Genomic DNA, 121896 nt, shown 5'->3' with positions numbered 1-121896 from the left:
TACATATTTTAATCAAACTTGACTGACTAATACGGATGCTCAAATTTTGTTCCAACAAGAAAATGCGTGAAACCAATGTCTCAACTAAACTCTAATTTTTTTAGTTAAAAAACAAAACAAAACCTTATTCTTCTTTAATATACTAATAAATACAATGAAGTACACCCTACATGCTACAGGGCATCTTTGGTTATTATTCTCAAGCTAGAAAATGCTCAATCATCATCTGCTTAAATTGTCATCTACCTAAACCAAAACAAATATACTTTCATTTTTAAATTTTGGCACTGCTCATCCACCTCTCCCAAACTGTTGAAAAGTCAATGGTGCCAAATTGGATAACAAGTGTTTTATTCATGAACATACACAAATATAAAATTAACATAATTCTATGATATAAAAATAAATATCTTATTTACTGAAACTCAACAAACAATGGTACATTAACAATACCTTATGAAGTAATGACACCGACACAAATATTAGAGATGAGTAATAATTTATAAACATAAATACAACTTAATGTAACCATACTCGTCGACTTTGTGTCTGTGTCAACAACACTTGACACATCTTCGATTTGAAGTATCAGTGCAATGTAGACGACGAATCACCCGATCGAAAACCACTTGATCAAGGTCTCAACCGATGTGGATTGAGAGACTTGTAAGTAACAGGCTCAGTAGCCATTTCTTGAGAAGCAGGGGCATTGTTTTGTTTGTTCCCCCAATGTGGCTTGCAAGGAACATAACTCAAACTTTGAGGATTTGAACAAGGCTTTATCTTACATTGAAACTCATAACACTCTTGTTTTGATCTTTGATTTGGAAGTCCAGGGATACAATTATTACTAACATCCAATATCTTAGACTTCAATAAACTCCAGCATGCTGGTTCAAGTTTAGTAAAATAATTACCCGCTAAAGACAAATTCCCATTATTTTTTATCCCAGATAAAACACAAACACTCTCAGGAACAGTACCATAGAATTTGTTATGTGCCAAATTCAGAAACTGAATCTTTTCCAAACAACCAAATGAAGCTGGAATAGGACCAGTTAAAGAGTTTTGACTCACATCAAAAACTGTTGCTTTTTTAAGATACCCAATTTCATATGGTAAACAACCTTCAAATTTATTCCCTAGAAAAAGCACTTCAGTTAATGTTTTATTAGCGTTACCAATACTTCTAGGAATTTCTCCCACGAAATTATTGTGTGCAAAAGTTAGGTACCTTGCTGGGGTGGACCCAAAATTCTCAGGTAAACATTGACTGAACTTGTTGTTGTTTATGAAAATTACGTCAAGATCTTTTTTAAATAACTGCGATGGAACTGAACCGGTGAGTTGATTAAACCTGAGGTCTAGAAAAACTAGTTGTTTAGAATCAAGAACTTCTTTTGGAAATTCTCCTACAAGTTTGTTGTTACTGAGGTCAAGTTCGTAGAAATATTTATAGTTCGTGATTTCTTTTGGTATTGAACCATAGAAACTGTTGGAATTTACGTGGAAGAATGTTAACTCTTCTATTTGGTCTAAGATACCTTTTAAGGGTATAGTGTCACAGTTTTTACCTTGGAATTTTTTCTGGTTGAAGTCTAATCCAGCAACTGCTCGGTCATTTGTATTTGGGAATATGCCACAAAGAATTCCATGGAAGTTACAAGTGTCTGTGTTTTCATTCCAGTTGCTAGTGTACCCAGTTGGATCATAGATGTTGCTTTTGAATTTGAGAAGTACGCGCCGGGCTCTATCTAATCGGCTAAGGGTAGGAGGGCACGGCGGAGGTGGAGGAGGAGGGCAGCTAGATTCAGGGGAAGGAGCAGGGGCAGAGCCGCCGCCACCGCCACCGATGATGATTTCTAGTGTTTCTCTTTTTGGTTCTGTTGCTAGGCCTAGTGCTTCATATTCTGAAGTTGCTATATGCTCTAGGGCTTGAATTATGGATTGAGAGTGAAGCAAAAAAAAGCATGTTATTGCTAAGAATGAAAAGGAAAGGGACTTGGTTTTTCTCATTTTGATTTCTAAACTTAGCTTAATGAGATGAGTGAGATTAAATTTTGGTTTGGGACTATAGTATATATGGTATTTCCTTACTAGTATTGTGTAACTTTATTGCATGACTTTTGGTAGTAGAAAAGTCAAGACTCGTGAGTTTGAGGTTGATATGTCTAAAAAATACAAAAATTGTACACACTTGTGATAAGCTGTTGCGCTTTCTTTTTCTTTTTCTGAGGACCAAAATTTTCATTCTATTATTATTAATGGTAGTGTGGTCTCTTGGAGGCTAATCAAGACTAAAAAACTTGGTTTTAGGGATGTGGACAAAGACATTTTATGTGGCCTACCACGTGAATTTTTAATATCTAAGTGCTTACATACATGCATACATACATGACACCTTTGAGTAATGTATTTTTGTTCTTTTTCATAAGATATTTTTAAAAATTTTAGGTTCGTCAATTATTTATTTATTTATTTATCAATATACTTATAGTTACTACATATTTTTCTATAAACAAGAATAATAAGTATATTTGTTAAAAAAAGAATAATAAACATTATAAAAAGGATATAAACTAATTATCTATGGTCGAAGGTAAATTCTAGTAAACAAATACTTGAGGATAAATTTGTAAAATCAATATTATTAAATTTAATTATTTTTCCGTCCTACAAAAGTGATAAAAAAAACTATCTCAAATGAATGTCACTTTTAACTTTTTAATTATTTAGTATTAATTACTCTGTTCAAATGTAATTTTTAATTGTTATTATGTTATCACTCAAGATTAATATATTATTTCTTTAACGAAGTTATTTCTAGCCACTAAATTATTTAAAAATAATATACCAATCACTTTTTTAGTTCATGTAATGTAGTATATAGAATATTATATTAAGTGGGGAATGGTGAAAGCACTTATATTTGGAATGATCCTCGCATAGAATGAGGTTCTTTGCGCTTCAAGTTTAATCGTCTCTTTTAGTTAAGTTTTAGTAATAGTATTTATGTAGATGAGATAAGGAGGGAAGGTTGGGGGTCAGAGGGTCTATATTGAAAGTGGAGGGAGGATACTTTTTGCTTGGGGAAGGAGTTGGTAGTTGAATGTATTTCACTGTTAGATAGCTTTGTTGTGCAGGATAATGTTACTGACAAATGGATTTGGAAATATAATCCTGATATTGGTTACTCGATCAAAGGTGTTATCATATTCTAACTCATAGTAATTAGCATGATCGTGATTTTCATCCAGACATTACTTGGAATAAAGGTGTACCCTCAAAGTCTCGTTACTAGCATGAAGAACTCCAAACAAGAGAATTCCAACAAAATATAACTCGATTCATTGTGGCATGATATGAGCTTTCCGTCTTTAATATATTGCATCTGACTTCTTCAAAAAATAAAAAATTACTCATAATTAAGGGTTTTTTCACAGAATTCACAATTAAGATTATTGAAAAATTATTTTAAACAAAAATTAAAATAACAATATTTAAATTACCTTATAATAGATTAAATCACAAATAAGATATTAACTATTAAAATTTTAAAATACTTCTCTCAAAAGATCAAACAATGGAAGCTCGTGGAATGTTCTCAAAGAATTGAATATCATAATCGTCCCGACTGAATCAGGAGTCTCTGGTCTAATGTGGTCTTGAAGAAATCGAAACTCTTCTTATCATTTTAATGCTCCAATCTCAATTTACCATCTCACCATGGAAGCTCACAATCTTTCTCACACTCTTCAAACTTGCTTTCCTATTTCATCGGCCACTAATATTTAAGAGAGTTGAGTTCAGTGAAACTATTCTAATCATGTTTGCACAATCATCAATGTAGATGGCATTTATCTTGGTAATTCTTTCAGAGCTGACCATGGAGGTTTACTACGATATCATTATGGGTCTTGGATTTCAGATGTTTCAAGTTTCTTTGTTGGCGAAACTGATAACCTTTTGGTCGAGCTTCATGTTATTCACCAATGACTTATATTCGCTAGGGAGGTGGACTGCCAAGATTTTATTTGCTATGCATATTCTCTCTTTTGTGTTAATATCTCAAAGGAGCCAACTCCTAGATACCGCAAATATGCTACTTTTATTCAATACACCAAGGACATCTTCAATCTTGACTTGTTAGTTACCATTGGTCACACACTCCATGAAGGTAATAGATGTATTGACTTCTTAACAAATCTTGATGATTCTTCAACCTCGAAGATTTTGATCTATATATTTTCTCAGTCAAACTTATCGGACCTCCTCTTTGTAGATTCGATATAAACTTGGTTCCGTAGATTGTAGTCTTTCTTTTTGTTTTCATGCTTTCTTTTTGATTCTTTTTCCTTTAGCTTTCTAACCAAAACAAAGAAAATCAAAAGTATAATTAATTTCTTAGAGCGAGGAAATTTTGTGATTTTTAATCATTTAGATGTACGATTATTTTTAGAAATGAAAAAAATGTATCTTCCAATATTCTTCTTCTCCATCTTTCTCACTCTAATTTGTGAAGCCCTTATTCTTAATTATGTTTTCAAAGTATCTCTCTTTAACATCTTCGGCGTTTGCAGGACATAGCATTGCAATTGAGATTATTTGATGAAGTAGAAGTCAAGTCAATAATAGGTGTGGTAGTGATGAAGCCAATAATTAATAGGTGACACTTACAACCTTTCTTCTTTCACAACCCCCACCCACTTACTTTTGTGCTTTTGGATCTTTACTTTAATAACGAAGGTGTTTTTAGATTCCAATCTTTTAAATAGTTTCCAATTGAAAAAGGCCAAAGAAAAACAAAATTGACCAGTATAACAAATATGAAATATAGGACATGCATAGTGGAGAGGTCACCCCTTGCCGTCTCTACCATGCACGATATTGTTAATGTCGGAGCTCGTGGTTTTTTATTTTTATTTTTATTTTTATTTTTGCGTAGGACACTAAATTAGCACATCTAAATTGATATTGGGAAGAACCAAACCTAAGATTAAGCACACTCTAAGGTTTCATGTCAATATCAAACCAACCCATGTCGTGGACTTCATTATATCTACAATCGATGCACATTGTATTTCATGTTCGAAATTACATATAACAATAGGCCATTCCAATGAACATCATTTTTTTTTAATTTTTTATGGAAGAACGATGTATAGAAATTATAAAAACGAAGCACAATGAGGAATTGCAAGGCGAAAATGTTATGCAATTGAAGCTTCACAATCACAAAGGCGTTTGTAAGATGGGAGCTTCGCAGTCATGATACTGACTTTTTTAAAAAAATTAATTTTAATCTTAATGTTTGATTCATTTTTAAATTGTTGATTACTGATTAATGATCAATAGTAATTCATCTAGTAATGCTTACAACATCTTGGACTTACATGTACTATTTTATCGTTGACATCTTTAACATGCAAACAGAGTTGCTGATATCATGTGATAGTCTTAAGTGTTACACTTTGTGAGGTGTTACACTTAAAACAAGGTAGGATAAAATTATATTAAGTATATTCTTGTTAATCTGATGAATTGATGATACTATGGGACTGAACTTTTGATGCCACTGTACAAACAGTGGGGTGTTCCTCGCAACAATCAATTTTGATGATATAGTGTTAATTTCACCAGAAAAATCATTCTCATGACTTCACTATAGAATTTTTCAGAGAAATTTTTTAAGTGCAATTTCCATTAGATATTTCAAAAGAAATAACAAAAACAGCATAGGAAATATCATGTGTTCCTACATTATTTGTTGCCGTATATCTTATTTAATTAAACGAAACTATTTATTTTTTATTTTAGTGAATATTAGTTTATCATAGATACCATAAACGGCAACTGCAAATTTAAAATGCTATATATTTGTCAGCCTCTAGGTAAAGAGAGAGCCTAACAAACAATTACAATATGCCAACTCAAATTCACGTGTTATCCTATCTTAATTAGACATGCATATAATTAGGGGTGTACAAAAGATGAGTTATACCGGAAGAAAAAAATCCACATCCGTGGATATCCGCGGATAAAATCCGTTATGGACACGAAATAGATACCTTAATAGACATCTATGGATAAAATAAACGGATATTTTAACTACCTACTAATTAATGGATACGGATGCAGATTTAATGGTATATGTACCCGCAGATATCCATATCCACTATTAAATAGAGTAAAATATATAAATAACATTAATACCTTTCAACTTCCTAAGCAAAAAACCTCAGTGTTGTGAGTGTTATTAGTTATTACACGACTGTTTAAATTTGTATTACGCTCCTTTAAAAGGAAGTGAAAGTGGCCGGAATTGTTGAAGCAAGAAACTTTGTTTTTGTTGAATATGATGTTTTGTTTATATTGAAAATGAATAGTAGAAATTAAATTTATATTGAGCAAGTGTTAGCACAACAACCAAATGATAGAGAGATTCAGCGAGAAATATAGCATTATTTACTTCACAATTTAGCTCCTTTAATAATGAATCCAACCAAATTGCTTGACATGCTGCATATGAGCTTACTATGTACTCGGTTTCACAAGATGATAAAGTTGTAACTTGTTGTTTCTTAGAACACCAAGAGATTGATGCTCCTTGAAGCTCAAACAAGTAACCAAAAGTGTTCCTTCTATATATCTTATCTCCAAACTAATATGAGTTTGGATATCCTATAAAATTCCTTTTGCTTCTCATCTATTTGCACATGAAACCATAATCCATATATGTTTGTTCCTTTCACATATCTCGGTATTCGTTTTACAACAAATAGATGTGGCTTCATGGATGGAGTCATTCATAAAGTTGGTTATCATTCCTACCGTGTAGTAGATATTAGGTTTGTTGTTGCATAAGTATCATAAGGATCCTACTACTTGTTTGAACAAGGTGGAATCAACCACATAGATATCTCAGTAAGAGGGACCGTAAGGTTTATTTGTTAGGAAAGGGATCACAATTTTATTAAACATGAAATTTGGTTACAACATACTCACGTCCCTTCGTTAAAAAAATAAACCCACATCCCATGCATGATCTTAATCTAAAAAAAATGATGTCTATTATGAAGGGGAAACAAAATGAAGTTTGATCAATGATTTAAATTCACGATCAATTATTGTTTTCAGCAATACAACTATAGGTGATGGTGAAGGAGTGTTCATAGTGAGAGATCAAGGTTTAAATCCAACAATTGGGCATACGAGTCATCCTTGCCTTTTGCAGCATTTGAGATTACTTCACCATAATTGTCAACATGGGTTTTACTTGTCCTATTCTTACTAATAATGTCTTTCAAGCCAAAAGATTTTGAACTATTAGACATGATTGGGTTTTGAAGGGGAGGGATTTTGTGGTTTAAACCGTGATTATTTGGATCAATACCCTTCTTAATCAATTTTTTTCTTATATGAGAGTTCCAAAAGTTCTTAACTTCATTATCCGTACGTCCAGGCAACCTCCCAGCAATTAGTGACCACCTATACATGAATCATATTCAAGAATTAATAATCATTATATAAGCGAAATATGTATAAAGAGAGTACAGTTATCACTAACTAACAAGTAAGAACTCCGTATTAGAGTGACCACACACAGCCACTCCAAACTTTAAGACAGTAGATATATGATCTTTCACTTATGAAGTGTTCAACATTCATTTTTCATCTAACATGTGACTTTTCTTGATATACCAACAATCTCTCCCTAAAGTGTGAATTCATCACTAAGTTGGGTACGCACCCCTCAACTTGAAGTTTTTTCATCCATGTTTACTTGCATCGTCGTTGTACTCCATCAATTGGATACGCTGCTTGAACACCTTGGTTAGAATGACTTGATCGGTACAAGGAGTCAATCAAATCATTGTCTCTGATACCACAATTAGGTTATGAAGGAGTCCGAGAGATCATCATGTTGAGCTTTAAGCAACCACAAGAGTGGAATTTGACACCACATCTCAACCTAAAACCTCAAGAAATTAGGTATATGAATATCCTCTCATATATATTCAACATTCTCTCCATTCCTAGTTGATGTGGGAATCACGCTCACACTTGAATTTCAACAATCTCACCTCAAGTGTGAGTCACCCACAACACTAGACTCGATGAGTGACACTAGGATCCCACTCATGTTCTCACACCAAGCGGAATTTCGTGGCTTTGACACCATATGTAGAAAAGTTTGGGGAGAGTCCGAAAAAACAATGACAATGATCCAGGATCGAAAGATATGGAGACACCACATATACCGAATGACTTAAGGTTCTAGTGGAAGATGTGGTGTCTAATTCAGCTTTTGTGGTTGCTCAAAGCTCAACGTATCGATCCATTGATCTCTCAAACTCCTTCATGATCCAAAAATGGTATCACATCAATGTTTTAACCGACTCACTTATATTTGGACATCACATTTTCACTTAAACCCTTAAACTATTGAGTATATTCATCTTACTTATATTGTATTGAACATCCATTTTTCCGTTTAATGCGAGACTTTTTTTCACACTTCCGTATCAATACATGTGATTGAATTTTTTTTATCATTTTTCCCTCGGCAAATACAGAACCTACAACTTTTCATCCATTCAAAAAGTACCACATTGCAATTCATCAATTTTATGATGAAAATACTCTGGGAGGAAGTCTTGCATGGTCACAATTATATAGGCACACACATGTTTAGAATTAAATCATGTAATTCTTTAAAAAAATTAAGGCTTAATTGCACTTTTGGACCCCTATCTTTCTAAAAGTTGCGGTTCTGGCCCCCTAACTAATTTAAATACAAAACAGCCCCCTATGTTTTGATTCTTTGGTAGTTTTGGACTCCCGGTCCATTAGTGAGGTGCCACGTGTATTATTTAGGGGGCCACGTGGCACCTCACTAATGGACTGGGGGTCCAAAACTGCCAAAAAATCAAAACATAGGGGGCTGTTTTGTATTTAAATTAGTTAGGGGGTCATAACCGCAACTTTTGGAAATATATGGGTCCAAAAGTACAATTAAGCCAAAAATTAAATGATATTTATGTTTGTGTGAATGTGTCTAAATGGTGTATCTAAATTATTGTGATCATACAAGTATGTTCTATACTATGTACTACCTTGAAATTTATATATATATAAAAAAATTGAATCAACAAAAGTTGATTTATTTAGAGTGAACAAAAATTGATGTATGCAGTTTAAAATTTTGTTGATTCAACTTTTTAGTACAATGGATGCAGTACGTTATAGCATTTAAATATGTAAAAAAAAAAATACTGTTGAACTGTTTGTGTGTTATCAAAAGCGCATCTAATAAAGTTAGATTCATGGTACATAATTCCCTCAAAGAAAAAAGATTCATGGCACATAATCATAGTTAAATTTGTACCGATTGCCTAGAAGTGCATGAAGCTTGATGATGAGATTTTCTTCATCTTCAGCAAAGTTGCCTCTTTTAAGGTCTGGTCGTAGATAGTTCATCCATCTCAGCCTACAACTTTTACCATGCCGAAGTAAACCTAATCAAATACATCAAACCAAATTATTTAATGTCATGTGGTCAGGTTACATTGTGAATTCATGGGATGTTGTTTCAAATATATAGTTCCATCATACAAATAAATATATACCTGCAGCTTGAGGTAGTGTACTCCAACAAACCTCACCATGTTTGTTTATATAGTCTATGAGTTTTTGGTCTTCTTGTTTGGTCCAAGTTCCTTTGTTCTTGTCTAATTTGATATCACAGCTAGGCTTCCTCATTCTATGTAAATCTGGAAGAAATTATAAGGGAGGAGAGAGAGAATCTGGGAGGGTTTGTGTACTCCTAAGTTCTAAGTTGAAATTAATATAATAAGGGGAAATTATGCATGCATATATACTAGGTTGGTAATTGGTTGGTTGTTCGGATATTAAAATCTGATCTAAAGAGTTGACTTTGACTGGTGGTTTATGCGTGCGTAACTCACAACTACACCTTCAATTCAGAGTACGTGCAAGTGTGCAACTAGTGCAATTAATTTATATATCTACATATATCCACAGAGATAAGATGTATTACACATATCTATATAGTGCTGTGTTTCTCTTTTTTGGTTTACATAGTGCTGTGTTTGTCTCTAACTAATTCCTGGTACAAGTGATTTCGTCTTAAAAAAAAATAGTTATTATTTAACTTATGCATACAAATCTTTTGAGCATTGCTTATAGAAACTTTTAATTTTTTAACCATGGTACTGACTTGAAAGTTTGGAGTGTGTTCATCTTAAATTTTCATATTTTAAATTTTTTTGATGTCAATTTATGTGTTCTAGTCTGTACAGAATTTGACTCTAGCTTTATTTCAAACCCCCAGATAATAGATGGTGGGATTGATCTTTCGAATGAGTCGGTCCTTTAACTAAATATTAAATTTAAAAAAAAAAAATAACTATAAGATAGAGAACGTAAAGGGTGGCATCATATATAGAAACCCAATGAGTTTCCATTGCTCTAAACACATTTTTCAGATGGGGCTAATTACTTTTAAGATGAAAGTCTTGTTTCTATCCCTAAGTGAGGTTAGTCGTGTTAGAAACCAAGAGATGAAGATTATTTATTAGAAGAAAAATATAAGTTTGAGAACTTGATACAAAGGAAAAATCTTTAGAAATTCATCATAATGATTTATTTGATTAAAAGATAATAAATAAGTATTTGAGATTGCTAGTGGGATAGACACACCATTAAAAACTGACGATGCAACACATAACCATGCTTTCGGACACTATGCTAGGGTTCATGTAGATCTTGACCTATCAAAACGCATCTTTGATGAAATCTTGGTAGAAAGAGAAGATTTTGCTTTTTATGTGGAGATTGTTTATGATAGATTACTTGATTATTATAACAATTGCCAAACAATTGATCATTTTGTTCATCATTGCAATAAGTTGCATTCTTTTGTGTAGCAAGATCGAAAAACAAAAGATGATAAGGAGAAGAAACCGACTATGACGGCTAAATATGTCACAATTCCACCAAAAAGAATGTGCAAATTCTAGAAAACTGCTGGATCAACATAGGATAATTGTGAGGAGGTTCACCATGAGAAGGGTATCGAGCATGTAAATCATGTTGAGAAGGATTTATGTGCAGCTTCACTATTGATCGTGTCTAGTTTCTCATTCCTTATAGCGGTTATTAGCATTGAGGTCAACAAATCGTGTGTTATGCTTCATCATCTAATTCCACTATGTCTTTGACCTAGTTTTGAGTCTCCAACAACCCACGTTTTGTGTCAGTGGCCTTGAGAAAGAATCGGATCTCTCACTCGGCTGCCCTACATTGCCTGTTCTTCACTCGGCTGCCCATGCATCGCTTATCCTTTACTTGACTAAGAGGCTCCCTCTCCTAACTGTTCTAATCGCATACTTGCCGAGTTTAACTACCAAAACAATTATTTTTAGGTGAAAACATTATTATATCATTATTTGGGGCCATTTAATGCTGATATTTATTCAATAAAATCTTATTAACACTAAATAAATTTGGTTGCACTTTGCTTTGATCCTCTTTCATCACTCTAGTTAAAATTGGATTTGGAAATCTAAATTGCCAGAGAATATTAAATAGTTTTTTCAACACTTTTGGCCCCCTAACTTTTGAAGGAAAAAAAAACGATTTTGGCACCCTATTAAAAAAAATGCTAACAAATGTCCTTAATACATTGTTTAAGCATCCAAAAGTAGTAATTTTTATATTGAAAATTGTGTAGTTATGATATTTACATGTATTTGACTTGTATTTTTAAAAACAAAGTTTCTTTTTGTGGGTTTTCTTAAATAATGACCTTATGACAAATACGGTCATATGTTTAGCCTCTTTTATGAAAATAGCCCATCATGAGTAACTTTTTAAATAGGGACCAAAATCGCTATTTTTCAAAGTTAGAGGTCAAAAGTGCTGAAAAACCTATTAAGTACTTTGATTGTTGGTTGTTCATGAGTCTTCCTACTAATGTCTTCCGGCTTATGTAGCACTTAACTTTAGATTCCCTTGTAAAAGGTGTACTGCTGCTTATGAGAATCTTGCTCATTTATCCAGGGATTGCCCTAATTCCTACTCTATATTGGGATGCTCAACTCTTTTCTTCTTCCACCTTGTATTCCTTAGTTGAATTCATTAACTTGTTAACTATGCATGTCACTTCCTTTGTTTATACTATAGTAGTAACCTGCTGGTTTATTTGGAAGTATGTAAATGGTTTAGTAATAACAAGTGGCATCTATGCTCTATGCTCTGGTTTTGAACGGGGCCTGTAAATGAAAAATGAGGTTGAACCTCTCGAATTAAAAATACTTGAGTTTAAAAGATAAATTAATAATAACAATTGGACTAACTAGAAATATCTTAGTCAAATCCACTCCTATTGTTGATTCTTTTTGCATGTTTTTACAGGCTCTAATTTGCAGAAACAGTTGCGCCTTGTTGCTTGGATCTCCATTGGTAACACCATCGAAGGCAATATCGATGACAACTTCCTCAACAATCCTAAAGTAGATATGGGTTTAGTGGAAATATGTGCAACAATTATTGTGCTGCTGGTTAGACACAGGCTTCATCGGGATTCATTCTAGTTTGTTGGTCAAGTTTTACGCCATTTTCAATGGTTTTCGCTTAGCAATGGCTCAACTCTCAAGGGTTCAACAATGTTGTTATTGTTAGTTTAGTTGTTAATTCAAGTTTACATTAGTGATAATCATGTTTAGTTGATTAATCACACTTTGATTTTAGTTTGTTACAAGTTGGTTAGAGTTTAGAAAATAAGAGTTAGGGTTGTTACTTTACTTGTGCTTCAAGTAACCTAACACATGCTTGTTATAAGTTCATTCCTTGTACAATTTTCATATCTCAATAATACATTTCATTTTATCAATTCTATTCACTTACGCTTTCTTCTCGTTCTCTCTGATTCACAAAATCATCAACCCTAAAAACCCTAATAATTGTTTCTGTTATTGTTGCTTCTTGAACAAGCTTCCATTGCTGCGCTAATAGTTATTGAGTCAGACTCTCTACAATTGTGTACTTGGTTGTATAAGGAACTTCTCTCCATCACCCTTTCATCAAAGAGATTTGACAATTTCAGTATTTGGAATGGATTTCTTCTTTTGTCATACTCTTTCGAATGCCATGATTATGCAGATCGGCTAGCCAGTCACATGTGCTACCTCGAATGTCTCCATGAAGATTTGTAAGAATTCTCTTCCTCAATGTAGTCATGCTTTGGTAGACATTACACATCGTCGTCTGTAGTTTTTTTTTTTGTCTTGATGTATTTCCCTTCCCTTACTTTAAAATTTAAAGTAATATATCAACATCAAGGACCCGAGACAATGTGACAGATACATGCCTATGAGAGAAAGTTTAAACAAAGTAGTAGAACATTTCAAAAAAAATTGTTCAGGATAATGGCAATATAAATAAATTATGAGTTTAATTGTGGTGGGTTGATGGTCCAAAACAGTTTTACACACATAACCAATCAAAATATTTAGAATCGCCACATCAATGTTTTGATTTGTTGTGTGTGCAAAATTGTTTATTAAACTCATAAATTATTATGAGCTCTAAAGAAATGCCTATCAAATGTAATTAACGAATTGGTTAATGTAAGTATACACAAAAGACAACTCGGATTGTTTCAGTGGTATTGATTTGTCTTCTTATTAAATGAGTCTCAAAAGTGGACAGTAAAATTGACTCCCTCAAATTAGTTGATCTTAGACTCGATACCGGATAAAGAAAATAAACACTAGACATGAGAACATTTCAAACCCCATTTGTTTAGTCTAATGGCAATAAAAATAAGTTATAACTTGTATATCGTGAATATACTATAATTCTAACGATTTCGTAGAATATTTCAACCCATTTATTTAGTCTAAAGCCATAGAGTTTGATAATTTAATAATTTTAAGTATAACAAAGCAATAGACCCTTTCAAAACCTCTTTAAAAAGATAGAAACTTTCAAAACCCATTTGTTTATTGCAATGTCATTACTAGCTATGAACTTTAAAAGTGTGTTTGATTCCCAAAACAGGAAGTATTATATATAATAGTATATGATAGAACTATACTCGAGAGATAGAGAGATAACATCTTTTATATTGGAGGGATAATGGATCTTTCCAATATAACATTATATTGGGTAGTATAGGATATATAGTTACGACTTTTGCTGACTCTAATTTTTTAGTGAGAGAAACTTCACTTTTTTTTTAAGTTCGATTTCTCTTTCTTTTAATCTAAATAAGTGATTTCCATATATATATATATATATATATATATATATATATAAAGCTTTTTCTTTTGTGTTTTTTCGTGATTTCGTCGTCTGTGTGCGGCGTTGTGTTGTTTGTCGCCTTGTGCGACGTTGTTTGATTTCGCATCTTGTTGTGCGGTGTTCGTTTCGTTTTTATTGAAAGATCAACTTCAGACAATCACAGATTCAATCAATGATTTGGACGTCAACGTTGCAGATCCAAAAGAATGGGCATTTTGATGATTTAGATTTTATCATATTATTTGTATGCATTTTGGGTGTTGTGAGTTTGTTCGCAAATTCACCCTTTACGTTTTTAGCGATATTGATCATATTATTGTCTCTGATGTATTCTATCAATTTGAATGAATGGATATCGTTTTACTTGTGTCAACAAAACAAAAAGTATATTGGAAAATAAAAAGGGTATTTTAATAGTCTCGACAAAAAGTTGTCTCTTAATTCAATGAAGGACAAGAAATTTGGTCTTTGTCAAATCTCTTACTACCTGTTTTGTCTAGTTCCATGAACAATTTCTATATCAATTAAGGTATAAAAAAATAGGGTCAAACACATTTTCGGTTGCGTTAAAATTTTTAAATTTTACCTTCTAGTACCTATAAAACTTTTCATAAAGTTTTAGTCCTCAAATATTTTCCATCATCACATTTGGTGCTTACTTTTAAGAAAATTCATGTGTATCTTTTGAAATTTTGAATAACTTTTTGCAATCTGATTTACTACATTATAGAAATTTAACTTGCAAAAGCTTTTTTTTTTTTTTTTTAACAAATGACGAATTAAATATGATTTTTAAGCTTTTTTTTTAATCCTAAAGTTATTGATTGATAACAAGCCTTTGTTCAAGACAAACAAAGACAAGAAAAGAGAAAACTATAAAGCAACAAACATCATATATAGACCGAACATTCAAAAAAGAGGGACACATGCACATAAAGTCTGTTTATAAGACCCCAACTAAAAGTCAAACTGGTCAACTCATAAAGAGCTACCAACGACACCCAAACAATATCACAAAACAATCGAACAACACAAACTCATAGCGACAATAACAATTGCCCAAACCCCAACACCAAAAGACAACTAAAATCTACCCACACCCGCAACCCATTGCATCTACCAAAAACTTTGAACAAAAAGCAAACAAAAACCAGAACATCAACAAAAGTCTGATGAGTGATGAGTCAATAATTAGTGTTTTTAATATATTATTTGAGTCTATTTTATTTAGATTTTATGTGATTTTATTTTCTTTTTAGAACTATTTTACTTCAATTGGAAGTTATTTAATTTCAGGAACAAGTATTTTAAAGATCAAGTCTTGGAGCAAAAGAAATGAGATTTGGAGCTGATTAGGGCCAAAAATATGAAGATTATGTGCAAAAATATCAGGCATGGCCGCGCCAAACAACGGCATGGCCATGCCATCAAAGTTTGAAGGCAAATGGCCAAGTCAGAGAGTTGGCACGGCCCGTGCCTCCAGCCACACGGTCGTGCCAACACAACAACATCCCCTTTTGCTGCTTTTACTTCTTCGACAAGCTGCCTATTTAGTTTATTTATGACCTAAAGCCCATAGTTTCTTGTGGAACATTCTACTGATGTATTTCTTGGGGCTTAAGTAGTTGTAAACTATAAATAGAGTAGCTAGCAAACATATCAAATCATCTATTGTTCTCTGAAATTATAAGTGACAATTATTTCTTTGAATAAAAGTTCTCCTTTTTATTTATTTATTTTCTTTCATGTTCTTCTTCTTCTTCACTTCTATGTCTACAATGAACATGAGTGAGTAGACTTCTTATCTTGGGATTGTTGAATGAGTTTAATGAACTAACCCCATCAAACCAAGCTTCGAACCCTAATTTTATGTAAATCTATTTCACCGTTTTAATAATGAATCAACAAGTATTAAATCAATAAACCGAAAGGCGAGGGTTGATAGCTGTTAATTCATAATCACAAATATCAAGCGAAGTATCGAAAGATGAAATTTTGATATTGGAACAAGTGAAATTAGACAAGGATTGCAAAACACAAGAATAGTCTAGCAAACGTTGAGACAATAAAGTTTTGTGCTTCAAGGATTTCAATAGCAATCAACCATGAGAATAGATGTGGTTGCTAGAGAAACACACTCACTGAAACCGAAAGGAGATGTGATAGGCTAAAGAGAAACTTGTCTTTAGAAAATAGGTCCAACATAAAGTTCTAGGTTTACGGTTTGGTTTGTGAAGGAATTGTCAAAATGACGAACCAATTATCCCAAGACGCTTTTTATTGTTATTTTCAAACCGTTAAAACTCTCAACTTTTCAACTAAAACTCTCTTCTAATCATTCATAGAAGTTGATTAAATTCATAACTCCATGTCGAAACGATACTCTTTATTACTACTTCGGTAAACCGTGCACTTGCGGATTTATCCCATCAATGAGCAGTAGCAATATCAACCCCTCACCACAACCTTCCACTCGAAAACAAACAAACCCTCCTATATAAGAACACAAAAGCTAGACCTCCACATACCAACCACAACGGAAACAACAACCCTAAATCCCAACAAAAGTCGTGGTACCATACACCAACAATCCTCACCTCTAGCCAAAATGGAATTCGCATATAAGCATAAATATTTTGTTAAAAATAATCAACATTTTAAAGTTATTAGCATTTAAATATTCATATTTAATTCATGTTTTGTTAAAAAATATATATATATTTTTTGTACAAGAGATTGTTGTAATATTCAAAACATCTATGGAAAAATTCATTAAAAATGTGAAGGATTAAAGATAGTGACGAAAAAATATTTAGGAGACTAAAATTTGTGACAATTTTTATATGAACTAAAATTAAAATTTAATACTTTTATAAAGATAAAAACTTATTTAATCCTAAAAAATATTGTTAAACACAATTTTGTTTTTTAGCAATCAAATGGACACTAAAGAAAATGAGATAATGGCTTCCAACTAACAACAGTCTCTCCCTTATCATTCCGCCTGCAGCATTGCAATAAGCAGGGATATATATATTTTGTAAATAAGAAATAAATAAAAACTAATTTTTTATATTTATCGTATACAAGAAAGCTTGTTTCCTTCGACCACTTCTTTTTCTTTGATAGCTACATGACAAACAAGACGGCTTTACAGGTTGGCAAATCGACTTTGCATATATCCTTACCTTTTCTCTTCTTTTCTTGGTGCATTTTTATTTTAATAATCAAATCAATCTAGCCATCAACCAAAGTCATAATAATAACAGATATTGCAGAGAAAAACGAGAGACAAATGTTGCTTACACACGGGGAAAGCTAACTCTCAAAGGTTAGGGGAGCTTAGTGTATAGTTTTCTTTGACATTGACATACATAAAAAAATAATTAAAAAAATGTCATATCACAACTTTCGAGTATGATGGATGAATGGACTATTTGTGTCAGCATGGTAAGTTAGGAGATCAAAACTACTGTTAAGTTTTTTTAAATAAAATTGTTTATAACCATGTTATAAGTACGAAGTATTAACCGTCATGTAATACTGATTAATCAATGGCGAGAAATTTGGTGGATATAAGATTTGTTTTCTTCTTTCAACTAGGAGAATATTAATATCATTTGTATTTAGAAAATTTTGAATTATATTCTTGTTTTTCTTTTATTAAAATATACATACTTCTTTTTTATAAAATAAATGTAATTCTTTTACAAAAATATCTAGCGTTCTACTTAATTTCAAATATTTTTTTTTTAAGCTTGCTCCTTTTATAACTTATGTATCCAAAGTTATCTCATCTTTAGTTACATATTATCGTCACTACCCAAAAAAAAGTTGCATTATCGCCAAATGAGATAATGTTATGTTATTACATCAATCGACCTAACTCCCTCTTCCAAAAACTTTGCAAAAATTTATTATCATGAATAATTGAGATTTGGATTTTTACCATCGACAAAAATTGACTTGGCAACATTTATATTACTTACATTAGGCATATCTTGATGATGCACAATTCGTTCTTGATTATCAAGTACTACTTTAGGGTGGGAAGAACTCCCCTCAGTCGATTGAAGGTTAGGCGAGTGCAAATACAACCACATATATGTGTGACAAATCTATATCAAGTGTATTGAGGTCTACGAAGGTCGTGGAGGTATTAGGATCAGTCAAAATTTAGTAAAACTTGACAATCAAAAAATTTACCCGTTTTCCATGTTTATCACATTACTAACCAAACAAACCTAAGAGCATGAAACCACATTACGAGAGTTTCAAATATGTGGATAAGAACAACAGCAACTACAATGAAATTGGAAAATCAAGTCAAACTTGGGGCGCCTCATATCCCTAGAAACAAGATGATTCATTAATCATCTCCGTAAATAAATGAGCAAGGCTATATTTTGTAGGCCACATTGATTTTCCCCCTAGAACTAGTGTTTGCCTATAAATAATGAACTAATTAATGTTTTACACATGCAATCAGTTAAGCAAACTATTTCACACGTTTTTATCGTTCTGTCTTTATATTTCATGTTTATGTATATCTTACTTTAGTAGCTCAAACACTCAAAACACCATATTTAACACTTTTTTTTTGAAGTAGTTAAGAAACTCATAGATGAGGGACATAGTTCCTTCTTTGGTGTGATTGCTTGAAGAAAAGTGAATCATTGTTGAGAACTATTAGTCTTTATGTTCCCAAACTAACTTTCTAAGTATAAAAACAAAATTTAATGGCGCGTTAATAGTATAAATGTTAGATATTGTCATCAATAAGAACCTATGATCTCATCAAAACTTGTACTTTATACTGCATTTTTATGATTGAATTCAAACGTGACTTAAGTCACATAGGTGTTATACCCAGCGTGAGTTAAGTCACTATGGATTACAACCTGAGTGAGTTAAGTCACTCCGATATTACAATTTGAGTGAGTTAAGTCACGATCAGTACTTTCAGCGTGAGTTAACTAAGAGTGACTTAACTCACGCAGGTTGTATCCCAGAGTGACTTAATTCACTTAGGTTGTAATCCCAGTGACTTAACTTACACAGGTTGTATCCCATAGTGACTTAACTCATTCATTCATGTTGTAATCTCATAGTGACTTAACTCACGCTGAGTATAACACCTGCATGACTTAATTCACGTTTAGGTATTTTCGTCAATTTGTATGGGAGTTAACAAATCTTGATGAGAGAAGAGAAATTTTAACATTTTTTTTGCATTTTTGTAGGATGAAAATGTGTTAATTAAGCTAAAAGAGACTCTAACCCGTGGCATTCAATCGATTTCATTATCAATTTAGACAATAGTACATTACAAGAACGAAGAATCAAACTTACATAAAAACTTATTACTACTTTGTCATCCTTTCTCGTTGCATCAAATCAAATAGAATTATAACCTTTTGTGAGGAAGAAGGGAAGTAAAAATAAAAAGGGATTGTAAGCAATAAGTCATGAGACAAATATAATGTTCAATGTATCCCCGTGTTTCATACTTGTTGCGCCCACACAAATAATTGTCTAACCAAAAATACAGGTAACACATACTTTTTCTATTGATTGCCCAAATCTTTCTGTTTTCCATTTTTATTATTTATCACCAAATGTTTATGCTGGCATCCAAAATTCCAATAGAAAAATAAAAAAAAATTGAATTTAAAACAATATAATTGGATATGTCCAAAAGTTATATGTTGAGTTTATGACCACTTTCTCACGTTGTTATTATATTTGATTAAAAAAATATAATAGCATAATTGATATTCATATGTAGATTTAATATGTTTTTCCTGTCTATGTGAATAGTATAGCTGAGTTGATATGAATATTACATAATATATGTAGGGACCGGTTTCGACCTCAGACACTCAACTTATTCATCTTAAGAGGTCAATTTTTAGTCACTGAGTTATTTGACAAAATTGCTCAAAAAAAAAAGTTATTTGACAAAAAATATTTTTCTTTGAGAGTGTAAATTGAATAAATAGTGATTAATTCTTCGAATCGGATAGAATCACAATAAACTATAACTATGGAGTCTTTTTTCAAAAGTTTTAACGTTGTTACATTTTTAAGGTTGAATTCAAACATAACACATATGATGCAAAAGTAGGGTGATATACTATCGGGTAGCAAATATGGTTAGTCGATTTGCCCTTGAGATTTAGTTCAATTTATAATGAAGAGTTTTGATGATACACTCAAGTTGGTTGGTATTTTCGCCCTGATACTTGGTTCATTTTATTGAGTGAAACTGAATCTGAGATAGATGTTGTCGTCTATCTTGTTTGAATGCATTTATGAATGATAGAAACGACTTAGTGATTATTTGATAAGTGCAAAGTTTTAGTACAAATCATATTCCTCGTTATAATCATCTATAAAAAAATATGACTTCTAAAACCGATTTATTAAGAGACAACTCTACCAACTCAAAAAATTGCACCATCTTGAAGTGTATCATGTACATTCTTCACCATCTCAAAACATTGTCTTTCCATCTTTATACTATTTCTTTTTTTTTTATATTTCTATGTTAAGCATCTGAGGTGGAGTATTGATATTCAAAGCAGACATATCTAATTTTAGAGTCTTTAGATTTCATAGATCGGAAAAAGCTCGCATCATCCCATTCAAACACTCTTTCATAGCATTATCAATTCAAACATTAATAAATTACAAGAACGAGTCCAACTAACAACTCTTTCATAGAATTTTGTAACTTTTTATTAGGAATTTTTTTGTAACCAATTAGTCATGAGACAGTGTTCAATTGTAGTATAAGCGTGTTAGATACTTGTTGCCCATACACAAAATTCTTTTTACCAGAAACATAGGCAACACATACTTTGTCAACATATGGCACAAATCTTCCATTTTTCCATTTTTATCATCAAATGCTGTCATCCAAAATTCCAATAAAAAGTATTAAATACGAAATTAATAAAATGAAAAACAGTCGTCGGTTGCATTACAATTCATAATATTCCAAACCCAACTGTATCCAATAGTTTTCTCTCTCTTTCATTATCATCTCCAACTTCTACTTCTCTCCGAGATTCTCGCTTCCCGCTATTAATCCTTTCTTTAATTAACCGATTAAACTAATCATCTATAAACGGAATTAATCAACCTCCGTTTCTTCTTTGAAATTCAATTCAATATTTGTTTTTTCTCAAGTAGTTTAGTGGCTAGAGCTCACACAATTTAATTGTGGAGAAGTGGAGTGTCCACGGTTCGAACTCCGATCCCTATATATAATATGAATTATCGCTAAGCTCACAGAGATAATTCAATTCAATATTATTAATAGAAAAAATTCTTACAAATGCGCTAAGACATTTGTTAAAAAAATGGTATTATTTATAAGAGATATTTAGATCAATAAAAATTAATATATCTAATTTAAATATGAATTAGATATATTAATTTTTGTTAAATCAAATGTTTCTAATAATTAATAAGTATTATCTAAAAACACTTGAATGAGATGAAATATCTTATTCTAGATTAAACCATATTTAGACACACAACATGATTAAAATGACAATTCTTCCGCGTTTTTTTGACAAAAAAGAAATTAGATGAGTTGACCTTCGAGCTCATCAGAATCATAACAAACTTCAGGACTCTATGAACGTTAATTGAGAGTATCTATCACGAATTCGAATTCCATAAAACTTGTAGTTGCTTCACACTTTTTCTTTTAGATAGATAGACGAGATGACAAATTCATCATAAATTCACATAAAATAAAAGTACTGAGATTTGAACCCCAATAATGACGTCGGTCTAATAATTTCAATATTTTTATTAATTGAGGTAAGACTTATTGAAAAACCTCACACACTCAATTTATTCAGACAAAAATTAATTTAATTTAATTTAATTTAACAGGTATTTAACGGATATAAGAAAAACCGAAGAACGTGAAGCCAAGAACTCATTACAATAGCATTAACATTAATGATTAATTTATTAGAGTGATTACTCATTCAGCACTATCGTTACGTGTCAAAACTCCATAAGTCTCATCAAAAACCTCATTAGACTCTCTCTGACTTCACCACAATCCACCAAGCAAAAACAATGGCCGGTGAGTTCGCCGGAGACAACACGCCGGAGCTCCTGTGCTTAATTCACGACATCACCGGAATGTGTGTCGGTGGAGGAGGCGATTCTTCCTCCATCACCGCCGATGCAATGTTCAGGAAGGATTGCACCGATCTAGTTCGCCGGATCTCTCTTCTTACTCACTTGTTTGAAGAAATTAGGGAACTGAACAAGACGAACGATTCTGCTTCGAGTTCTTCGGTTACGGTTTCGAATTCAGAAGATTCGTGGTCTTCTGATCTAGTGCTTGCTCTTCAATCTGCTAAACGATTGTTACATGAAGCGAAGAATTTCAGTTCAAATTCATCTTCTGTAAGTTTTTTATCTTAAGCTCGTTTCATTTGGTTGTGGTTTTGTTGAATTATTTTGAGTAATTTAGATCTATAATTCAATGCTTGCATTTTGTGACATTGCTGCCACGATGCACTGAGATTTTGTCCTTGTTGTTTCGATTCATTTGTATAAATAAACAAAAACATTATCGTACAAAGTTAGTTAGTTAATTAGTTTTTTTGTGAATTGTTCTATGTGGATGTATTGGTAATTATTTATATTGTGACATTATATTCTTGAAACAGAGATGATTTTGAATTTCTAAGTGATTGTGTGTAACTTGGAATTTTACTAATGATGAATTTTGTACGGGCGTGTATATCTGTAAAAGGATGTCGTCTCTGAAATTTGATATATCTTGATTTAAGGATGGAGCTGCCAAGAAGATTATCTTTCAGTTTCAGCGCGTGACGTGGAAATTGGAGAAATTATTAAGCAGTTTACCGTATGACGATTTAGATATCTCAGAGGAAGTTAAAGAACAGGTAGAATTTGGTTAAATGTGGTTTTTTTTTTTTTTTTTTTTTTTGTCCTTTTGGGTTGCCGATACTGTTATATCTACAAACTACTTTTAAGTAAATCAACTGATATCGGCTACTTTTCTAGGTGGATTTGGTGAGAAACCAATTGAGACGAGCAACGGATAAATACGGGTTTATGATTTCGAAAATGCCGTCTTTTGATTCATCCCAGCCCCTGGCTCAAGAAATCAGTCAGGTTCTTGGCCAATCTGTGAGTGGATTGCATAAACAACATAGCTGTCCTGAAAATCTATCAGAACTAGGGAGCATTCCTAAAAGCAATGAAGGGAAAAGCTGCAACCCGTTTGGAGCCGGATCTCGGTTGGAAAGAACAAGGAGTATCCATGCCTCTTCCGAGGTTTCCTTCTCGATTAAAACTGCTCCTGAAAGTCAAGAAATTTCTGGGAGTGGGAATTTACCTGAAGTTAAAAAGCCTGATGCAATTGTAATTCCTGAAGATTTTCTTTGCCCTATATCCTTGGAATTAATGAGGGATCCTGTTATCGTGGCCACTGGTCAGGTATATTCATTTCGGATGATGCATAAAACACACGGCGTTTAATTTTCCTGCAAAATTTGCAGCCAACCATGTTTCATTCTTTTTTATTTCTTGTGCAGACATATGAGAGATCTTACATACAGAGATGGATCGATTGTGGAAATACAACGTGTCCGAAAACTCAGCAGAAGCTCCAACATTTGACCCTTACACCAAATTATGTTCTAAGGAGCCTTGTTTCTCAGTGGTGTATAGAGCACAACATCGAGCAACCAACAGGACTAACCAACGGAAAAATAAAAAAGAGTGATGGATCGTTCAGAGATGTTACAGGTGACATAGCAGCAATTGAAACTCTTGTCCGGAAGCTTTCCTGCAGGTCAGTTGAGGAGTCTAGAGCAGCTGTTGCTGAAATTCGATCACTATCCAAAAGAAGCACTGACAATAGGATACTAATTGCTGAAGCTGGAGCAATTCCAGTTCTAGTCAGCCTTTTAACTTCAGAAGATGTAATGACGCAAGAAAACGCGGTTACTTCAATTCTCAACCTTTCTATATATGAAAACAACAAGGGACTAATAATGCTTGCTGGTGCCATTCCATCAATTGTCCAAGTCCTCCGTGCTGGTACCATGGAAGCAAGAGAAAACGCAGCTGCAACTCTTTTTAGTTTGTCGCTTGCGGATGAGAACAAAATAATAATCGGGGCATCAGGAGCTATATCCGCTTTGGTAGATTTGCTCCAAAATGGAAGCCCTAGAGGGAAGAAGGATGCAGCAACAGCTTTGTTCAATTTATGTATATATCAAGGGAACAAGGGCAGAGCCATAAGGGCAGGGATCATCACAGCACTGTTGAACATGCTCACAGATTCAAGCAAATCAATGGTTGACGAAGCCCTTACAATAATGTCAGTTCTTGCTAGCCATCAAGAGGCAAAGGTTTCCATAGTAAAAGCCAGCACTATACCAGTTTTAATAGATCTTTTGAGGACCGGATTGCCTCGCAACAAGGAGAACGCAGCCGCCATTTTGCTTGCTTTGTGCAAGAGGGATACTGATAATCTCTCCTGTATCAGTAGACTTGGTGCCGTCATACCTCTTTCGGAACTTGCTAGAACTGGTACAGAGCGAGCTAAACGGAAGGCTACTTCATTATTGGAGCATCTCCGTAAATTACAACAGCTTTGAAATGCGAGGTTCTGCAAAGAACCTTCAAGTTAATATATTTATCTCTGATTATTTGACATAATTTTTCATACATTGGTTTGCAAACTGATCAGATCAATTGAGGATGCAATAAGAAAGTCAGCCTCATTGATCCAGTTAATTCTTTTCTTCTTTCCCTGTATTGTTCTTTTTCAACCTCTGTATCAGCGTGTAAAGTTATCAATTAATATATATCGTTTCTTCAAGAATTTTTTACAGATATTTCTGTTTTCCTCATGATTTGTTAGTCTTGTTGAAAATATTACATGTATGATGAGATTCTTAAGCATATAGCATGGTCCGATCAAAATATTTTACCCACCATAGACCTATTGGTTTGGACCATTGTTATAATAATCATAAAAAATCAATGATTAAGATTTGAGATGTGCATCCTATTATAAAAGTACAGCAGTGGAAGAATAATATTTTTTTTTGGTTGAAGTGGAAGAATAATATTTATGGACACGAGTCTACAGAATCCACAATTGATTAGAACTAGCAAAACTATTCTAATCATTATCTTTCTCAAAATCATTGGAATTGGAATCTGTATGAGAAGTGAACAATGAATAATCTGTGAACCAAAAAAAGGGACACATGAAGTCAATGGAGTGCACATGTCTTCTTTTGATTTTCTGAGATCAAGATCTGACTCCAATACCATCTTGAGCATGAGAGAATGCTCAAATTTGTTTGTATTCCTTAAAAATAATTTTAAGGTGGATTAGTTTTTTTTATTTTTCTCCTGCTGATTTGATCAATCACGCCAGCAGCATAACTAGCTGGATTATTTTATTGGACGACCCACCACTTGTAGAGTTGCAGGCACGTTCTTTTTCTCAACTTGATTGGTATTAAATGATATGTTTAGTTGTGGCATTTTGGAAGGTACTCAAATTCTTCATCTTTAGGGAATTACATACACACATGAAACGAGTTGGAAAATCTTCCAAAATTAACCTGTTTGTTTTATATTCTGGTAAATGCAAATGGAGAAACACTTTTCAATACAAGTTTTTCTTGCTTTTACTGAGATTCTTTTGAGCCACCACAGCTAGGTGGCTAATGCTCTCTTTTCCTCAGAAGTTTACAAGTTCAATTATGTTCCAGCATTCAGATCGAAGCCGCGAAGGACGGTGTAGGTAAGGCCATTTGTGGTAACGGTAATGGTCATGGAACCTCTTGGTTTAAGTACATAATGCTTCCAAGAGCATCTCTAACGTGTTCTAATTTTCCAAGGAACTACTAGATAGAGTGTGAATACTGATGGATAATGAGCCTGGTCATCAACATGGACATGTAACGTTGATGCATATGAATCTTTTCTGACTTGGGTTACACTTTAGTAGGGATGTGTGTGAGAGATTTCCATGATATTTTCATTACAACTACGGCTATTTGCTTCTTCAAGTTCTTTTCGTCACAGAAGGTGAAACGCTAGGACTATTCATGTGGGTTGTGACTGGTTTTATGGCCTTTGGTTATAATAGTTTAAAAGAAAGAATATTACTTTTCCCACGCTACGAGGTTCTCACGCCCCTATTTTATTTTCAAAATGCCCCTCGGATTTTAGAATCCGAAAACCAGTTTGAATTATAAAATCCGAACCGTTTCGATATATATATATATATATATATATATATATAAGCAAGCTCAACAACTTACCCCATTTTACAGTTTTGCTTTCTCTCTCTCCCTTATCTCAAATCCGAAACCCACAAATTGGGTCCAATGTTGGAGTTTTTTACTCAAAATCATCACATTTGAAGCTTTATCAAACACCAAAGTGAAGGTTAGGTCTCATACCCTCTGCATGCAAGTCTTTGAGTTCGATTTTTTCTTCTTCTGAGCACTGAACGTGTTCATATTATAAAATTCGAACATAGTTCGGATTTTATATTCCGAAGTGTACTAGTAGGCATTTTTTTTACAGTTTGGTGGATTTCTGTTGATTGTGTGTTACCCTTTTATTCATGTTACATATATGGAACATGTTGAGCGTATCAAGGGTTATGGAGAAGCAATGCATGGTTCTGTTAGGAGAGAGCGTTTGGAGAGGTTGCGGCCGAATGGTAGAGTTCCCCGGTGTGGCAGGGGCAAGGGAAGGGCACATTGTAATGATGGCGAGAGATCATCTCAGGTGGAGGAGCCAGAGTACGAGCCCCAGGTGGAGATGGAGGTGCAGGTGGAGGGTGATTCTGATGCTCAGGAGGTGCGTGATGATGAGCAGCAGCGTGTGCAACCAGAGCCAGAGCTAGAGGAGCTTGATGACTATCCTGGTGGCCCACACGACTTGACTATGCTGACGAAGTACCATGTTCACGTGACCAAGATGGCGGCTGATGGAGTGGTAAGACACTACACCTATTATTGTGAAACTTTAATGATTGTAAACTGGTGTGAATTTTTGTCATGTATTATTCTGATTATTGTTAAACTGATGTTAATTTTTGCAGTGGCGTGACAATTTAAAATGTGTAAACAACGGGAAGAAGATAGAGGCGATACATGATGATTCAAACAAGGCTAGGATGGTAGCACGATGGTTTAGGGATGGGCTGAGAGCCACGGTCTTTCATGGCTGCAGGATAGCAGCTACAACCAGATTGACTGCAAGTTGTGTTTTGCATTTGTGGATAGATGGCACGAGGAGACATCGAGTTTCCATCTTCCGTGTGCGGAGATGACAGTGACACTCGATGATGTGTCTCGTTTGATGCATCTTCCCATTGATGGTATGCTCTTGTCCAATGAAGGTGTGCCCAGGGCTGAGGCTTTTCAGATGACGATGGAGTTGTTAGGGGATTATGAGGGAGACACATGGACCGAGGTGGACAAGAGGAGAGGTGGGCATGCACGATTTAGCTATTTGAAGAGAATTTTCAAGGAGCGTATTGAGGAGGCACATGCGGCCTACCATGCTCGTAATTTGATTGAGAGCGCCCACTATGTGGATGTTGCTTATTTGAGGTACTTCAAAAACTTGGAGCTTGTCTCTGATTATGCATGGGGAGTTGCTGCCCTTGCACACCTGTACATGGAGCTTAACAATGTCTTTCATTACAAGACCAAGCATCTGTCAGGTTACTTATCTTTGTTGCAGATATGAATAAATAAGTATGTATGTTTATTCATTTGTATGTCTTGATTGTTTGTATATTTATTTGTTGTTGTCTTTGTTGCAGGCTTGGGTGTATTAGCATTCCAGGGGCATGGGTGCATGCATGGGGTGGATATCGAGACCATCAACATCCACACGCCTTGATGTATATACCGCTCACGGGTATGTCCTCACCAGACGAATACAGACAACATCTGGATCACCTGGATTTGGTGTGTGTTATCATGTCTTCGTATGATGACACCATCAGACATGTCCGTTCGATCGGATCAACCTTTACTCTAGATGGCTCAGATACGATACTTGCAGGGTGAGATATTTGCCGGTGCGAGTGTTACGCCCGTTTGGGTATGTCTTTTTTCCATACATTTCTCATGAGTATATGAAATATGAAGCATTCAATTATAAAAGATATAACATATAAAAAAATAATAATAAGTTTGGTGAAATTTTGGGTTATATACTTTTGAATTAATTATAACCAAATTAGAATGGGTGGTGGCATGTTAGACGAGCGGTGATTGTTAGGTAATATTACTATGAAGGTGGGGATGGAATGTCTGCATCATTTTGGAAGAACATGTGGCTTGATGGATCTACTTTAGAAGTTTGTTTTAGTAGACTTTTTGAGTTGGTTGACAATAAATTAGAAATTGTTGCAGAGATGCAATTTTTAGGTTTAAAGGTTAATGGTGAGGCGTGGAAATGGGGCCGGAGGTTGTCTGCGTGGGAGGAGAATTTGGAGAGGGAGAATGTGGGTCGGATATCTCATTTTATTTTGTAGGTTGGAGTGACAGACCGGTGGGTTTGGAAGCTTCATTCTTCCCAACGGTATACGGCTAAAAGTGCTTATAATAACTTGATTGTTGTGTATAAATTGTCTGGTTGGAAGAGTAAAAATCTTTCTTTAGGGGGTCAGTTGATTCTCCTCAAGTTTGTACTATCCTTCATACCCGTTTATTTTCTTTTCCTTCTTCAAAGTTCCCTCAGGTACCATTTGATTTGTGCGAAATATGGTAAGGAAAGGGGGTGTTATGTTTTGGTCGGGGGGTTGGTGGCCATTCTTTAACCAAATTAGAATGGATGTTGACATGTTAGACGAGTGGTAGTTGTTGCTTAATATTACTAAGAGGGTGGGTGATGGGTTGTTTATGTTGTTTTGGAAGGACCCGTGGCTTGATGAATCTACTTTAAAAGCTTGTTTTAGTAGGCTTTTTGAGTTGGATGACAATAAATTAGCAACAGTTGCAGATGCACTTTTTAGGTTGGAAGGTTAATGGTGAGGCATGAAAATGGTGTCAGAGGCTGTTTGAGTGAGAGGAGGATTTGGCGAGAGAGTGTGTGGATCAGATGTCTCATATTGTTTTGCAGGTTGAAGTAGAAGACCAGTGGGTTTAGAAGCTTCATTCTTCCCAACGTTATACAATTAAAAGTTCTTAAAATAATTTGACTGTTACTGAAGTTGTTCACAATGAAGGTTTCAATCATGTGTTGTGCCTCAAGACAGTATCGCTCGAGGTTAACATTTGTATCTAGCATTTGTTTATGAATCATCTAGCAACAAAGGATAACTTGTTTAGGCAACATATTTTGGTGAATGATGATAATTTTTGTTCAGCGGGTTGTGGTTTTGTAGAGGATATGAACCATTTATTTTTTAATTGTGCTTCATATGGTCGACTTTGACTCTTGATAGCTGGCTGGTCAGGGAATTCAACTAATTTTCACGGAACTTTACTATATCATTCGATTCAGTTTGGTGGGTTAGGAGGATTTTTAAAGAATTCTCGCTTGGTGTTTAACATCATTTGGATTTCGGTGCTTTTTACTATTTGAAAGGAACACAACGGGAAGATTTTTTAGAACAAGATGGAATAATTTATTTCTTTATCTAAAAAGGTTAAACTCTACTTGGAGGTTGAACCCTATATTGTGCTTACAAACTATTTCATAATTCTTTGTAATTTTTAAGTTTTGGCTACTTGTTATAGTGTGGTCTGATTTGTGTAATTACTAAATTTCTAAGGTTTATCTGGTACATCTTGTGCTAGAGAGGCATCTTCTGATTTTTTTTAATATATTCGCTTAGCCATTTTTCCTCTGGTACATCTTGTGCTAGAGAGACTTCTTTTAGTTTTTTTTTTTTGGTTAAAGGTGCTTTGCTCCCCTGTAATATAGGTCATTTCCGGTTTCCCCCCTGTAAAATATTTTTTTTATTTGCCCACCCAATAAAATATATATTTTTCGGAATACTCCCTAATAGTTCATAAAAAAACAATTTTTTTTTTTTTTTGCAGAAATTTTTCATTTTTTTATGACCTATTAGAGGGTATTCCAAAATAAAAAATTATTTTACAGGGTAAATCAAAAAAAATATTTTGATTCAACAATCAGCATGACTTTTCTTGAAAATTAATAATAAAATTTTTTGAAACATCTCAAATAAACTTACGTTGGAAAAATCTTCGGTTGGTTCTCAACATATGGTTTTTAGGCTTTTGATTTTAAAGAAAATTCATCTTTTTTTTTTGGTCTAGAAGAAAATTCATCTTTACTTTGGAATTTTGTGTCGTGTTAATAATTACGATTGATTAACGTAATTTTTTTGGAAAAATAGGCGAAGGCTAACAAATTACATATCATGAAAATATAAGGCGCCAAAATCGTTCCAAAACAATCGGGGGTCGAAATTGCGCAATTATGATACTTAAGATCCAAAAGTGCATTTGAGGTAAAGGTTAAAAATGAATAGTCTCAAAATTTTAGGCATAAAAAATGTGGATTACTCCTTACTAAAAAAGCAAAACACAAACAATAGCTATAGTACAAAGTCATGTCAATACATGTTGTGATCTTGGACGAAATGAACTGTAGTAACAAAGAACACTGAAATGATAGTTTATGTCAAAGAGAATGGCTAGGGTTTGAAAGAGAGTGTTTGGGGAAGTTTAGAATAATGTAAACTAGAACGCCGATCTGTTCGCCGCACGGGTCTTATGAGCTGGAATAATTTGATATATAGTAAAATGAAATATTGTAGAATGAAATTTAAAAAATTAAACTGTAGAAACGAAATTTATCGCCAAACAAAAGCTACAATATCGGTAAATATTGTATCGCCAACCAAACATGTTACACCAAAGAAATAAACGGTTTTTAATGACAACATAGCATATATTATGAAATATTATACATTTCGAAATATTTCTTCGTACACGACATTAGACGTCACATCAACATCTTCACAATCTTCATTAATTATCAATATCTTCGACCCTTCTCTGGATGTAACTCTTGAGACGGCAATATATAATTCTCCATGTGAAAATATTGGCGTTGAAAGATATAATCCAACATGTCGCAGTAATTTCCCTTAGCTCTTGTTAATTGTCACGAAAAATGAGACAGCTAAAGGAAACTGTCGTCTTTGAAACTTGAAGGATCATGAGTGATGCACGCGTGAAATGTTTGTAAACCATGTGTAAACAGTACAGTTGTTTCTAAAAAAAATTAGAAAGAAAAGTGGTGTAATTTTTTGGAAGAAAATATGGCATAATATTACTTGACAAAATACACAATTATTTTTAACACAATTTTTCATTTTATGGATCCTTGAAGCAATTGTTAGAAAGACGCTTAAAAATAGTAGCAATCACATAAATGATTCGCAATGATCTCAATGTCATTTAATTATTCATTCATATTATCAATAATAATAAATAATCATTCTTTCAATAAATTTTTCAAATGGACAATAGCTTTTTCGGAGAGATTTTGCTCCCCCTTTGTAATATTTTAGTATGCACCATTTTTTGTCAAATTTACACCAAAGTGACGTCATTTATATATATACATTTATAGTCAGCATGACTTTTCTTGAAAATTAATAATAAAAAATCTTGAAACATCTCAAATAAACCTACGTTGGAAAAATCTTCAGTTGGTTCTCAACATATGGTTTTTAGGCTTTTGGTTTTAAAGAAAATTCATCTTGACTTTGGAATTTGTGTCGTGTTAATAATTACGATAGCGTAATTTTTTTGGAAAAATAGGCGAAGGCTAACAAATTACAAATTACATATCATGAAAATATAAGGCGCCAAAATCATTCCAAAAAAATCGAGGGTCGAAATTGCGCAATTATGATACTTAAGATCCAAAAGTGCATTTGAGGCAAAGGTTAAAAATGAATCGTCTCAAAATTTTAGGGATAAAAAATGTGGATTACTCCTTACTAACAAAGCAAAACACAAACAATAGCTATAGTACAAAGTCATGTCAATACATGTTGTGATCTTGGACGAAATGAATAGTAACAAAGAACATTAAAATTATAGTTTATGTCAAAGAGAATGGCTAGGGTTTGAAAGAGAGTGTTTGGGGAAGATAGGTTTAATTGTAAAAATGGATTACTAGTTAGACTCCCTAAATAAGTCTCAACGGAACAATCCAAAGTACATTTTATACTAAAAACTTGTGTACAAAATACTTGGTATTTTTTTGTGAAATGATTCAAAGGCAATAACATAGTAGTGATTCAATTCATAATAGAGTAACTAGATTCACAATGATTCCTTACCCCCCAAAAAATGACTTTCAACATGTGGAAATCCACTCTACTCTATTTTAATTTTATTCCAACTCAAAGTACAACCCAATCACAAATAACATTCATAAAATCAACCGTAAAAAAATATTAAATTAAGCAAGAGAAACTTTGGGGTGTTACATTCCTATGTTTTTATTTTTTATTTTTTTATTTTTATAAAAAATATGGTTATAAAATATGAAAATTACCTTGCAGGGGTAGTATGTTCTCTTAGATTTCAATATCGTCCATAAATTGAATCTTATTTTCAAACTTCACTATGATTGAAAGATGAGTTGAAGCTCTTGGAAGTAACAAAAGACATTTTGCCTCATCAACAAATCCCGAATCACAAATTACATTGATTTTTTCCATCATATAAGCTCTTGTGATCAAATGCTTCAAAAACATCACTTCCTGCTCTTTGCCTGTAAATCCTTTCAATGTCACAAATTTTAACTTGTGATTGATACAATTGTATATTTCCCAACTCTCCCAAAACATTGACTTAGGAAATGGTAGAGCAAAATCTTCAAAAATAGCACTTAAATATGAAGCTGCCTCCATCTATTAAACACAATTTCATTAGAAATGTTATAGATGATATAAAATAGAGTCATTCTTCAATGTGCATATGTCAAAAAATTCAATAACATAATGAAGATTAAAGTACAATAAGGTTAATATTCACATACCGGTATAGCAATTTCGAGAGTATTGAGATAGTTGCATGACCTTAGTATGTATGAAAGTGCCCAAGCTTCTTTTATATTATTATTCAAATCCAGTTCAATTGATAAGGTCAACAGATTTCGAAAAATATTACTCCCTCCGGTCACATAAAACATCAAGACCAAGACCAAAGAAATACATTAAAAATAGTCATCTTCATTTAATACACTTTTATATTTAAAAAAAAATTCATGAATATCCATAAATTAATTCATCTTTATTCCACTAACTTATTTACTTTTAATTTTCTCTCTCATAATAAATAAGGGCACAAATAAAATTTATATTTAAACATATTTAAAACTTGGTTAATCTTCTTATATACTATGATGAAAGAGAAATTAATCATTATTCATATCAACAAGACGCCATTATATTATTCTAAATTAAATATTCATTAGTTAATAAACGGATATTCAAAGTAAAATAACAAGGATTTAAATTATTGTTTGCAACTATTGTCTTAAAGATTGTAAATTGAGATATCATGTTGTTACTCCCATCCCTTGTTTACTAGATAAGATTAAGCTGCTGTCTTTAGGTTGGTTGAAAGTTAAAAAAGTTACTTTTGTTTTTGGGACTCAGCAGTGGTGGTCAAGCCCTCTTGTTTGTTTGGGCATTGGCTAATGATTTTCTGTTGTGTTTTGTTTGTAATCGTTATAACTCTTGATTCCTGAGGTAGTCTCTAAGGCACACCTTGTACGTTTGGGACTATCATATTTCGTATATAATTCCATTTTGGCTTATTCAAAAAACAATTCTAAATATCATAAATAATTACAATCAAATACATCTTCAATCACAATCATGGAGATATCAAATACCTTGACGTCAAAATCTAGATTATTATTAAAAATCTTTTTAAAAATTCATGTTATAATTGCTACATCAAAGTTCTAGAAGAAGTATAATCGATCTAGAAATCACGACTATAATCGTTGTTGCATCAACTAGATTTGTTTATGTAATATCAACTATAATAAGATAGATATCGAAAGTAATCACAGTTTATAACCAATAAAAAAATAGAATGAGAAGAACCTACAATAATATCGTTGCAATTTTCAATAATTTCTTAAAGTTGCAGACACATTGTCCTCGCAAGGATGCTTTAATTTTCACAGTTGAATCATAAGAAGAATAAAAAGTCTTGAGGTTTTGAGAATAAATTTTCAGACCCTTGGACGAGCAAGTTAAAGAATCAATCACAACAACTTAAAGGTCTTCGACGTAAACATTTACCCCTTTAAGAATCAACAACTTGAGCTCCAAACACTTAAAACTAGGGTTTTTAATTTCAAGTATACCGGGTACATATGACTGAATTAGGCTAAACTTCTCCAAACCCAAGCAATTTTTCAAAACATCATTTATGGTTTCCCTATGTAGAATTATATATATTCTTCAATTTCAAAATCTTCAAATTTTCACAGCTTTTAAACGCGGATAAAATTGAACTCTCTAATACATAATTGGTCACCTCTAGTGAATAGAATGTAGAAAATACCCCAGACTGAAAATTAGGTTTTCGATCTTGATTATTAGGACCTTGAATTGGATTCACACATTCTAGGGTTAAAGAATTCAAATTTTAGAGCATGAACAATATCATTATAATTTTGAGCGGCTTCTTCAATGGATTGAATGAGCATTGATTTCAGCACGCGTGCCACATCAAAGTCAAGGTGTGATGCATTCTTCCATAAAGGCACCCATCTCTTTGAAAGGATGCTACTTCTCACGGCCTCGTCGATATGGAAGACAAAATCTCATTCGGTGTAGAACTTGTGAGGTCTGGTTCTCCATGATTTTTCTCTCTCTCCTTTGTTGTTGATAATGTCATTTTTTTTTTGTATGGAGTCAAAATTCTTAGGATATGTCACTCTTGGTGAAGTACTTGTGTAATAAAGGTTGTCTATTAGTATTTCAATATATGATAATAAGATAGGATATACATAATGTTATAACATGGTATACAATCAGGTCCGGCCCATTATATGTTAAGGCCTAAACCAAATTTTGAGTGAGGCCTTTTTAGAACTAATAAAAATGCTTTTATAAAATTATTATGTTTATTATAAATTTATTTTGTTGTATTTTTTTTATTTGAAAATTAAACTATTAAAGTTGATGTTGTAAAAACTTATCTTGTAGTCACTCACATTTTTAAAGAAGGGGGACTAGACCAAGACCCCAAACAAATACAACCAAGGGTTATAAACATCTTCCTCATTAAAAACCTTCACCGAAAAATCTAAAGAAACGAAACATGATAAAAGTAAAAATAGTGTAAACCAGACCTCAAGAAGAAGGAGGAGGAGGATGAGAAAATAAAGTGTTATGAGAAAAATGATAAATTAAAAAATTATGTTAAGAGTGGGTGTTATTTAGAAGAAATTTGAATTTTTTTTTAATGAACATTCCGAGGAACTTCTTCCTTTGAATCCAATATTTCAAAAATAAAAAAATCCCGCCCATTTTCCGCATAAATTTTGATTTTCATTTTGCACATTCTGAGGAAATATGTCCTCGGAAAAATCATTAATTAATTATTTTTTATAATAATTAAGTTTTTTTTCTATTTTTTTATGATAAAAAATTCGAAAAAGAATAAATAATGTAAAATTCACTTTTTAATAAAAATTTGGTCTTTAATAAAAAAAAATCAACACGTATTGGCGTATTTTGACGCATTTTAAATAGTTTTTTTAATATGCAATAAATATAAAATTATCATACAAATAAAACTAAAGATAAAAAATTATCCATCATAATAAAATAAAAAGTACTCGTATCCAAACATTGAAGGAATATCTGCTGCATGTTTAGCGAGGAACATCTTCCTCGGAATGCAGCTTGAAAATGCGTGCTCCTACCATACGTCACTGTTGTTGCATGGCAAAGAAAGAGTTCCTCGGACTTTCCATGAAAATTGACATAAAAAATTGGGTTTGTATAGATATTCCTGACACTGGTATAATGAGGAAAATGTTCCTCAAAAAAACATAATTTTAGCGAGGAACAACTTCTTCCTCAAAAAGTTTCGTCGGAATTCCATCGATTTTTTGTTGTGATAATGCATCTCAACCAGCAAATTGGGGTGAACCCATTTTGTCCTAAGTGTTTCCTACGTATAAGTCTTTAGTTATTTGAAAACTCATTTAAAACACTCTTTCTAGTTATGATAATCTTAGGAAGAGAGGTTTTATCATGATTTCTTGTTCCATTATATGCAACCATGATTTTAAAGATGTAAATCACTTATTTTTGGAATTAGATTTAGATGTTAGGTTAGATGTTATAACTTAGAACTTAGTTTAGATGTTAGATATTAGAACTTAGATGTTAGACTTAGTTTAGATGTTAGATATAGAAATTAGATTTTATGAAGTAAGTTATAGAAAAAAGATATTAATATTTTGGCTAAAGTGCACTTTTTTCCTAACTTTTAAAAACTTGTAATTTTAGCTCCCTAAATACAAAAACTATAATTTTGGCCCTCTATGATTTAGCCTCTTTGCAAAACTACAATAATTGAAACTGTTGAGAGCAAAATCTTTTATTGATGTTTTAAAGATAACAAACATATTTACTTTAATTTATATTGTTATCTACTAATGAATTTTGTGAGAAATGTTTCATGAGAATGTTTAGTAAAAGCAAGAGAACGTTCTGGCACTCACAAGGGATAACAAAATCTTTATTGAAAATGGATATGAACAAATATGAGCTTTTTGGGGAATTATCAAGATATGCATAATTAAGATCAAGACCAAAGCAAATATTCTCTTTTGTCTCACTTAAAGAGGAAAGAAATCAAGGTTCTTGGAAATGCATTAAAGGACAAAGAAACAAAGGAAATAAATTATATTCTTGCACATGTGTTGGAAGCAAAAAGAATAAAAATTATCCTTGGGCCCTCATGTGGCTTTTTCGATCCATTAAGGAATTTTGAGGAAAAGGAATATTCAAAGGATCAATATTTATCTCCAAGCTACATGACATCATCAAGATGATCTAAGCAAACATCATCAAGTGGGCAGCAAGTTACAAAGGCTTGATCACAGCTCATCACCAACTAAGCAAGCACGTGCTCTACAATTTCGTTCAAGTTTTGGTTGGAACTGAGAGAATGATCTGGGCGAAACTGAAGAAACATTCTCTACATGCTTTCTCCCCAAGTCTCTTTGGAGCCAAAATTCACATTCAAATTGGAAGCACAACAGCTCTTTATTGGCTTGCTCTCCAAGGGATTCAGCTCTATAAATAGAAGAGGACATTGAAGGAGAAATGTAAGAGTTTGAAATACAAAGCATTTATCTCTCTCAAAGAAAAAGCTATCAATCTCTTCAATCATCTTTTCTCATTGAGAACATATTTCTAAGTTTGTACAAGGATAGTTTGTTTGACATATAAAGTTCCAAACAACATCCTACACATCTTTTGTTTGAGACGCCAGATCCAAACAACATTTTTATTACTTTTGTTTGAGACATTCGATCCAAACAAATCACCTTACAAAGAGATAACTAGATCTCAAGTCTATTGGGTTTAATAGTTTGAGATAGGAAGAGTTCCAACCTTTCTTGTGCGAAAGCAAAGAATTGTAGAAGCCTGCTGAGGTTGATAATACAGTGGTTACGGACTGATCTGGTGTGATCAAGACCTTATAGTGTTGGTTAGAAGTTTCTACCAACTGCATACTATAGTGGACAATCTCACACGAAGTGTGGGGACTGGAAGTAGCCGGGTTTGGTGAACCAGGATAACTCTCCTGTGTTATTCTCTCTCTCTCTCTCTCTCTCTCTCTCTCTCTCTCTCTCTCTCTCTCTCTCTCTCTCTCTCTCTCTCTCTCTCTTTTACTTATACACACTAAACACACACATTATCACAAAGCTTTAATATTCACCTCCAGAACATTCTGGTCCTAATCTCAACCATATTAATCCAGAGTTCTCTGGTCCTAACTTAACTCATATTATTCTGATAAATTAAACTGCCTCCAGAACATTCTGGTCCAAGATAAAACAACTGCTTAATACTTGACTAAAGGTTTAAAATTCAGTTTATTATTGTTTTAACATTCTACACTTATATTATATCTTTCCAGAACGTTCTGGTCCTTTATACATCAAATTAATATTTATCTGTTCAACTAATATTTACCAAGATCTTTCTTGAGTACATAAAATCTAATTTAAAGTTTCAGGAATAATTTTAAAAGGGTCACAATTCAAACCCCCCTTTCTTGTGACGTTTATTGCTACTTCAATTGGTATCAGAGCACGGTCTCTAAAGAAGTAAAAGCATTTAACACGTGCTAGAGGAAAAGATTCAGGAAGAAGCAATGTCTTACATACCAGAAGGCCTTTCATGCACAAAACCACCATTGTTCAATGGAAAGAATTATTACTTCTGGAAAGGAAAGATGGAATTATTCCTAAAGTCTCAAGATGTAGATATGTGGAAGGTTATCACTGAAGGTAACTTTGTACCACAAATCACTAATGCAACCACAGCAATAGTGACTATCAAACCTGAGGCATCATGGACTGATGCTGATAAAAAGATGGTACTCTTAAACTCTAAAGCTCAACTCTTTTTACAATGTTCACTAACCATGGAAGAAAGTGAAAGAATTTATGAATGCACTACGGCAAAAGAAATTTGGGATACATTAAAAATTCATCATGAAGGAACCAGCCATGTTAAAGAAACAAGGATAGACATTGGCGTACGAAAATTTGAAATTTTCGAAATGAGTGATGAAGAAAACATTGATGAAATGTATTCACGATTCACTTCTATAGTAAATGAGTTGAGGTCATTGGGAAAAATATACTCCCCTCATGACAGAATTAGAAAAATATTAAGATGTCTCCCAAACACATGGAGACCTATGGTTACAGCAATCACTCAAGCCAAAGATCTAAATTCCTTGGCCTTAGAGGATCTTATTGGAACGCTTAGAGCTCATGAAATTCTACTCCAAGAAGATAAACCGGTGAAAAAGGGAAAAATGATTGCTCTCAAAGCATCCCAAACCACTCAAGATAATACAGGAGAAATGCCTACACAAACCGAAGAAACAGAAGAAGAACAAATTGTTCAAGAAGAGGCAGAAACTGAACTAGCACTCATCACAAAGAAAATTCAAAGAATGATCAAAATAAGAGAACAAATAAAAAGATACTTCCCAAACAAAAGAGACAACTCTAAAAAGGAAGTTGATAAAAGCCAAGTAACCTGCTATGGATGCAACAAGCAAGGTCACTACAAAAATGAATGTCCACAAAACAAAAAGAAGACTCCTTACAAAAGAACTGCATTAATGACGTGGGACGATCTTGATGAACTACAAGCTGAAGAAGATGAGGAAGCAAATATATGTCTAATGGCAAACTCAGACAATGAAGAGGTAATTCTTTTTGACAAACCTTCTTTAAATAAAGAACTAGAAAACACAATAGATAATCTTTTATTTGACTCAAACTTTTTAACAAATAAATGCTATTCTCTACAAAAAGAAGTTAAAGACTTTAAAGAAGAAAAAGAGAAACTTCAAACTCTGAACAATGATCAAAAAAAAATTATTCAAAGTTTGCAAGACTCATATTTTCAAGCAGCTGAAAAGTTAAAAGATTTTAGCAAAAATCAATCTTCTTTGAAACCTAAAGATGAAAATATTTTACTTAAAAACGAGATCAAAAATTTAAGAAATGACCTAGCCACTTTCATAAGATCAACCGAAACTTTTCAAAAAATTATAGGATCTCAAATAGAAATGGGCAATGATGCCGGATTAGGTTTTGATAGCTCTAAACATAAAATCTACGAAAACACTCTTATACCTAAGAAAGAAAAATTAAGATGCTCATTTTGCAAAAGAGATGGACACAATGAATTTTCTTGTTTTCATAGAAAAAGGATAACAGAAAACTCTCCTCTAAAAACAGAACATTCTCTTCAAAACAGAGAACGTTCTCTCATAAAATGTGTATACTGTAGAAGAAATGGTCATTTAGAAATAAACTGTTTTCTCAAGAAGAAAGATCTTGAGCTTTTGAAAACTAACAATGAAGGACCCACAGAATCTGGGGTACCTAAGACACCACTAACTCAAAATGCAGGACTCATCACAAAATGCAAAGAAAAAGCCATGGTTTTTAGACAGTGGCTGCTCTAGACACATGACAGGTGACAAACACTGCTTTATCTCTTTTGTAAAAAAGGAAGGAGGAGCAGTAACCTTTGGTAACAACGACAAAGGTAAAATCAAAGGTAAAGGTATTATTGGTAAAAATGATTCTGCTAAAATAGAAGATGTTCAATATGTTGAAGGATTAAAACATAACCTACTAAGCATAAGTCAATTATGCGACAGTGGTTTTGAAGTAATCTTTAAACCCAACATATGTGAAGTCAAACAAGTCTCTACTGGAAAAATTTTCTTCACTGGTTCCAGACAGAAAAATCTTTATGTTTTATTCTTAGATGACATTCCAGCTGAAACTTGTTTTATGTCCATTGACAAAGATAAATGGATTTGGCATAAACGAGCTGGACATGTTAGCATGAAAACTATTTCAAAAATTTCACAACTAGACTTAGTAACAGGTCTTCCAAAAATAAATTTTGATAAAAATAAAATATGTGAAGCTTGTGTTCGAGGAAAACAAGTTAAAAGTAGTTTTAAAACAAATGACTTTGTTTCTACTAAAAAACCTCTTGAGCTTCTTCACATAGATTTATTTGGACCTGTTAGAACTGCAAGTCTTGCTGGAAAACAATATGGTTTTGTAATAGTCGATGACTTTTCCAGATACACATGGGTTTTGTTTTTAAAACACAAAGATGAAGCCTTTGAAGCTTTTAAAAATTTTTGCAAACTCGTTCAAAATGAAAAAGAATCAAACATTATCTCCGTAAGAAGTGATCATGGAGGTGAATTTGAAAATTTATCATTCAAAACATTTTTTGATGAAAAAGGAATTTCACACAACTTTTCATGTGCTAGAACTCCTCAACAAAATGGAGTTGTTGAAAGAAAAAATCGCACCTTACAAGAAATGGCAAGAACAATGATTAATGAATCAAATGTTGAAAAATATTTTTGGGCTGAAGCTATTAACACTTCTTGCTATATTATAAATCGAGTTTCAATTAGAAAAATTCTCAACAAAACCCCTTATGAACTTTGGAAAAACAGAAAACCAGACATTTCTTATTTTCACATTTTTGGTTGTTTTTGTTATATTTTAAATGATAAAGAAAACCTAGGAAAATTTGATTCAAAATCAGATAAAGAAATCTTTTTAGGATATGCAACAAATTCCAAAGGTTATAGAATCTATAACTTAAAAAATCAAACCATGGAAATAAGCATGCATGTTGTTTTTGATGAGTTTGATGATTTAGTTACTAACAAAGAAGATGATGAGGAACCTATACAAAATCAAGAAATTATAAGTAATATAGATCAAGCATCTTCATCTCAAACTCCTCCAAAAAGTTGGAAGACTGTTGGTGATCATCCTCCAGAACAAATCATTGGAAGTACATTTGATGGAATCAGGACAAGATTATCATTCAAAGACAATGATAACAACATGGCTATGATCTCACATATTGAACCAAAAAATATAAATGAAGCTATGTGCGAAGAATCATGGGTAAAAGCCATGGAAGAAGAACTCTCTCAATTTGAGAGAAATCAGGTATGGAATCTTGTCTTAAAACCTCAAAACCATTCTATAATAGGTACAAGGTGGGTCTTCAGAAACAAATTAAATGAAGAAGGAAAAGTTGTCAGAAATAAAGCTAGATTAGTAGCACAAGGCTACAATCAACAAGAAGGTATTGACTATGATGAAACATTTGCTCCAGTTGCCAGGTTAGAAGCAATACGTATTCTTCTTGCATATGCATCTCATAAAAATATTAAACTCTTTCAAATGGATGTTAAAAGTGCCTTTTTAAACGGTTTCTTAAATGAAGAAGTCTATGTGCACCAACCTCCAGGTTTTGAAAACTCTACCAAACCTAACCATGTATTTAAACTCACAAAAGCTTTATATGGTTTAAAACAAGCTCCAAGAGCTTGGTATGAAAGGTTAAGTACATTCTTACTCAAAAATAATTTTTTAAGAGGAAAAATTGATACAACACTTTTTAGAAAAGATAATAAATCAGACTTCTTAATTGTTCAAATTTATGTAGATGATATTATTTTTGGATCTACAAATGAACAAATGTGTGAAGAATTCTCTGGACTCATGCAAAGTGAATTTGAAATGAGTATGATGGGAGAATTAAGATTTTTTCTTGGTTTACAAATTAAACAAGAAACAAATGGAATATTTATTTGTCAAGAAAAATATACTAAAGATCTTCTCAAAAAATATAAAATGAATGAAGCCAAAATTATGGCTACTCCCATGCATCCATCCTCTAGTCTAGATAAAGACGAGACAGGAAAAAATATTTCTGAAAAAGAATATAGGGGAATGATTGGTTCCCTTTTGTATTTAACTGCTAGTAGACCAGATATTGTCTTTGCAGTAGGTTTATGTGCACGCTTTCAAGCCTCTCCAAGAGAATCACATTTAACTGCAGTCAAAAGAATTTTCAGATATCTAGTAGGTACTACTGATCTTGGCCTTTGGTATAGCAAAGGGTCCTGTTTTGATTTAACAGCTTATTGCGATGCTGACTATGCTGGAGACAAGATAGAAAGAAAGAGCACAAGTGGCACATGTCAGTTTCTCGGGAAAGCACTAATCAGCTGGTCATGTAGAAAGCAAAACACTATTGCTTTATCAACTACTGAAGCTGAATACGTGTCAGCAGCAAATTGCTGCTCTCAAGTATTATGGATAAGAAATCAGTTAGAAGATTTCTCAATCAGGTATGAAAACATTCCATATTTTGTGACAATACGAGTGCAATAAATTTATCTAAAAATCCTATTCAGCATTCAAGATCAAAACACATTGAAATAAAACATCATTTTATTAGAGATCATGTTAACAAAAAGGAAATAGAATTAATTTTTGTTGACACTGAAAATCAATTGGCCGATATTTTCACAAAACCTTTGGTTGAAGATCGGTTTAATTTTATCAAAGAAAAATTACATATTATTAAAAAACCTAAATGATTTGGCCCAGAACGTTCTAGAGAACGTTCTCTCTCTCCCTTGGCCTTCACGTTTTCTTCTTTAGAAGAAAAGTGAAATCAATTTATCATATTTGTTTTTCAAATATATGTTTGTGTCTGAACAAAAATGGTAAAGATTTTCAAATATCAAAAGATGCCATTTTCATCACATTTAAAGCACATCATTTTACTTTATGGAAACTAGCTTTTTTTTAAAACCACCAACAATCAAGTAAAAGCTGTTTTGCCCTTCTCTTTCTTCTCCTACGTATCTCACTCCCTACTTCTTCAAGAAAAGAAGAAAAACCTTCTCTTCCATCTTCTCTCTATAAAAGAAACTCTTCATCTTCTCCAAAAATCTCAGATCCACACCATGGCCAGAACCAAAGGAAAAGCCAAAAGAGCCAGAACACCATCACCACGGCCTTCACCACGGTCACCGTCTCCTCCTCCACCACCTTCTCCACCTGACCTAAACAAAACACCACCATCTCCAAACTCTCCACCACTCTCACCGCCGCCATCAGATTCATCTCTGTCTCCTCTTCTAACTCAACACCAACCAAACACTCCAGAAGATGAACCACCACTAAACATCATGCCTCTAGACATGATTAGTAAACCCTTGTTTCAAGCTTCTCCACCAATCATCACTCAAACCGCTCCTCATCTCAAAAATTTCTCTCAATCGAAACCAAAGAAGACAAAATCTTCTCAATCAATTGGTGTTCGTAGATCAAACAGAATTAGGGCTGGAATAGGATTGAGAAAAACTCAAAGTGTAGATACTACAGTACATGAAATTCATGATTCTGAAGATGAAACCAACCACAGAGAAGCTGTTCCAACAGAACCTTCTGTTGATGTCTCCCACGAGGATCCTTCTCCTCCAAAGTCTCCTGAAAAGTCGCAAACTGTGGCTTCAAAAGTTAGGGAAGAATCCAAGACAATCCCAATTCCAAAAGCTACTCCCAAACCGCCTCCTCCAAAGAAGGATAAAGGCAAAGGAAAGGCTATTTCTGCTCCTACAAAGGTGCCTCACGAAGCTCCTAAACCCAAGAGAAAGAAAACCAACAATCTCTCTATTAACACATCAAAATTCTTTCCTCTGATTGAGCCAGAATTTGAAGAAGATTTTCATGACAAGTGGATCACGAGACCTATTGCAAATGGAAGGTTTGTGGATTTTAAAGCTTTTGACAAAGAAGAAATCTTTTTGAAAGCTATCACTGATCTTCTTGGTTGGACCTCCTTCCTTCAAATGCGAGAAAGGTATTATCCTGAGGTTGTTCAAGCTTTTTATTTTATGTTTGAAACTTTTCCTGAAAAGAGTTTAATCCGGTCCACTGTAAAAGGGGTTGAGATCTCTCTTACCCCTGAAGACATAGGAACTTTGTTTAATATCCCTGTTTCTGGAAACTGTGTCTATGGTGATTCTTGGGATGAAAAACTAGGGGTCAATCTAGAAAAAGTTTACCAAGATGTGTTTTTACCTGGTACCACTGGTCTTATTTCATCTAACCTTCAAAAAGTTCCTAAAATTTTCAATCTGCTTAGTCAACATAGCTTAATTCCTAGAAGTGGTAATCATGGTCATGTCACAAAAAACGACCTTATGATCATTTATCATATGTTTTTTGAAAAACAACTTTGTCTTCCTTATGTGATCATTCATCACATGATGGCTGCTGCTGCAAAAGACAACAAAAAATATTGTCTTCCATATGGTATGATGTTAACTAGGATTTTTAAAGAAAAAGGAGTTGTTTTAGAAAATGAAGACTCTGTTTTTGAAAATTCAAAATTCACTCCTAAGAACATCAGTCACATGAAAGCAGATCCCTCTGATTTTTCATCCATGAAAATGAATGAGGAAACTGTTTGTGAGGACACTCCTCCTTTTGTTCCAACTCAAGAAGCCACACCAGAACGTTCTCCTTCAATTCCAGAACGTTCTCAGCAAGCTTCTCCTGTGGCTGATGAGCATTTAGATCTTTTAGCAAATTTCAAAAATCAATCCTCATCATTTTCTACTGCCCAGGCAACTGAGGTTCTTCATGGTTTTCAAAACACAGCTTCTCAGCTTTTCACAAATGTGTCTCAGTCCAATTATCTTCATGTGTCCTCTCCACATGATAGTTATTCTGCTTTGTTCAATGACAGTTATGTGAGCAAATTCTTTAACTCCGCTCCAAACACCTCTGTTCCATTACACTCTTTCAGCACTTTGCAATCCACTACTCCTACTCTGCCCTCTATGCCTACTAATGCGTGTGGAAACACTTCTCAACCAGGACCAACCGATGATCCAAGAGATCAAAGGCGTCCTAAAAGGACTAAGCTTGAGAAAGATGTTAGCAAACTTAGGAAGGACTTGCCTAGATTGTTTGAAGGACAGCAAGCTATTCTCAGTTATCTAGTCTACAACAATATTGAAAATCAAATCCTAAGGGATTGGCTCACACAAGTTTTAAGCATGAGGTATAATGTCCCTCCACCTGTTGCGCATCCTTTTCCTCCACCACTCTTTACTATGCCTATGCCTGCTGCTTCTTCCTCCTCTGATGACTCTTCACCTACGCCTTAGCAAGCTTGGTGGCTCATTCTCCTTTTTGATGAAACAAAGGGGGAGAAAGAAAAGGGGGGAAGATTGAAGAATTAAAAGCAAAATCAGCCTTTTTGGAAATGTTTCTTTTTGGACTGCTGCTGATGTTGTTGCCTATGCAACTTTATGTTTAGTCTATATGACTTTTATGCATTTAAAACTGTGTTTTGGTCTGTAAAATGCTAGATCACTACTGCTATGCTGCTACTATGTTACTCTTATGTTGCTGCTTGTTTTATATATATATATATGCATTCTATGCTTTGCGAAAAAATCATGATTGTTGAATTATGACTTTATCTTGCCATGATTTTAAAAGGAAATAAGTAATTCCTAAAAATAAAATCTGTCATATACACTGTTTCAATTCATGAAAGTTTATCATTCTCAATTTCAAATAAAAGATATTGAATGCTTAAATTGAGGGGGAGTTTTTATGATAAACTTATTTCTCAAAAAATTACCAAAAAATCTTATTTGACTAAAGGAATCAAATGAAATTCTTCACATGTTTGTTATCATCAAAAAGGGGGAGATTGTTGAGAGCAAAATCTTTTATTGATGTTTTAAAGATAACAAACATATTTACTTTAATTTATATTGTTATCTACTAATGAATTTTGTGAGAAATGTTTCATGAGAATGTTTAGTAAAAGCAAGAGAACGTTCTGGCACTCACAAGGGATAACAAAATCTTTATTGAAAATGGATATGAACAAATATGAGCTTTTTGGGGAATTATCAAGATATGCATAATTAAGATCAAGACCAAAGCAAATATTCTCTTTTGTCTCACTTAAAGAGGAAAGAAATCAAGGTTCTTGGAAATGCATTAAAGGACAAAGAAACAAAGGAAATAAATTATATTCTTGCACATGTGTTGGAAGCAAAAAGAATAAAAATTATCCTTGGGCCCTCATGTGGCTTTTTCGATCCATTAAGGAATTTTGAGGAAAAGGAATATTCAAAGGATCAATATTTATCTCCAAGCTACATGACATCATCAAGATGATCTAAGCAAACATCATCAAGTGGGCAGCAAGTTACAAAGGCTTGATCACAGCTCATCACCAACTAAGCAAGCACGTGCTCTACAATTTCGTTCAAGTTTTGGTTGGAACTGAGAGAATGATCTGGGCGAAACTGAAGAAACATTCTCTACATGCTTTCTCCCCAAGTCTCTTTGGAGCCAAAATTCAAATTCAAATTGGAAGCACAACAGCTCTTTATTGGCTTGCTCTCCAAGGGATTCAGCTCTATAAATAGAAGAGGACGTTGAAGGAGAAATGTAAGAGTTTGAAATACAAAGCATTTATCTCTCTCAAAGAAAAAGCTATCAATCTCTTCAATCATCTTTTCTCATTGAGAACATATTTCTAAGTTTGTACAAGGATAGTTTGTTTGACATATAAAGTTCCAAACAACATCCTACACATCTTTTGTTTGAGACGCCAGATCCAAACAACATTTTTATTACTTTTGTTTGAGACATTCGATCCAAACAAATCACCTTACAAAGAGATAACTAGATCTCAAGTCTATTGGGTTTAATAGTTTGAGATAGGAAGAGTTCCAACCTTTCTTGTGCGAAAGCAAAGAATTGTAGAAGCCTGCTGAGGTTGATAATACAGTGGTTACGGACTGATCTGGTGTGATCAAGACCTTATAGTGTTGGTTAGAAGTTTCTACCAACTGCATACTATAGTGGACAATCTCACACGAAGTGTGGGGACTGGAAGTAGCCGGGTTTGGTGAACCAGGATAACTCTCCTGTGTTATTCTCTCTCTCTCTCTCTCTCTCTCTCTCTCTCTCTCTCTCTCTCTCTCTCTCTCTCTCTCTCTCTCTCTCTCTCTCTCTCTCTCTCTCTCTCTCTCTCTCTCTCTCTCTCTCTCTCTCTCTCTCTCTCTCTCTCTCTCTCTTTTACTTATACACACTAAACACACACATTATCACAAAGCTTTAATATTCACCTCCAGAACATTCTGGTCCTAATCTCAACCATATTAATCCAGAGTTCTCTGGTCCTAACTTAACTCATATTATTCTGATAAATTAAACTGCCTCCAGAACATTCTGGTCCAAGATAAAACAACTGCTTAATACTTGACTAAAGGTTTAAAATTCAGTTTATTATTGTTTTAACATTCTACACTTATATTATATCTTTCCAGAACGTTCTGGTCCTTTATACATCAAATTAATATTTATCTGTTCAACTAATATTTACCAAGATCTTTCTTGAGTACATAAAATCTAATTTAAAGTTTCAGGAATAATTTTAAAAGGGTCACAATTCAAACCCCCCCTTTCTTGTGACGTTTATTGCTACTTCAGAAACTTCTTTTTCTTTTCTTTTTAATTTGTTCATTTATTTTTTTTTTCACTTATTTGTATTAATTGTGTTGTTGGTAAAGGTTGTAATGGAGGAAGAAATGAATTTGAGTTTCGATCATTTCTTGTTCTTTGTTTTTTTTTTTTTGGGTTTGTTAATTCAAACTTATCTAGGTTTATATGAACTTAATGATTAAGATGATGAAGATTAAGAGGAAGAAGAGGGAGGGAGAAATAGGTAATTTTATATGAAATTTTTGGGATTTTTAATTTGACATTTATACACATGAATTTTTTTATTTTTAAAATAGGTAATTACATGCGTGGCATGTCCAATCAGCATTGATTTGGTTAAAATTGACCAAAATGATCAAAGATGCAAATGAGCTAAATTATAGGGGACCAAAATTATAGTTTTTATACTTAGGAGACCAAAATTATAAGTTTTTGAAAATTAGGGAAAAAAAATGCACTTTAACCTAATTTTTTCTGACTATACAACATGCGTCTACATATTTTTTTTGTTTTCATCATTTGCACCGTCTACATCATTTGCATTGAGTGTGCACCATTTTCACCGAGTCTCTATCAACTTCATTAAGTCTTCATTCATTTCCTTTAACATTAGAGTCTACATATGTCACGATATTCACCCTTGTTTAAAGGCTTAACATCCTTAAAGACCATGAATGAACTACTTTGATTTAACATCCTAAGCAAGTCCAAAGGCTTAACATCTGTTGAAGTTGTGAATCATCAATAGTGTTCGTCCATTTTCATTTTTATAAGAGTATTATTTTCATGAATAGTGTCATCATAAAAAAAAAAACATTGAGAGGGGGGATTGTAAGAACCAAATAGGTTCAATAAATAATGTCTCTGGATAATATTTTGATGATAAAGGAAAAATTGTTCTACTAAATGTATGTTGAGGTGTGTAGGTTTTCAAAAAAGACAGAGAAAAGGAAACGATCAATCATTTAATCATAGTCATACTTTGTATACTTTGACATAAAATCAAAGGTGGGTCGTATGGTTTTAAGAAGAAGACGAACAATAACTTCTGAAAAAATGACAAATGATTTTCAAGTACGAGAGGGGAGGGACCCAAATCCCACCTAGCATCTTATATTGCGTCCCTTTAAAGAACCTATGATGTAATTTATTTGTTATTTTTTTTTCCCTCTTACATTGAATTATATTTATATATAATTTAATATTATTAAAAATTATTGTAAATATTTTTCTAGAGCTTAATTTTATAAATATTTATTATGTTAGATGGATTATCAACGTGTAACGCCCGAGGATGACAAGGACGTGCAGTGGTTGCCGATGCACAAGACATGACAATGAGTGGTTTTCGATAGTTTCTAAGCAAAAGCAACCGAGTCCACATAAAAATAAGAAGGATCCTGAGGTCGTGCTAGTATGAGACTGTATGATTGAAAACAGACTTATAAGAATCGTTTTGTACTACCTATACTAACAAGGGTTAAAGGTGCTTTACCCTATGTGATATATGTCATTTTTTGTTTTCCCCTGTAAAATATTTTTTTTGATTTACCCTCTGGTAAATTTTTATTTTTTTTGAAATACCCCCCTAATAGGTCATAAAAAAACGAATTTTTCTTTTTTTTCTTTTTTTTTTGTAGAATTTTTTTCGTTTTTTTATGATCTATTAGGGGGTATTCCAAAAAAATATATATATGGAGGAAAACCAGAAATGACCTATATTACAGGGGGTAAAGCACCATTAACCCTACTAACAAAATGCATCTTCTTTTTTGTAGTTCACTCCATAAGAACTCCACAGTAAAGCGTGCTCGACTTTGGAACAATTTTGGAATGGATGCCATTATGGAAAATTTCTCAAAAGTGTGCAAGTGAGAACAAAACACGCTGAAAAGACTCGTGTTGGGTTGTAGCGTCAATCTACAATCCTGAAAGTCATATGAGACGTTACAAGTGGTATCAGAGCAGACCTCTCACATTATGATGTGGTTCGGAGATGAACCAAGCAGAAGTTGGCGGACATGTAACACCTGGGACTGACGAGGGCGATGAGTGGTTGATGGTGCACGACATTGAGCGGCTCGTGGCAGCTTCTAGGCAAATATAACGGAAACGGCATCAGAATGAGAGAGATCATGAACTAAACATATAAATAATTATAGGCTTAAATATGTCTTTCCTCCCTGCAAATATAGGCAATTTGAATTTTCGTCCCTGAAGTTACTAATCCTTCCGATCTGCCCCTGCAAATATTAATCATTTGATTTTTGGTCCTAATTAGATTTTTTTACTGAGGTGGGCTGTCATTGCGACGTGGTGCCCATGTGGCAAGTGATGATTAGGCGAGGTGGTTTGCTTAAATATGTCTTTCATCCCTGCAAATATAGGTCATTTGAATTTTCGTCCCGGAAGTTACTAATCAGATGTAATTATGACCAAAAGTTAAATGATTAATATTTGCAGGGGCAAATTGGAAGGATTAGTAACTTCATGGACAAAAATTCAAATAACCTATATTTGCATGGACAAAAAACATATTTAAGCCGTAATTAAAATATTTTCACTCCCCTCCTCTTCCATCCCCTCCATTAAAATTCCTCATTTTCTCCACAGTTTGAACCAAACAGACCTTTACTAGTATCTTTAATTCATTTGTTTGACAGACACTACAATTGAATAAGCACTTAAGTTGAAGTTGAACACTACTCATTCTTCCTTCATTTCTTATGGTTGATGCCTTTATCATATTTAAACGTCGCTAAATCCAGGACATTCTGTAGCTACAAGCTCATTCACAAGCATGCACCATTTGCTACCATTGAAAATGCCTCATTATTTAACCAACCTTCTTCAATTTTTTCTTCACTATTACGTGAATTCTCAAATACCCTTATCGATGTCAAATCCATCCACGCACAAATTATCAGAAATTATGCATCAAATCAACATTTTTTGGCCACAAAACTTATCAAAATCTATTCTAATTTGGGTTTTCTTAATTATGCATATAAGGTGTTTGATCAATGTCCTCACAGAGAAACCATACTTTGTAATGCCATGATGGGTGGATTCCTTAAGAACATGGAATATAAAGAGGTTCCCAAGTTGTTTAAAATGATGGGTTTGCGTGATATTGAACTAAATAGTTATACTTGTGTTTTTGGTCTCAAGGCTTGTACTGTTCTATTGGATGATGAGGTTGGAATGGAACTTGTTAGGATGGCTGTTAGAAAGGGATTTCATTTGCATCCGCATGTTGGTAGTTCGATGATTAACTTTTTGGTGAAATGTGGGAATCTTAACGATGCGCGGATGGTCTTTGATGGGATGCCTGAAAGGGATGTTGTATGTTGGAATTCGATAATTGGAGGCTATGTGCAGGAGGGCCTTTTGAAAGAGGTAATTCAGTTGTTTGTTGAGATGATTAGTTGTGGGATAAGGCCGAGTTCTGTGACTATGGCTAGCATACTTAAAGCGTGTGGCGAAAGTGGACACAAGAAACTGGGAACGTGTGTTCATGTTTTTGTGCTTGCATTAGGCATGGGTGATGATGTTTTTGTGCTTACTTCATTGGTTGATATGTATTGTAATGTTGGTGACACTGAAAGTGCTTTTTTGGTTTTCAATAGAATGTGTAGTAGAAGCTTGATTTCATGGAATGCTATGATTTCAGGATGTGTTCAAAATGGTATGGTGCCTGAATCTTTTTCTCTCTTTCATAAACTGGTCCAAAGTGGTGACGGGTTTGATTCGGGGACGTTGGTGAGCCTTATTCGAGGATGTTCTCAAACATCTGATTTGGAAAACGGGAAAGTCCTCCATGCTTGTATAATTAGAAAAGGACTTGAATCAAATCTAGTTTTATCCACTGCAATTGTTGATATGTATTCTAAATGTGGTGCCATAAAGCAGGCATCTGATGTTTTCAGAACAATGGAAAAAAGGAATGTAATTACTTGGACTGCTATGCTGGTGGGTTTATCACAAAATGGCTATGCAGAGGGTGCCTTGAAATTATTTTGTCGGATGCAAGAAGAAAATGTGGCTGCCAATTCTGTCACTCTTGTTAGTCTTGTGCATTGTTGTGCCCACCTAGGATCTCTCAAGAAAGGAAGGAGTGTACATGGCCATTTGATCCGGCATGGTTATGAATTCAATGCTGTTAATATGTCGGCTTTGATTGATATGTATGCCAAGTGTGGCAAAATTCACTCTGCTGAGAAGCTATTCTATAATGGATTCCACTTAAAAGATGTTATACTTTGTAACTCTATGATTATGGGTTACGGAATGCACGGTCAAGGACATCAAGCTCTTCGTGTCTATGATAGAATGATAGACGAAAGGCTCAAGCCAAACCAAACTACATTTGTTTCTATGCTAACAGCATGCAGTCACTCAGGCCTCGTTGAAGAGGGTAGGACTTTGTTCCACTGTATGGAAAGAGTTCATAATATTAAGCCTAGTGACAAACACTATGCTTGTTTTGTGGATCTTCTTAGTCGAGCAGGCTATCTTGAGGAAGCATATGCATTGGTTAAACAAATTCCCGTTGAACCAAGCATTGATGTGCTCGAGGCTTTGCTCGGCGGTTGCAGAATCCATAAAAATATTAATATGGGGATACAAATTGCAGATAGATTAATTTCTTTAGATTACTTGAACACGGGAATTTACGTTATGTTGTCGAATATATATTCTGAAGCAAGAAGATGGGAGTCGGTTAATTACATAAGGGGCCTCATGAGGAAAAGGGGCCTGAAGAAAACACCTGCTTTTAGTTTAACTGAAGTAGGTAACCAAGTTTTCACATTTTTTGCTGGTGATGATTCTCATCCTGGTTGGGAAAATATTAAACAATTGCTAGAAAATTTGAGGCTTGAGGTGGAGGCTTCTGGTTATGTTGCTGATACGAGTTGTGTCCTTCGTGATGTAAATGAAACGATGAAGGTTCAGTTGCTCTGGGGACATAGTGAGAGATTAGCTATAGCATTTGGACTTCTAAACACGCCATATGGAAGCTTGATTAGAATCACCAAAAATCTTCGCATCTGTGTTGACTGTCATACTGTCACCAAATACATATCAAAAATAGTTAAGAGGGAAATTATTGTAAGGGATGCTAACCGCTTTCATCACTTTGTTAATGGAGAATGCTCTTGCAATGATTACTGGTAACTAGGATATTATGAGAAGCTTTGGACAAATGACAAAAGCTACCTTAAAAGGGCATTAGTTGGTACACCCATATCTTTAATTTGGGTGAATCATGACATGCTCACAGTAAGAGAAATATATTTATTTCATCATTAAGCTTAAGTTATCCAACCAGTTGTTTTGTTTGTGTACTGTGGTGGTGTCTTCAAATCACAGCACACTTCAATATCATTGAATACAACATTTTAGAGTAAGTAGTTGAGTTATTTTAACTTTATCCTTAATCATAAGTATTGCAATAACCTCAATGGACGTCGGGCACAACAACTTCTTAAGGCATTTGAGATTCATATTCCTTCAATGATGTTGTCTTTCTGTGATAACAGACAACCATACTTGCAACCAATCTCACACATCAAATGAAAGGTCTAAACACATTAACATCGATTGTCACTTCATTATACGATGTATAACTCCAGGACTAATCAACCTCATCTACTTGTCCTCTGCATATAAAACACTCCTCTCAATCTAAGCATATGTTTGATATCACGGTGGGTGTGTCAAAATCACGACGATCCACTGTGAATTTTCAAAAGTTTCACTCTCTAGCTTATGCAAAATCACGGTGGGTTATCGTGATTCTAGCACATCCACCGTGATATCAAACATAAACTAAATTTCTGGCCCTACTGTCTAAGTTGGGTATATCAAACATTTTTAGGGGGAGATTTTTTTTTTCTACAATGAAATGAATTAGTTAGAACTCTGTCAACAGTTAGTTATTCTCTTATATTAAGAGTTAGTTATCATGGTAGTTAATCCTGATTGGTGTATCAGATTGAACTCCATGTGTATCAAATCATGGTAGTTGATTGCTACCTGTATTGCATCAATTAATATTTTTCACTTTTAATCTTTCATAGAATATTCGGTGATTAAAAAAATCCAAAAACACTTGGATGAGATAGTTCCGATCTCTTCCGATAGTTCACCAATCTTGTATTTAAATTCAACCATGAGAATGAAATATTGTTAAAACTCTTGAGGAAGAGTTTTAAAGTTTATTGTGGATCTATCTTCTTCAAAGGATTAGTCTATATTATTGCATGTAGAGGATTAAAATTTACATATTCGCATTAAAATATGATAATAACGATAAACCCAAGGACTGGGTAACCATTAGAAAATGAAAGCTTCTGGATGATGCATGCTTGGATCAGATCAATGGTACGTAAGCTTAATGGCAGACGAAAGACGGTTCTTGAGTAAAAAGAATGATTCACCTGCTGGTCCAATATGATTTCTTTTTTATAATATGGTCCAATATCATTTTTGAAAGGACACCTCCTCAAGGTCTTTCTATTTGATGACCTGACTATGATCAGTACTCTGGACTCTAATTTTGTCATTCAGTACCTCTATTCAAACGCAAAAAGAATAAAATAAAATAAAATATTTATTGACGGTATTCCCGCCGTTATATACTCACTTTAACATAAGATAATCGAGACAAATTAACAATATTGTTTAAAGTCCTCGTGAGCTTAGCTCAGGACAAATACGTTCGGAGATTAAACCCCGACCACCATAAAAAAGAAATATCTTTGCTTAAAAAAAGGTATTATATCCTTGCTCAAAATAAAATAAAATAAAATGGTGACAATAGGCTACCCATGAAAGAATGATGGGTAATTTACCCCAACCAATACACATTAGCCACATAAGCACGTATTCATGAACTATCTTGATCCTACAAATAAATTGCTCATTTTCATTAGTTGGTGGATAAATTATCCACCATTCTTCAAAGGTAATTTAGAAAAAACCAAATAAAATACAAAAGTCGTATTAAATCCTTTAAACTAAGAGAAGATTAGCGGTTAATTAAAGAATATTGTTATTTAAACTCATAAGTTGACACCAAAATATGATATCAGATATATATTTTTTAAGGAAAAATATGATATTACTAATAATTTAGAGTAAATTGTTATTTAGGAAATAATTTAGAGTAATTTATATCTCGTTAATAATTTAGAGTAATTTATTCACCAATCACAACTCAAGTGCATATCAATTATTTAATAGTTAAACAAATGTATACTTATATTGCGACGTTGTTTCTCTCTTATGAGTCATTACCTAAAATTTTAGTTTCGTTTCCTTCGTCTATCAAAGATGGGTGGTTTAGGATCAATTTTTGCACCCAAATCACCTTTTTAAATTGTTTTTTTCCTTTATTTTTATTTAATTTTTTGTGATTTCGTCATTTTTTTTAAAACCCGGTATCCGATCCAAGAATCGACTAATCCGAGGGGACTAATCTCACCGTCCACTTGTAGGGGGCCAGCAAGCTCTGTATGGACTTATCCCACCGAAATTGGTCATCTTAGTGCGACGTTTTGTTCATCGTCTTTGTGAGGCATTGTTTGTCGTTCCATTTTGTTCATGTGTTAGTTCTGTTCATATTGTTAGATTAGTTTTGATATAGTGCAGATCCAATAAATAAATTTGACGTCGTCAATGTTGCATATCCGGAGGTATGACTATTTCAAAGACTCGAATAAAATAATATTTGTAGGCTTTTTACTTTGTGGTTGTATTCTATTAACATGGATGATGTGAGAATGTTCCTAAATTCATTCTTTTTATTTTTAGCAAAGTTGTATTGTATCGGTGTATCCAATTAATTTGAATGAATGAATATCGTTTATTTTTATTAAACAAAGTACACTTCAGTGATTTTATTAATGTCTTGTAATTTAGTGGTTAGTTAGTTAGTTACTTTAAATGGCTAATGAGATACATGATTAATAACATATATTTTAGTGGTTAATGAAGTACAATACTCCCTCCATTTCTTTTCTTTTGATATTTTAGAACTTCAATTATATTCCAAAACTTTTGATGTTTTAGTGAATTTATTATTGTTTTCTCAAGTTTACCCATGTTGGAAAACACAATATACTGATAAAGTAGTTGTGACATTTGGTTTATCACATGTGAATTTAATGATAAATAAGGACATTTAAGTAAAAAAATACACAAATGTTTATATACTTTAATTACTCCTTAAAACTTGTGTCAATAGCTAAAACATCAAAAGAATACATCTTTATTATTATCTTAAAAAATTGAAGAAAAAAAATGATTTTTCTAACATTGCAAATTTGCACGAAGTTTAAAATAGTAAATTTATATTAAAACTTGTACATTTTGTATTAAATACATAATTTTTTAACAAATAATTGTTGGTTTTCAAGTATTTTTTAACATGTGCAACATTGCACTGGTTAAACAAATCCATAAAAAAAAATATCGTTGTGATTCTACTATAAACATGGTGAATAGTACCACCGTCAAATATTCATGTCAACTTTTGTTTCAAAATAAAGTACTCTTAACTAAATGAAATTTGTTTTCATGGAGTTTTTACATACATTTATAAATTGAAGAGAATTTGTATATTGGTTTTTTAAATTAATAAATTAACGATTAATTTGTAAAATAAAAAGATGTTTGTTGACTTTAATATTTTAGGAAATGATATTCATTGTTAACAAAAATAATTATAAATTTTTTATAAACCCTTAAAAAAAAACTTATAATTTATCGTAAAAAATAATCAATATTCACCATTATAAGTAATAAAAATTAAGAATATTTTTTTTGTTGACACTTTAAGTAAATATTATTTAGTTATTATTTCTTTTTTTTATAATCCAAGAGAAAAATTACATAAAAAGGGAAAAATCACATAAAAATTGGGGGGAATAAAACCTGACGCATTCAACAACCTTAACGGGCAAACCATAAAATTTTTTAACAAATAAGTGGGTATAAAGTTTGGCGAATGAATTGATCGTCAACAGAAAATCGGATCACATATCATCAACTTCTTGCAACAACGACAACAAGCATTAACGACTCTTTCGGGTCCATATAGTGCCATGTCAATCAACAGGATGACTGAGATTAATAACGACGCACAAATGCTTGAAATTGGGGACTGGATTTGACCGCCAACACGGTAAATAACAAATCCACGTGCACCACTTGTTTACTGCGGTGATCAACGGTTATAAATCAAACAAAAAGACCCGTAAGGGTTTTAAATCCATATTCATCGTTGCAACAAACCAAAAGCACTATCTCCCATCCAACTTGATTTTGCGAGAAAACACAGAAGAAAGGAGGATGTAGATCTGGTCCGAGACCATACAACGACGATTTGAGGTGAAATAAAAAGAAAAAGAACAACCAAACCAACCAACACAGCGGTGGTGTGATTGGTTTTGAAAGCCGCAGCGGCGGCACCGACAGCTAACAACCCCGATTGGGGTATGGTGGTGAAGCCGACATGAAATCCAAGCTTCCCACCACCACCGCAAAGAGCCAAAGACTACATCTTGATTAAAGGGTTTGCCAAAATATCTTTTAAAAAAAAAAAAACTCATTTAACTATTACAATGATACATGTTGAATTTTTTATCAAACCCTCAAAATTGTCTTCTTCTTCTTCTTCTTTTCTTTTTACGACGCAATTAACCACATGTATCTTGTTACTCTTAATTGAACGAGTCTTAGATACAAATAATTACTCCATGCAATACAATTGAACGAGTCTTAGATGCAACTCATTACTCCATGCAATACAATTTTTGTTGCCGGATAGTAGGGATATTAATTAAGATTATTTTACTGTAATAATAAAATTTAGGGTGAGGATGATGCTTTAGTCCAAGGTAAAAAAGATTTTTGAAGATCAAAGAACATTTACAAAAATATTTACATTAATCTATCTCCAAAAGAAACAAGTAGAATTCGAATATGAGACTTCTTGAATTCAATTTGTGCGTGTCTTTCTATGATTAACCAAACCCTTAAAAGTTTCGTTTGAACGGAAATCACTCTTTGATTGTACATATTCAACCAAAAAGGGATCTATCGATTATGAAATTTAAGTACTTTATCTACAACTACAAACAAATAAAGTCAAAACAGATCTCATATTCACATGCAACTAATTGCCATGCCTTTGAAATTTCACGAATCCTTCAATCCACGCCGTGATTACCGTTGCTCACGTCTTCAATTATTTTCATTATTAAACTACAACATTTTTTTTTTCATAAAAAATACCACAAAGTCGACTATATTGAAAAGTTTTAAAATATTGGCAATTGTTGAATATTGAAACATGGTTGTTGAAAATCATCAATACTAATAAGTATTTTTGTTCTTTTGATAGTGAAAGGCTACGTACTTTACTTTGGTATTTTCTGTTTTGGTACTTTTCCGTAAATAAATTTGTCTTGTTTATTTTCTTGACTAAAAACAAATTGTCTTTTGTTTTAAAATTATGCCTTCTTTATTGACCAAGAACCCAAAATTCAGGAACTATATAAATCATGCAATTATGTTGCACCCCACCCACCATTTCTCATTTGAACTTAGTTAGTTCTTTGGCTTTGGTTTTGTAACAAAATTGATTATATTGATCAACCTTATAAAAAAGCTATATATTTTTTATGTTCCACCAATAGTGCCTCATACTCACAAAGCTAAAAACCTAAGACATATTTTGTTCATTAATTTGAGGTACTAATGGGGAACACTTTTGGTTCAAAAAAGACCACAAAGGTCATGAAAATAGATGGTGAAACAATGAAGCTAAAAACACCAATAAAAGCTGGAGAAGTGCTTAAGGATCATCCAGGTCTTGTTTTGTTAGATTCTGAAGCAGTTAAGCATTATGGTGTTAGGGCAAAGGTAATTGAAGCACACAAAGAGTTACAACCAAAGAGGCTTTATTTTCTTGTGGAGCTTCCAAAAGAAACAAAACCAAGAAGGATTCGTTCCGGGATTCAAATGAGTGCCAAAGATAGACTTGATAATTTAGTGCTTACTAGGAGATCTGCTTCTGATTTGTCAATTTTGAAACAAAGTAAAATGAATGATAATAGTGGTGAATTGGAAGGTAAGGAGAATGGTGGTGGGGTGAGGTTGAAAGTTAGGCTTCCTAAGGCTGAGGTGGAGAAGTTGATGAGGGATTGCAAAGATGAGGCTGAGGCTGCAGAGATGATTATGCGTTTGTATAAGGCCAGTGGCAAAGGGGAAAAGGAGACTATAGTTAAGGAGAGTCCGAGGACTCCGAGAACTCCGAGAACACCACGACAGGTTTGTTTTCATTTAACTTTGCATGCTAATATTTTTTTTGTCTTAACCCTCCGACTCTAAGAGAATTGGTCCCGTTAATTCAAAGTTTTGTATTATTTGGTTCTCTCAAACTATTCGTCATCATTAGAAACTTATTAAGCATTTGAACGTAATCATTTGATTTGGCATGAGTAACTTAAACTTCAAATTTGAAATGAATTTATGTATGGTTTATTCAAGCATGCCCTTTTGAATTCTTTCAAGAATCATTGAAACTTTTCTAACAGAATCACATGTGAAATTTTAAATTTGTGCCGCTCATTGTGTGTTGAAAAATTTAGCTTGGTGATTTGTACCCAAAAAAGGGGGAGGAATTTGGTGATAGAATTTGGTGAAGGGGTGAATTTAGGCTATTAGTGGTCCTAAATGCGTGTGTGTTTAAGATAATTTAAAGGTCAACTATCAACTTTATGTTTATTCCTTTTAGAAGAGAAGTACTAATAAAATTTGTCATCATTTTCTCTTTAAAAAAGTTAGGACAATGATGTTTAAACGCTCTACAGATTGAATATTCATAAGAAAAGAAATCTTACCAATGTTGACTTTAAAAAACTGTATAACTAAATTATAATTATATTATAAATAAATGAGCATCACTACGAGGTTTTCCATTTTCCTAAAGTGTTTGTGTAATTAATTTTACAGAAAAGGGTGAGTTTTATGCCAAGCAATGAAGGAGGGATTCAAATAGCTGTGGCTTCATAATCAAGTGGGTGCTATTCCTGGAGAATTTCTCACCAAACTGAGGAGATTTTGTTATGTTTAGTTAAATAAGAGTTATGTATTATTCATACAATACGTAGGATCACAACAGGTTACTATTTTTTAGGTGTTTGTATGAATAATAATTAATTAGTAATTCATTTCATTTCATAGAGTAATATTTACATCTTTAGTAAAATTAGTTGCTATATATTTGGTTGAGACACCAGAGTCCAGTTGTGACTTGTGTGTGACTAGTTGTAAACCTATGTATTGTATTAATAGTTCAACTCCTACATATGTACATATTGGAGATTATTTCATATATGTTTTTTTTTTTATATAGGGGATATATGTGGCCTCATATAGAGAAGAAATATTAATTAATGAATGAATGACTTTATTATAGTTAATTTCCAATATTATGTTGTGATTTTATCAATAATTATTTAAAACAACCTAATGTAACTAGAAGTGAAATTATTAGCACAAAAGGAGAGGAAAACACTCATGAATGGATTTTCGAGATCGGTAGTTAGTGTCTAGCTGCAAGTGGTTCGGTTGGTTATGGCATCTTCTTCGGTGGATTGGAGATGAGGGGTGCCTTACTGATTTGTCTCTGAAGGCCGGTCTTATGGTGTTTTTTTCTTTGGTGATCAGGGATAGAGAGATGGTGGAAGCCGAAGGAGTGTTGGAATATGTCTTTTTGGGTGTGGCTCAACCATGGTGAGGTGGAGAGGATGTTTGATTTAGAGGAGTGTTTTTTGGAGTGTGTAGCAGCAATGGGTGCTTATGGATTTCGTTTTAAGTGGTTGTTCGCGACAGAGTTTGTTTTAGGCGGCGAAATTGATTTTGGTGGTAGTGGGGTTCATGGGTGTTGAAATTAGGTCTTGGATAGGTGATGTAGGTATTCGTGTTTTTATCGGTGTTTATTTTGGATGTTCCGTCTATATACAACGTCTTTATAATCTCTGATTTACCGATCTCTTCGTCTTAAGCAGGGATCGAGATTTTAATAAATTTTACCGTTAAAAAAACGATGAACATGCAATACTACAAGACTCTTCAAAACAAAAAAAAATACAATACTACAAGACGGAAATTCAGATATGTTGTGAGTCTTGACTGCAGAGGGAATTAACAATTACATGTTAGTTTGAATGATGTAAGAGTTATCCTAAAATCACGGTATCGGTCTGCATGATTTAGTTTTTTTTCCTTCAGTTCTTTGTCCGTAAGCTTTTGACCTTATGCATTCAAGGACTACATTTTCTTTATTAAGAAACCAATATCACATTCACACGGGTGTAGATACCAACAATATTCTGGCTAAATAACTCCAAAACATGCAACTATATGGAAAACAGAGAAATCTTTTGAAATCGAAAATAATGAGAAAAATATAAGATATTTATTTATTTATTAATTAAAGTTTGATTGAGAAGGCTTAACATGAACAAGAGAATAGGTAACGGTGCTGCTCACCAGATAGCTAAATGGGCCTATGTTAGTTCCTGAGAGGTTTTACCCCATACCCCTACGGTTATACCTTGACCCCAATATTTCACTCAAACTATCTAATTTACCCTTTATATAAAATAAGACTTAGTTATTTTTTCACTTGTTCACCCCACTATTTATGGAAAACGTTCTTTGCCTTCAGATGTTATTTTCTTTTATCGGAATGACTCTTGAAACAGAATTGTTAGCGCAATCGTTGTCTCTGGAATCAACTCTGGCAACCGGATTGTTACCAGAATTGTTGTGAATTGCAAGTTTCCGGTGGTTTTATTTGTTCTCTGAATCATTGATTGAGGTTTTTGGGTTTGCCATGGTTCCTTGGAAATCCGAAAATAGTTTTACGGTGTTGGCTTTTAATCAAATCCTGACTTGATTATACAGTAAAGGATTTGTATAGGGAGAAAATAGTTTTACCATTGATTAATAGCACTAATTGTTTTATAAAACGATAACAATTACAATTCCCTCGAAATTATTATTCATATAGGGATTTGTATAGGGAGAAACTAGTTTTACGGTTTGCCATGTATCCCCATGATTTTATCGTTTTATAATCAAGTCATGGCTGCTATCGGGAAAGGACTTATATAGGCTTCTAGTATAGATTCCGGTAACGTAAACGTGAGTGTTCCAAAAATTTGCTTGAATTTGGAAATGTTTTATAACAATGATTTCCGAAAGAAACAAAAATACAAGTCAGAATGTCATTGAATTGGAAAATGTTAAAAGTGAGTGGTGAGAAATTAATGTGTAAAAGGTTAAATGATCAGGGTAAAATTGGAATTTTTGAATATTTGTAGGGGTGAAAGAACATTTGTAGGGGTATAGGGTAAAATTTCCTAGTTCCAGACATGGAATGGACCCATAATTTTCCCGGTACTATTGTAACTCATATCCAAAAAGATAGATTATTATTTTTCCCACCCTATGCCTTTCCTCGCGCGCCCTATTTTTTTTCAATTTTATCCCTAGTCCGGATTTCGTTTTCCGGATTGCATTGCAGAATTTTGCAGATGTTTCCGGATTTGAAAATCCGGAATAATGTTTTACTTGAACTTTTGCAATTTTAAGCTTTACAATTCGTAAAATAAAATGCGAATAAAATAAAAAACATGAATAAAAAGACACAAACATAAAAACAACTCATTTTATTAATATATGAACAATACATTACAATAATTTTCAAGCTTATTACATAAGATCCTAAATCTATTTCTAATCTCCTAAGAGCCTAACCACTGCTATGTGATGGAACATACCAGTAGTTTGCCTATTGGAGGAAAACCAGAGGAGGAGGGAATAGGAGGGCGGGAAGAAGAGAACAATGCCCCTGAAGAAGGTGGGGGGTGCTCAAACTTACGCCCAGGCAGGCCAAGCTAAGAACCACACTGACCCACATGACCCTTAGATGAACCGCACTTCGTTGCAGCGCGGTTCCATCCTCATTCACCGTTCATACAAACCCTGAAAGTTTTCAACGAGGCCCTTATCTATGAAAGGCCAACGATGGAAAACCATGGTTGTAGAAGGAAGAAGAGGAGGAGAGGGTGGGAGAGGATGGTGTGAGAAATGGTGGGGCTTGGAATGCTATTTATAGGGAGGGGTGGGTCAAAAACGGTTTGGAGGCCATAATTGCAGTCACAAAACGTGGTAAAAACACATTTTTTTTACCTGACCATCGACAAAAACGTGTGGTGCAGACCACCGCCCATTACTGATGCATTCCGGAATATAAAATCCGAAATGCATATCTGTTTTTCGGAATATATTTTCCGGATTAATGCGATAATGGTGAACGAGAGAAAAGTTGGCACTTCCTGTAGGGCTAAGGACATTCCGGAATGTAAAATCCAGAAAGATTCAGAGCCATTAATGTGGGTTTGGACGGTTACAACCACTAACACGTTTTCATTGATTGTATTAATGACCTATGACTTGTTTTAGGCTATAAATAGGCTTTCATCTTCAACAAATACCTTCGTTCTTCACTTCACCTCTTTTCTTCCATTTTCTTCAAATGTTTTTAGTTTTTTAAGGGTGTCGATGGTGTCATGGTCATTGTTAACCGTTCATAGGAACCCTTCAATTGCAATGCATTGCGGCTTGTGTGGGGTTAATATAACGGTCAACAGAGACACTCGACATCAAAGAAAGACGCAGAAAAACACATAACATTTGGTCCAGATTTCTGTTTTCGGAAATCACTAACAATCTGGTCCGGATTACATATTTTAGTAAATTTTGCAGAACGCGCGAGAAGGCAGTAGGGTGGGAAAAGTAATAGTTGAAAAGATATGGCTAATTGCTCCCCCCCCCCCCCCCCCCCCCCCCTATATATATATATCTTGAATATTATTGAGTTTTAAAAAATAAAAAAGAACGTTCCTTAAAACAAAGAAGCTACGTACTTTTTTTCTTGTAACTTAACTATTGCTTTTTGATGGGTTGGAGAAATAAGGTAAAAAGATATTGTTGTCCCAATTTGAGGTCACCCTTCATTTAAGTGGCAATTAATCAACAAATCCTTACCTTGAATTTGTTAGAATTCAGGTTACTTTCTAAATATTTTCTTTTAATGTGAAGTTATCTAAATGAAAGAAAGAAACCACTTGGGTTGGTTGATGGCGTTGGTTGGAGCCCCCGCAATTAGATTGTTGATTTTGATCTCTCGAATTAGTCAATCCTTGTACTCAATATAAAGTTTGCAAAAAACAAAAAAGTACATGAAAGAAAGAAGTAACACACTTTTTTTTGTTACAAAAGAGGAATCATGAAAAGAAAAACACAAGTTATCCAAAATGACACTCTCAATGCATCCGTCAAAAGTGCGCTAAGATTCGGAGAAGGTTCATAAGCAGAACCAATGGAAAATTCATGTGAGCAATAACTAATCTTATAGTGTAATTACTTGTTGGTTAACTTTTCTGAGCAGAAAATTCATGTGGTAAATGGTTGTGAAGAAATGCACATAGTGAAAAGTATTCGATTAAATATGTTTATCAAATCATGATAGACGGATATTCTGAAAACCTTGATCTGGCTTTTAAGGTCATTTGAAATAAAATAGTTCATTTAAAGGTATCTTTGTTTACTTATAGATATGATTTCAACAAAGGATAATCTTGCAAGATGAGACACTTGAAATTTGAGTTCTTATTTTTGTGTAGATAGTTATGAGATTGGTGAGTCGGTTCAACATTTGTTTATTGAGTGGTCATTGTTTAGAAGTCTTTGGCCTTCGGTTTTGCATTAGTTGGGTAATGTTAGTGTTTTACCTCATAATGGTGTGGCCTATTGTGAGTAGAATTTCCGGAAAACTCTATAGTAATTTTATATTCGCGATGCAAGAGATCGATGCCACTCGGTTATTTGATCGAGTCAAATTAGTAACATGGTGGTGCATGAAAGATAAACTCAAAGATTCTAATTATGGGTTAAATCAATATGGATTCATCTCTCAAATGTATTGGAGGCAATAATAATCACTTTGTTTTTATATTGTGTTGAGGAGTATAGATGTTTTGGGTTTGGTGATCTGAGTTTGGTGTTCATGTAATGATGCAGTCAATTGTTAAAAAAATGATCAATTATTTGGTGTCCATACTATATCCAATTTATTTTTTGATTTTTCTTAGTCAAGTCATATACGTAGAGCACGTCATCGTAACAGTTTAAAGCAATAAGGCTAATCATACTTTGTCCTATGAAAGACTTTAGTATAACCTCTACTCTAAGCTCTTTTTAACTTATTTCATTAAGTTTCACGGGTAAACTTTCTAAAAGTTATCTTATTCCACAACCTTCCATTTAACATAACCATTTATTGAACAAACTTTAAACTATAAACTATAACAAAGCACTCGTAGTTTAGGGGCATCATTGAGCTAAGTGTGTACGAGCTAGTGTTCAGTGGTAGTTGGTTTAAACGTGGCCTGCACATGAAGAAAACATTAAAGAGCTCTTTATGAAGCAAACTTCCTCTTACTTTCGTCATGCATGTGCAAGAAAGTGCAAAACTTATTACTTTCATGGAAATGTTACAAGCTACCGTAAGCTAGTAGTAGGGAACGCCATCTAAGAACGCCGTCATTCAAGAACGCCATTTTAGGCTAAACAAAGGGCAGTCTACTAAGCTACAACTCATTAAGAGGAACTATAAAGAGTAAGGATATTTTATAGGAGGCCAACTAACTATAAAGAAATGGTAAAATTGTTTTTAAAATTAATTAATATATCAAATTTAACATACTATAAGCAAAAAAAATTGTTTGAAATTAGGAAATTATTTAGTTGTAACTTTTAAACACTGAATAACTTACATTTTTAAAATTTAAAATCCCTCAAATGGTTACGGTTACATGATTTAAAATCTAAAAGTTGTCACAAAATAGTTGTTCAAATATCATTTCTCTTTTGTACATACATACTACTAGTTTAATTTTTATTTTTTTTCATTTGGAATACAAACTACTAATTTAAATACGTAATTATCTCAAACTACTATCTTTTGAAATGGATAAATACCTCAAACTAGGTTGGTGAATCATGGCCCATCCCACCTTTCACAATTGCAAAGTAACAACTTGATGAGTTGAAATATTTGACTTTTCAATCGAGTTAAACTTAACTTCAACCATTTAATACCTTGCTAAGTCGTAGTCCAAATTTATTTAACAACAGCAACATGTAAAATTAATTAACACGATACCACAGTTTATTTAAATTAAAAGAACGACCAAAAGCTCTTAAATAAACAAATAAGGTATTTATTAATTGAATTACTATACCACTTGTGCCACACTATGTTGCTAATTATTATAATATTTTACTCTGTATTCATATAAAGTATTTTTAATAAAAAATGAAAAATAAAATACACTTTCTTGATGTATCCAAAGGAGTTTTCACTATGGATACATAGAGATCTAAGAAAAGAATAAAATTTTCAAGATGACCATTGATCAGGTAAGGTGAGAAAGTAGGTAGTCATTGCCTTCCTGAATCTTTTCTTGTATTGTTTAGGAGAGACAATTGTAGGGGCAGCATTTTTAGGACCCCCAAGAAACCCAGAAGCTTTAACCCATGTCTCTAAATGCTTGTCCCATGTGTATTGTCTCATGTAATCAATTATCCCCAATACCAGCTCCTTCTTCTCATCATCCACCCCAACCAGCAATGAGTAATCCATAACATCAACTGACTGAAACAATTACAACAATCACACAAGTCTCAGTCAGCAACAACCATTTATATCGGCTTTTGTACTAAAACACGTATTGCAGAACAATAGCAGTTTGTTAAAATTCCACTATGCTATAGCTTTGCTATATCAGCTATTTAACAGCATTGCATAACCTATTATGTATTACTAAGAAACTTTCAATACCATAAATAACAAAAAAAATAAAGATTAACCATTTATTTAAGCTTACCGCCAAAAAGGATGTATCGTTCCAAACAGCTCTCTCAAGTTTTCGCTTAGCCCTACTTCCAAGAAATATGGGTTTTGTTCTCAACGTTTCTAACAGATTCATGTCTAACATCACTTTGTTTGTCCCAGTTGTATCTGCATTGTACCTAGATCTTTCTGATCCCTTAAGATCATATACCCTAGATATGTTTCTCTTGTAAAACAGATTCTCCATTACCATCAAATCTATCTTTGTTTCCTTACCACCTTTTGGGTATTTGACAGTGACCTGTATTAAAACAATAAAATAAATATTACCGTAAGTCTAAATTTTACATTCCTCCAACAATCTCTAGCTTGTGCTATAACAGTGATAAAGTATGATTCTCACCTGATAAATACCAAGTATTTTGGCAAGGCAGGTTGGGCCTCCCGAGTTCGTCGCATCCATCATGTATTTGAAATACTGAGGTGCGAATTCTTCGAAGGATTCCAATTCCGTCTTCGTTACTTGTTTGATAATAAATCTTTCATCTAACGACTTGGCAAAATATACATTACTTTTCCCTCCCTGTGCACTCCATCTCCGGCCACGGCTCAGGGAACGCACAAAATCAACTTCGTTAGGGCAGCACTTTTTCCTAAGTGAATCAAACTGCTTTGCAAAATAGCAAGTGACAGAAAAATTCACTTTACCTCCAGCCCCCAAAGAATCGTCCCCGAAAGAGATTGGCAAGTGCAAAGATGTTTTTTTGTCCCTGATAAGAGAACTAATTGAAGATGGAACTTCGTCGGACCCATAACTACCATAATTGATATAATCCAGGTCTAAAGTAGCCCATGCAGAAAGGCTGGAATTAGTTAAATCTTCTTTATTTCTCTCATGAGCATTCCAGCTACCATCGCGTACATCTGACTTCCCAGAAACACAATCTTCGTAGTCCTTAGAACTAAGAGCATAAGATATTATGCTGGAGTAATCATTGTCATATACAGCTATAACTCTATTGCTGTGACATGTTTGGGGAAGCAACAACCGAGCACCTTCAGCAATGTGAGAAATGGAGGAAATGAATGACGGTGTGGAGCTCAGAATCAGATTTATCCTCTGCGACTCCCACGGCAACATTTGAAAGTAATTTTGCAATACATTGGAGATTGGATCTCTAACCATATTCCTGTAGTCTCCAGAAGCATGAAAAGATCTAAGTGTTGACATGTGTAACGACAAGGGCAGGTCTTTCTTGATTCTATCCTGGACTCTTAATGCTGAATCAAAAGAATGAACTCTCATTGGTTGTGCCAACCTTTTAACCGAAGCATTGACCTGAACAGGTTGATCAGTTCCAGTCCATGCCAAATCTATTTTTTCGGAAAGATTGGATTCATTTGGTGGCATACACTCAGATGACGTTTTGTTGGAAACAAATTCAGCATCTGAATGTGGTTCTTCCCCATCAAGAGAACATGCAGATGCTTCAGAAGCACGACGAGACTTAGGTTGGTCGTCCGGCTCTACAAGCTTATGACTTTCATGAGACTCGTGCAATTTTGAAGGCTGAGAATTATTTTGCTCCAGCCAAGAGTCAAAACTTTGATCCTTATGAAGTGAGTCAACTCTTAATTCCTTACCATCTGCAAATGATTCAGTTTCTTGTTTAACCTTGGAGCTAAGACTTTTTTTAATAAGAGAGTCTAGGGAGTTTAGCCGGTGATCCCAAACATGTGAACCAATTAGAAGTGAGCGTCTCAACCGATTTAGTTCCAGAATGTCTAAAGTCATATTTCCTGGCTCTGCAGTCTCATTGGCTGATTTTAGTAAACTCTGTACATACACATACATAAAAAGAGAAAAAAAAAAAAAGGAAAAAGATCAGGAACTTAGATATAAGTATATTCGTCAAATGTCAGAATAAACATATACACATACAACACTTCCCTCTCCAACACCAAGCACCATAAACTCCTAATATAAGAATGGTATAAAATTAGTTTACTCACATGATAATCCATTTTTTCTTTTAGAAGCATGTCTTTCAGATCCAGTATGTGGTTATGAATGTCATAGGCATCTGCCAGCTCATTTCCAATGCCAGGAGACAAAACATTTGTTTCCAATTGTTCCAGCACATTTGATATTTCCACATACAAGGTCTCCACTTTACTAAAAAGCTGTTGAAAAGGAGGGAGAAGGTTTAAATTCTGATACCAAGCAGTTGATAAATTAAAGACTACGCAATCAATCAAGGAAAGCAAAAAGTAAAATAGTAAAGCAAATATTATGAGTATATGTTATATCTCACCTCTCCTGCCACCTTTCTAATCCACTTTTCTTGGATGTAACCAAATTCTAGAACAGAAGGGGGTAGATGGACAGAAAGAACGTCAATAGGGGAATAACGGAAGAAAACAACCATGCTCCCAAACCTGTTTACATCAAGTTGTATATAATTTTTCAAGTATCAATAACCAACAAAAACTGCATAAAATAGAAAGAAAGTAAAAACAATAATCAATTAATGATTCCTTGTCTGGATGATTTACCCGTAAAACCGGAGGCAGTCTCTTTGCAAAGAATGGCCACAAGTAGCAACTCGATTAGCAGTTGCATGGTTTGAGAAGCTAAGTTCCAGGAACTTTCCAAAAGACAATCCCCACGCAGCATCCGACATAACAACTCTACGAGTTGCTGGTGGAACTCCGTCCACAAATGGACACCTCAGACACCGGTGCCACATCCAAATCTTGCCATCTCTTTCCCCTGGTAGCTTCACAGAGGGGAGACGCCTAACGTTGATTGTAAGATTCCCTTGCTGGTGTGTAAAACAAAGGACATGAGCCTCTCCAGGCTCTTTACAAGACTGGCAGCAAGATGTCTGGAAAAAAACAATTCTTATCATATCAGTTCAGAAGTAACGGGTACCAGGCTCACGGAAAACAAATAAAAATAAACACACTTACCTGATCAAACAGATCATCATGGAGATACCTCCCAAGTGGCTTATCAAAGGAGCCATAGAACTTTATGCGCAGCAACCTAGTGCGTTCACATACAGTTCCTTTCGACACACAATGACTTGAAAAGTAAACTAATATGCTCTGATGGGCTTCAGTGGCAGAGAAGTATTCACCAGAAAACTCATCCTCAATCATATTGTCTTTTGTTGAGTCAACAACTTCACACTCATTCTCCTCTTGAAACATGGTTTCTTGCAAATCTACTCGTGAAGGGTCTCTAGACATAGTCTCCCCCTCTGATTCATTACACTGATGCAAAAAATCTGACTCCAAAGTCAAATTAGATGTTAGGTTATTACAGTATGGATCAGAGAGCACGTTGTCAGCACTATAATCCACCATGGCGTCGGTATATGAATGAAAGTTATGTTCATTGAGATTCTCTGACACTGATCCCAGATTTCCAATCATTACATCATGACCAACAGAGTCTTTCACTTTAGAAGCATCATCAGCCTCTGACTGGCACATGGTAGAAGAAAAGGTGTCAGATATTACAGAAATGTCAGTGTCAGCTGTTGCACTCTCTGGCATGTCTGTCGAGTGTTTTACTATCATTTTAGGCAGGGTGGCACCTTCATCAGCAAGGAACGAGGTCTCAAGAGATAAATGATAAGCTGCAAAAATTGCATATTGTACAACATGTTTAATTGTTTTCAGTTCTTCACGACATTTGCCCTTCAGTAAGACCTGCAGCAAGAATCCAAATCAGAAATCAAAAAAATCTATAACTCTCATACACATACAAATATAGAGAAAAAAGAACATAAAATAGAAAGTACACGAGTAAATTACCGTGCATCCCAAACGCCGTGGGCAACCTTCAAAGAACATTAATGTTTTGGATGGCTTTTTGTTGAACTGATTACCAGCCTCGTGATTTTCCACAATCCTGTCTAACCGGAACAATTCACAGTGCCCTAGTCGTGCTTTAGATAAACTATCCACTGATGGAGTGATAAGAGCACCAGTGCAGCGAGCTATACGCTCAAGCAAAGGCCTTTTAACATTCAAAACCAAGGAGATTTCCTTTGCCAGCAAATATTCCTGGGCTTGTGAAGCAACGCTTTTTTCAACCAGCAAAACATTTGGTCGAAGAGCCTCAATTTTCGAAATGATCATCTTCAGATGATCATTTTCCTGCCAACATTAACAAATCAGTAATTATTTCCAAGAAAAAACAAACCTAAACTAAAAAATACATAGACCATCTGTTAAACGTGAAGGCACCTGCTGCAACAATGTATCAAAAGAAGCCAGTTGATTTGGAACTTTCTGATATTCCAGCGCTCCACCTAGGAGTAATAGTCTAGGTTTTTTGTATTGAGAGGTCATGCGCTTGTGCTTTATATTTTTTGTGCAAACAACTCCTTTGATAAGGGTGCTGCAAAACATGAACCACAATTTCATAGTTAACCACATAGAAATGCCTATGAATGTGGCGGTGATCTACAATGTACATATTTAAATTCTGGAACACACATTACCTGTCACTCGGGCTTCCGGATGCAATACATTTGACCTTAACATAATCACCAGGATCCATACTGCCACCTTTGCTAGTGTCTGGTCTCACAAAGTTAGCGGCCTGCCATGCTACAGTTGCAACTATGTCGAGCCAGTCCCCAGAATCATTTTCTTTACCAATTTGAATTCCCTCTCCCTGTAAAAGTTGTGAAACAAGAGCTCTAAAATGCCCCTGTACGACAGATTTTAAAGGTTCCTTGTTTCCCTCATTGTGCTTCTCTTTAGCAGGAAACATAGTTGATAGACTGCTATTGGATGAGAACAAGGCACCTGAGTCACCAATGTCATCATCCTCGTCGTCATATGTAAAGAAATTGCCTTCTGCATCAGCATCTTCGTCTTCAGGTGGTGGAGGAAACCAAATAAGGCCATTGTTTTCAAAATCCAACGGCCTCTGCAAATTCTCATTCTGGTTCCGGAAAATTGACAAGTCATCCGAAAAATAAGTAGTGTTATATGCATCCTCAGTCCCAGGTTCAGGCTTTCTTAAAACCGCCGTACTTTGTTGACCAGAGGGAACATCATTCTGAGGGACGGAACTTTTCTCCTGCCCCTTCTTCTGGATAGGAAGCCCGGCCCTACTGGAAGCAAAATCAATCCTAGAAGGGCTATCTGAAGGACTTGTCCCCACAGAATTAAAGTTGTAAGTGTCATGTCTAGCACTAACGCTACTTGAATCTACATCTGAATTGTTATCACAATATGTACGAGATGGACTGAGAGAGTGCTTCCCGAAATCTTCCGTCCCTTCTTCATCACTCCTACATTTGCATATAATAAAGTTTCAAGCAGAATTAGATAAACAAGGCAAGTCATTTTCAAATCATTAAAAAAACGTAATTTGTTCACCTATTCAAGGATGAGAAAACATATACATGAGAAACATATACCAAACTATATATGAGAACACATATCTAGAAACTAAAATGCCAATGGAAATTCACCGTTGTAGTTGCCATAGAACAGAGCAAACCATTTCTATAAGAAACCAGCTATCTATGCAACGAATTTTCTAATGAAGTTCCAACATAATAAGACAAAAAACATGTAACTTGAAGCAAAGAAATGTGAAACTATGATTACCTTAAGGTAGATGGAAGAGTGGATACTGAAGAAGGATGAGCACCAGATGAGCTCAAACTCCTACTGATCATGGAGTGAGCATAATACTCACACTCTCGATCATGAAAATGTCGTCCAAAGTAACCATCTCTTTCAGTTTCAACACTAAAGCACGGTGAAGGTGGCTCAGGACTTTCTCTAGGACTCTCTTGTGGTGAAACAGCAGGATGCACTTTCTCAATACATTTCCTTTGACCCCCCTCACACGTCCTATTCGTAACCGAACAAAACTTGCAAGAACTTATAGTTTCCTTGAATCCACTATCAGATTCAGGATTTGGCAGATCACAACCTCTGATACACTTCCCACACAACCACCGGCCACAGCTTTTGCAATTATATTTGCACTGAGTCATATCATTAAAATTCCTATTACACTCACAACACATTTTGCAGACACTATTTTGCATATCAAAATTCTCAGAAAATGTATTCAAATCACCAACTCCCCAAGAAACCCAAGACCTAACTTTTTCTATTAGATCTAAAAATGAACTATCAGGTATTCCCATATAAGATTCAATAACCCAATTGAGAACTCAAATCAACCACTCCCTCAAAAAGTAAATTAACCTCAAATCTCTTCAACCTAACTTTATAGGAAAATTTCTTGCACAAAATCAAAATAAAAAAATAAAAAAAAGAACTATCTTTTAAAACCCAGATTACTGATCACTAAAAAAACCTATCTTTAGGCAAAACCCACAATAAAATTTGGGGGAAAAGGTTGAATAATGAGATAGTTAAATCAAATTATCTATAAAAAATAAAAATAAAAAACTTTTTTTTTCTGTTTTTTTGGTTGATGATTACAAACCCTCCTGGGAATCAAATAATATCAAAGGAGGGGTTATAGATATAAACTATAACTCATAAATCATAAATCAACCAATATTGATTTGATGACACTATTTACACCAAAATCCTAAGAAAATATTAACTAGACCCCACAAAGCAAACAATGATTCTTAATATCAAAAACTATGATAATCTTTATAATTATCCAAACAGAGCAGTAAAAGGGTGAATCTTTGAAATGTTGGTAATGACCCTACAAAGTAATTAATCGATCTTTAAATCATTGAGATTGAAGAAAAGAAGAAAGAACCAAGATTGAAAACGAGTACAGAAGTAAAAGGTGAGGTGTTTGAAGAAGAAATAGATTAAATGTTAAGAAGAATGAGAATGAAAAGGAGAAAGAGAAGAAGTACGGAGAAGGTTCCCTTTCTACCGGAGAAGGCTCGCATCTCAAACAAAAACGCTACTCCCTTCTTACACATCTTTCTTTCTTTCTTCTCTGCTTCACTTTCTTTTCTTTTCTTTTCTTTTCTTTTTCTTTCCTTTTCTTTCACCCCTTCTCTCTCTCTCTCTACACCTTATTCTTCAATTTATTATATATCTTTGTATGTTTTTCATTATTGATAATCAAAATCAATATATTTTCTTGAATATTGATTTGTTTTTTCTCTATCTTCAATTCTTTTGGTTGAGTCAAAAATATATTAGTCAAAATATATTTTTAAGTTAAATATATTTTTGGTTTTTATAACATATCAATTTTTCATTTCACTCTCTTTGAAAAATTTCTTTAAATTTTATTTTCTATAACATTTTCAATCATTATTTTTTGTTCCAATAAATTGTGCAGAAATGTGTAGAATATTATAAAACTCTTTCCCAAAATATATTAGAATTTTTTGACAAAAAATAAATTAAATATGAATTTTTAACCTCCAAAAATATAAAAATTCATATTTAATTCATGCTTCGTAAAAAATTCTATTTTCTTTTTGGGAGAGATTCTTATAATATATAAATTTTCAGCAAAATTTTATTCAAAAATATAAATTCTACATATGATTTTACTTTAAAGGAGTGACCAAAAGTGAAGATAGAAAACTAATGAGGACTAGAAGTTGAAGAAAAATTTTAGATGGACTAAAACAAAAAGTTGACATATCTATAGGGATCAAAAACATATTTAACCCTATATTTTTTATGAGAAAAAATATTTTTTTTATGCTAGCAATTTGATTTAGATTATTTATATGATATGAACTTGCTATTAAACAGTTAAATTTATATAACATTTTTCGATATGAAGTTGTTATTCTCTATGTGTAATTGCATAGAGTAATCTTTCGATCACATAGACAATAATGGATTGCATAGTTTTTCCTCAAGAGGTAAGTTTATATAACATTTTCTTTATATGAAGTTGTTATTCTCTACGCGCAATTGCATAGAGTAATCTCTCAAGTCGTGTAGACTAAAATAGATTGCAAAGTTCTCACTTTTAAGATAAATTTTTATAACATTTTTTTATATGAAGTTGTTATTCTCTGCGCGCAATTGCAAAGAGTAATCCATTGAGTCACCTAGACCTCAGTGGATTACAAATTTCTCCCTCAAGATAAATTTATATAACTTTTTTTTAGGGTTAATATGTCTTTATCCCCTATAATTTGGACGAGTTCCGGTTTACCCCCTGTAAAAATAAAAGTTTAGATTTCAACCCTATAATATGAAGATTCTTCACAAAACACCCCTATAATATTAAGATTCTTCACAAAGCACCCATGACCTCATTCAGACGCTGATGTGGCACGCCACTGTGTAATTATTTTATTTTATTTTTTAAAACTTGACACATGTGTAATGGACGCTGACTGTATAATTATTTTTATTTTTTATTCTTTTTAAAGGGTACACGTAGCATTTGTGATTTAAAAAAAAGATAAAAAACATAAAAAATTGAATAAATTCTGGAAAAATTAATAAAAATGAAAAATATTCTGAAAAATAAAAAAATAACGAAAAAATTAATTAAAATAAAAAATATGATTAAACAAATTAAAAAAATTCTGGAAAATTTAATAAAATAAAAAATAATCTAAAAATTTAATAAAAATGAAAAAGAATCTGGTAAAATGAAAAAAATTTGGAAAAATTAATAAAAAATTAAAAAGTTCTAGAAAATTTTAAAAAAAAAATATGGAAAAAGTTAAAAATATGAGAAAAAATATATATATTTCAAAAAATTTATATTTCTGGAAAATTCAGAAACTTAATATATTTTGAAATTCATGAATATAATAAGAAAATACATTTTATTTTTAAAAAAAAAAAGTTCAGATTTTTCTTTCGAAATTAAAAAGTTTTTTTTTATACAAAAAATAAAAATATTGGAAAATATTTCAATAATTAAAAAAACATAACATTGGATCATGAAGAATAGAATTAAGGGCTTGTTATTCGATAGTATAACATGACTTATATACCGGTGTCGTGAATCAAAATTCATTGTATCTTGTTATTCATCTAGATTATATTTTCGAATAAAATAAAATTCTAGAAATAAATTTTCACAATCAAAATAACTATATAATATTATATTTTCGATTTTTTATAATTTTAATTTAATTCAGAATTTTTTTATATTTTTTGAAAATTTATATATATATATATATAAATTTTTTCCATTATTTTTTATTTTTTAATTTTAATTTAATTTTTCAGATTTTTTTAAATTAAATTTTCATTATTTTTTATTTTTAATAATTTTTCCAGAATTTATTTTTTTTTTAAAAATACAAATGCCGTGTGTAACCTTTAAAAAAAATAAAAATACAGTCATCACGCCACATATTCAGATATGCACAGTCAGCTCGCCACGTCAGCAATTTTGGATAGTCACATAGGTCAGGGGCTAAAATCAAAGAATCTTATTTTACAGGGTTGGAATCTAAACTTTTTTTTTACAGGGGTAAACCGAAACTCGCCTAAATTATAGGAGGGTAAATACATATTAAACCTTTTTTTTATATGAAGTCGTTATTCTCTACGCGCAATTGCAGAGAGTAATCCCTCGAGTTGAATAAACCACAATGGACTGCAAAGTTCTCCATCAAGAGAATTTAACACCGCTGTATTTCCAGCTATGGCGGTCAGTCCCCGTTAAAAATATAGAGTAAATGACTAAAATACCCTTATATTTATTAAGGAAATGACCGAAATCTCTCTAGTAGCACCCCCCGCTCTCTCACTCATCCCATGAAAAAAAGTTTTGGTAGTTTTGTATTTGTTGTTTTGGTGGTGGTGTCTGGTAGCACTTTGGCACTGTATCGACTCTTTGTAGAAAAAAAATTCTACTATTTGCGCTTTGTGCTTAATATAGTTGTCAGTAGTATTAGTTACGTTAAAAAAAATTAGCTAGTATTTGTCATCCACTGAACTACCATTAATTTTCGATGTCATACTTAAACTCATGACATGACATTTGATTAAAGTGAAAGATATCTTTTACTATTACATCCAAGCGTTCTTGGATGAACCATATAGCATCTTAACAATATAATTTAATCTCTTCTCTCGTATATATAGGAATTTAATAAAAATGTATTATAGTAAAAAAAATCTAAATAGTTTATTGAACACAAAATCAAACATTGACATGTCAACAAATCTATATACAACCATAAGAAAAACACCATATTTCATATGATTTTCAATTTTTATATTGTTTTTTCTTTCTTCTTAATTTCTACATCACGCATATTCTAGTTGTATTCATATTGTGTCGGATACAATTTTCAATTTTTGATTGTCTAAATAACACATCTTATGTAAAATAGTTTTATATCAATATTTAGTGTGAACCATTTTATTCTGTCATGAATATCTACATTGTAACTGTATTTTAGAATTAATTTTAGAGTGTTCGATTCTTAATTAGATGTTTGTATAAAATTTATATCCAAATGGATGTCCATTTTCCTCATAAAATATGTAGATTGAGTTTTATAATGGTCTCTTCTTTCCTACTGGTTCTCTGTCAGCATGCTTCGTAAGGGTTTAATTAGTATACCATTATCTTGAATCCTACTATCCTTAGTTAATTAAAAAAAAATATTTTGTTTTTGTTTTTTAAAACTTTGCTTGTTTTGATCCACTCCCAAATTTTCCTGTTCATTGGTCAACATCAGTGTGTGTATGGTAGGCCATGTACAGAACTCTTTTAGCACTTTATAAATTTATATTTTATAATTAGAGTCTTGTTATCGAGTGTTTCTAGAGTACTCTTTAAAGATTTTTAATAAAGAAATTATTCTTTAAAAAAGTCAAAAACTTTAATTTCCAATGGATTGATTTCATAAACTTTTAAAAATAACTTACTATTTAAAGTTACTAAATAATATCCTAAGGGTACTTCTTAACATTTCCCTTATAATTATTATTACAAATTAGAAAGAAAAAAAAAAAATGTATATATAGCCAAAATAGTATAGTGATGACTGTATATATAGCCAAAATAGTATAGTGTTGTCATCAACGTTAATAACGGGAGCATCTACAAAGCTAGAACAAAATTTATGTTTTTCAAGCATTTTGGTGGGTCCATCATTGTCATATGGGAAGTCAAGAACAAATATGTAGTTTTACTCCAATGCAAAATTACAATGTTTGTTCTTAATTTATTTTAAGTGGGTCTCTCACGTTAGTGTTCTCCAAAGAGAACCGTTCTTCAACTTAGCATTCATGTCATTCCACTTCGATGAGATATAACATAGAAACAAATTCTTATAACCTCAAGAGCATACATAGAAAAGCATTGAAGTTGCTCTAACATCTTCTCTAAAATTCTGTTAAGACACCATCCTAAACTCTCTATAATGAGTGTAACAAAAAAAAAAAACTCTCTATAATGAGTATGAGACGAGTAACAATCTCTAATTAAAGAGTTGAAAGAAATCTTAGCAGTGCAAATGAATTAAGCTAGAAGATCATAAAGTACTCCTTAGCAATACAAATGGAGTTCTTAGCTCTCCAAGTTCACCAAATTTCAACAAGAAAAAGTGAACTAGAATCTTCATAAGCATTCAACTTCAGAAAATTGAAAGGTTTGGTGGACTAATATCTCAAATTCGTTCTTGAATTTTGAAAAATCGGCTAATTTCGTTCCTGAATTTTGCGAAATATCAAATTAGTCCCTGAATTTACAAAATGTCAATCAAATCAGTCCCTCCGTTAAGTTAGTCTGTTAACGGAGGTGACGTGTCACGTTAACCTCTGACAAAGCTTACCACGTCAGATGCCACGCAAGCAGGGACCAAACTGATTGATTTACATAAAATTTCGAAGGACGAAATTGATGGATTTACACAAAATTTCCAAGGACCAAATTGATGGATTTTCAGAAAATTGGCAACGGCTCTTTCCCTTCTTTGTGAGTAACGACTATTTCTCCACTTCCTCATTAAAGACTATTTCTTCCCCAAATATATAAATTTGGAACCCTAATGTTATAATTCCTTACATAGAGTTCAAAATCCCCAAAATTTCTTCCATGAATTGATGTAAAATTTCTTCCCCAATTCAAAAAACTTATAACCCTAATTTTTTTGATTAAATTTGAAATTCATAAATCAAGTGGTCTGCCTTGTAGATTCAGTGTTTAGAATTGATGGGTGGTGCGCGAATGGGTCCTTGAATTATATTCATATCCATCATTTCGATCCTCAAATTAGTGAAAATACCATCAAATTGGTCCTTGAATTATCATAACAGATATCAATGTGATCCTTTGTGCATACATTTGCTGAACAAAGTAAAATGTAAAAGACAAACACTTTGATTATAAAAAGAGAAACATTTGCATTATATCATAAGTCAATATTTGATGTTAATAAGTCATTACATAGCCAAAAAAAACAACAGTACATAGCCAAAAAAACAACAGTACATAGCCAAAAAGCATTAATTAAACTAGTCCAAAAACATAATTAAAACATGCATCACTGTTTTGGAAATCCTGGAGTTGGGATAAACTCCATGTATTCGGGTTGAGTAGAAGCGGATGGCCCGTAATTTGGATTTGGAACTCTAACAACATCCCCTTGTTGCACCTCAGTAGCAACATTCTCAACAACAGTTTCCACACTTGCCACATTACTTTGTACTTGTTCTTCAGACTCAGTGTCAATCCAATTCTTTGGTCTCCTAGCCACACCTTGCTTTGCACAACTTCTTGATTATATGTCCCATCCAATTCTCAATGTGGAAGATGTGGATTGACATTCGCGCACCAACCATCAATTTTAAACACTGATTCTACAAGGCAGACCACTTGATTTATGAATTTCGAATTTAATCAAAAAAATTAGGGTTTTAAGTTTTTTGAATTGGGGAAGAAATTTTACATCAATTCATGGAAGAAATTTTGGGGATTTTGAACTCTATGTAAGGAATTATAACATTAGGGTTCCAAATTTATATATTTGGGGAAGAAATATCCCTTAATGAGGAAGTGGAGAAAGAGCCGTTACTCACAAAGAAGGGAAAGAGCCGTTGCCAATTTTCTGAAAATCCATCAATTTGGTCCTTGGAAATTTTGTGTAAATCCATCAATTTCGTCCTTCGAAAATTTTGCGTAAATCAATCAGTTTGGTCCATGCTTACGTGGCATCTGACGTGGTAAGCTTTGTCAGAGGTTAACGTGACACGTCACCTCCGTTAACAGACCAACTTAACGGAGGGACTGATTTGATTGACATTTTGTAAATTCAGGAACTAATTTGATATTTTGCAAAATTCAGGGACGAAATTGACCGATTTTTCAAAATTCAAGGACGAATTTGAGGTATTAGTCGGTTTGGTGTGATTGAAAACCTCTAGATTATTGAAACTCAAGAGAACGGGACATTTGACGTGAGAATGTTCAGTCTCTAATATAATGCAGAAAAAGATTCATTGTCATTATTGCATATTGTTGAGTTTTGAGTTCTAATCCAATTTTAAAATTAATCTTTGTGGTTGCGTGCATAAGATACTCGACCTAAAAAAACAATTAGTTAAGGAAACATTCAAATCAACAAAATTATTCTAACTGTTGTAAGAAAACAAGAAATACGGTAACTAGTAAAATAAAATAACCAAGACCGAAAAAATATTTCAAAGACTATTTCTAACTAAAAAAATATTAAATTTTTATATTATAGGTTAAAAGCAGATCAACTAGAAAAACAAAAAATTGGAGGAACCATTTTTTTTTTTTTTTTTAAGGAAAAAAATTGGAGGAACTTAAACTTTACCCAAATAAATAAATATGGTAAATGGAGTAGTTTTTTTTTTTTTGAGGTAAAAGTAAATGGAGTAGTTAAAAACGTATGTAAACCATAAAGAAAATGATAAAATCGGAGACACTTCGATTGATGATGAACTTGACGACCTAGCAATTTATCATTATCTTTTTTACATGAGAGAAAAAGGGGAAAAATCAAAAGAAATAAACCAAAAAAAAAAAAAAAAACCTAATAAATTACACTATAGTGTATTCGTCTACGCCTAGAAGCATCGAATATATGACTAGAAAAAGACTCAATATTTATAGTTTTTTTTTACATAACTCAATATCCATAGTTAAATAGTCTAAACGATATAACTCTCATCTATGTAAGAATATCACACAAACATTTTCTTCATAAAGAGTATATTTTTCAAAACAAAGATTTCAATCATTCTTCATCTAATCTTATAATCTCCAACATATTACCATAGTTGTGACATTGATGTCTTTCCATCATCACTAATTAAACCAAATGAAGAGAATCATAATAACAAATAACTTAAGATCAACTAAGAGAACTTAAATTTTTGCATGTAACATGTCCAGCCAACCTATCCTCTCATATAATCCAAATTAAATCCATGTAATTATGAACACTATCAATATATATAAATTAAATCCATGTAATAAAGTGTGACATTTCTCAATACAAAACGAACGGTGTAAGAGAGGGTTTGGTAGCATAAACTTGGAAAGGGTTTGGTAGGCAAACATCATGTGTAAAGGTGAAGTGCCTGCTGGGTTGTTCCAAAAGATATAATGCCTTTTTTTCCTTTCAAAATTTATTTTTCCCATTATCTAACTACATGTATTTTGGTTGGTCTTTTCTTTGGTAGACCATAATTATCCTAAATTTATCCATTTGCTTGGCGTGAGCAAAATTGGATTCAATCACCTTTTAATTTTCAACTCTTAATTTCAAACATAATAAAAACACAAGTTGGGATATATTAAAGTCCTTGTGCCGTATCCATGATCGAGTTATTACATCATTATTATACACAAATAGTCTCTTAATAATAAAAGATAATTAAGACCAAGATAAACCACCCTTGAGGGTGTTAAGCAGACAAATCAGCTAATTAATTCTTCTTATTCGTCTCATTTATATTCATGACTCATTTCCATGTGGGATGGTATCATACTTTGAGTTATTTTCAATTGGTAGAGAGGAATCCATCCCACGTTTTTTTTTAGTTTAGGATCTCTCCATTTATGTATTTTTCTATTTCTTCAATTTGGAGAGATAAAGACACATAAAATTTTAAAAAAAGTAAAATATAATTAATGATGGTGGGACCTATTTAGTGGTAGGATCCACCATCTATTTTTTGTGTCTATCTCTCTCTAACTTGCAAAACACAATTTATTTTGCCAAATAGAGAGGATCTTCACCCGTTTTTTTTGTTCTATCACACCTCACTTTTCTTTGAACATTATGCTTGTCAAATTGAAGGTAAAGTAGGGGCCCAGCTACTGAATTATATTTTTAAGAGTAGGTATTTTAGTATTTAATTTGAATTATCCACATTTATATTAATTTAAATACCAAATTGGAACTTTCAATACAAAATAATATTATATTTGTCTCCTTAACCAACAGTCTAAAGTCAAAGTATTTTCCTCCTTAAGGAATTTATATGAACACTTGTTATCATTTTCCTTGTTGTTTAGCTTAATTTATGCTTCAAAAAAGCTTATCCTACTATAGTCCTTTTTGAAAAGAAAAACAAATGGAAATGAGAAAGTATTATTAATATACGATGATGGTAAATCCCTTTACAATAGTCTTAGATGATATTTGAATTTTATCCATTGAAGTTACTATTTGGTTACACCTAAAAATAAATATCATGTTAGCTGAAATTAGTAGGCAATTTAAGGATAAGCAAATTTCTCCCCGCCGATGACAGGTTTGGCGAGTGTAAAAATAGTTTAAAGAGAACCATCTGAATCTTTCTTGAGTTTATTGAAGCATATAAAGACGCTGTAGAAAAGACAAGATGAAACTGGAAAAGTAGGCGATTAATCTGTGCTCCATGTTTATAATGCAACTAACTACAAAAAATGATGAACACGAAGACACGCTTTGTAGGAACCTACACACATGTGAAATTTGTCAACGAATCACACACCAAAGTGGAAGACTACAAGCTTAACATGGGATGCCACATACCCGTCATTAGAGGAAGGCTCGCACATTACCCCACATAAAATAGCCGAGCAAGGCTACTTTCTATATGTCAAATCGTTTTCAGTAGGACTAATATTTGCCTATAAACACTGAACTTGAACATTTTATTACAAACAAACAAACTATTTTAACGCTTTGTATCCCTTTATCTTTGTGTTTTTATCTTTACGTTATGCATGTCTTAGATTAACGGATCGAAAATTCCCCCAAAAGACACCGTACTCAACACTCTTTGAAGTCGTTAAAGAACTCATAGTTGAAAGATACAATTCTTTCTTCAACATAATCGTTCAAAGAAACCAAATCACTGTTAAAAACTATTTATCGATTCGATAACTTTCAAGTTCAACAAAGCCACTAAATTGACATCTTATCTTACATACAACTCTAATGCTCAATTGATTGTTTTTCTTTCAAATATATGGTATTCCTTTAATTCCATTAAAACTCCCATTTTTTTAATCATTAAGATTACTTGCGAATATATTTTTTTACGTGTGATTATTTATAATATTTGATAACAAATACATATAACTTTTTTTTAAGGAAACAAATACATTTAACTTGTTTAAACGAGGAATATGTAATGTATAAAAGTGATAAAATGCATTGATATTTATAACAAAGAGTTTAATAAGCATTTTGTTTTACACTCTCATCCAATAAAAAACCATAAAACTATCACGTCATAAAACTAGTTTAAAAATATTTCTATGATTTGGCGGATTCCAAAATACTCATTGAATGTTTATGTAAAACTATTTTACATTATAAATGCATCTTCTATTTTCTCTAAAACAAAAAATAAGAAAGTAATAGAGAAATTTCCTTCCTTAGGTTTTCCCTTTGAGAAGTAAATACATTAGAATGAGAATCAAGTCAAGCATGATGCATGCTATCTTGTCATCATCCACTTGAGGATAGAATTATATAATAGTCTTAAACATAAAGATTAACATTAGGACCATAAGATGATCTATTTAGTATGTTTTGAAAATTCTATGACTAAAAACCATAGCATGTATGTCTCCCTACATTGGTCGGCTTGACCACATTCCAATAGCTTGATTAAGGACAAACCCCCCACACAAATCCTCATTTCATTTCATGTCACACTCAAATATTTTCTCTCTAATCAGTGGGTAAATATCACAATCATAGGTGGTGGCTGGTGATAATGCTAATGCTAATGCTAATTTCAATACGCATTGTAGCCTTGCATGACCCTTTATCCTAAAAAAATTAAGGTTATAAAGTGACAATTGAAAATGAAATTGTATGAAAGATTGTGGGACTATATCGATATGGTAGAGAGGCAATGAGTTAATTAAAATTGATACTTTACCTAAAATTAGGTTTCATGTGTTTAATATGGACTATAAAAAAATTGATATTAAAGATTACTTTATATAAATTTCTTTTTTAAAAAATAGAAGTTGTTCTGTGTTGTTTATTCATCGTAGTAAAAATAAAATATTAAAACTTTAGTTATAAAAAACGATTTTCAAAAGTTACTCAAAATAACTTCCTATTTGAAGCATTTTTCAGATTTTTTTTTGGTACAAAATTTGGTATCTTCTTTTAAAGGGAAGTCATAACGGCTTCTACTGCAAACTTTGAAAATAAAATTTGAAAAAATAATGTGGAGATCTTAACCACAAAATTTCATATTATGAACGATCAAATCTCCATTTCTTTAGTTTTTTTTTTCTTTCTATAAAGTTAACCATGATTTGCAAACTTTCAAATACACTACTCTAAAGCTGTTGTTGATTGATTAGCCTTGCATTTGTCCTAAAAATTTAAAGTTGTTAAGTGACAACTGAAAATGAACTTATATAAAAGATAGTGGTGAAGGCTACGGGCTAATTAAAATTGATGTTTTTCGTAAAAAAGATAAAAAAATTAATGCTTGGAATGTTTTTTTTAACCGACCTACTTTTGAAAAAAATTATCCTATCTATCTTACGTTAAAAATAAATATCCAAAATACCATACTTTTTTATTTTCTCTTACATGACGTCATCTGAGATGAGATGACTTCCTCTTAATTTTTTTTCTTTTTAAGGAAGTTGACTTCCTCTTAGTTGACATCATCCTACTACCTTACATAGCTCCATCTCATATAGCGTCATGTAAGGAAAAATTAAAAAGTATGACATTTTGGATATTTATTTTTAATATAAGGTAGATTGAATATTTTTTTTTTTCAAAAGTAGTAGGTAAGTCAAAAAAAAAATCTAGTTGGATGCTCTTCTATTTTTGGGTACAAAGTTTGGTGGCTCCTTTTAAGTGGAAGTCATAGTAATTTTTATTGAATGTTAGCTTTTTCAACTACTACTCTAAATGGTAGTAGTTTCTATTCCTGTGGCTCTGGTCCTGTAGACTGTGGTATTCTGGGCCATTGTTACTTGTTAGTGGTCATAATTCATAGGTTTACTCTTGTGCACTATGTATCTTTCTGAGTGTCTGGTGAGAGGGTATTATTTATAGCAACTATAATACCAATTTAATGTCTCAACCTTTAAGCTAGCTCCAAACATACCCTCTATAATTCCATATTTGGGACTTACCCTTCCATGAACAGGAGCCCATACCCTACAATAAATTAAATGCTTAAGCTCAGACATCATATTTCATGTTCGGTGTGTGTTTATTTTGTGAAGAAAACAGTTATGATTCTCTGCCCTAGACTTTGTCCTCATTTATATGGGGTACATCAATGTAGACAAGAGGTGGTTAGAACAGATTATAGTGCCCATTTTTGTGTGTTCCCGTGAAATACTTTATGTACCAACTATATGGTCATGCCCATTTAATTAAATTTCATATCAATTGAAAAACTCGTGCAATTTACTACTATGTCACGCAAGGAATCAAGTCCCATTATATATGCAGAGAGGGTCTACTTCTGAGAAGGGCCTAAAAGACAAGTTATTAGTTGAAGAATTAATAAATAGTTGATTAACATAATTCTGTATTTTATTTAATATATTGATAGGAAAATTTATCCTGACTACTTAAGTGTGCTGGTTAATATTTTTCTGTTTTAATCTTTGCAATTATACCATTTTTTGTTTTAATCGTTGTAATTTTTTTTGTTCCTAATATTTTGTTTTTATTTTTAATCTTGCAAATATACAACTTTTTAATTTTGTCTCTAGTGTTTCGTTTTACTCCATGCCTATTAGAATTACATAGAATATTTGATTTTAGTCACTCAAAATAAAAATTAAAACCATTTGATGGACCATCGTAACTATAATTATTAGCATGAATATCATCATGACCCAAATATCAACCCATGACTTGAAGATCATCATCATGCACTTGCTTGGAGTAGACACGTGAGTTTTACACTGTCAAATGGGTTATTAGCACGACACTAATATTCCTAGGAAAATTGGAACCCACTTTTCCACCATTTAATTTAGAAATAATTTTATGGAAATATTAAAATTTATTAGAAGTTATTTTATTCTCATGAATCTTTATACTCAAGAATAATTATTTCTCAATCTTGTAACGGACATGAGGATACTTATTCTCAGCTCATGTATTCACATAAATGTAATTCTTAAACTTGAAATAAACACCGCCAAAGAGAGAAGTGGGGTGGAGGTTATTCGAGATAGTTAATCCATACTCGTATGAATGAGGAGACGAGGTTGAGCGAACTACCCCTATATACATAGGACTATCTAACACATAAAAATCATCCACTTTTACCTCTAAAATATACTCGGACTTTGACCATGACACATCGCCAACAAGGCCTACCTCATGATCTTTAGGTGAACAACAACAATGTCAAATTTCGATATGAGCATATGTTGCAAGGACTCAAACAAATACCAAAGACCAAAAACAAAAAGTAATATACTTGCAAAGATTAAAAAAAAATACTTTACAAGAACTAAAACTAAAAAATAGTAAATTTACAAGGATTAAAAATATATTTAAACATTTGGTGAACTAGGGGCAAATTATAAACGACAATACATTGACTTTACATTAAGATCAGCAAAATTCCTTTCAGAAAAATTAAGATTGCAAAATTATCTAGTTTGACCCATTACCCACAATATTGGGGACCAAAGTTTCTTGCAAGTCACAAATTTGTCAAGTTTAAGCATTTGACAATCATCGATCGTTAGATTAAAATTGAACGAGTTATATTCTAACTTCTTTATTTTTATTTTGAAATAAAATTTAAAATTGTATTGAAATTGGTACTGTCTAATCTTAGTTCAACAATTTCGAATGCGTCAAATGCGTGGATACGACAAATTTATGATAGTATATAATATGATCTCCAAAATTGGTAAACCCAATTTGTGATGATTATTTTTTGCTAAATTAAATATTATAAATATGGAAATGTTAGGTAGCTTAACTTGTTTGAGTTAAATTTTTTTTTTAGGGATTGTTTGAGTTAAAAATTAAAAAGCTAAATATTCTGATTTGAATTCGAATGAATGAGTAAATATTAATCTAACAACTAATTATCAACCATTGTCTTTAAAAAAATATTAAAAATATTAATTCACATTATGTGATTAAATTCACGAAAAAATATTTTTTAATCACACCAACTAAAGATCATGTTTATAACTACATACTTTTTCCTTAAAAAAGACTAAGTACTTTTTTAATCATTATAACCACTTCATCACGGTAATAGTATTAATTATTTAAATTTAGCGAGTTGGTTCAGTTACTAAAAAGTTGTCTCATACACGACGTCGGATTCAAAAATTTCAACAAGTGGAGGCACTATATAAATATAGCACAAACGAAAAAAATTAAATTAGCGAGAATAATTTAGAGAAAAACAACGTAAAATTTCTGTCAAACCCATCACTAAATTTAGGGACAGAAGAATAACAGAGAAATTTTTTTTTTTTTACTTTAGTAATTTTATTTTTATATATTTAATACCATCAATTCATATATTTAAACATTTAATTATTTACAAATAAAATAATTCTTACTGGTACAACACTTGACTTTTAAAAAAAATGTTGAAAAAATGACAACATAATTAAAAAAAAAACTAAGACAATTTAAAAAAGTGTAGACGTGGAAGCTGCCTCTAATTTTGTGCTTCCTTTGTTACAATCATCAATGGAATTAGTCAATTCTCTTTTCACAAACGACTTATAATTTGGGTCGAAAGAAATATGTTTTTTCTAATAGATTCATAATAACAAACTAGTGAGTCACAAATCTTCTAGAATCAACGAGTCACTACTCAATAACAACGTAATCATTCCATTTTTCACAGACGACTTATCCTTTTGGGCCGAAACACTGCTCTCTTGGGCCTCACGATTGCTGCTGCATTGTTGCTAGCAGGATTGCTCATTAGCCAAGGACGTGAAGTCAACTCTCGCTTCGAGTGCTAAGATTTCGATGGTGCAATTTGAGCCTTAAAGTCTGCCTCGCTTTGGTGAGTCTTCACGACTCAACTTGCCTAAACTTTTTTGTAAAAAAAAGAAAAGAAGAAGAATAATTTATTTGAGTTGGCTAGCAAACTCTTAATTCCCAAATAAATTTTGGAGCATCATACTGTTCCTTGTCCGTTTGGTCTCTCCTAAAATGATCACAATGTGACATTGATTTGAAAATTGCGGCAAGACTTAAACATTGATTTCAAAGTGACATTAGGCAGAACGCATGGTTTGAACTTTGAAGATGTTAGGCCTTTTTCAAGACAGAGACGTAATGGACATGGCAAAAAGACTGCCGGGGGGATAGCCAAAGAAAAGAATCATGGGTTAAGGGGAAGAATGTAGACTCTTGATTATATAATAATTCAGTTTAGAATTATGTTAGTCATCCTACAGACAAGTTCATAGATTGTGTAAATTTTGAACTTTGAAGATATTATCTGTTAGTACATGTTTGTGATTTGTGTTAATTGTTTAATAACTTGTCAATATTTTATTTTAACTCTAAATTAAACTGAGTCGGAAATAAATAATTCAGTCCAAAAAAAATAAAAAATGAAAACCTATTGATTCCTCGTAAACGAAAATTGTGAATTCTCTGTACATAAAATTCTCTTTGTGCCTCCAAACTTTTATTTTAACTTTGATTTAATAAGACACAATTGCAATAAGTAAAGATATGATGATACAAATGCTCAATAATTGGCCATTTAACTTCACCAAAAAAGTGATTCTCGTGACTTCACCATATAATTTTTCATATCTTTAATAAAATATCTCTATATTTCTCTTCCAAAGCTTTAAAACAGTATACGACAAGATAATATTTTTGGTCTGTAATAGCATTATCCTTTTAAGATTTGTATAAAAATATATATGATTTATAACTAATGGAAAAATTATATACATCAAAAGAAAGCATAAGATAAAATATTATCCTACACCTAACCTGGGTGGGTAAGCTGACGGAATTGCAATTTGCAGACGTGCAATCCCATGCGTGATATATAATATGGTTGAGAATTGATTTGAATTTTAAAGAATTTTTAGTGTAAACCAATTAAGTTTTGTTTGATTCTTCCTTAAAAAAAATAAAAAATTATAAACAGATGGTGAAAATAAATAAAAACGTTACTAAAATATAATTCCTCGTGGAAAGTGATTTCCCCTGCTTGCACATTTCTTACAAAAGGATTCCTTTCAAACCAATTCTTTCATAAACATTGTTCCTTTCAGAATAATTCTCATTCTAAAAAATCAACCACAAAATGCATGTCAATTAAATTATTACACTTGAAAAATTAAAATTAAGGTCAGCAAAACTAGAGATAAAAAATAATTAATTTGTAAATAGTTTTTTGCTCTAACTTTTGCTGGTAATTCAATTTTCTTCAAATAGTGCAACCACTGCAATGTGATAAACAATACAAGTTCATTAATAAATTAAAATCTTCTTAGCCTTATTTTCGTTTTCTGTCAAATAAAATGTGTAAGCAATAAGTTAAGATGTTGAATGACACCGCAGCTGTGAACGGAGCATGCCCTCAAGTTGATGGCTGATGATTTTCAACTAGTCTTTTGATTTCTCTAGCAACCTTAAAATTCAAGTTTATAAGGTTCCCATTCATTAGTATCTTTGACATCTGCATTACATATGAAAAAACAAAGAATCAAATTATAGGTTCACAGAAACATGGATAATGGTGGCAATGGGCCTGAAAAAAAGTGTTAAATAAATACTCTCTAAGCGCCAGTTTGGTTTGGCGGCAGGATTGTAGAATTGCGGTGAAAAGGCATGACAAGATCTTCACAAATTCTGCGGGAAAAGTGAATTGGAACGCAAGACGTTATGTGGTTTCAACAGGAAACCAAACGTATACTAATATGATGCGTGAACTGGAACGAAACAAAAATGTTGATATTGTTAAGTATGTCTCATCCCATCCCATCCCATTATTGTACCAATTCATAAAAAGGATAACTGGAAAATGACAAGGAGTATATACCAATTTCCCTCCTTGATTGCACGTATAACATAATGTTTAATTTTAGATAGAAAATGGTGTTGAGCAAAGTGAAATTTGAAGCACTACTGGCGTTTCTGAAAGGAAGATATATACATGTTAGATAGTGTGCTTATTGCAAATGAGTTGGTAGACAAGGCAAAACCTAAAAAGACAGAGCTATTCAGGTTCAAAATTGATTTTTGAAAAGACTTACACATAGTGGATTGGAAATACATTTATTTTGAGTGGAAATTGAGATTGTGGATTGAAAAATGCTGAAAATCAGTTTTTCTAAATTTTGTTTAATGGTAGTCAGTCTTACTAAGGAGTTCGATCCGTGAAGGGTTTGAGACTTTAAGGTATGAATATTGTTTGTCCCCCTCATTATCCATAATAACAACAGATGGACCAAATTTAGTGTTAAAGAGGACAATGAAAATGAAAACTAACCTATTTTATGAATATTGTTTTGGGGCTCAGCTCTCAATGCTCATTCTAAAAGAAGAGAATTGTGAAGCTCAACATGGTGACAAAATTTGTAGAAGGGCACCTATTATTAAACTTGTTTTTTATTTTTCAGGACAACTTAGAGGAGGGCTCTCGTCATGAAAAAAATCCTCACCACCTATTGCGCAACATTAGTGCAAGACATGAACTTCCATAATTCTGAGGTGTTCTTCAGCAGGAACGTTCCAACTTCTTTTTTCAAGGTTGCAGCCAAATTGTCGCAGCAATATCGAACTATAGTAGCTGGTATGTACATTCTACTCTAGAGAGTATGGCATAGTCACTAAGAAAAACACACAAATTATTCACAAAGCGAGCACACTGCTGTTAATTAATCCATGTCCATACTGTTATGTCATAGTCATAATAACGTGAGATTTTACATTAGCATAATTAATCCATGTCCATGCTGTTATGTCATTAACGATGACAGTTTACGAAATTGTAGGGCAAAACAGAAAATTTTATAGAAATCAAAATTAATGTTCTCTATATTTAAACACACAAGAAAAAAAATTACTTGTTAGCTCAATAGACCCATCAGTTTCGCTCCCAATTGACTATTTTTTGTGTGAAACTCCATCGGATCATAACTCTCTATGACTTTTTTCAGCAAGGTGATTAATTATGAGGGGTCTATTGAATTCGTAGAATTTCCAAGTCATGAATGGTGATCAATGCACTCTACGAGCAATCCCTTGAACCATTACTCTCAAACTTTGCAAGCCCAACACTTTGAACAACCTCCATCTTCTTTGAAAGAGAGGAAAACTAACAATAAATTCATCAATTTTTAAACAAAGAAATATTTATAAATCTAAATTTATCATCATGCTAATTTTTTTGGTCTTAATCATGATTCAGAAGGAAAGGAACACCGATAGTCCGGTCTTTGGTCAAGAGATAGGTAACATCTTACTAATAATTTAGTTAAAATATGAACTTGGATTCTCTTGATTCATTCTTAATAGGAGTTTGTTAACTACTTGAGTATAATCACTCATTTAGTACGATGTTATTTGGTAGGAGGGAATTCTTTATGAAATAGTAAATACACAATTTTTTGTCCATGTTTTACGTTACTTGATATAATACGAGTAAGTCCTTTAGTTTTTTTTTTGAAGGGATAATAAGTCCGTTAGTTAAAAAGTTGATATACAACTAGATCAAATAAGATTATGTTTTTTCTCGATTTTTATTCAATGTGATCTGGACTTAGATCGACGATCCAGTTGTAGAAGCATGGGGAGGATGACAATAGTTGCTCAAAGGGGATGATGTTTCTGCAAATACTCTTGCGGTCAAATTAGTTTGTGATCAAATGTGTGGAATTTTAAGGGTTAAAAGTAATGCACCTTTAACTTGCATTAGGTTTTCATGTGGTTTCGAGGTGAAATATGTTGAGCCTGTTGAATTGTATCAAGTTTTATTAATTGTCCGATTGTCATTGATTGACGCCAGCGAGACCACTAAACTCGTTTAAGTGTGCCGGTGTTACATCATCCTAACATGTTGAGAAGCGACCCAATCTTTTAGCTTATTGGGCTTAGTCCAACCAAATAAGCTTATTGGGCTTAGCCCAATCAAGAACACAATTTAAGAAGATTTTCTATTAGACAGATATTTTTGGTTCTAATATTCCAAACAATAATGTCCTTTCTTTTTCAATTCTCATATCAATTCCAACGATCTGAATTTCAATTTCCCCAAACTTGCCTTGAAAAAAGGAAGTGGGACAGAGTGAAGATTGACAAAACTTCCAACCCGAAAAATATCTCAGCCCCACAACCATACCACGTGTATTATATTTACCTCATTTCATACAAAATATCCACATCTCATGCAACAAGTACAAAGACAAATATCTTGTACAAGAACATTCGAGAGTTAGCATGTGCATGTTCCGTGGTCACCACTACAATCGTGTTAACAACAATAATAAGGATAATGTTGTTTCTTAGATATTTTTGCGCAACTTCTAGAGCATTCCTTTCCTAATTAACCGACTTTAACTCCCAATAAATACCATCCATCATAAATAATTTCCACATACTCCCTTGTTCTTTAATTTGTGTCTGTCAATTATTATCAATACATTACATGTGTCATTGATCTAAATACGAACACCAAAAACATTACTTTGTCTCATTTTGCATGATATTTTCCTCAATTCCTTTTTAGTTGTTGAGTTTGGTTCATTTTTTTTTTTTTACTTCTAGTGCATGGTTTAAACGAGCTAGTGACAATGGATGATTATAGAGAAGGCTCATTATCATCATCTTACTACAGCATTCTCGGTGTTAGCTCAGATTCTTCTATAGATGAAATAAGGCGTGCTTATAGGAAGCTTGCTATGGTTAGTTAATTATAGTTGCTTTCTTTTTGGGAATTTGCATTGTTATTCAAATTTGAATGTGAGGTGCTGATTGTGAATTTCAATGCATGCAGCAATGGCATCCAGATAGGTGGACAAGAACACCTTCTTTACTTAGCGAAGCCAAGTGTAAATTTCAGAACATTCAAGAAGCTTATTCAGGTATATATATATATATATATGGTTCAAGCATTTCAAGACTTGTGAATTTTTGTTTCTTTTGGGAGAAATAATGTTATTGAAATGTGTTTTGTTTTGTTTTGTTTGGAGCAGTGCTATCTGATCCCAAGAAAAGAAGTATGTACGATGCTGGCTTGTATGATCCTCAAGAGGAAGAAGTTGAGGTAATTATGTGCTTATGGAAATTTTTCCTGTAGTTTTTCTTGAAGATTGTTTCGTTTTTGTTTATTAGTTTGTTATATTATTATGGTGCTGAAAGACATGCATTGTTTCTAATTTTAGGATTTTTCTGATTTTGTGGACGAAATGGTGTCCCTTATGGCTGAAGTTAGGCGAGAGGTATGGTTCTTTTGACCACTTCCTATAACTAATCCTTTAGAAAAGTTTGATCTTGGTAATTATTTCATAGCTCCAATTTTGAATTTACAAAATAATAAATTAGTTCGTAAATTGATAGATATTTTTTAATTAAATTGTTATTTTGCATATTTGATGATTAAATCATGTCACAAAAACATTCTTGCAGGAGAAGGTTTATGGTTTGGAGGAGTTGCAGGACATGTTCATGGAAATGGCTGAAGGATTCCAGAGTCCTTCAGTGTATTGTGGGACACCATCGGTGGTTGATGAATCCTTTGCTAACAGAGGAAGTGTTTTGACACGATAATTGATAATATAAGCCGGGCCATATTTTTTTCGTATCCGGTTTTAACTTCATGACACAACAAAGGGTTACTGTAATAAATGGATGCATTGTGCTGTTTTCATTCTATCATGTTATTATCTGAATAATTGGAAAGAGTGTTTAATTTGTGAGTTATGTATGTCACTCAAGCGGGGAAGCATAGGATTTGTATCCTCTCCTACCATTTCTTTTATGTTGTTGGTGCTGCACTAGTTCTGATGATAGAGCACTGTTATTGTTATTTTCTCTGTGTTGAAGGATTTCCATGTTAGGGAGCGATCTAGCCGGCTAACTTCAATCCGAAGTTCATTGAGCACTCATCGTTCCGCAACGCTTGACATATATAGTAGCATATTTTAAATGTTCGAAATATCAGAAAAGAATACCCATTAGAGAAGGTTTCATGTGATTCTTTAAAAAAAGTTTATAAATTAAAACAATAATACAATTTTTATTATTAAAAAAAGTTGTTTCTGATTAGAGAATTGCCCTGCAGTAGATGATTCCCTCACGCATACGCTTAACCTCTTCTGGTAATTAATTGATGCCACTGAACTACCACGGTTGGCTCATAGATATGTAGATGTTGCTATCTACTTTTAATGTGCATTTACTTCAACAAAAGTGACACTTCAATTAGAACATAGACCTTTCCTATGTTGTAATTTAGGTTGAATAAAGATCGGTAGACATCTTTAATGTGTATATTTCTTTATACCACTATTAGAAATTTTAGTTAGCTAAATATACAATATAATATGTGTTACTATATCTTTTCAGTTGCGTGACCACTATTTAGAAGGTGAAAAATGTGGTCACGCACATAAAATGCGTGTGACCACTATTTTTCCACCTAGTTAATCAAATAAATTTTGAAAAAGTAGTGGTCACACATACCACATATTTGATTAACTGGAATTTTTTAGAATGGTATAAAAAGGTGTACATATTAGAGGGATTTCACTTGTGTACCATTAAGGTACAAATGGTATATACAATTGGCCAATTAGAGTGTGTCACCTACCAATGTTACTTTATAAATGCTTTATTTGATATATATTTTTAAAGGGTGTGCCACATGGCACAATCTAATTGAGCAATGATATATATCACTAGTGTCGTCACCCGTGCAACGCACGGCTCGGAGCAGTTTCATATGTCCTTAGTTTAATTATAAATGCGAAATTAATTTTTAATTAAAGTTGAAAACGACAATGACAAACTAATTCCACACCGCGGTAGAAATTATGTCATAATTAGGTTATTTAGTGTTGTCGTCAATTCAAGATAAATATCATTGATTAACAGTAGTTATGTGAAGATAAAAATCACACAAACACGTTAAACTCGTCAAAAGTTGTAAAAGATTTATTGTAATATCCCACAAGCCTTCCAAGCGAGCTAAAAAAACAAAGGACATGTTACACCAACTTCTCATATTGCATAATACATTAAGTTAAAAAGTAAGCATAAAAACGATAGATAAACATCCACTAAAACGCTTAAGATTTTAATTTTTATTCCACCTCTACGAAGTTGATCTAGCTATCTCAACAAATAAGCTATTCAAAGCAAACTCAAGATTGCAACAAATTTTGTCTCCCTTATGCAAAACGTTATCAAAAGCAAATTGAATCCAACCATCATATATGCATTTCTTCTTTTCGTCATCTTTTGATGCAACAACAATAGATCTGTACATTTCGATAGTGTCGATATCCATTAAAATAATTGACGTCCTTTTCCGTTTTTCAAATTGACACGTGATTCTGTCCCCTTGCTAGCTTTTTCTAATAAAATCCCAGATAGATACATTTTTAATGCTTAACGTGCTATCTTGTCTTATGGATTAATAAGAAAAGGATTTGAATTTGTTAATCTTAGATCTTTATGGGATTGTTTGGTTTTAGATTGAAGAAATAAATCCATGTAATAGGAATTTATGATCCCGAATTAAAAACCATTACATGGTAGTTAAACAGAGTTATAAATAATGTTCAATTTTATTTTATAATTAACCCTATATTAAATAAAATGTAATTTTGTTTAAAAAATGATTCTTCTTTTGTGGATAGTTTTCATAAAAAAAATTAATCTTCAAATTTTACGGAGACCTTTATCCTTATTCTAATTTATTTGGCTACCCATTTATGTATTTATCACACATTTCCAATCTCTATCTTGAACTCTAATCTCCTCTTGGAATTTAACATTGAAACATGAAATTATATTTTAGTGATACGTTAGACTGTTTTCTTTCATATATGTTCATATTTGCCACAAAGCATTTAATGCTTGTGTGTTTTTCTTGAATAGTTTGCCTCTTTGTTTAATAGCTGGCTTCCATACCCTTCTGTTTGACATTTATTTCAGGCTATGAATAAATTGGCGACTAAATCTTGTTTATTTGGGTGGACTAAATCTTGTTATCCACTACTCTTTTGAGTTTAAGTTTTGTATAATTTAGTGATTTACAGAGAAAAAATCGAACTTTAAACTTTAATTTCTTGAATTTGAATTTTAGTTTAAGTTGTATGCATGATCAACTATGAGAAGCTCTAACACTTATGTTTAATACGTTAAATATTGTAGTTAGAAGTTGTAAACAATCTTACCGATTCTTTCATATTTGTAAGTTGTAAAGAGCAATTCATTTCTTGGTAAGAGCTCATATCTAATCTTTCATGGTACATGCAGTACATTCAAACAATTGAACATGTTTAGTACAAATTTCATTGCAGGAGTAATTGAATCAATAGTTTTAACATTGACATGCAACAATATAAATGCAGATTTAGCCCTGTTGAGAAATTTTTGTTCTAGTTATAAACATATGGTTTAATGATGTGATTAGTCCTTGCAATTAGGGATCGTTTAAAAATCCGTCCCTGTAATTGCTAATCCTGGCAATTTAGCCTTGCAATTGTTAATCATTTAAAATTTCATCCCTCTCCCCACTTAATCACTGCCACGCCACATGAAATTTCAAATTTACCCCTGGGTTTCCAATTCTTTCTTCAATATTTTGTCCTCTTCTTAAGGGCAAAATTGGAATTTCATCTGTGACAGTGATTGCCACGTCATCAAATTAGTGACGTGGCAGTGATTAAGTTGGTCCAAGGACCAAATTTAAATGATTAACAATTGCAAGGCTAAATTGCCAGGATTAGCAATTACAGGGACGAATTTTTAAATGACACCTAATTGCAAGGATTAATCGGGTTAGGATCCTCTCCATTTATGTGTTTCTCCATTTCTTCAATTTGGAGAGATAAAGACACATAAAATCGAAAAAAATAAAATATAATTAATGATGGTGGAACCCATTTAGTGGTAGAACCCACCATCTATTTCTTGTGTCTATCTCTCTCCAACTTGCAAAACTCCATTTATTTTGCCAAATGGAGAGGATCTTCACCCGGACTAATCACATCATTAAGCCTAAACATATTCATATGAATTAAGTATTTTAAGTGAAAGTTTTCTTCTTTTTTGGACAGAATGTATATAAAAATAATGCTTTAAAGAAAGAAAAGGATCAAGAAGAGATGAAAGGTTTAAAACTGGAATCATTTCAATGGAATGGAGAAACTCACCACAGTTGCAGCTGGACACCAATGCTTCAAATCAAGGCGTCTTCCACTATTTATGGAGATTGTTTATAGAGATATGTTTGAAAGTTGAAAAGTGTCTTTACTTTATGTTAGTCTGCATTTGCATTCATTTCCGGTTGTATAGTGCTTAATTTACTGAAAAACAAATAGCTTTTAAGTCTCACTTATCATCAAGCATTAAATGCAAAGCAAACCTGCTGACACAATGACAAATAATTCAACATTCTCTCGGATAATAGGAATTATTATATACTCCCTCCGTAGTTATATGTAAACTCCTTTACCTTTTCCACATTTTTTAAGAAAAGTTGTTAGTGTAATTAAAATGTCTATTTTGTGTGTTAATATTACCAAATTATCCTTTGTTTGTATGTGTATTAAATTTGACTTTACATATTTCAAGACAAGTTAGTAGTATTAATTAGGAGTATGTTTAGAAAAAAATAATAAATGCATCTAGTAATTTGAAAAAGAGTTTACATTTAGGGACAAAAATAAAATCAAATGGGTGGTTACATTATGGACGGAGGGAGTAGTTTGATGCAATGTTTTCACATATTGTGCTATCGATGATGTCGTTACAAGCCATGTCTTGAGAGGTGCAATGAGTTTGAAAAATATCATATCCTAGCCATGGTTCTTCTTTGGTTGCTGTTGTTTGCAAGCTTTTTTTAACCTCTCAAGATTTACCATATTCAGCAAGAATATATTCTTCGTCATATATTGGGTTGTCATGCTCCTCTTTTTCAAAGACTTCATGAATGTCATCGGGACTATGTTCATCATCATATATTAGATCTATATTTCCCTCTTCTTCAAACACTTCACAAATGTCAGCACCAACATATTCTTCATCATAAATTGGTTTTCCCATCGACTCTCCTTCAAACGATTCTTGAATTTCTTCTTTTTCTTCTTCAAAAATATCAAGTATCTCCCCATTAAAGATGATGACTACTTTACGATTCACACAATCTAAGGTTATGTCTGTAACACCCCGTTTTTCCAACTTGAAAATTTCACATATAAATAAGAGTATTTCAACATAAACGGAATGTCACACTTCTTTTCATAAAATCATAAACAGAATAAAGAAACTATTTATCCTTAAAATTCATCAACATATCATTTATTACATCGCAGCGGAAATTATTTCAACGTTTAAAACAACATCTTCATAAAAGTTCATAAAATAATACGTAAGGAACAACAAGCAATAACAAAATTCTCATCTCGTTACGTATCAGAGCACCTAAGACACACGTGAGAGAATCCACTCACGACCGCAACTATTCTTGGTTACCTGCAAGTTCCCCATACAAAGAGCAACATTTCCAAGCAGAAAGGGTGATGTTATCATGGTTTTTGGGTGCCAAGCCATTAATTGGACTTGAACCTTTTGACCGTTGATATCTCTCTTTTTTCTTGGGAAGGGTAAAAGGAGAAAAACCCTTAAAAAGTTCTAGATTCGGGGGTCGTTTTCGCTACGGGAAGGTGTTAGGCACCCGGAACGATTATGGTATTCCATAAGAGCCGTTCTCCTAAGTTGATTTCTACGCTTTATTTTTATTGCCTACTTGTAAAAAAATGAAGGTGTGATTAGTGAAGAATGGGGGTGAGAAGAAGTAGAATTTGATTTTATTTCGGCTTGGAGGGGTTAAAGTCCCTTGCCTACGTACCGTTTTACGGGATCAAAACCGGCGTAGTTCTTGCTAAAAAGACTTGTTGTTTTTTGTTTTGGTCGCTTGATTTTAAATTTTGAAAATGATTTTGAAGAAGGGGATTGAGAGGCTTCATGAGCATTAGAGTATGAAAAAGTGGGGGTTTGTTTAGTGATTTTGCGAAAAAGTCTAAATGATTAGATTTATTTGAGAATTTTATTAAGAAAATAAAAGGTGAAAAATTGTTGGAGTTTTGACTCCATTTTTTTTTATGAAAAATATTTGAAGCGAATTTGTTTGCATATTTTTTGGAAAAAATTGGATTTTCTCTAAGTGTTTAAACCTAAGCATTCATCTAACCATGCAATCCTAGCCATACATCTACACATGCAATCCTAGGCATACATCTAGGGTGAGTGTGTGCGTGCCGGTGCGCCATAGTGTCCATAGTCCATATTACAAAAATTGCCTAAATACATTCTATGGCCTCTTTGCCAAGCTACAAGCCAATGATAACAAATTACATCACCGAATGAATTAAAATTTGCAAAAAAATAAATGCTAAGCTAAAGAAAGTGGAGGAGATAGTGAGATACTATGAGTGAAGTCACATAAGGAACAAAATGTTAGTGAAACAAGGAAAAATATAATGGGAATGATGAAAAATGCACCAAATGAATATGCAATAAAAAGGGGTAAAAAACATGAGAATTTATCAAGCACAATGTGTAACAAATGGCCTATAATGCAAGAACAAGTATAAATCAAATGAAAACAGTGACACAATCATTGGATTATCATCACGTCTATCATGAAAATGCATTCTAATTAGCCATGCTATGCACCAAAATTCTTAGGACAAGGATCAACCTAAAAATCATGAAAAAAGCTAACTAGAGAAGTAAATTGAACAAGAGACCTATGCACATATTTTTACCAGTTGTTTGCAAGCAAAATATCATTAAAAATCATCAAGAAAGTGGTAAAAACATGTAGTAATTTTTGGAATTTTTTGTAAAAAAAAGTGAGCAAGAAACAGGTTCAGATAGCAAAAAGAATGGTGCAGATAGCAAGAAAAACAAAGAAACGCAACAAGAACTAAGCCCAAACCTAAAGCCCAACACACAAAACTCAGATTGCACAGGAGACGTTGGATTGATCCAGGGGCTGAGAAAGAAAGGGAAGAACCGAAAATAAACCGGACCGGTTCAATGTTCTATATATATGCTTCAAATCCGGTTTTTTTTCATTTTTCCTTTTCCTTCTCTCTCTTCTCCCCTCTAGTGAGAGAAGCTCTCACTTCTCTCTAGGATTCCGGTTGCCTTCTCCGGCCCACATGGCTTTTCCGGCGCGGCGGACGGCGGTGGCGCCTCCGCGCCGGAGTTCGAAACTTCTCCGATTCAAAAACTTTTTACGTTTTTGAACATCCTTTTTTGTATACTACTCGAATCCGAGCTTAGATTTTCCAAAAGAGTTTTGAATCGGAGTAGATCTAAACTTGAACCTTGATGAAAAAACTTAAGAAAACGGAAAGGAAAAGAGGGAGAACGACGGCGGTTACCTCTTTGGCACTTCGAACTCACGATTGCGGTGACTCTTGGCTTGGCGTTGTTGCTTCGTGTTCTTCGCGTGCTTGCGTTTCTGTTGCTTCTGCTTCGATCGCTGTTGCTTCAGCTTCGCGTGCTTGCGTTTCTGTTGCTTCGCGTGCTTGCGTTTCTGTTGTTTCTCGTTCCTCTGTACAGATTCGATTTTCCCTTCTTCTTCTCCCACCGTGATCGGTGCTTGAGTTCTTCACTTCCGGTGAGGAATTCGCACCTTGTATTGCGGTGGAATCGATTCAATGATGAAGATTCGTACACGAATCTCTGAGAATTGATGATGAATTTCGGTTAGGGTTCTTTGTGTTCTTGAGAAATTTTTGTTTTGATCTAACAGAAAAGAGAGAGAAAGTGGGAATCTGTTTTTGGTGATGTGTATTGCAATGAATGGATCTGGATTATGTGGCACTGTGAACAGTATTTATAGCTGATGTGTGAGTGATTGGACCATTAGAAAGCTGACATGTGGCATTGGACTGAAAAAGGGGCGCTGCCCTGTAATTTGACTTGAAGGACCTGTTTGCAAATTTGAAAAATATATGGACTGGACTAAAAAATGAAAGTAAGGACTGAAATGAAATTAAAAACTGTTTGGGCAAAAACGCAATTAAAAATAAAATTGAATAAAAAACGTAATTTGACCAAACGTAAAGCGAAACAAAAAATAAAATTGACAAGACGGACTAAAACGAACCAATGGCTTAAATGAGGTACTTCAAAGTAACCTCTCTATGCCGAAATTTTGTGTGAAATGACCAAAATGCCCCTAGGGCTAAAAATAACCTAAACAGACTCAAATTGACTTGACACTGACTCAGATGCAAGTTTGAAATGAATTTAACAAGGTTTACTGATGAAATGTTAAAAATCAATCTGAAAAGACTCAGAGACAGTCACAAGGATGAAAATGGGTCCCACTGCAGGAAATGACCAAAATACCCTTTTGTACGACTTTTTGCAAATTTTGAAATAAACTGTAGAAAAAAGCAATGTAATGATCCAGAGACACTTTTGAATGACTTATAAGACAAGTAAAGACATTTCGAAAGGTTTTATGCAAGAAAAACATAGGTAAAATGGTGATTGAAAATACTGCGAGGCAGAGACAATTTGAACTGTGCAGTTGAAATTTGATAATTGACAAAGTTTGAAATGAAATTAGGCCCAGTATTTTTAGGTCCAAAAACAGGGTATAACAGCTGCCCCTATTTAAGTTTCTTTGTCTGGAGAGTCAAGAGACGGAGTCTTTGGCTTGACAGGACGAAGATACTTAAATATTAGCATTTGCACTGTGTTTGGACGTAAAAATACGCCTACCCATTTTCAAATAATATGCATGCCATGCATCACTTGGATTATGAATGCAAGACCTCATGGGGATTGGAATTAACAAAATATGTCGTATCCATTGCGGGATTGGTAGACATTGGCAAAGTTAGTGAATAGCAGAGTAACGGGGAACTAGAAACAAGTTGGACAGGTACAAGCTGTTCTTGGATTCAAACTAGCCACTTGACCGGGAATGAAACAAACAGACAACTGCGAGTTGTTCTTATGGATTCGAACTGGTAACTTCACAGGGGATAGAGGTTACTGGACAAACATGAGTTGTTCTTATGGATTCGAACTGGTAACTCACTTGGGGATAAAGACAAAATAGACAGGCGCAAGCTGCTCTTGGATCGAGCTAGCCGCTTGAGCGAACAGAAACAGATAGACGGGTACAAGTTGTTCTTGGACTTGAACTAGTCACTTGACCAAAATCATAGACACATAGACAGGTACGAGCTGCTCTTGGATTCGAACGGGTAACTCGACCGATAACATTGAAAAGTAAACGGGTACAAGTCGTTCTTGGATGCGAACTGGTAACTTGACCAAACAGAAACATATTGACAGGTACAAGCTGCTCTTGGATTGAGCTGGGCACTCGACCGATAACATAAGCAAATTGATAGGTACAAGCTGTTCTTGGACTTGAATTAGCCACTTGACCGAACAGAAACAGATTCACAGGGGATTAGTTTTTTTTGACAAAATATAGATTGAGATTGACTTGACGTCGATTTGATTTGAAAGGTAGAAATTGACCAATATTATTGGCTCACAAGGTTTTGACAGAGAACCTGACATGGGTATTGAATTGAGACTGATGTTGACATTGGAAATGCAATATGCATGGATGATATAACAGTTTCATTAAATGCATGGGCACGTAATATGCATGATTACGCATGTATGAATGCTTGTAATGCATGACTGTTGGCATTTTGTAGACACAGTTTCGCAGAGACAGACAAGACATTGGAGTATTGGGCACGTAGTGGCTCGTGCTATATTACACATTCCTGGAAATCCTCTTTGGAGATGACGTCGTTGGGAGATGTATCGGGACCATGGCTGAGGGCCGGTAGCTATGCAACTTGCTGGGGATAGAATCTCGGGAGACTCTACCGGGAATAATGCCGGATGTATCGTGGACGTCGCATCTGTGGTCAATGCTTTTTGCATGTTATTTTTTCAATTTTCATTCATCATTTTTTGCATCCCATTTTTGCCTGGATCGCCCTTTCGGGTTTTCGACCCACCGGGGAAATAAATTCTTTTCAATGCCCCATTTTTGCCTGAACTGCCCTTTCGGGTTGTCAATCCAGCGGGGTGCTCATTTTTGCCTAAGCCGCCCTTCCGGGTTTTCAACTTAGCGAGCCTATTCATTTTCATGCATTTTCATTCTGTTTTTTCATTCTTGCCATTGACCACAGACTATCCTGGAGGAGAACCTGCTTGTAACATATATTGAAATAGACACCAACACACACTTGCTCATGCATGTTCATTTGAATGTACCCTGTTGCTCAGGTTTGCTTTTCAAAAAACTTTTTCAATTTTCAAAATGTTTGTTTCGAGCATTATCATTATCAAAATAGACAGAAAATGTTTTGTATATAGCTTTGAAAGTAAAAAGAAAGCAGAGTTTCAAACAAAAGCACAAGCTCAAATTGATGTATAAGAGTGGTGGTCAGCCGAAGGCGTGACTCCACGGATTTACAAAGCTTGGAAAATGGTAATTTTATTGGTTGGTGGTACATTGAACACAGTAATCATGACATTTCCTAGAAACTTTGAATTCGCAAGCATAAGAGCTTTTGATGAAGATGGTCATTAACAGCTGCAGATGCCCCAAGGGAGATGGTGGTTGACCAGATATAGTTACTTGCCTTTTGTTTCAATCTCATTTTTGCATGAACTGCCCTTCCGGGTTTTCGGCTCATCGAGACGCTCATTCTTGCCTGAGTTGCGTACAATCTCAGCGAGCTTTTCATATACATTTTTTTGTCCCTTATTTTTGCCTGGACCGCCCTTTCGGGTTTTCGATCCACCGGAAAGCGCATTTTTGCCTAGGCCGCCCTTTCGGGTTTTCGACCTACCACGCTGTTCTTTTCATATTTCTAGGCAAAGTATTTCTTGACTATATCGGCATTCACTGGATTTGGAAGTTCTACACCATCCATGTGTGTAAGGATTAAAGCACCACCGGAGAAGGCCTTCTTGACAACATAAGGACCTTCATAGTTAGGCGTCCACTTGCCCCTTGGGTCGGGTTGCTGGCTCATCCTCCTTTTCAATACAAGTTCCCCTACCTTGAATTCTCGAGGATGGACTTTCTTGTCAAAAGCAGTCTTCATTCTTGCTTGATATGACTGTCCGCGAGCCATGGCATCCATACGTTTTTCCTCAATCAAATTCAACTGATCATACCGGCTTTGGCACCATTCAGCCTCGGATAACTTTGCTTCCATGATCACACGGAGAGATGGGATCTCCACTTCCAAAGGAAGAACTGCTTCCATACCATATACAAGAGAGAAAGGGGTTGCCCCGGTTGAACTGCGCACGGTAGTACGGTAACCATGCAGAGCATAGGGTAACATCTCATGCCAGTCCTTGTAAGTGGTTACCATCTTCTGGACAATTCTCTTGATATTCTTGTTGGCGGCCTCAACTGCACCATTCATCTGAGGTCTATAGGGAGAAGAGTTATGATGCTCAATTTTGAATTCTTCACAAAGAGCTTGCACCACATCGTTGTTCAGGTTGGTACCATTGTCGGTAATAATCTTGCTGGGAACACCATATCGACAGATGATGTTGTTCTTGATAAACTTAGCTACCACTTGCTTGGTCACATTGGTATAAGATGCTGCTTCAACCCACTTGGTGAAGTAGTCAATTGCCACTAAGATGAAACGATGACCATCTGAAGCCTTCGGTTCAATTCTTCCAATCATGTCGATGCCCCACATTGAGAACGACCATGGGGATGAAATAACATTGAGAGCGTGTGGAGGCACATGAATCTTATCAGCATAGATTTGGCATTTGTGGCACTTTCTGGCGTGCTGGTAGCAATCATGCTCCATGGCCATCCAGTAGTAACCTACCCGTAACAACTTCCTTGACATAGTATGCCCTGTAGCATGGGTCCCGAAGGTACCGTCATGTACATCATGCATTAATTGCTCTGCTTCATGTTCATCAACACATCTTAACAATACCATGTCATAGTTTCTCTTGTACAGAATATCTCCATCTAACAGGAATCTACTGGCCAATCTTCTCAGGGTCTTCTTATCTTGTTTGGAAGCACCTGGCGGATACTCACGGTTCAGCAAGAACTGTTTGATGTCGCAGTACCAGGGTTTATAGTCAACCACATTTTCACCAGCCTGATCGATCACATCCCCAATAGCAAACACATGCGAAGGTCTTTCAAGGCGTTGCACTTTGATTATTGGCACATCATTCCAATGGTTTACTCGAAACATGGAGGATAGAGTAGCAAGAGCATCAGCCATTTGGTTCTCATCACGAGGAATATGGTGCAGCTCAACCTTCGTAAAATATGTCAGCAAACGTCTCGCATAATCCCGATAAGGAATCAACTTAGCATGATGGGTCTCCCATTCACCCTTTATCTGATTGATGACGAGCGCGGAATCTCCATAGATGTCGAGGTGTTTGATTCTCATGTCAATTGCTTCCTCGATCCCGAAGATACATGCTTCATACTCAGCCATATTGTTTGTACATTCGAACAGAATTCGGGCGGTAAAAGGAATGTGATGCCCTTGTGGGGATACAATGACTGCCCCAATTCCTTTACCATAAGCATTGACAGCACCATCAAAGACTAAACCCCACTTGCCATTGGGATCCGGACCTTCACCAATCAACGGTTCTTCGCAGTCTTTTGATTTCAAATACATGATCTCCTCATCGGGGAAATCGAACTCAGTTGGTTGATAATCATCAAGAGGTTGGCAAGCAAGGTGATCGGCAAGAATGCTACCTTTGATTGCCTTTTGAGTTTTGAACACAATATCGTATTCAGACAAAAGCATCTGCCAGCGTGCAATCTTCCCAGTAACAGCAGCTTTCTCAAAGATATACTTTATCGGATCCATTCTGGATATCAACCAAGTTGTATGATTCACCAAATAATGACGCAGGCGTTTAGCGGCCCAGGCCAAAGCACAACAAGTCTTCTCAAGCATTGCATACCGAGTTTCACAATCGGTGAACTTCTTGCTTAGATAGTAGATAGCATGTTCTTTCTTTCCAGTTTCATCTTGTTGACCAAGTACGCATCCCATGGATTCATCAAATACTGCCAAATACATAATCAAAGGCCTTCCTTCCACGGGTGGGACAAGGATAGGTGGTTCCAGCAGGTAATTCTTGATGCTATCAAAAGCTTCTTGGCATTCATCATTCCATACGACAGGCTGATTCTTTCTGAGTAGCTTGAAGATCGGCCCGCAGGTTGCGGTCATGTGAGATATGAATCGGGAGATGTAATTCAAACGTCCGAGGAAACCTCTGACTTGCTTCTCGGTCTGTGGAGCTGGCATTTCTCGGATGGCCCGGACTTTATCAGGATCGACTTCAATGCCCTTTTGGCTGACAATGAAGCCTAATAACTTCCCGGATCTGACGCCGAATGTACATTTGTTGGGATTCAATCGAAGCTTGTATTTTCTTAACCTTTCAAACATCTTTGTCAAATATTCAACATGTTGCTCCTCATCTGTTGACTTCACAATCATGTCGTCCACATATACTTCGACTTCTTTGTGAATCATGTCATGAAACAGAGTAGTCATTCCTCTTTGGCAGGTAGCACCAGCATTTATTAAGCCGAATGGCATCACTTTGTAGCAGAAAGTACCCCATGGAGTGATAAAAGACGTCTTTTCTCTATCTTCCGGAGACATTTTGATCTGATTGTAACCGGAGAAACCATCCATGAAGGAGAACACTTTAGACTGAGCAGTATTATCAACAAGCACATCAATATGAGGTAATGGAAAGTTGTCTTTTGGACTGGCTTTGTTCAGGTCTCTGAAGTCAACACACATCCGGACTTTACCATCCTTCTTTGGCACAGGTACAATATTGGCAACCCATTCAGGGTACTCAACTGTCATTAGGAAACCCGCATCAATCTGTTTTTGAACCTCGTTCTTAATCTTGAGAGCCATATCTGGATGAGTCCTTCTCAATTTCTGCCTGACGGGAGGACATTCAGGCTTGGTGGGGATCCGATGCTCCACAATCATAGGATCTAGACCTGGCATATCTTCATACGACCATGCAAAAATATCCGGATATTCCCGGAGGAGTTGGATGATCTTCTTTTTAACCCCTTCCTCTAGAGCGGCACCGAGCTTGATCTCTCGCTTGTTCTCCTCGGTACCTATGTTGATAAGCTCAATCTCTTCCTGGTGAGGCTGAATGACTTTCTTTTCTTGCTCAAGTAATCGAGTGATCTCATATGGTATGTCATCACCTTCCTCATCTTCGGCCTCATACACTGGGAATTCAAAATTCGGAGGGAATGCAGGATTACTGTGCCCAACGGGTTTATTATAGTTCAATCTGCGTAAAACGGTTGGATGATTTTAGAAAGAGGGTTTTTATGCAGATTTTTGAAATTAATAAGAAAATACAGATGTTTTGGTTTTTTCTGGTATTACCATCATTTCCAAGGGAAAAAGCACTAAAAGAGCAGTCGTGGAAGAAACGACAAAATTTTTATTAATCAATGGCAATGCCGAAACAAACATGCCCTTACAGAAAATATCACTCTCGCTTTGGGCAGAGCGAGAGGATTGTTATTTTGAAAAAACAAGATACTTAAGCAACAAGGTATATTACTCAGAAACATGCATGATTGAGGGAATGTCAATGGCATCCCAATCTCTCGCAAAGCCTCCTGGTGTAACAAATACAGGCCTCGGGCCAAATCCAGTTGCTTCTTCTGTGATTGCGTTGACAAACCCAGCACTACAGAATGCCCCGGTGGAAACTCCTAAGTTGGGGAGAAGCCAAGACCTTCCTTATGCTTGTTCTCACGAAGCTGTATTAACTTGCCCCAGCCGGCAGCTTGACCCTCTTGGACGGCTCTCTGTGCATCCTTCAAAGAAGCCATTGCAGTTCCATCCCTCTTGGGCTCCGTACCTTCGACAGTCAATCCTTGAAAAGCAGTCCCCTCTGCAGACCCTGCTTCTATGCAGGAGAAAGATGATAGCTGGCTAACCAGGTATGCCTCCTCTCCATGAATGGTAACAAGCTTTCCATTCCTTATGAACTTCAACTTCTGATGTAAGGTGGAGGTTACCGCACCCGCATCGTGTATCCACGGTCTTCCCAGCAGACAACTGTAGGATGCATTAATGTCCATCACTTGGAAGGTAATCAAGAAATTCTCAGGGCCAATGGTTATCGGTAAGTCTATCTCCCCCAGCACATTCTTTCGAGATCCGTCAAAAGCCTTGACCAAGAAAGTACTCCTCCTCAAAGGGATCCCTCGGTAGCTCAACTGATCTAGAGTTGACTTGGGCATTACATTGAGGGAGGAACCGGTATCCACCAACACATTTGATATCATGTCTGATTTGCAATTCACCGAGATGTGCAAAGCCAGATTGTGACTCTTTCCCACTTTCGGCAACTCTTCTTCACTAAACCAGAGGTTGTTACAAGCAGTAATATTTCCCACTATGCCACCGAAACGATCTACCGTGACCTCGTGGTCAACAAAAGCCTGCTCCAGCACTTTCAACAAGGTATCTCTGTGGGCAGGGGAACTCAGGAGTAGAGACAAAATGGATATCTTCGACGGAGTTTGCAACAGCTGATCCACAATCTTGTAATCACTTCTTTTGATCAACCTCAAAATCTCGTCTAGATTAGAATCCTCTATAGACCGGCCTGGTTGGCTCGCGTCTCTGTTAACGGGAGAAACATCAGTCGGGATTGGCTTGTCAATGGGTGGCACGGTAGGCGTAGCTGCCTTCTTTTGAAATAACGGCGGACGGACCTTCCCGCTTCTTAGTGCTGCAGAAGTCCCTTCGGCAATATTGCTTACTGTGGCAAAGGAGGCTAGAGGCACCTCTACTCCATTTTCTATCATAGTAGCATTGTATTTGTATGGAACAGCCTTGTCCGAAACATAAGGAATTGGTCCTGGCAACCTTATCACTAACGGCTCAACGCTCTCCCTCAAAGGCACCCTCTTAACAGGTGGATCGTGAAAGACCGGCACAATTACGCAAATATCACTGACAGTAAGGTAATTGCCGTCCATCAAGCTCTGGACATCGTTTTGGACGACATGGCAACCCAAAGGATTGCGGGAACATTCTTGGCACTCAGCATGATCATGTTCAAACAATAAAGCCTGGCACAACTTGATATGGAGTGGCACCATAGGAGTTGCAACATTGCGGACATCCAGCATGGGAACCTCTTCACATATCTCAATCATATTCACGGCAGCATGATTTGGGAGCGGATTATCGAGGACATGTGGCACATTGTTCTCAAAAGTTAACTTCCCTTGATCTATAAGCTTCTTGACGATGTACTTTAGAGCATAGCACCCCTCAACATCATGCCCTAAAGCGCCTTGATGGAAGTCACACTTAAGATCAGAGCGGAACCTTGGAGGTAAAGGGTCCGGTGGAGGCTTGCCCTGCCTAGTCGTGCAGTGTCCTCTCTGGAGTAAAGTTGGAAGAAGCTCTGCATACAACATTGGTATAGGAGGAAAAGTTGGTCTAGCGTATTGCTGCTGCTGCTGTTGAACTGGCGGTTGATGTTGCACCTGTTGAGCGATGGCATTGACAGGGACCTGAGGTTGGCCCGGTGGCAAAGGGTACTGATGATAAAACGGTGGGAAGAACGGATGCTGAGAGTACGGTGCATAAGGGTAGGACGGGGGAAACTGAGCAGCATTGATAGGAGCAACAGTAGCCTTGGATGGATTAGTTCCAGCGGCTATCATTCCCACCTCCGTATCTTTCTTCTTGTGATGTCCATTACCATATCTCTTCACAGCATTCGCAGATGACTCAATCTTCTCAAACACGATGATGCCTTCCCGAACAGCTTCTTCCAGACGTGTTCCCATGGTAACCATCTCTGAGAAATTATTTGGGGCTGCGATAATCATCCTTTCAACATAATCCCTCTTGAGAGTCTTCAGAAATGTCTGAGTCATTTCCTCTTCATCTAAAGCAGGAGTGATACGGGCAGCTGCCCCTCTCCACCTTTGCGCGTATTCACGGAAACTTTCCTCCTTCTTCTGAGATAGGGACCTGAGAAACTCCCTATTTGGCTTCAGTCTTGTATTGAACCCATAATGGCTTTTGAAAGCGGCTGCTAGCTCATCAAAAGTGTGGACATCATCTTTGCTCAGACTAGTATACCACTCTGCAGCATCTTCCATCAGACTGTCTTGGAAGTAATGGATCATAAGGGAATCATTGTCCTTGTAGTTGCCCATCTTCCAGACATATTTGACAATATGATTTTGAGGACAAGTCAGCCCGTTATATTTGTCGAACTCCGGGACTTTAAACTTTTTTGGAACATCTACCTTCGATACTAAGCAGAGATCCTGGGTTTTAATGGAGTCTCCGTTTCCCCTGTTGGCCTTAATTTCCCGTCGGAGCTCTTTGGCAAGCTCTTCCATCCTCTCTTCCATAGTTCCGGTTGTGGCAATACTCCCGCGGTGCGCATTAACATGGACAAATTGAGGCACCGTATTCACAATGGGCTCGGTAACAGTTGTTGCGGCTTGAGTCAAGGCGGTACTAACATGAGTCAAATTTGCCCCTGAGATTGGGCCATTGCTGGTAGTACCAGAGGTGCCTGCCCCTGTATTAGCAGTATAGTACGGTGGAAGTCCGTAAGGATACCCGGATGGCATGGTGAAGCGGGGATCAGTTGTTACAGTAGGAATCACATTTGCAGCTGCAGAAACTATAGGAGTTGGTTGTTCTTGAGCGGCCAACAGAGCAGTCATAGCATCATGAGCTTTGGCCAATTCCTCCCTTAGAGATGCCAATTCGGTACGGAGCTGCGTGTTCTCTTCTTCCATAGCCTTTTTCTTTCTTCTGTATTCTCTGGTTCGATCAACTCTATCAGGTTCGTAGACCTTCTGAGCACGAGCCACTTTTCAAACTGCGACAGAGGAACCAGGAGGTAGTGAGCACTTGGAAGCCTTTGTGACCAATGCATGATGCATATGATGCATGATATGCAAATGCAAATGCAAAAGACTTCTTTTTTTTCATCGAAGGATTTTTAAACAAATTAGAAATCTTGCAAATAATCAAAACTACATAGTATTTTCAAAAGGAAGACTTTGAAATTTCAACAAGATAAACAAATGAAGCCCTCAAACATAGGAAGTAGTCGGAGAATCATCGGACTCGGAATCTGAATCACAGTATCTGGCGAAGAAGTCTCGTCGTCCTCTGGCTCTCTTGGAATCCCTCATAAGCAACTTGTCTTTCTCTTCCAATTCCCTCCGGACCTTAGCTAGTTCCTTCTTCAACATCAGGTTCTCATGAGTCTTCTGCTCATCTCTACCATCCAAAGTCATGATTAGATTCTCAGCTTGATTGTACCGAGCTTTCCACACTTGCTTCTCACGACTCTCCATAGCTAGATGCTCCTGATACATATCCTGAGTCGTGGGGAGTAGAGGTAGAGGCATAGATGGGGCAGATGAAGACACGTATCTCATAGCTGGATAAGGCATACCAATCTCCTCAGCTCGATCTATCACCCACTGAGTATAAGCCTCATGAGCAACACCGGATCTCACACCTAGATGCTTCACACTCTTCCTTCGAACCTTGGACCAAGCATCCATGAAAGCTTTCCTTTGTCCGGTAGGAGCATTCGTGTAGAAGAAGAACTCTGGAGATGTAGCAAGATTGATGGGCTTCGACTTCATAGGGAAACCAAACTGTCTCATAGCAAGCTCGGGGTTGTAGTTAATTCCTCCACGAGTACCAAGAAGAGGTACATTGAGAAAGTCCCCACAACCCATAATGATTTCCTTCACCTGAGCGGCAGGAGTGAGCCAGACGACCTCATTAGGAGTGAGGGCCATAATCCGCTGCGAGTAGGACCAGTTCTCCGAGTTGTCATGGAAGGAACTCGGAAGGTGCGAAATAAACCACCTATACAAAAGAGATATGCAGCAAAGAATAAACCCACGACCCTTGAGAGTCCTGTCATGAATGGCGTGGTAGGTATCCGCTAGCAAAGTAGGAACCGGGTTCTTGGAATGGAAGATCTCAATAGCATTCATGTCCACAAAGTTGTCGAGGTTTGGAAAAAGAATGAGCCCGTAGATAAGCAAAGCAAGAATAGCCTCGAGTGTATCCTGACAAGTAGTACTGAGATTAGCCTGATCAAGAAGATACTTTGAAGTGAACCCCCGGATGTGAGACTTGGTAATAAGATGGTTGGAGACGTCGGAAGTCTTGAGGTAGAGATCCTTAGCAATAACCAAAGGAGCAAGAGAAGTCCCGGGACCGGCGAAAGGCGTCTTCTCGGCTATAGGTAAACCCACTAGATTGGAGTAAGCCTCGAGAGTAGGAACCAACTGGAAGTCCGGGAAAGTGAAGCAACGGAAGTTCGGATCATAAAATTGCACTAGAGTGTGCACTAGCTTCTCTTCCACATCGGTTCGGAGCAAAGTAAGCAATCCCCCATACCGGAGTCGGAACCCTGTTTGACTCTTGACCTTGAGTGCCAACTCTCTTAAACCGACCAAATCCACTTCCTTGAACTTGTAGCACTTAGTCTTCTTCATACCTGTGATTATTTACAAAAATTTCCATTTGTTTAAGCCCTTCGATGAATGCATGAAAAATGTTTATGCATGAATGCATGTATGCATGATTGTGTTGTTTAGTTACAAAGAACAAGGTGGGTTGAGATTCAAAGTAACAGGGCCACGGATGGACACGGCGTCCGGTGAACTAAGGCTTTGGATAGTAGTAACCAAGGTTCTAACACAGTTCTCAAACTGCAACCTCTCTCACATATATCATGGTAGTACAGGACGACACCCGTTCCACGATTATTTGTGAGAAGGTCTAGTTTGAGTGTAGTATCGCGTGACGACTAAAGTTTGAGACAACACTCAATTTAGCCACCGCACTACGTCCTAAAAAGGCTAGGATGGGTTTGGTAACTACGGTTCATAGCTTCGTTGAACAATTGAAAGTGAAGTGCCTAAGCATGACAACACACGCCGACAATATCACCTTCAAAATGCCTCAGCTATGTGAGATTGATCGCATAATCCAATACACGAGGCAACCCCCGGATCGAATTGTCGATTATATCTCTACCTAAACATAAGTTCACTCAGCCCGGGTATAGGACTTTTGATATTCTCACCCCACACGTCAAATGAAAAATAAACAAGTATTCACATATGTAAGCAATAAAACAAAGCGTAAATATAAACTAAGGAAAGCTAGGCGTGACCCGCTAAAAGAAAAATCCCCAGTGAAGTCGCCATTTCTGTTATCATGGTTTTTGGGTGCCAAGCCATTAATTGGACTTGAACCTTTTGACCGTTGATATCTCTCTTTTTTCTTGGGAAGGGTAAAAGGAGAAAAACCCTTAAAAAGTTCTAGATTCGGGGGTCGTTTTCGCTACGGGAAGGTGTTAGGCACCCGGAACGATTATGGTATTCCATAAGAGCCGTTCTCCTAAGTTGATTTCTACGCTTTATTTTTATTGCCTACTTGTAAAAAAATGAAGGTGTGATTAGTGAAGAATGGGGGTGAGAAGAAGTAGAATTTGATTTTATTTCGGCTTGGAGGGGTTAAAGTCCCTTGCCTACGTACCGTTTTACGGGATCAAAACCGGCGTAGTTCTTGCTAAAAAGACTTGTTTTTTGTTTTGGTCGCTTGATTTTAAATTTTGAAAATGATTTTGAAGAAGGGGATTGAGAGGCTTCATGAGCATTAGAGTATGAAAAAGTGGGGGTTTGTTTAGTGATTTTGCGAAAAAGTCTAAATGATTAGATTTATTTGAGAATTTTATTAAGAAAATAAAAGGTGAAAAATTGTTGGAGTTTTGACTCCATTTTTTTTTATGAAAAATATTTGAAGCGAATTTGTTTGCATATTTTTTGGAAAAAATTGGATTTTCTCTAAGTGTTTAAACCTAAGCATTCATCTAACCATGCAATCCTAGCCATACATCTACACATGCAATCCTAGGCATACATCTAGGGTGAGTGTGTGCGTGCCGGTGCGCCATAGTGTCCATAGTCCATATTACAAAAATTGCCTAAATACATTCTATGGCCTCTTTGCCAAGCTACAAGCCAATGATAACAAATTACATCACCGAATGAATTAAAATTTGCAAAAAAATAAATGCTAAGCTAAAGAAAGTGGAGGAGATAGTGAGATACTATGAGTGAAGTCACATAAGGAACAAAATGTTAGTGAAACAAGGAAAAATATAATGGGAATGATGAAAAATGCACCAAATGAATATGCAATAAAAAGGGGTAAAAAACATGAGAATTTATCAAGCACAATGTGTAACAAATGGCCTATAATGCAAGAACAAGTATAAATCAAATGAAAACAGTGACACAATCATTGGATTATCATCACGTCTATCATGAAAATGCATTCTAATTAGCCATGCTATGCACCAAAATTCTTAGGACAAGGATCAACCTAAAAATCATGAAAAAAGCTAACTAGAGAAGTAAATTGAACAAGAGACCTATGCACATATTTTTACCAGTTGTTTGCAAGCAAAATATCATTAAAAATCATCAAGAAAGTGGTAAAAACATGTAGTAATTTTTGGAATTTTTTGTAAAAAAAAGTGAGCAAGAAACAGGTTCAGATAGCAAAAAGAATGGTGCAGATAGCAAGAAAAACAAAGAAACGCAACAAGAACTAAGCCCAAACCTAAAGCCCAACACACAAAACTCAGATTGCACAGGAGACGTTGGATTGATCCAGGGGCTGAGAAAGAAAGGGAAGAACCGAAAATAAACCGGACCGGTTCAATGTTCTATATATATGCTTCAAATCCGGTTTTTTTTCATTTTTCCTTTTCCTTCTCTCTCTTCTCCCCTCTAGTGAGAGAAGCTCTCACTTCTCTCTAGGATTCCGGTTGCCTTCTCCGGCCCACATGGCTTTTCCGGCGCGGCGGACGGCGGTGGCGCCTCCGCGCCGGAGTTCGAAACTTCTCCGATTCAAAAACTTTTTACGTTTTTGAACATCCTTTTTTGTATACTACTCGAATCCGAGCTTAGATTTTTCAAAAGAGTTTTGAATCGGAGTAGATCTAAACTTGAACCTTGATGAAAAAACTTAAGAAAACGGAAAGGAAAAGAGGGAGAATGACGGCGGTTACCTCTTTGGCACTTCGAACTCACGATTGCGGTGACTCTTGGCTTGGCGTTGTTGCTTCGTGTTCTTCGCGTGCTTGCGTTTCTGTTGCTTCTGCTTCGATCGCTGTTGCTTCAGCTTCGCGTGCTTGCGTTTCTGTTGCTTCGCGTGCTTGCGTTTCTGTTGTTTCTCGTTCCTCTGTACAGATTCGATTTTCCCTTCTTCTTCTCCCACCGTGATCGGTGCTTGAGTTCTTCACTTCCGGTGAGGAATTCGCACCTTGTATTGCGGTGGAATCGATTCAATGATGAAGATTCGTACACGAATCTCTGAGAATTGATGATGAATTTCGGTTAGGGTTCTTTGTGTTCTTGAGAAATTTTTGTTTTGATCTAACAGAAAAGAGAGAGAAAGTGGGAATCTGTTTTTGGTGATGTGTATTGCAATGAATGGATCTGGATTATGTGGCACTGTGAACAGTATTTATAGCTGATGTGTGAGTGATTGGACCATTAGAAAGCTGACATGTGGCATTGGACTGAAAAAGGGGCGCTGCCCTGTAATTTGACTTGAAGGACCTGTTTGCAAATTTGAAAAATATATGGACTGGACTAAAAAATGAAAGTAAGGACTGAAATGAAATTAAAAACTGTTTGGGCAAAAACGCAATTAAAAATAAAATTGAATAAAAAACGTAATTTGACCAAACGTAAAGCGAAACAAAAAATAAAATTGACAAGACGGACTAAAACGAACCAATGGCTTAAATGAGGTACTTCAAAGTAACCTCTCTATGCCGAAATTTTGTGTGAAATGACCAAAATGCCCCTAGGGCTAAAAATAACCTAAACAGACTCAAATTGACTTGACACTGACTCAGATGCAAGTTTGAAATGAATTTAACAAGGTTTACTGATGAAATGTTAAAAATCAATCTGAAAAGACTCAGAGACAGTCACAAGGATGAAAATGGGTCCCACTGCAGGAAATGACCAAAATACCCTTTTGTACGACTTTTTGCAAATTTTGAAATAAACTGTAGAAAAAAGCAATGTAATGATCCAGAGACACTTTTGAATGACTTATAAGACAAGTAAAGACATTTCGAAAGGTTTTATGCAAGAAAAACATAGGTAAAATGGTGATTGAAAATACTGCGAGGCAGAGACAATTTGAACTGTGCAGTTGAAATTTGATAATTGACAAAGTTTGAAATGAAATTAGGCCCAGTATTTTAGGTCCAAAAACAGGGTATAACAGGTGATATTTCACATTCAATAATAATAAGCATATAATTCATCAAAAGCATTTAACAACTTAAACTTCATCAATTAATAACATTAACTCTTCTTACCCCCTCCGTTCCAAATTGTATGTCACTTTAGAAAAAATATTTGTCCCAAATTATATGTCGCTTTACAATACCAATGAAAAATTAATGTTACTTTTCCTATTATATCCTTAACTATTTATTACTCTCTTTTCTTTCAATTCCTTCATTTATCTTTTCCATATCATTTATTGAGGATAATTTTGTAAAACAACTCATAATATCTCTTTCCCACACAATATTAATTACATTTCTTAATACGTGTGAAATGTCCAAAACGTCATACAATTTGGGACGGAGGGAGTATAATACTTCATTAATAATTAAACCAACTTCTAATCATCATTAACTTCATATTCATCACATTATATACAACATCATATATTACATAATAATCAGATCATAAACATCATCATATAACGACATAATCATCACATCATAAACATCATCTTATAACAACATAAACGATACATCATAACATCTTCTTATAACAACATAAACAACACATCATAAACATCATCTTATAACAACATAAACAACACATCATAAACATCATCTCATAACAACATAAACAACAACGATTAATAAATATTAATACTTCACTTAGTTCTTTATTAACAACTCAGTGACAAATGACAACTTAACGACAACGACAATGCAACTTCTACAACTTAAACTCAACATATGCAACTTCAACTTCTTAATCATGCATGTGGTACCAATTAACCAGGGCATCAAACCCTCAACATAAAGAGCATAAATACACTCACAGGGCATCAAGCCCTCAACATAAAGAGCATAAATACACTCACAGGGCATCAAGCTCTCAACATAAGAGCAAAAGCTCACAGAGCATCAAGCCCTCAACGTAAGAGCAAAAGCTCACAGGGCATCAAGCCCTCAACTTTGAATGAGTATGCATGGACTCAACAACTTACAACTTTGACTAACATATGCAACTTAATGATTTAATAATCAATACAGCAGAGACATCAACATACAATAACTTCACAACATAGCATCATTAATAATAACAACTTGAATGGTATAACAACATTATTTTCTATATCATACCTTATTCACACAATATATGTATCTCAAATTATTCAACAAAAATATTCACGTCAAATCAAATTAGATCCATCACAACATAGGTTAGCTACTCTTAAACACCTCAATTAAACTCCTAGTACTTCTAGTTTTGAGGTTTGGAATCATCCCATAAGTTTTGGATTAACTTAGAAATGGTTATGCTGAATTTTCATAAGATTTCACTAAGACCCCTTTGGAGTATTTTCATCATAACTCAAAAACCAAAAATTATTTTCAAGTCAAATCAAAATCATTGGAAAGCTAACAAAATTATCTACAACTTTCATGTTTACACCAAAGGCCAATTCAAAACAGAAATGTGTGAAAAAGATGCAAGAACATGAAAGAGGAGATGTTGTCACTGTGCAGCTCTCGGGAAAAACCCATTTTTCACCCCCAAAATCTCAATTTTGACTTCCCAATGCCCAAATTTGATTCCAAAACTTGTCTAACCATTTCTATACATGATAAGGCACTCAAAACCATATAAAATTTGACCCAAAACATTATTTTAGAAATTCACCAATTATCAACCTAATTCATCGGATTATCTACTCTTTCTACAATCAATTTTAGTTTCAAACCCTAATTCTACAACATCAAAACCTATTAACAACTACAAGATTAAACCCTATTTCAAGATTACATACTTATGATTAAAGAATGTTAGTCTCACCCTTACCTTAGATTAGATGATGGGACTCTACAAGATTCTAACGCTTTCTCTTCTCCGACTCTTCTCTTCTCTTGACTTCTCACTTTCTCCCTTTTCTCTCAAAAGCAGTTTCACGTAATCCTTATTTTCTAATTTTAACTCTCCCCTTTTATATAAGTCCTTAATCTACTTATTTTCTCTTATTTCCAAATTTGTTCTCCCAGTTTCAATATTCTATTCTAATATATATAGGTGACAACTTGTGTACCCATCCCACTATAGTGGGTATTTGTACCCATGACCTTTTAAGTCGGTTAAAATGTTAACTGACGTCATAAGATTTTTTAATTTTAATTTTAATTTTTTTTTTAGGAACGAGGTTTGCTCTGATACCAAAGTTTTAGCAGAGTGCGGAAGACTTTTTCTATAGACAAATTTAAATTCATTTCTTTAGTTTTTTGAGTTGTAGAGACAACTTGAGCTTTGTAATTTATTTATCTCTTTTTGTTCTGAGATTTCAAAAACTCTTTTGGATGGTGTTACTCTAAGGCTCTAATTCCTGATCAATGATTTTTCTGTTTCTTCGAATAGATATTTCTCAGCTTCTATCAAGGAAAAGCTATTTCTTGCTAAATTTCTAAACATATGTGACTTTAGGGTAACTAAAGGTGTAAATAATTCATCAATATGAATTGTATTTTTTCCTATAAATTATATGCTATGGTGTGAATTACTCAAATCATAATTAATTCTATAACAGAATCTAAAAGGATGATTACCCTTTTTCATAAAATTCGAGTTTTCCAACTTATAATGAAAAACTGTAGATCTATCTAGATCTTTATCTTTTAGCGATAATCCCATTTGTAAATTTATATCAAATTTTATTTTTCCATATTTTAAATTACATTTTACTTTTGCAATTGTTGCCTGTCTTTTGTCTAAAATTCTAGAGTCTTCTAGGGCTATTTCTAGAGGCGAATCAATACCTTTCATAAAGGTACTTTTGATTAAAATTTGAATAGTTGATATATGAATATAACCAATTTTGCTTTCTTCTTTTTCAGAAAATGTTTCAATTCTTTTTTCAATTTGAGTTTTATGTATGGTAGATATGACTATATTTCCTTGAGTATTTTCAATTGAAATTGCTTCTTCTCCTATCATTATTCCAAATTTCAAAATATTTTTTCTTGAGAAAAATTCTTTGAATTTATTAAACTTTCTTTTGAAATTTTCTTCAGCAGTTAAAGATAAATCTGCTTCTTCTATCTTATTATCTATTATGTCATCAGCATAATAACTAGATGTTCCTTCAAAGTATGAAACCTCAATCATATTCTATGTTGTTTATTATGTCAATACTATGATACTGAAAAGTAAATTTTGAATTTAATAAAGATATATTCATACCTGATTTGATCTTCTTTGAGATTTTGTTGATATTTTTGGTTTTGTTGTAGCTAGATATAATCTTCGAATGATTATATTTTGATTTCGGTGATCCCTCCAGAGTATTACCTTAAGGATCTAGCTCCTCTAGAGTCTTGTCTCAAGATCTACTTCTATAAAAAAAAAAAAACAAGTTTTTATAGGAACGAAATACTTAGTAGTATTGAACTTCAATATTCATTGATTACAAATGAGCAACGAGGCTCTTATTTATAGTGAAAAGGGGCTCACAAATTGTTCACATGTCCTTTTCTCGACAGCTAATAAAGATAAATGTAACAGCCCGATTTTTCTCTATATTTATTTTAATTGTTTTATTACGTGTTTATATGTGCTCGTATGTGATTAATTGTCATTGAGTGCATTTTGGTAGATTTTCATATTAGAAGGGTATTTTGATCATTTCACTAGAGAGGGTAAATTAGTAATTTGGAGGAGGATTAATCTTATTGTTAGGGAGAAGTATCGTTTTACTAAGTTATTAGTGTAGTAATTAGTATTTTACCGTTTAGTGACTGTTAATAGTGTTTTACCGCTAAGTGATCATTAATAGCATTTTACCGTTGAGAATAGTAGTAACATTTTGGAATTGTCTTAGAATGGGTTAAGTCCACTAGAAACTAGGTTAAGCCCATTTAGAGGAATATACCTTATGAGTTTGTCTTAGAAAATATCATTCATTTCATTTGTTAAGATTATTCTAGAGAGAGGTAGAGAGAGAAAGTGGTGAAGAGGAGAAAAAGGGTTAGAGAATGAGAAACTTGAAGAATCAAGAATTGGAGTGAGCTTAGGAGTTAAAGCGAAGCCTAAGTTGAGGTTAATCATAATCTAAGGTAAGGGGGTTAGTCTTCATCATAATCATCATCATCATTTTTGCAATTTTTCAAATGTGGTATGAATTTTTCATAATTGGATAATTGTTGCTAAATTCGTGCTCCAACTGTGATGATATGTTTGTATGCATGAATTGATGATGATTGTAT

General features: G+C 34.1%; 8 protein-coding genes and 1 pseudogene across 10 annotated transcripts; 6 read left to right on the top strand and 3 right to left on the bottom strand.

Annotated features, from left to right (window-relative positions):
* Nucleotides 1-334: 334 nt before the first annotated feature.
* Nucleotides 335-2075, bottom strand: LOC11446209 (uncharacterized protein At4g06744). The gene has a single exon (XM_003607868.4). It carries the CDS (start codon nucleotides 2014-2016, stop codon nucleotides 634-636), a length of 1383 nt encoding a protein of 460 aa, XP_003607916.2. The 5' UTR covers nucleotides 2017-2075; the 3' UTR covers nucleotides 335-633.
* Nucleotides 2076-6431: 4356 nt separating this feature from the next.
* LOC25494446 (transcription repressor MYB4-like) lies at nucleotides 6432-9843 on the bottom strand (annotated as a pseudogene).
* Nucleotides 9844-22294: 12451 nt separating this feature from the next.
* On the top strand, nucleotides 22295-25238 carry LOC25494445 (U-box domain-containing protein 11). The gene is made up of 4 exons (XM_013601407.3): nucleotides 22295-22767; nucleotides 23157-23273; nucleotides 23395-23829; nucleotides 23928-25238. The coding sequence occupies exons 1-4, from the start codon at nucleotides 22432-22434 to the stop codon at nucleotides 24996-24998; spliced, it is 1959 nt and encodes a 652-aa protein (XP_013456861.1). The 5' UTR covers nucleotides 22295-22431; the 3' UTR covers nucleotides 24999-25238.
* Nucleotides 25239-25883: 645 nt separating this feature from the next.
* On the top strand, nucleotides 25884-30232 carry LOC112421090 (uncharacterized). 2 transcript variants are annotated; one of them, XM_024781296.2, is made up of 3 exons: nucleotides 25884-27369; nucleotides 27476-28102; nucleotides 28205-30232. In XM_024781296.2, the coding sequence occupies exons 1-2, from the start codon at nucleotides 27004-27006 to the stop codon at nucleotides 27704-27706; spliced, it is 597 nt and encodes a 198-aa protein (XP_024637064.1). In that variant the 5' UTR covers nucleotides 25884-27003; the 3' UTR covers nucleotides 27707-28102; nucleotides 28205-30232. The 2 variants fall into 2 exon arrangements, with proteins under 2 accessions (XP_024637064.1, XP_024637065.1); XM_024781297.2 differs by having other exon boundaries at nucleotides 27476-28136.
* Nucleotides 30233-42867: 12635 nt separating this feature from the next.
* On the top strand, nucleotides 42868-43410 carry LOC120579974 (secreted RxLR effector protein 161-like). The gene has a single exon (XM_039832769.1). The coding sequence runs from the start codon at nucleotides 42868-42870 to the stop codon at nucleotides 43408-43410; it is 543 nt and encodes a 180-aa protein (XP_039688703.1).
* A 7749-nt stretch (nucleotides 43411-51159) lies between these two features.
* LOC25493031 (pentatricopeptide repeat-containing protein At1g11290, chloroplastic) lies at nucleotides 51160-54570 on the top strand. The gene has a single exon (XM_013601406.3). It carries the CDS (start codon nucleotides 51304-51306, stop codon nucleotides 53746-53748), a length of 2445 nt encoding a protein of 814 aa, XP_013456860.1. The 5' UTR covers nucleotides 51160-51303; the 3' UTR covers nucleotides 53749-54570.
* Nucleotides 54571-59153: 4583 nt separating this feature from the next.
* On the top strand, nucleotides 59154-60996 carry LOC25493030 (uncharacterized protein At1g66480). The gene is made up of 2 exons (XM_013601405.3): nucleotides 59154-59910; nucleotides 60595-60996. The coding sequence occupies exons 1-2, from the start codon at nucleotides 59338-59340 to the stop codon at nucleotides 60652-60654; spliced, it is 633 nt and encodes a 210-aa protein (XP_013456859.1). The 5' UTR covers nucleotides 59154-59337; the 3' UTR covers nucleotides 60655-60996.
* Nucleotides 60997-66935: 5939 nt separating this feature from the next.
* On the bottom strand, nucleotides 66936-74620 carry LOC25493029 (putative 1-phosphatidylinositol-3-phosphate 5-kinase FAB1C). The gene is made up of 11 exons (XM_013601404.3): nucleotides 73211-74620; nucleotides 72088-72888; nucleotides 71831-71984; nucleotides 71396-71740; nucleotides 70544-71290; nucleotides 70127-70458; nucleotides 69886-70009; nucleotides 69584-69754; nucleotides 67974-69407; nucleotides 67605-67871; nucleotides 66936-67372 (listed from the first exon to the last, which is right to left on the bottom strand). Exons 1-11 carry the CDS (start codon nucleotides 73759-73761, stop codon nucleotides 67118-67120), a joined length of 5181 nt encoding a protein of 1726 aa, XP_013456858.1. The 5' UTR covers nucleotides 73762-74620; the 3' UTR covers nucleotides 66936-67117.
* Nucleotides 74621-93438: 18818 nt separating this feature from the next.
* Nucleotides 93439-94966, top strand: LOC25493028 (chaperone protein DnaJ). 2 transcript variants are annotated; one of them, XM_024781913.2, is made up of 5 exons: nucleotides 93439-93890; nucleotides 93983-94070; nucleotides 94179-94252; nucleotides 94371-94427; nucleotides 94615-94966. In XM_024781913.2, the coding sequence occupies exons 1-5, from the start codon at nucleotides 93780-93782 to the stop codon at nucleotides 94753-94755; spliced, it is 471 nt and encodes a 156-aa protein (XP_024637681.2). In that variant the 5' UTR covers nucleotides 93439-93779; the 3' UTR covers nucleotides 94756-94966. The 2 variants fall into 2 exon arrangements, with proteins under 2 accessions (XP_024637681.2, XP_013456857.3); XM_013601403.3 differs by having other exon boundaries at nucleotides 93471-93890; nucleotides 94182-94252.
* Nucleotides 94967-121896: the final 26930 nt, after the last annotated feature.

The sequence above is a fragment of the Medicago truncatula genome, chromosome 4, assembly GCF_003473485.1.
Source record: "Medicago truncatula cultivar Jemalong A17 chromosome 4, MtrunA17r5.0-ANR, whole genome shotgun sequence".
In the NCBI taxonomy this organism is placed as follows: domain Eukaryota; kingdom Viridiplantae; phylum Streptophyta; class Magnoliopsida; order Fabales; family Fabaceae; genus Medicago; species Medicago truncatula.
Note: the sequence above shows the minus strand (reverse complement) of the source record. Positions and strands in the feature narration are given on the sequence as shown.

Bases quoted from the DNA above. Each gene is read 5' to 3' on its own strand.
- LOC11446209 (XM_003607868.4), bottom strand. From the start codon at position 2,016: ATGAGAAAAACCAAGTCCCTTTCCTTTTCATTCTTAGCAATAACATGC.
- LOC25494445 (XM_013601407.3), top strand. From the start codon at position 22,432: ATGGCCGGTGAGTTCGCCGGAGACAACACGCCGGAGCTCCTGTGCTTA. The intron at 22,768-23,156 runs GTAAGTTTTTTA...TCTTGATTTAAG, and splicing joins TCAGTTCAAATTCATCTTCT to GATGGAGCTGCCAAGAAGAT. The intron at 23,830-23,927 runs GTATATTCATTT...TTTCTTGTGCAG, and splicing joins TTATCGTGGCCACTGGTCAG to ACATATGAGAGATCTTACAT.
- LOC112421090 (XM_024781296.2), top strand. From the start codon at position 27,004: ATGGAACATGTTGAGCGTATCAAGGGTTATGGAGAAGCAATGCATGGT. The intron at 27,370-27,475 runs GTAAGACACTAC...TAATTTTTGCAG, and splicing joins AGATGGCGGCTGATGGAGTG to TGGCGTGACAATTTAAAATG.
- LOC120579974 (XM_039832769.1), top strand. From the start codon at position 42,868: ATGAATGAAGCCAAAATTATGGCTACTCCCATGCATCCATCCTCTAGT.
- LOC25493031 (XM_013601406.3), top strand. From the start codon at position 51,304: ATGCCTTTATCATATTTAAACGTCGCTAAATCCAGGACATTCTGTAGC.
- LOC25493030 (XM_013601405.3), top strand. From the start codon at position 59,338: ATGGGGAACACTTTTGGTTCAAAAAAGACCACAAAGGTCATGAAAATA. The intron at 59,911-60,594 runs GTTTGTTTTCAT...TTAATTTTACAG, and splicing joins CTCCGAGAACACCACGACAG to AAAAGGGTGAGTTTTATGCC.
- LOC25493029 (XM_013601404.3), bottom strand. From the start codon at position 73,761: ATGGGAATACCTGATAGTTCATTTTTAGATCTAATAGAAAAAGTTAGG. The intron at 70,010-70,126 runs GTAAATCATCCA...TGATGTAAACAG, and splicing joins GACTGCCTCCGGTTTTACGG to GTTTGGGAGCATGGTTGTTT. The intron at 67,872-67,973 runs GTGAGAATCATA...GTTTTAATACAG, and splicing joins AAATACTTGGTATTTATCAG to GTCACTGTCAAATACCCAAA.
- LOC25493028 (XM_024781913.2), top strand. From the start codon at position 93,780: ATGGATGATTATAGAGAAGGCTCATTATCATCATCTTACTACAGCATT. The intron at 93,891-93,982 runs GTTAGTTAATTA...CAATGCATGCAG, and splicing joins CTTATAGGAAGCTTGCTATG to CAATGGCATCCAGATAGGTG. The intron at 94,071-94,178 runs GTATATATATAT...TTTTGTTTGGAG, and splicing joins CATTCAAGAAGCTTATTCAG to CAGTGCTATCTGATCCCAAG.